Source organism: Hyperolius riggenbachi, chromosome 11 (assembly GCF_040937935.1).
Source record: "Hyperolius riggenbachi isolate aHypRig1 chromosome 11, aHypRig1.pri, whole genome shotgun sequence".
In the NCBI taxonomy this organism is placed as follows: domain Eukaryota; kingdom Metazoa; phylum Chordata; class Amphibia; order Anura; family Hyperoliidae; genus Hyperolius; species Hyperolius riggenbachi.
This window is the reverse complement of record NC_090656.1, coordinates 10,405,365-10,536,869: the sequence shown is the minus strand read 5'-3', so window position 1 is coordinate 10,536,869 and position 131,505 is coordinate 10,405,365. Positions and strand designations below refer to the sequence as shown.

Sequence of the window (131,505 nt, the reverse complement as noted above, 5' to 3'; positions counted from 1 at the left end):
TTCACACTACTGCAGCCAAATAGATCAGCAGGGCTGCCAGGCAACTGGTATAGCTTAAAAGGAAATCAATATGGCAGCCTCCATATACCTCTCACTACAGTTCTCCTTTAAGCAACCTAATGGTTCTATTGCATTGAGCATAAATGTTAAATTTTAGGCAAGCTTCACTTACTTCTGTAGTGGTACAGTGCTTAGGGTGACGTGCCCACCACACAGTGAGATCTGGGTTCGATTCCCAGCTATGGTATGATCTGGTGTTTGACATTTTTGTAAGATCTGACAAGATTAGCTGCATGCTTGTTTCTGGTGTGATTCACACTACTGCAGCCAAATAGATCAGCAGGGCTGCCAGGCAACTGGTATAGCTTAAAAGGAAATCAATATGGCAGCCTCCATATACCTCTCACTACAGTTCTCCTTTAAGCAACCTAATGGTTCTATTGCATTAAGCATAAATGTTAAATTTTAGGCAAGCTTCACTTACTTCTGTAGTGGTACAGTGCTTAGGGTGACGTGCCCACCACACAGTGAGATCTGGGTTCGATTCCCAGCTATGGTATGATCTGGTGTTTGACATTTTTGTAAGATCTGACAAGATTAGCTGCATGCTTGTTTCTGGTGTGATTCACACTACTGCAGCCAAATAGATCAGCAGGGCTGCCAGGCAACTGGTATAGCTTAAAAGGAAATCAATATGGCAGCCTCCATATACCTCTCACTACAGTTCTCCTTTAAGCAACCTAATGGTTCTATTGCATTGAGCATAAATGTTAAATTTTAGGCAAGCTTCACTTACTTCTGTAGTGGTACAGTGCTTAGGGTGACGTGCCCACCACACAGTGAGATCTGGGTTCGATTCCCAGCTATGGTATGATGTATACTCATGTATGTATCCCCAGCTATGGTATGATGTATACTCATGTATGTATTCCCAGCTATGGTATGATGTATACTGGTTTTTAAAATAGTATAATTCCCTGGCAGAAGAGACCCTCCTACCTCTAGGAGGGAGGAGGGAATAGGTAGAAGGGGAGGAGGGAGGTTAAAATCTCCCTAGCAGAGTGTGTAGCAGCTGTCCCATAACTAATTAGTGTAGGTAGGCAAATGGTATAAAGGACCTTGCTTGGAGGAGGGAGGGGGGATGGGTCCTCCAGCAGTGATGTGTATTTCACTCAATTAGGTGTGGCTCCAGGTATTAGAGCTTTTGAAACATGTTTTCTATCATTTTTCCAGCTGATAGAATGTTTTAAAACTTTGAAAGTTCGCCTCCCCATTGAAGTCTATTGCGGTTCGCGGTTCGTTAGGACTGGTTTTGATATGAAGAAGGGGTTTATTTGATGGTGGTGGAATGGTGTTGGGGTCCTCCTTTTGGTCACTGCCAGGCTGATGGCCCCCTGTTTTTGGTTATGGGGGTTGACAGTGATTTGGGGACGACTTCAGTATCATTAGCCCACTTATAATGTATGATTTTATTGTTAATTGTTGCCAATTTTACTAGTGTATTTTTAGAAACACTCATTATGTACATTATGTATTAGTCTTATGGGTACAGATGAAGATTTTTATTGTTCAGGATTTGTGTAAATATTGTTGGTAGAATTGATGAGATGTTATGATATGTGGGGTCCGCAACCCGTTCACCAAGATTAGATGTGACTATTCTTTGTGATTTGGAAACAGGAGGAGTAAATACGCACCTTCCTTGCGTTCCTCTCCTGTTTATTTCCGCGTTCCATGGTGATTAATTTCGCAATGGATGCGAGTATCTATATTCACCTATCCATGCGTTCCAAGCGGTGGTTGTGTGGACAGGATGCGGCGGAAGTGATGTAATGGACTTGCGCAGTTTGCCCAGTTTTTCCGTGCGATCCAAGCGGCGGAAGCTGGGTTGATGACGCGGCGGAAATGACGTTACGTGTCTCCGTAATCAGTGGAGACACGTTGGATACGCCGCCACTTGTGTATTTAAATGCCGGCTCTTACACCAATCGGTTCTCCGAGCTCCTGATGACGCGTTGGCGAAACCTGGTCGAGCGGAGGATTGGTGAAGGGGAGAGCGGCACCCCACGTATCGATTGGTTGAATACACTGCTCTTTACTACTGTGGGTCCCTTTCAAAAGGGCCCAGGAGTGAGTATCCTGTATATACCATTTTAGTGAATAAAAGTTGTTATCCTTTTTAAACGGAGTACACTTAGATCTTTATTTGTCTGTTATGCATATGCTGGGAATGTCTAAATGCTGAGGAAGGAGGCTGGACAGAAAGCATAGAAGATAAAGACAAGAGATGGTGATCGTGGTGATACATATTCACATACGCTTTAGACCTTATAATCTGGGTCTCACTAAGAGCTGGTAAGCCTGCACTTTTGAAGGGTGTTGGTGGAGGAAAGAAGTACCGTATAGCGCTAAAGTTTTATTCGTGTAGAACAGGTATACAGTGGCGGTTCACTAAACAGAACAGGTATGCAGTGGCGGGTCCACTGAACAGAACAGGTATGCAGTGGCGGGTTCACTAAACAGAACAGGTATACAGTGGCGGTTCACTGAACAGAACAGGTATGCAGTGGCGGGTTCACTTAACTGCACAGGTATGCGCACTGATGCGGTGGGTTCACTGAACAGAACAGGTATGCAGTGGCGGGTTCACTAAACAGAACAGGTATGCAGTGGCGGGTCCACTGAACAGAACAGGTATGCAGTGGCGGGTTCACTTAACTGCACAGGTATGCGCACTGATGCGGTGGGTTCACTGAACAGAACAGGTATGCAGTGGCGGGTTCACTAAACAGAACAGGTATGCAGTGGCGGGTCCACTGAACAGAACAGGTATGCAGTGGCGGGTTCACTTAACTGCACAGGTATGCGCACTGATGCGGTGGGTCCACTGAACAGAACAGGTATGCAGTGGCGGGTTCACTAAACAGAACAGGTATACAGTGGCGGTTCGCTAAACAGAACAGGTATGCAGTGGCGGGTCCACTGAACAGAACAGGTATGCAGTGGTGGGTTCACAGCACAGGTATGCAGTGGTGGGTTCACAGCACAGGTATGCAGTGGTGGGTTCACAGCACAGGTATGCAGTGGTGGGTTCAATGAACAGGTATACAGTGGCGGGTCCACTGAACAGAACAGGTATGCAGTGGTGGGTTCACTAAACAGAACAGGTATGCAGTGGCGGGTCCACTGAACAGAACAGGTATGCAGTGGCGGGTTCACTAAACAGAACAGGTATGCAGTGGCGGGTCCACTGAACAGAACAGGTATGCAGTGGCGGGTTCACTAAACAGAACAGGTATACAGTGGCGGTTCACTAAACAGAACAGGTATGCAGTGGCGGGTCCACTGAACAGAACAGGTATGCAGTGGCGGGTTCACTTAACTGCACAGGTATGCGCACTGATGCGGTGGGTCCACTGAACAGAACAGGTATGCAGTGGCGGGTTCACTAAACAGAACAGGTATACAGTGGCGGTTCACTAAACAGAACAGGTATGCAGTGGCGGGTCCACTGAACAGAACAGGTATGCAGTGGTGGGTTCACAGCACAGGTATGCAGTGGTGGGTTCACAGCACAGGTATGCAGTGGTGGGTTCACAGCACAGGTATGCAGTGGTGGGTTCAATGAACAGGTATACAGTGGCGGGTCCACTGAACAGAACAGGTATGCAGTGGTGGGTTCACTAAACAGAACAGGTATGCAGTGGCGGGTCCACTGAACAGAACAGGTATGCAGTGGCGGGTTCACTAAACAGAACAGGTATACAGTGGCGGTTCACTGAACAGAACAGGTATGCAGTGGCGGGTTCACTTAACTGCACAGGTATGCGCACTGATGCGGTGGGTTCACTGAACAGAACAGGTATGCAGTGGCGGGTTCACTAAACAGAACAGGTATGCAGTGGCGGGTCCACTGAACAGAACAGGTATGCAGTGGCGGGTTCACTTAACTGCACAGGTATGCGCACTGATGCGGTGGGTTCACTGAACAGAACAGGTATGCAGTGGCGGGTTCACTAAACAGAACAGGTATGCAGTGGCGGGTCCACTGAACAGAACAGGTATGCAGTGGCGGGTTCACTTAACTGCACAGGTATGCGCACTGATGCGGTGGGTCCACTGAACAGAACAGGTATGCAGTGGCGGGTTCACTAAACAGAACAGGTATACAGTGGCGGTTCGCTAAACAGAACAGGTATGCAGTGGCGGGTCCACTGAACAGAACAGGTATGCAGTGGTGGGTTCACAGCACAGGTATGCAGTGGTGGGTTCACAGCACAGGTATGCAGTGGTGGGTTCACAGCACAGGTATGCAGTGGTGGGTTCAATGAACAGGTATACAGTGGCGGGTCCACTGAACAGAACAGGTATGCAGTGGTGGGTTCACTAAACAGAACAGGTATGCAGTGGCGGGTCCACTGAACAGAACAGGTATGCAGTGGCGGGTTCACTAAACAGAACAGGTATGCAGTGGCGGGTCCACTGAACAGAACAGGTATGCAGTGGCGGGTTCACTAAACAGAACAGGTATACAGTGGCGGTTCACTAAACAGAACAGGTATGCAGTGGCGGGTCCACTGAACAGAACAGGTATGCAGTGGCGGGTTCACTTAACTGCACAGGTATGCGCACTGATGCGGTGGGTCCACTGAACAGAACAGGTATGCAGTGGCGGGTTCACTAAACAGAACAGGTATACAGTGGCGGTTCACTAAACAGAACAGGTATGCAGTGGCGGGTCCACTGAACAGAACAGGTATGCAGTGGTGGGTTCACAGCACAGGTATGCAGTGGTGGGTTCACAGCACAGGTATGCAGTGGTGGGTTCACAGCACAGGTATGCAGTGGTGGGTTCAATGAACAGGTATACAGTGGCGGGTCCACTGAACAGAACAGGTATGCAGTGGTGGGTTCACTAAACAGAACAGGTATGCAGTGGCGGGTCCACTGAACAGAACAGGTATGCAGTGGTGGGTTCACTAAACAGAACAGGTATGCAGTGGCGGGTCCACTGAACAGAACAGGTATGCAGTGGCGGGTTCACTAAACAGAACAGGTATACAGTGGCGGTTCACTAAACAGAACAGGTATGCAGTGGCGGGTCCACTGAACAGAACAGGTATGCAGTGGCGGGTTCACTTAACTGCACAGGTATGCGCACTGATGCGGTGGGTTCACTGAACAGAACAGGTATGCAGTGGCGGGTTCACTAAACAGAACAGGTATACAGTGGCGGTTCACTAAACAGAACAGGTATGCAGTGGCGGGTCCACTGAACAGAACAGGTATGCAGTGGCGGGTTCACTAAACAGAACAGGTATGCAGTGGCGGGTCCACTGAACAGAACAGGTATGCAGTGGCGGGTTCACTTAACTGCACAGGTATGCGCACTGATGCGGTGGGTCCACTGAACAGAACAGGTATGCAGTGGCGGGTTCACTAAACAGAACAGGTATACAGTGGCGGTTCACTAAACAGAACAGGTATGCAGTGGCGGGTCCACTGAACAGAACAGGTATGCAGTGGTGGGTTCACAGCACAGGTATGCAGTGGTGGGTTCACAGCACAGGTATGCAGTGGTGGGTTCACAGCACAGGTATGCAGTGGTGGGTTCAATGAACAGGTATACAGTGGCGGGTCCACTGAACAGAACAGGTATGCAGTGGTGGGTTCACAGCACAGGTATGCAGTGGTGGGTTCACAGCACAGGTATGCAGTGGTGGGTTCACAGAACAGGTATGCAGCCAGACAGGAACAAGTTAAGCCTAACTAATCTTTCCCTGAGAGACAGTCTGCAGCAGCTCGCCCTACTCTGACTAATGCAGGCACACGAGTGGCCGTAATGGCCGCCGCTGCCTGCCTTATATAAGGGGGGGTGGGGCTCCAGGGGCTAGTGTAGCCTAATTGGCTACACTGGGCCTGCTGACTGTGATGTAGAGGGTCAAAGTTGACCCTCCATGTGCATTATGGGGCGAACCGAACTTCCGCAAAGGTTCGCCTGCGGGACGCGAACGCGAACCACTGAAGTTCGCATGGAACCGTTCGCAGGCGAACCGTTCGGCCCAACTCTAGTCGCTACCTGTCCTTTACGGCCCACTGGGTGACACTGATGGAAGGGAGGGAGGACAAGAGCGCATCAGCCCAGCTAGTGGTGCCACCACGCGGGATCAGGGGGGATGCAGAAGGGTCCTGTCACGAGACTCCCTCAGCACCCGGAAAGCAAGCCCGCCTCGGCAGCAGCAGCGCCAAGCCTCGGCACTGCCAAGCCCTTTTAACATTGGTGACCCTGGGGAAGGAGAGGCTTACGGCTACCAACGTCCTGGCCGCCCTCAGGAAGCAGGAGCGGAGGTGGCTGACCCCCAGAGGCCTGGAAGTGGGGTATGTGGCAGCCGATAACGGGGCCAACCTGGTGGCAGCAGTGCAGCAGGGAAACCTCCAGCACATCCCCTGCTTGGCCCACGTGCTCAATCTTGTGGTGCAGCGCTTCTTGCGCACCTACCAGGGGATGAGCGAGCTGCTGCAGGATGCCCGGGCGGTGGTACGCTTTTTCCGCCTGTCAGCCACTGCCTCTGCACTCTTGTCCACCTTACAGCAGCAGTATGGAAGGCCACAACACCGGCTGATCATCGACATGCCAGTTCGCTGGAATTCGACTCTGGCCATGTTGGAGCGGCTGTGTCAGCACAGGCTGGCTCTTAGGGCCTACATGCTAGACCCAAGTGTCCCCAGCAGCCAGCAAGTCCCCATGATTACTGCCACTCAGTGGACACTGATGCAGCAAGTATGCCTGGTGCTGAGTCCCTTCCTGGAGGCAACCAAGATGGTCAGTGAGGAGCGGGCCTCTGTGTGCCAGTGGGTGCCCTTGGTTTGTCTACTGGAGCAGGCAATGGACAATTTAATTGAGCGTGGGGATGAAGCCCTGAGGCAGTTGGAAGAACAGGAGCAGATGGCAGCACAGTCCAGCTCAGAGGAGGGCTCACAGCAGGTAGTGGAAGAGTTGGAGGTCCCTAACCTGAATGAGGAGGAGGAGGAGGAGCAGAGTGCAGCAGGCGTTGTACGTGGATGGCGGTTTGAGGAGGACAACGACATGGCACAGGAAGAGGACAGGCATGCGTTATGGGACAATGGCGAGGACGAGGAAGATCTTGCTGGCAGGGCCCACTTGTTTCCCATGGCTGTGCACATGTTGCGCTGCCTTCGCAGGGACCCCCGGGTGATCCAGATGCGTTCAAGGGAGGACATCTGGATTACCTTGATGCTTGATCCCCGTCTGAAGGGGAAGCTGGGAGACTTAATGACGCCATCCACCACCGAGCAACGCACAAGAGAGTTGAAGGAGGCCCTTGTGCGCAGACTACTGGAAGCATTCCCCCAGCCTTCCACCCCCACTGTAACTGCTCTGCCAAGCCAGCAAGAGGTGTCTGCCATTGCCACTAGCAGCACAACAACAACCAACAGCAGCAGCAGCAGCAGCAGCAACTGGCGCCCCGGAGACCTGAAGAGCCTAAGCAAGAGCCTGTATGCAGTGCAGCAGCCCAGAACAGAGGTGCCCGCCACAGCATCCACCACCAACCAGCACAAGCAACGACTGACCACCATGGTGTCTGACTATATGGGGTCATCCAGCGGGCTCAATGACACCGACAGCCCCGTGGACCCCTTGGAGTACTGGGTCAAGAGACTGGACATCTGGAACGAGCTTTCCCAGTACGCCCTGGAACTCCTATCCTGCCCTCCTTCCAGTGTCCTCTCAGAGAGATGCTTTAGTGCGGCCGGTGGCGTGGTCACAGAGAAGCGCTCTCGGCTCTCCCACGCCTCTGTGGACAAACTCACCTTCCTGAAAATCAACCAGGCTTGGGTGGAAGGTGAGGGCCGAGCCTGGGCGGGTGCTGCGGGTGCAAGGCACCCAGGCGCCTGCCTCTGAGAGGCGCCGCCCGGCCCCGCTCGCCCGGCCCCGCTCTCCCCCTGTAACCGCCGCCGCCGCCGCTTCAAGCTCCCTCCCTCTAGCCGCCGCGTCAGACCTCGATCAGGCGGGCGGGCGCTAGGACCTAGCACGCCGCACTGATATGCGGAAGTGACATCACTTCCGCATATAGAGCGGGTGCGTCCGGCGCCCTTTTCCTGGTCGGGTCGCCCGCTGATTGAGGTCTGAAGGGCTGCTGAAGGGTGAGGGGGGAGCGGAGGAGGGAGCGGCGGCGGCGGCGGCGGGGCACGCTCCTGTCACTCACTACCTATCCTGGGCGCACATACCCCCTGGCTACCTATCCTGGGCACAGATATCACCTGGCCACCTATCCTGGGCACAGATACCACCTGGCTACCTATCCTGGGCACAGATACCCCCTGGCTACCTATCCTGGGCGCACATACCCCCTGGCTACCTATCCTGGGCGCACATACCCCCTGGCTACCTATCCTGGGCGCACATACCCCCTGGCTACCTATCCTGGGCACAGATACCACCTGGCTACCTATCCTGGGCACAGATATCACCTGGCCACCTATCCTGGGCACAGATATCACCTGGCCACCTATCCTGGGCACAGATACCACCAGGCTACCTATCCTGGGCACAGATACCACCTGGCTACCTATCCTGGGCACAGATACCACCTGGCTACCTATCCTGGGCACAGATACCACCTGGCTACCTATCCTGGGCACAGATACCACCTGGCTACCTATCCTGGGCACAGATACCACCTGGCTACCTATCCTGGGCACAGATACCCCCTGGCTACCTATCCTGGGCGCGCATACCCCCTGGCTACCTATCCTGGGCGCACATACCCCCTGGCTACCTATCCTGGGCGCACATACCCCCTGGCTACCTATCCTGGGCGCACATACCCCCTGGCTACCTATCCTGGGCGCACATACCCCCTGGCTACCTATCCTGGGCGCGCATACCCCCTGGCTACCTATCCTGGGCGCGCATACCCCCTGGCTACCTATCCTGGGCGCGCATACCCCCTGGCTACCTATCCTGGGCGCGCATACCCCCTGGCTACCTATCCTGGGCGCGCATACCCCCTGGCTACCTATCCTGGGCGCGCATACCCCCTGGCTACCTATCCTGGGCGCGCATACCCCCTGGCTACCTATCCTGGGCGCGCATACCCCCTGGCTACCTATCCTGGGCGCGCATACCCCCTGGCTACCTATCCTGGGCGCGCATACCCCCTGGCTACCTATCCTGGGCGCGCATACCCCCTGGCTACCTATCCTGGGCGCGCATACCCCCTGGCTACCTATCCTGGGCGCGCATACCCCCTGGCTACCTATCCTGGGCGCGCATACCCCCTGGCTACCTATCCTGGGCGCGCATACCCCCTGGCTACCTATCCTGGGCGCGCATACCCCCTGGCTACCTATCCTGGGCGCGCATACCCCCTGGCTACCTATCCTGGGCGCGCATACCCCCTGGCTACCTATCCTGGGCGCGCATACCCCCTGGCTACCTATCCTGGGCGCGCATACCCCCTGGCTACCTATCCTGGGCGCGCATACCCCCTGGCTACCTATCCTGGGCGCGCATACCGCCTGGCTACCTATCCTGGGCGCATATACCCCCTGGCTACCTATCCTGGGGACATATATCCCTGGCTATATATTCTGGGGACACTGTCTGTTTGTCATTATGTGCATTTACTGGTGAAAATCTCTCTTATGTGCATTAGCTGGTGAAAAGCTGTCTTATTATGTGCATTTGCTGGTGAAAAGCGGTCTCTTGTTATGTGCATTTGCTGGTGAAAAGCGGTCTCTTGTTATGTACATTTGCTGGTGAAAAGCGGTCTCTTGTTATGTGCATTTGCTGGTGAAAAGCGGTCTCTTGTTATGTGCATTTGCTGGTGAAAAGCGGTCTCTTGTTATGTGCATTTGCTGGTGAAAAGCGGTCTCTTGTTATGTGCATTTGCTGGTGAAAAGCGGTCTCTTATGTGCATTTACATGGGGAAAAGCTGTCTCTTGTTATGTGCATTTACATGGGGGAAAAGCTGTCTCTTATGTGCATTTAGTGGGGAAATTTTGTCAGTAAAAATAATCTTTTGTCAGTAAATTTTTAGGTATTTGTCAGTAAAAAAATAACGTGAAAGGTTGGCAACACTGGCAGGCTGCGCGGCGCAACGGGAAATATACAGGCAGCCCACCTCACGCTTGGGCTTGGCGGGGGGAGGAGCCTACGACAGCGAGAGTAGGGTGGCCGCAGGCAGCCATAAATATGCAGTGTGTGACTGCGTCGCACTCGCAGAGCCTCTCAGCCTGAGTCAATCCAGAGACTAGCAGACTCGCAGGAAGCCAAAGCCAGCCAGGAGCAAGCCCATGGAAGAGGGGTAGGAATGGGGTATCACATGCATGCGGAAAGAGGTGGAAGGTGTGGGTGTGATTAGGCAAGACATGGGTGTGGTTATGTGGTTGGGCGTGGTTAATTTAACCACTCCCATAGGCGCCAGAGAAAATCTTGCACCCAGGTGCCAGGCACCCCAGGCTCGCCCCTGCCTGGCCCCTATTGTCGGACACAGGGGGACATGAAGTGGCTGCTACATGTGCTGTTGTTAACTATGCCTGCCTTTATAAAGACATTTACTACCTGCCTAGTGCCTACCTTGGTTAATTTTTTGGTGTTATGGTACTACTACCAGTAAGTTGCCATGGTCCTCCTTCTGAGCTGCTGAACTGACCGCCCGCTTTGTCCTCCTGACTCAGTCGCTACTACACTCTGCGTTCACACTGCCCGGGTCGCCGGGTGCATTTAATTTTTTGGCCAGCACTATGACGCTGTGCTACTACTACTGTGCTGCTGCTGCTGAACTGACCGCCCGCTTTGTCCTCCTGACTCAGTCGCTACTACACTCTGCGTTCACACTGCCCGGGTCGCCGGGTGCATTTAATTTTTTGGCCAGCACTATGACGCTGTGCTACTACTACTGTGCTGCTGCTGCTGCTGAAATGACCGCCCGCTTTGTCCTCCTGACTCAGTCGCTACTACACTCTGCGTTCACACTGCCCGGGTCGCCGGGTGCATTTAATTTTTTGGCCAGCACTATGACGCTGTGCTACTACTACTGTGCTGCTGCTGCTGAACTGACCGCCCGCTTTGTCCTCCTGACTCAGTCGCTACTACACTCTGCGTTCACACTGCCCGGGTCGCCGGGTGCATTTAATTTTTTGGCCAGCACTATGACGCTGTGCTACTACTACTGTGCTGCTGCTGCTGCTGAAATGACCGCCCGCTTTGTCCTCCTGACTCAGTCGCTACTACACTCTGCGTTCACACTGCCTGGGTCGCCGGGTGCATTTAATTTTTTGGCCAGCACTATGACGCTGTGCTACTACTACTGTGCTGCTGCTGCTGAACTGACCGCCCGCTTTGTCCTCCTGACTCAGTCGCTACTACACTCTGCGTTCACACTGCCCGGGTCGCCGGGTGCATTTAATTTTTTGGCCAGCACTATGACGCTGTGCTACTACTACTGTGCTGCTGCTGCTGAAATGACCGCCCGCTTTGTCCTCCTGACTCAGTCGCTACTACACTCTGCGTTCACACTGCCCGGGTCGCCGGGTGCATTTAATTTTTTGGCCAGCACTATGACGCTGTGCTGCTACTACTACCACCAGTATGTTGCCGTGGTCCTTCTGTGCTGCTGAACTGACCGCCCGCATAGTCCTTCTCCTGACTCAGTCGCTACCACCACTGCACTCTGCGTTCACACTGCCCGTGTCCACTGACAACTCTGCTGCGATGTCATTGCTAATTGCTGCAAAAAAAACAAAAAAAAAATTACAAAAACCTCTCTGGAGCCTTCTTGCCGTCAGCCACTCATCCTCCTCCAGCGGTACCTTCGCCGCCAAGTGCCATTGGAACTCGCCTTCACCTCTTTGACTGCTTAACGCGTATATCCCTTTTTAAAACCACTTATTACCAATTAATAGCCCCATTTAAAGTGTTGATTTCACTTTAACATCCATTTTCTCTAGCAAAAAAATTTTTGGGGGGATTTTTTATGTTGAAGTTATGTTGCCCCTTATCACCTCGATAATCCATGCTATTTGGGGGACTGTAGCATGTATGGGGGCTTTGTTATTAACGTTAAAAGAAAATCCACCTCCGGGCGTGAATCCGCGCGTGATTACGCTATTCACGGGAAAAAAATCCGCGTGGTTGCGTGGACGCGGACGAAAATCCGCATGCGGCGGGGCCGAATGCGGATTTTTTTTTGCAACCACGCGGATTTCCGAATTCGTGGATGAGGCACATCCGAGCATCCCTGAGATTAGGTAGGTGCCCCCCAGTATAGGTTAGATTAGGTAGGTGCCCCCCAGTGTATGTTAGATTAGGTAGGTGCCCCCCAGTGTAGGTTAGATAGGTAGTTGCCCCCCAGTGTAGGTTAGATTAGGTAGGTGCCCCCCAGTATAGGTTAGATAGGTAGCTGCCCCCCAGTGTAGGTTAGATTAGGTAGCTGCCCCCCAGCGTAGGTTAGATTAGGTAGCTGCCCCCCAGTATAGGTTAGATAGGTAGCTGCCCCCCAGCGTAGGTTAGATTAGGTAGCTGCCCCCCAGTATAGGTTAGATAGGTAGCTGCCCCCCAGTATAGGATAGATAGGTAGCTGCCCCCCAGTGTAGGTTAGATAGGTAGCTGCCCCCCAGTGTAGGTTAGATTAGGTAGGTGCCCCCCAGTGTAGGTTAGATTAGGTAGGTGCCCCCCAGTATAGGTTAGATTAGGTAGGTGCCCCCCAGTGTATGTTAATTAGGTAGGTGCCCCCCAGTGTAGGTTAGATAGGTAGCTGCCCCCCAGTGTAGGTTAGATAGGTAGCTGCCCCCCAGTGTAGGTTAGATTAGGTAGCTGCCCCCCAGTGTAGGTTAGATTAGGTAGCTGCCCCCCAGTATAGGTTAGATAGGTAGCTGCCCCCCAGCGTAGGTTAGATTAGGTAGCTGCCCCCCAGTATAGGTTAGATAGGTAGCTGCCCCCCAGTATAGGATAGATAGGTAGCTGCCCCCCAGTGTAGGTTAGATAGGTAGCTGCCCCCCAGTGTAGGTTAGATTAGGTAGGTGCCCCCCAGTGTAGGTTAGATTAGGTAGGTGCCCCCCAGTATAGGTTAGATTAGGTAGGTGCCCCCCAGTGTATGTTAATTAGGTAGGTGCCCCCCAGTGTAGGTTAGATAGGTAGCTGCCCCCCAGTGTAGGTTAGATAGGTAGCTGCCCCCCAGTGTAGGTTAGATTAGGTAGCTGCCCCCCAGTGTAGGTTAGATTAGGTAGGTGCCCCCAGCGTAGGTTAGATTAGGTAGGTGCCCCCAGGATAGGTTAGATAGCTAGCTGTCCCCTATAATGGAGGGGGGAGCCGGAGCCGCGAGGAGGGCAGCCCGACCTCTCCCTCCCTCTCCTCTCCCGGGCGCCCTCCGTGCTCCCCCCTCAGATGCAGAGCGAGCAGCCGGGAAGCGCTGTTTACAACTCACCTGCCTGGCTCCAAACGCTGCTCTCTCACCGCTGGTCTGTCTCTTCTCTCTGCATACTGCGGATACACACGCTGCTTCCTGTTTAGCAGTGTGTCTACTTCCTGCTTTTATGGAAGCAGACATAATTTTAGCATCCTGTGCTTTCAAATGAGCTTAGATGTTGTGGCAGTCAGGTGACACAGTGAAGAGGTAAATTACAACTTGTGATTAGACACAGAGGAGGGGGAATTAGACAGGCTCTCTAAATACATACAGGGTACATTTCTCTGTTTTCCTTCTGTCCTGTGCAAGAGTTCAGCTCCACTTTAAAGCATCTGAATGACTTTTATTTATATTTGCTGAAAAATCTATGCATCTCTTTTGAATGTTGAATGTACATATGGTGGTGTGCTCTAACATATTGACAGTATACAGGAACAAAGTCTGAAGAAGGCTCATTAGCAGAAAGCTTACTCTTTTTCTTTTAAGCCAATAAATGGTATTATCCTGATTCAAAACTCTCTGCTTTCACTGATGGCCAAGATGGTACAATGCTCTACTGCTACAGGAAAGTAGAAGGATGCCAAACCATACACACTAGCATAGAGGTAGTAACAGCTCAGGTGTCCTTTAAAGTGACAGTTTAGCAATGAAAGGGAAGCAAACAGCATTTTTATTCAAGCAGTTCTCATAGATGGTAGGAGCTGAAGGACAGAAAATGAGACAGGAAAGAGTTAACTGAAGCAGACGAGATCACTGCTAGCTACGAAAAAAAAAGAGAGAAACATAAATTAGGGTTAGATAAAGTAATTAATGACTGCTGGGGTCAGTGTCAAAGCTGTAAAAGCGGTGAAGATTAGAAACTAGCAGAGATCACTGATGTTTGTGAATGCCTGCATTAAAACTCAGCGGAGCTTAGTTCTATCTGCTTTGTAATGTAAATCTCTGGTATTTCTCACATCGATCTGTATGTCCATCATACAGTTTATCAGGTGACAGTTATGATTAATCCTGATTGTTATAGAGAGAGAATAGAGAAGCAGGGATAGAGAGAGAAGCAGGGATTGGTGAACTCTGGAATTCAGCTATTAGTGGAGACTCAGAGCAGGGCGCTAGCTGGCTGCGCTGCGGGACCAGACGGGATGATTTACTTTGACATATGACCTCTTCTCTCTCCAAGTCATGCCGCCCTTCTTAGCTTATCTAATTGTATCGCCCTAGGCCGTGGCCTTTTCTGGCCTTCCCAGAAATCCGGCCCTGAACACTATTGTGAATCACTGGTACTGTAGAAGTATTGAAGATTTATGAAGAGTTTAGTGCAATATAGATTTTGGCCAGTAGATGGTGCTTAAGAGTGTTTACATTGTCATGTGGTGGAACTGGGGCTGTGCTTGGCGATCCCTGATGCAAACGTGGATCGCTCTGCATGCAACAGGAGCCAAGAAAGTTAAAAAAAAATGCCTATATCAATAGGTGATGATAATCATATGTATTAATAAAAATATATAGTTGTGATAAAATATTGCATTTTCAAATTTACCAAGTTAATATAAAATTAAAAAAAACAATATAAAAGACACAGCTGTATTAAATGTTGTGCAGACATAAATGAATGGATAAAATTATAAAAGCATAATGCAATTAATAGATATAATATTGTCCCACATTTTGTAAAAACGTGTGGATTGCATAAAATGCTGCCCACATATCTGCTACAGTTAGTGATTCATATTTTCAAGGGCAATATTCAGGCCATTTGGTGTCAGCGTTTCCATCTGAAGAATCCAATAGGTTTCTCTATTGCACAGAGTTTTAAATCAACTATATTTATTTGCGTCCATGACCTGATCGATTAAAATTGCTTGTATCAATTCAAATTGTCTGTTATGGACTAAATCAAAATGTTTCGGAACACTGTGCATTGGGCAACCTTTCCTGACATTTTCCCAATGTTTATAATGGCCTCAATTCACTAAGATCATGCTGGAGATAATAAGGCAAGAGAGTTCCTTAAGTTACCTCCTCTGTAGTTAAGTTACCTCCTCTGTAGTTAAGTTACCTCCTCTGTAGTTATTTTCACATGCAGTTAATTAACAGCCTGTCTTTAACTCTGGAGTTATTTTAAGGATTGAAGAGTTAACTTAAAGACAGAAGAGGTAACTTTAGGTTTGCCTGAGGTAAAATGTTTCCTGAATACTACATGCCTTATCACCATGGTAACAACTCTAGAAGAGTTATTAAAGACAGGAGATAATCTTAGTGAATTGAGGCCTTAGTCTCTTATGGAAGGGTTGTTTGGTTCGTCCAATGTATTGTAGATTGCAAGGAAATTGTAGAAGGTAGATGACGTAAGTGCTTTTACAGTTCAGATGTTGATGACAAGGATGATCGTAGTTGGCCAACTTCGCTAGGCTGGAACTACGCGTAGGTTTTCCACAACTACGCGTAGTACAAATACGCCTACGGTACATGAAGTACGCTACGAAAGTACGCTTCGAACTACGCAATAGCACGTAGTCGTAAGCCCATGCTCCCATACGGAATTCTTTCTGCCTTAACTGTACTGGTACTATGTATGCGGTACCCGTTTCTATGCGTAATGTCTAGCTGTCATGCGGAAATAAGTCCGCATGTGCCCGGTACGAGAAGCAAGTCAGTGCGCTTGCGTAGTTTACGTCCGTACACGTAAAACCACGCATACACAAACACGTTTCTGATTGGCTGATGCGTACAAACAAATCCCGGCAAGCTCGTGGAGACGGTACGCACGCAGCACATACGCACACAGCACTGCCGACATGCCTCCCAAAATCCCACCGAGGATGAAAATAATGCTAATTGAGGTAAGCAATCTATTAACAAAATGCATATTTTTTTTGGGTACTATTTCTGACTGCATTTCTTTAATCTTTATATGTCCCATCTAAAAGGATATCATAGGTGTTGTACAGAATTGTTTTTAGTTTATCTCTGTAACTTTGCTTGTACCAGTACTGTTAATAGTAGAGAGTGAGACACATTCAGACTGTTTTTTGCAGTGTTAGTGATATGATGCAATTATATTGTTATAACTAGCTGACCTAAGCTCGTTTAAAAACAGGCTCTATGTCTCTCGCTGCCGCCCGCCCAGCGCTCAACCGTCGCGCACATGCGCTTGCACCCGCCAACCGCGCACGCACCCTCTCGGCCGTCCTGCCTCCTTCCCCGTCCTGCCCCAACGGCTGTGTCGGCGCAGTGAATGCGCAGTAGCACAAAAGCTCTGACACAGGGACTGGATGCAAGGACACTTGTATCTTATACATATAGATAGTACTGTTAAAGTATGGTGACCAGACGTCCCGCTTTAGCCGGGACGCCTCCCAGATTCGGTGTCCCCTGTCGCAGGCCGCGCTAGGTCCCAGGAAACGTCCCGCTTTCAACCGCGGGATGTCCCGGCCTCGGGACTCTGGTCACCGTCCGAACTGGCCGCGGCGTCTAATAGACGCCGTGTCAGTTCATAGCCCGCAGCCCCGCTCTAGCCTGCATAGTATTCCGGCAGGCAGAGCAGGGCTACGGGAACATGGCGTCCGAAGCCCTGTACTGGAGACTATTTGTGTCTCCAGTACAGGGCTTCGGGCGCCATCTTCCTGTAGCCCTGCTATTTCATTCAGCGCGGGAGATTTGAGCAGGAGGATCGTCGGGGGAGCTGCACATCAGAGGCCGGCCGGGTGAGGGGACTTCTCCTGTCAGGTGAGTAAATTATTTTTGCAGGTGAAATGCTGCCCACATTGCATTTATTTTCTGCTGACATGTTGCCCACATTGCATTTATTTTGTGATTGTGTTTATTTCCTGCTGAAATGTTGCCCACATTGCGTTTATTTTCTGGTGTATGCTGCTTTGGGGTTACGGTATACTATTAAATAGCATCACACAGTTTCTGCACACCCATGATGCGAATCCTCGTTTCACCACATCATAGCGTAAACACTGCTTTCTTATGCCTCGCTGTTACATCATTAAGTTAGCTCCGCCCATACAATGTCATGGCTACGTGCCTTTCCTTTTAAAATAATGCCAGTTGCCTGACTCTCCTGCTGATCCTGTCTCTAATACTTTTAGCCACAGCCCCTGAACAAGCATGCAGATCAGGTGCTCTGACTGAAGTCAGACTGGATTAGCTGCATGCTTGTTTCAGGTGTGTGATTCAATTACTAATGCAGCCAAAGAGATCAGCAGGATGCCAGGTAACTGGTATTGTTTAAAAGGAAACATCCATATCCCTCTCAGTTTAGGTTTCCTTTATGTCCAGGTTAGAAAAACTGGGTGGAACCAAAAACAACTAACTTTTTACATGGGAAAGTATAAACTGCAGCCATTCTTACACTGCTGATGGCAGGGTTCTCAAACTTGACACAGTTGGTCACTGGGTGACTGGAATTAAGATTCAGAAAATTGGGTGGACCATACAACAGGCAATCAAAATTCACCTTTTGATTTTCAAGGGGAATATTGAAACTGCTGCCATTTTTACACTGTTAATGGCAGAGGCCTCAAACCTCCTACAGTTGGTCATTAAGTAACTAGGGTTCAAATTCACTAAAGAGGTGGAGCCACAAAAAGCCAATCAGATTTCTTTGCTGGATAAACTGCTTCCATTCACACAATTTTGATGCCAAGAACCCAAAAGCTCACAAACTTGGTCATTGAGTGACTGTTCGTACAAGGTTAGAAAAAGTGGGTGGAGTCAAAACATTTCACTGGGAAAATGTAAACTGCAGCCCTTCTTCACTGCTAATGGCAGGGTTCTCAAACTTTACACAGTTGGTTACTGGGTGACTGGGATTAATATTCAGAAGAGTGGGGGAGCCTAAAAAAAGCCAATCAAAATTCACCTGTTGATTTTCAAGGTGAATATTTAAATTGCTGCCATTCTTGCACTGTTGATGGCACAAGCCTCAAACCTGTTACAGTTGATCATTGGGTGACTGGGGTTCAAATTCAGAAAAGTGGCGGAGCCACAAACAGCCAATCAGATTTGTTTCATCTCACTGGGAAAATACAAATTGATGCCAAGGACCCCAAAGCTCACAAACTTGGTCATTGAGTAACTGCGTGTCTAGATTAGAAAAAGTGGGCGGAGTCAAAAACAAATTTCACTTGGAAAATTACTGGAGCCATTCTTACACTTTTAATGGAAGGGTTCTCAGTCTTTGCCCAGATGGTCAATGGGTGACTGAGATTAATATTAAGGGAAGTGGGTGGAGCCTATAATAGTCAATCAAAATTCACCTGTTGATTTTCAAGGGGAATATTTAATTGCTGCCATTTTTACACTGTTAATAGCAGATGCCTTAAACCTGTTACAGTTGGTCATTGAGTGACTGGGGTTCAAATGCTTGAGAGGGGCGGAGCCACAAACAGCCAATCAGTTTTGTTTCATTTCACTGGGAAAATAGAAATTGTTTATGCCAAGGACCCCAAAGCTCACAGTCTTGGTCATTGAGCGTTTGTGTGTTAGGGATAGAAAATATGGGCGGAGCCAACACCAGCCAAATAATACCCGGGCAACGCCGGGTCATCAGCTAGTTATAGATAAAAAGACCCCCCAGCATGCAACTGTTTTGCCATCTGATGGCAATAGCAATTAAAGGGCCAGTGCTCCTAAGGTATGTGATAACTCCAAACCATAACAGCAGCAAAAGTTTTGAATGCAGGATTAGCATTTTTACCACTTAATACACTCAGACCAGTTCCTGTTGAAATTTGATTTTTATGGTGACAATCCCGCTTTACATTATTTTGTTTGTACTGTACTTTGCATTGTTGCCAGACAAAGAAGAACGCAGCGAACACTCAAACATTTTGGATAAACAGACATGGAAACTTAAAGGAAAAAAAATGGGATTTTATTGTTTATCACAGTATGAAAACTTCACTTTAGATAAAAAAAAAAACAAGTACAGATTGAGGTTTTTGTTGTTTTCTCTGATACACTGAAGACCCAGCAGGTAAGGTAGGGCGGAGATTAACTAGTGCTGGATTCTGGAATGAACATACAGTGCTATTTGTTCACATTACCCCCACATACCCTGAGCATAGTCCATCTATACCGAGAAATGAGTGGCAAATTCTCCTGAACATTAGGGGTGTTAAGTCAGTGCAGCGCATAAAGCGTGGCCATGATATCAAATGGGTGGAGCTAAATTAACTGTTATGTAATGGAGGGTGACACTGGGTGGTGGGGAGGAGGGAGACACTGGGTGTGTGGGGGGGGGGGGATACTGGGTCGGAGGAGGTTGGCACTGTATGGGGAGAGTGATGTTGGGTGGGGCGTGACATTGGGCAGGGAAGAGGGTGACACTAGGTGGGTAGAAAGATGAAACTAGGTGGGGAGAAGGTTGATACTGAGAGTGGAGGAGGACGACACTAGGTGGGTAGAAAGGTGACACTAGGTGGGGAGGAAGGTGACACTAGGTGGCTAGAAAGGTGACACTAGGTGGGGAGGAGAGTTACACTGGGTGGGGAGGAAGGTGACACTGGGTGGGGAGATGTTCCTCAAGCCCTGTCCTCCCCCCCCCCCCCCGAACATCCTCACCACCGGCCTCATCCCCTCACAGCCCAGAACCCACAGCTTATGAGCCGTGACTATCAGCCTCAGATCACCTCCAGCAAAGCATGTCCTTCATGGGCCACCATGTTCTTGCTGACAGGAGAAGATGACGCATGCGTACCAGCGCCATGGCAACACAGGGAGGCATTGTGCACGTCTGAGCGCAGGGCTGATGCGCACGGCATCTGCATTGATGGCTAATTGGAGGGTGGGCAGGAGGTGGAATATACTAATTCCACTGGTGGAGGGGCAGAGGATTCTGGGAGAGGTATACAGTGACCAGACTAGGAGGACGTCCTGTGGTCAAAAGCGGGACGTCCCAGCGTGGGAGTGCTCGTTAAGTGATAGTTGGCAGAGAGGGAGATCAGAGTTACAGGTCTAAACACGTCACAATGACATTTTTCAGATCAGTTTTTAGCTGGTTGGATAGGAAAAGGAAAACTTTTAGCGTGGAATAAAAACAGTACTTTTATAAAACTAAACAGAAATTTTTACTAATAGTAGATTCTTACACTTGGTTTTACTACAGGGTCTCTTTAAGTGATTGTAGAGATCAGTACTGGCCTCAAGGGTGCTCGGATAGTACTTTTTAAAATCCGAATTAATTCAGATCCGGATACTCAGATATCCGGATCAGATATCCGAATCCGACCTTTTAGATATCCACGTGAACGCGGATATCCGGACGCATTATCAGCAGATATCCGACCTATTCCGACATCTGGATAGAAAAAACGGAAGTGCACTTTAAAATGCTTCCAAAATGTTTTGGAAGGTGAAAATTACCACCTCCTCCACCCTGTTCATGGACCTTGTCTTCCAGGGATTTGTAGGATGTCACAAGCAAGCTCACATACATTGGCCAGGAATCAAACCCAGGTCACCTGCTTGGAGGGCCGCTATGCTCACCACTATACCACCAACGTTACAGGCTGAAGCCAGCCAGTTCACTCATCTCTTCAACTACAAGAAAGGCCCAGGAGTAGTCTTAGCTACCGTAATATCTGTTACGGCAGGGTCCTTATTACACTTTCTCTTACAGGGCTATGGAAACCATTTTGCCCATGCGATAAAGCGAGGTGCAAAAATTAAATCATGCCTAGCAGAGGATGGTTTCGATCCATCAACCTCTGGGTTCCAATCCCTGGAAGACACGATCCATGCACAGTTAGGAGGAGGAGGTGGAGGGATTTTATGTTTGTAATCGGTTTCGTATCCAGATATCTGCAATATCCACGGATATCCGCGTTATGCGTCCAAATATCCGCAGATAGCTATCCAGATTTTTTTTTTAAAAAAAATCCGGAATCCGAATCGGATAGTGTAAAAAAGTTCGGATATCCGGAATCCGGATGAACATCCCTGCTGGCCCTTATTCAATTCACTTTTTCCTACATTTTCTCCTGGGAGATCATTTTGGTGTGTTGTTCTCAGACAATTCTACAGCTCAGTGTGCTTTTGGGGCTCTTCAGACATCTTCTTTAATTTCTCTGGGACAGTTTTGGTCCAGAATTCATACTTCCTGCCTTTCAGTCTCTGAGCAGGTTGCAGTTGTATGTCGATCTGCAGATAGTCCTCATCTTCGTCGTACTGCGGCCAGTGAACCAGGCCTGGGCTGTTGGGGTCACTGGACAGAACAAAATAAGCAAGGATCAGTACAGAAAGTAGTGATGAGCGTAAACCGCTAATTTCGCTTACTTGAAAATTGTCGTAAAAAGATTTTTCAGGTAAATTGGGAAAAAAACAAACAAAAAAAAAACACATGTTTGCGCAGCAGTTCTAAATGATTTTTCACATGAATTGCAAAACGCCGTTTATGCAAACCAGAATAGTTGGGGGAATAGTAGCAACAAGTAAAAAATATCAAATGAAAAAGACCTTGGGCTTGATTTACAAAACGGTGCTAACTTTAGCACTGGCCCTTAGCACGTCTAAACTCAGTTGAAATGTGAGAAGTAGTGATCGTGCGCAAAGTACCACGTGCAAAGTTTTGCACGCACACTGCACAGAGCGCTCCGCGCGAAGTGCCCACTAAAGCCTATGGGACTTAGCGCGCGCATAGGACTTAGCGCACAATCTGATTGAGAAAACTGGTGCTAACCTACTTAGCACCCTGGTTAGCGCGCCTTAAGACTTTAGACGTGCTAAGTAGGTTAGCACCTCTTAGTAAATCAGGCCCCTTGTAGGTTTAAAAAATTATAATAAAATATCCACAGAGGACATGTTTTTTTAAACTCAAATGACATTTTGCTGTTGTACACTTTAACTACTTCCCCTTCAAGGCTTTTTCCCCTTAAAAAAAACAGCAATTTTCACCTGTCAAAGCTCCTTCCATTAATTCGCCTATAACTATTACTACAGTACTTATCTCAACAACACAATCTATATCATTTTTTTTTCGCCACCGATTAGTCTTTCTTTGGGGGTACTTTTTGCTTAGAATTATTTTAGTCTAACTACGATTTAACAGGAAAAATAAGGAAAAAAAATATTATTTCCCAGTTTTCGGCCATTATAGTTATATAACATTACAAATAACACTTTGCCCATTTGCCCCTGTTATTACAACATTTAAAATATTTCCCTACTAGTGCAATGTATGTTGCCAATATTTTATTTGGAAATAAAGGTGCATTTCTTTCAGTTTTACATCCGTCAGTAATTACAACCCCATAGTTTCAACATTAACAGTAATATACCCTCTTGACATACATATTAAAAAAAAAAAAAAAAATCAGTCCCTAAGGTAACTATGTATTTTTTTTATTCTTGTAAATTTTTATAGTGAAAAAAAAATTGGGTAATTATGGGATACTATGAGAGGTAAAGTGTTCATTTTAATGGTTTTAACTTTAATGTATTTGTGTTTTTTTTTGTTTTTGTTTTTATCAAATGTGTGTAGGTGTAATTTTACTATCTGGCCACAAGCTATCCTCGTGCATTACTTCCTATTGCGTACTTATAGTACGCTAAATAGGAAGTAATGCGTGGACATGTTACGTCAGAAGTAAACAAATGATCGCGGCATCTCATTGATGGAGGTGGCTATTCACACAGAGATTAATGAATGGGAACTGCATTACCATTCATTCATCTCCCTTCTAACGTTCGGCAGTACGGGAGCACGCAGGGGACCGCGCACGGCAGCAAGGGAGGTAGTACCTACGTCCCTGCGATGTAAAGTGGGAAATTGCAGGGATGTAGTTACTCATACCAGGGAGGGTAAGTGGTTAATATATACTGAGTTCTGCTTACTTATTTTATACACTTTAAGAATATGGACAGTGTGGGGTTCCCCCCCTACTAAGCCTCTTTATAACCTCTTGTCGCCCATGCAGACTGGTATAGCCAGAATTTGAAACCGAGAACACGTGGGGCTCCATCCACTGAGCTATACCAACCCAGCTGACGAGGGGTTCAAGAGGCACGGGAGAGGGGATCCTACGCTGTCCATTTTCTGTATAAAATGTGTATACAGAACTCAGTATATATAAAATGTTTATACAGAACTAAGAACGCGGTATATACTGTATAAAAGTGTACTACAGCAAGATGTAATTTTTTTTCTAGTTTAAAACAATTTTTTTTTGTTTGAATTTTTTTAAAATAGATTTTCTCAAAAACTACAAGGTCTTATGAACTTAAGAAAATCATTGGTTTCATGCAAATATGTTTCCCACCATCTTGCGAAAATACATTTGCATAAAATCAATGGTTTTTCTTATGGGCTCATGCATTTTTTATTGGTGTAGAATCAAATTTTTTTTTTCCATGGGTGGTGTCATCTCATGACGTAAGTGTTGGAAAAACTTTTGGCGCACAAACATTTGCCATTATTGCAACAAAAGGGCATTTGCAAAATGTGTCTGCTTAATGCTTATCCTACTCAGTGCACCCCCAATATTTACAGATCTTACCCAGTACGGGCGAAGTTGGCCCAATACTTCATGACCGTCTTGCTAAGAACCTCCTCTTCTTCATTACTTTCAGCTGGCGGAGAGATCAGAGAGAATTCATAAAGAATCTTAAAGGACATCCGAGGGGAAAATAAACTGATGACAAACAATTGTATCTATCCTCCTACTCCTAAAAATGACTTTTTTTAGATATCCCACATTTTTATTTTATTTTTAAATCTAGTTTTTAAGATTTTACTATTTTATTGTCTCTGCTTAATGACACCTTCATTGAAGTATGCCAGAGCTCAAATCTATGAATTATCGACCCTTGTTATCTCTTTCCTGCTCTCAGAAGCCATTTACTGGCAGGAAAGTGTTTTATGGCTGTAATTTCTCATCAGTGAGGGTTATGCTATAGTCTGATCCAGTCTGACCCGGTCACGACCCAGACAGAAACTGTCACTTGCATACCTGATGTTTAACTTTTTCAGGCAGAGAGGAAAAAAAAAAAGTTACACAACCTAGTTATTTTTGTGCTTGGCACTGTACATACAAGTCTATCGTCATGTCACCTCGGTTATCCTTTAAAGCAAAACTACCAACAATACAAATAAAAATGGTGGACTCCTAAGAGCATGTCGGTGGTTCTAATCTTGAGCATTGCAGACATGATCCAGACATACCGGCATACACAGCCAGGCTAGTTCTAGACTTTTTGCCGCCTGAAGCAATACATTGTGAGGCCGCCCCCAGTCTGTTCTGTTTGCCGCAGTGCCGGAACACAAATCCATGGCATGCACGACTTTTCCAGACAGACGTCGGAATAGTTGCTCCAGTAGAGGTAGCCTTCAATAGTTGCCCCCAGTATAGGTAGCCTGGAATAATTGCCCCCAGTATAGGTAGCCTGGAATAGCTGCCCCAGTATAGGTAGCCTGGAATAATTGACCTCAGTATAGGTAGCCTAGAATAGTTGTCCCCAGTATAGGTATCCTGGAGTAGGCAGACAATCAGCAGAGGAGAGTGATCCGCCTAGTAGTGGCACATATACAGGGAGTACTTCCAGTATACGCACTGTCACCAGGGGAACCGCTCTCCTCTCTGGCTGTCTGCGGGCGACTGCGTCACCACACTGAGGACTCTGCTGCACGCTGCACTGGGCATGCAGAGAAGACAGGGATCAGGCAAGCCAGGCACAATGTGATAGAGGATGGCCGCCAACTCCAGGAGGTAATGGAGCGGTGACCAAGGAGGGAGGGGAGGTGGGCGAGATTCCACAGTATGCAGCATCAGGAATTTTGGTCAGATAGAGATTTATTGGTCAATTGGCCGCCAAAATTGTTACATGTATGGGCACCTCAAGGCTCTAGATGAGAACAGACTCCATTGCTGTAGAAAATACAGTCTCTGGCAGTCTGGAGGGGTGTGTAGCCAAACTGCAACTGTAGCTCTATCACACTGGGATGAATGGAGAGAGCAAAATCACCAGAGAAGGTTGGTGGGTTGGTGGTTCCAACAGCCGGCCATGCTGCAAATTACAACAAGCGAGACATTCAGAGTTTTCTTTCTTATACATCAGATATGTAACACAATGTTACTGAGGGGTGAGCAGCAGGTCGGTCGCAGGTCATTTAGGACCAAGTCCACCTGGGAGGGAATTACTGTATATTCTGGTCAGATAAGACCACTTTTTAACCCAGGAAAATCTTGTCAAAAGTCGGGGGTCGTCTTATACGCCGAGTGTCATCTTATAGGGCAGGTGCTGAAACTTTCGAGCCGGACTGGAGAATCTGCGGTTGCCGCATATGGTGGGGGTGAGCGACCGTATGAAAGTAGCAAGGGCGGTGCTGTACAAGTAGTCTTGGAGACCGGGATAGCTGACCAATCCAAGCAGGCTTTGTGTACAACAACCAGCCAATCGCCGGTAAGGTACATTGCTTGCCGTGATTGGCTGGTTGTTGTATACTGGGCACCATATACAGTACGTCATCAGCACCAGTATCTGTTTGTACAGTATAGCGCCAGTACATACAGTACAATATACAAATGTCCAACAGTCAAGAGAGGTAGTCTTATACGGCGATCCGGTATATCCCAAAATGTATATTTTAACTGGGAAAGTTGGGGGTCGTCTTATACGCCAGAATATACAGTATCACTGTGAGGGGTGAGGTCTCTGCCACACACTTCTGCACCATGCCTGTTGAAGCAGAATTACCTGAGAAAAGGATACCCTCATTCAAGAAAGGACCTCCAATCACGAAGAATAACTCATCACCGTGGTCGGCCTTCACAAAATCGGGCTTTAAGTCTTTGAAGAAAAGTGGCCGTCGCCGGAACTCGTAGAAATAGACGGGGTTCCCGGAATCTGTGCAAGGGGGAGAAAAGTTCATTTTACTGGCAGGATTTACATGAAGACATGAGAAGAACAAATGGATCTGCTTTACTCTGGTCTAAACAACTCATCATATGCTGTGGCTGTGAAAAGTCAATTGAGAAGACAAAGAAGACAGTTGGGTGGGGGATGGATGCAGCAGTTTCTAAACCCTGCCAAGATAAATTATCTGACAAAATAAAATTATTTTCTCAGATAAACTCTTTAACCCTCTGTCAGTGGGATGGTGGTGACAGAAGTGGAGATGTCGGGAAACCAAAGTCTTTCATTTAAAGAGAAACTCCAACCTAGAATTGAACTTTATCCCAATCAGTAGCTGATACCCCTTTTACATGAGAAATATAATGCTTTTCACAAACAGACCATCAGGGGGCGCTGTGTGACTGATTTTGTGCTGAAACCCCTCCCACAAGAAGCTCTGAGTACCGCAGTACTCTGGGCAAACTGCCACAATGTAACAATGTTCACAGACAGGAATTAGCTGTTTACAGCTGTCTCTAACAGCCAAAACAGCTAGGAGCAGCTACATAACCTACCCACAGTAACAATGTCACCATGTAATAAATGTCAGAATGTAAACCGGGGAGAGGAAAGATTTTACAATGAGCAAACACTGACTAAATCATTTATACATAATTATGGTAAAAATGAAGCACTTTACTACATTTCTTTCACTGGAGTTCCTTTAAGTTTTAACCACTTACCAAAATTAATACAGTAGATCTACGCCCCGTGGGAGGACTGTTCCAGGGGCGATGCTAGCCCCAAAGATCAGTGGCACGTGCCACGGATCTATTCTGGGGTGCCCCGGATGTCCCCCATGCTATGAGGGGACTGCCAGACAGCCTGGCATCAGGCCAGCCCGCCCAGCAAAAAGCCAGACCAGCCAGCACAGAAGCCAGGTAACTCCGCCTAGTTATGTTTAAGTGGCACTGCCTATTTATGTGATCTGCTGAATTTTTTTTTTTTTTTTTTTTGTATTAATGGAGAGGGAGCTTCATCCAACATTTTGCTTGGTAGGCTTACTTACACCGCTGTTAACTTCATGTAAATTTTGCTCCTAGCCCCACCCTTTTTTCATCTGGAGTGCTCAAATGTGCCCCCGATCTGTTAGGATCCTAGCAGCGCCCCTGGACTGTTCCCATTTTAGGGTCGTAGATCTACATCTCCCAATGCAATCACCCACTGCGTGCACCCCCCATTATATAGCACCGACATATTACGCAGCGCTGTACAGAGTATATTGTCTTGTCACTAACTGTCCCTCAAAGGAGCTCACAATCTAGTCCCTACTATAGTCCTATGTCTATGTATGTATCGTGTAGTGTATGTATCAGTCTAGGGCCAATTTAGGGGGGAGCCAATTAACTTATCTGTATGTTTTTGGGATGTGGAAGGAAACCGGAGTGCCCGGAGGAAACCCACGCAGACACGGGGAAAACATACAAACTCCTTACAGAGGTTGACCTGGCTGGGATTCGAACCGAGGATCCAGCGCTGCAAGGCGAGCGCGCTAACCACTACGCCACCGTACCGCCCCCCACACACACGTTCTCGTCGCCGCCCATTAGCAAACAGATCAGAGATTGGTGAATGGGAACTGTTTCCCTTTCAAAGTGCCTGGGATCAATGATCACTGGCATCAATGAGATGGTGGTCACTGGCTAAAGTGAAAGTAAAACATACACGTGTTGCTGTATGTATGTATGCATGTCATATCTAAATACATAAACAACAATAACAACACAGGTCTGCAACTAAAAAGTGGTTTGATTATTTTCAACAAATGTGTGTATTTTGGTGTGCTGAAAACCAATAATAAAAACACCTGGAGGTCATGATTAGCCACAAAATGCAAAATGGTCTTCAAATGTATCTTTTTTTTTTTTAATTTGGTATTCCACCAGACAATAGAAGACTGCTAGTTGATCAAGAGGTTGTACCATGATGTATCCTCAAAAAGAAGGGTGAATTGCGTTTAAAGAAGTCATACAGAAATTTTTAGGCAACAACAAAAGTCCTCACTATGGCCCGGTGCACACCAAAAACGCTAGCAGATCCGCAAAATGCTAGCAGATTTTGAAACGCTTTTTCTTATTTTCTGCAGCGTTTCAGCTAGCGTTTTGCGGTTTTGTGTAGCGGTTTTTGGTGTAGTAGATTTCATGTATTGTTACAGTAAAGCTGTTACTGAACAGCTACTGTAACAAAAAACGCCTGCAAAACCGCTCTGAAGTGCCGTTTTTCAGAGCGGTTTGTGTTTTTCCTATACTTAACATTGAGGCAGAAACGCCTCCGCAATCCAAAATCTGCAGCAGCCCGGGAGTATGCGTTTCTGCAAAACGCCTCCCGCTCTGGTGTGCACCAGCCTATTGAAATACATTACCCTAGCGGATCCGCACCCGCAAGCGGATCGCAAACCGCAGCAGAAACGCTCTGGTGTGCACTAGGCCTATATACAGATTGCGGACAAATGCTGAAAGCATTTCAAGGTTTAGGTTGCCTTAGGAGTTTGAAAGTGCATTTCCTCCAGTGCCACCTTGACTACTATAGCCGCATCGCACCGCAGGTGTCCTGAAACACATGCACAGCAATGGAAGAGTTTCCACCGCGCGCATGTTACTCTTTTTTTGCAGATGCCAGCGTGTGGGGATTGTAACAAATAGGTTTTCTATTACATTTCTGGAAAAAATGCACACTAACCCAAACGCATGCCCAACGCAGCGGATCAAGTGTAAAAGGAGCCTTAGTTCAGACTGAGCATTTTTTAGTCGTTTTTAGAGAACGCATACAGGCTGAGTTTCCGCATAGAAACGGCTAGTAATGTTTTTCAACGTTCCTCATTCACATGTATGCGTATGAGACGCATACGTTTCTCGTCCGCAGTGCTGCATGCAGTTCTGTGCGGTACGCACAGAAACGTACACAATGATAGTCTATGGACGCGTATCAAAAACACATAGTATTGCGTTTTCATACGTTTTCCTCTGTGTTTCCCATAATTCTTTTCGGTTTCCTGTGTGAAAAACGCAATAGAAAACACATTTGAACGCAAGAAAAACGCATGCAAACGCATGCGTTTTTCAACTTGCGTTTTCTTTGCATCTATGCGTTCTGCAAACGCGCATAGTCTGAACAGGGCCTTAGTGTTTAGCTAGTGATATACTCTGCAAACGCACCTTGAACCCAAACAGAAGCTCTGCATATACACCAAAAGCAAGGCTGTTAAGTGGGAGCAGCTGACCAAAAATGAATTAAACTAGTACATGGCAAAGAAATGAACAGCGCTACTTAAAAACAGATAAGTGCCTACCTGCAAGAGAGTTCAAGGTGCGTTTGTAGTTTCTGGGGGGGGCTCAGCGCATCTCTGATGGAGGCCATTCGGAAGCGGCCTGGTAATGCGCTGATCCACCTTTTGCGCAATTTTCAATTTTACTTGGTAGCGCACCCAGGCTATGCATATACATAGGTTAGGATTTAGTTAGTGTTAGGCCCCTCCCATGGAGGATCAACTTCTTCGCAGTGGGAGGGACGAGTACTTAATAGGTTGCATGCAGGCTGTTACAGGAAACTAACATCCTCCAGTGGTAGACAGGTCATGTGTATGCTTGGTGTGTATTATATCCCACAAGTGGGGCTTGCACTCTCTTGCAGGTAGGCACTTATCGGTTTTTAAGTAGCGCTGTTCATTTCTTTGCCATGTACTAGTGATATAGTCTGACATGTGTAACAATGGCCCCAAAATTCCCAGACGCGGTGTTGCAGCGCGCATGCACGTAAGCGTAGTTTAACCTGCTGAGCGGTCTGGACGAGCTCAGCTCGTCCAACACCGCCAGAGGCTGCCGCTCAGGCCCTGCTGGGCCGATTTGCACCAAATACAAAGCAGCACACGCAGCCGGCACTTTGCCAGCCGCGTGTGCTGCCTGATCGCCGCTGCAGCGCGGCGATCCGCCGCGTGCAGCGGCGAAAGAGGGTCCCCCCAGCCGCCCGAGCCCAGCGTAGCCGGAACAAACAGTTCCGGCCAGCGCTAAGGGCTGGATCGGAGGCGGCTGACGTCAAGACGTCGGCTGACGTCCATGCCGTCACTCCGCTAGTCGCCATGGCGACGAGGGAAGCGAAACACGGAGGGCCGCTCATTGCGGCCTTCCGTGTTATCTCTTGCCGCCGGAGGCGATCGGAAGATCGCCTCCGGAGCGCCCTCTAGTGGGCTTTCATGCAGCCAACTTTCAGTTGGCTGCATGAAATAGTTTTTTTTTTATTTAAAAAAAACCCTCCCGCAGCCACCCTGGCGATTTAATCAGAACGCCAGGGTGGTTAATAATACGATTCAGCAGGAAGTGATGCCAAGCGCATATCACTTCCTACTTGGCCAGTGGTGGTGTTCCCTGAAGACCTGTTTTTGACGGTGCAATGTGGTGCGTCAGCCGGACATTCAGGCTAGGTTCACAGTGGGGCGTTGCGTTTAGGGGACGTTATAGGGCACATAAAGTGCACCTAACGCAACGCCTGGTGCTCTCTGATGTGGACGTCAGAGTAAGCCGCGTTGTGCAGCTCACTCTGGCGGCCGTGATGCGTACTCTTGGACGCATGCGGCATCACGTGGTCCCGCCCGGCCAATCGCCGCACAGAGCGGCGCTCCAGGAAGTAAACACCGTGCAGTGACTATTAATTAGCTGGCCGCTCTCCCCTCCTCCCCAACATGACTGAGCATGTGCAAACAGTCTAACGCGGCATAGCCGCCTATAACGCACTGCATGCAGTACTTTCTGTTGACGTGGAGCGTTACAATGTAACGCAACGTGGGCACTGTGAACAGCTGATTGATTTTTCATTACTTTGCGGTGGGGCTGCGTTACAGGCTGCACTAACGTGCGCCTGTAACGTCCCACCCACTGTGAACCTAGCCTCAACCTTCGGCTCATCTATGGGTTTGTCCTTTCTCCCATTTGCCTTTTTTTTCACTTTAACAATATATATTTACATTTTTTGTATGTATATACGGTACTTTTGCGTGCATTCTTGTGTGCCTGAATTTCTTGCATTTTCTAACCCTGCATCCGGAGAGTCAATCTTTTTCCTCATATTTGCATCTTGAGGGAGTTCGTGTTTGGGTGGGGCAATACGGGGAGATTACTGCCATGGCCCAACTCTTTCTGGGTCAGCCACACCCAGGATGAGTTGATTTGGAGGACTTGAAACCCCCCTCTGTTCTGCCACACCTCATCTTCCACTGCTCTCCAACGACCAAGTTACTTAGTGCAAACCAACTGCTTTATATACGGTATATCTCACTAATGTTATAAATGTGAAAGTTCAGATGTTTGTTACTCAATCACGCAACAACGGCAGAACAAATTTGAATGAAATTTGGCACACACATACTACATTACCTGGAATAACATACAGGATACTTTTTATCCCCATAACCAAAAAGTGGGCGGGGACAAATACAAATTTCACTGGGAAAATGTAAACGGCAGCCATTCTTACAATGTTAATGGCAGGGTTCTCTGCACAGTTGGTCACTGGGTAACTGAGATTAAAATTCAGAAAAGTGGGTGAAGCCTACAAAAGCCAATCAAAATTCACTTATTGATTTTCAAGGGGAATATTTACATTGCTGCCATTCTTGCACTGTTAATGGCACAAGCCTCAAACCTGGTACAGTTAGTCATTGGGTGACTGGGGTTCAAATTCAGGAAGGGGGGTGGAGCCACAAACAGCCAATCAGATTTGTTTCATTTCAATGCAAAGACCGCAAAGCTCACAAACTAGGTCATTGAGTGTTTGTGTGTTAGGGTTAGAAAAGCGGGCGGAGCCATTAACAGCCAAATGCATACCTGGGCAACGCTGGGCCATCAGCTAGTGTATGTATATAGAGGGATGGCTAGGGATAGGTATTACACATTTTATTTAATCTTTAGTTTACATTTTTACAAGTCCACATGTTTTACCTGAGGCAAAAACGGCCCTGGAAATTTGGGCGCACCAGACGCCGCCATAGGCTGTAATGAGAATTATGGCTATAGCAGCTCTTAGTCAATAGTTTAGAAAAAGAGCATAATCTGCCGCCAGCTATAGCCGGCAGACAAATTACGACTTACCCCACAGTCAACAGCGCCCTGGAGTGGGAATAATAACAGGGCCGGCTCTAGCTAAAATGGGGCCCCAGGGCAAAAGTAATCTGGGGCCCCCCGACACCAGTACCCACCACCACAAACCCCCCCCCCCCCCCCCCGCTGCTGCCACTGGCCAGACTCCCCCCCCCCCCCCCCTCTTCGCTAGCTCCTCCCCCCCACAGTGTAATAAAGGCAGTGAGAGACAAACACACTCACCTCTTGAGTGATGCAGGCAGTGCAGCTCCCATCTGTCTCCCCTGTAGTGCTTGTCCTTCACTTCCTGCTTCTCTGTTCAGGCACTAGAGCCCAAACAGATTGGCAGGAAGTGCAAGACAATCACTACAGGGGAGACAGACGGGAGCTGCAGCGCCTGGATCGTTTGGGAGGCGAGTGTCTGTCTCTCACTGCCTTTATTACACTGCAGGGGGGGGGGGGGGGGGGGTCGCGCAGGGGTATCTAGGAACCCAGCAGCCTAGTGAATTGAGGCAAAGGGGGGCACTTGGGGCTCTTACGGATGCAGGGGCCCTGAAGCAGTTGCCCCCTTTGCCTCTATCGAAGCGTCGGCTCTGAGTAATAACGCCGCTGGGACTTTTGCAGGAGCAGGGTGAGTAGTTTTTCGGCTTCACCCTACACCCAGATTTCCTGGCGCCTTAATCACATGTACACATTTTCCCTTGACCACAGCCTGTTATATGGTGTAGAGGTAAAGTGAGGTGTATTAGCACAGTGCCCATGACCTGCTGTGAGTCCATTCACTCTTCTCAATCACCATTTTGCAATTATACCTCTTTGTATTTCATTATGCTTCTCAAGATATTTGGGATCTTACCTCTGTGATATTTGGCAGTTTTCAGGGCAGGCATTACAAAAACGTAGTCTCCACAAAGTTCCACGAACCCGTTGCGGACTTTTGCTGGGTCAGACTCATCTCCGATATATTCCTCTACCAGCAATGGGATCAACCCTCTGAACATTCCCTAAAGTCGAGTCGAGACATACATGATTACTTCAGTGTAGGAGTTTGTCTGGTATCCACAAGAATAACTCCATGGATGCAGCCAACACCTCACACATGCAGCCAAGTTCACCTCCCCTCCTGCAAACACACACACCCATATCAAGATTCTATGCCTGGCTTACAAATCTGTTCATAACTAAGACCTGCTCCACCTACATCTCTGAACAGGTCCTCAGATATACATCCAGACACCATCTCCAATCCTCGAAAGACCTGCGCCTGGCCACCTGAACATTTCCCACTCCCATGCACAACTACAGAACTTTGCTACAGCGTCCTCCCCTCCCTGGAGCACCCTTCCACCACCCGTCAGGCTTGCCCTCTCCTCCAAACAAGCCCTTAAAAAAAAAACCAACCAAAAAAACCACCTCTGCTCTGTCCTTCCTTTCCACACCTATGCCCTAACTCTCATTGCTGAGCACCTATTTGCACTACTCTACCTAGTATGTCTCGCGCCCCCCCCCCCCTCCTCTAGGTTGTAAGCCTTTGGCAGGGCCTTCCCCTCCCTAGTATGTCTTACTCGATCATGCATCCACATCACGGCTTACACATCCCATAAACTGACTTGGAGTTGATTAAGCTGGTCTCTATAACGCATGCATGAAAAAAGGGCGGCGTGAAAAAAGGGCCTGGCTGGATAACGAAATGGCGCGGGTGGATAACGAAATCAGATAATGCTAAACATCATTGTCAAACTTGGTTAACAATAAAAACCATTACAAAAACAGATGGGAAATAATGAATATTAACATTAACCAGTTCGCATTCAGTCGTTTTTCGCTTCATGCATCCGAACAATGTTCACCTCCCATTCATTAGCCTATAACTTTATTACTACTTATCACAATGAACTGATCTATATCTTGTTTTTTCCGCCACCAATTAGGCTTTCTTTGGGGGGTACATTTTACTAAGAGCCACTTTACTGTAAATGCATTTTAAAAGGAAGAATAAGAAAAAAAACGGAAACAAATCATTATTTCTCACTTTTCAGCAATTAGAGTTTTAAAATAATACATGCCTCCATAATTAAAACTCACGTATTGTATATGCCCATTTGTCCCGGTTATTACACCATTTAAATTATGTCCCTATCACAATGTATGGCGACAATATTTTATTTGGAAATAAAAGTGCATTTTCCGTTTTGCATTCATCACTATTTACAAGCTTATAATAAAAAAAAAAAAAAAAAATATTTCATCTTTACGTAGATATTTAAAAAGTTTAGACCCTTAGGTAAATATTTGTGTTTTTTTTTTATTGTAATGTTTTTTTGTTTTTTTTTAATTAAACATTTTATGTGGGTATTTTTGGGAGGGTGGGATTGAAATTGTATTTTTTTTTGTAAATACATGTGTATTTTTATTTTTATTTAACATTTAGATGTAGTTTACTTTTTGGCCACAAGATGGCAGCCATGAGTTGTTTACAGTGACGTCACTCAGCGTACCATGTACGCTTAGAGCGACGTAGGAAGCAGAAAAAGCGTAGCTTCCGAGAGAAGCTGTCGCTTTTTTTGCGGGGGAGAGGAATCAGTGATCGGGCACCGTTGCCCGATTCACGGATTCACTGGCTAACAAACCGCGTGGACGCGCAGGAGCGCACATGGCTTCCTGGACGTGAGTTTCACATCCAGGAATGTCAAATAGTTAAAAGTCGTTACGTAGTTCAACAATACAGCTTAACCCAACCCTACTCTCACACAAATCCCTCCCCTGGTGGTGCCTACAACTAGGGATGGTCGGGAATCCCAATTTCCGATTCCACGGTAAATCCGCATTCCGCCATTGCCAAATACCGATTCCGCTTTCCGCTACCAATTTCCGCATTCCAATGCGGAATTTCCTCCGGAAATCGCGGAAATTCCGCCCGACTTTAACATCGATTTTCTCAAAAACTATAAGGTCTTTTTGAAAACTTTTTTTTGCATCTTGTTCAGGAGATTCCGCTTAATAAACCCTGAAAAATTGGGGTTTCTAGTCGGCGGATTTTTACTGTACTGTAAAATGCAGAAAATCCGCATCTGCCTATTTTCTGCATTTTACAGTACAGTAAAAATCCGCCGACTTTAGCGGTTAATAGCAAAGCCCTCGTAAGTCCTAGAAACCCCAAATTTTCAGGGTTTATTAAGCAGAATCTCCTGAACAAGATGCAAAAAAAGTTTTCAAAAAGACCTTATAGTTTTTGAGAAAATCGATGTTAAAGTCGGGCGGAATTTCCGCACTTGCATTACCGATTTCCGCATTCCGATGCGGAAATGCAATTTCCGATTGGAATTTCGGAAATTGCATTTCCGTGGAATCCGAATGAGCATCCCTACAACTAACCACTCCCCTGGTGGTGCCTAACCCTGACGCCCCCCTCCCCCCCCCGGTGGTGCCTATCCCTAACCACTTCCCTGGTGTTGCCTATAACTAACTGCCGCCCGGGTGGTGCCTGACCCTAACCACCCCCCCCCCCCCTGGTGTTGCCTATAACTAACTGCCGCCCGGGTGGTGCCCAACCCTAGCCACTCCCCCTGTGGGGACTAACCCTAACCACTCCCTCTGCAGAAACACCCTTTTACACATAAAAACGATAATATCTTTGATAACATAAAATCTGTACATACAAACAAAATTATATGATAAAAAACTATAACGTTGCAAGCTTCTAAAACAATAACATACTTCAAAAACTTTAATGTTCTAATGTTGTTAATGATATTTATCACGGCGCCCTTTTTTCATCGTATTAACGATAATTGCATTAGAGTCTATGGCAGCGTCCTTTTCGTCTACCTCAGCCGGCGCCCTTTTTTCCTGCTACCCTCTATAACCATCACTCCATCACACGATCTTGTATTTGTGCACCTCATCTACTTTGATTTTGTACCTTGTATTTTGTAGCTTGTTTTCTAGTAGCATTTATCATCTCACAAATGTAAGAGCTCGTACACATGCCCAACTGATGAGGAGGAGGAGCTGATCCCCTTGGGTGAAATCGATTGGTCGGGTGGCACACACGTCAGCTGACAACGCGCTGTGTTGCTATGCGGGGGTTAAGGTGGAGGGACAATGAGCGGCACATATGTGACATCACGTGGCAAGCAGGGAACAGCGTGAACAGTGGGATCAGCGTTGCTGGAGCTGAGTAGATCCGTCCGATCGCTCGCGGGTTGGGCATCAGGTGTTCATCAGGTGCTGTTTACACACCAGATTGTCGGCTAAGGTGCTCAGTAAGGGCTGCCTCAGCCGACTTAAAGAGACTCTGAAGCAGGGCCGGATTTAGGCCAAAGCCTCCTAGGCCATGGCCTAGGGCACCACAGAAGCAGGGGCACCAAAGCAGCAGGCTAAACTGGTGCAGCATTTGCAAGCTTGCAAATGCTGCAATGCAGGGAGATCAGGCGAGTGCCTGGCCGTGGTACTTTGCTGCTAGCCGCCTGCGCAGCAGCCATTTTGCTCTCTGTGCACGCTTGCATTGTGGCCAGCGGCTATGGACTTGGGGAAGAGGAAGCTTCTGCACTGGAGACGAGTGGAGAAATGAGTGACACTGATGGCTGCTGCGGTGTGAAGGCGAGCTGGCTACCTATACTAAAAGGTGGGGGGTGTAGGAAAAGGAGGGATTAAGGGAGTCATCTGGCTACCTATACTGGAGTGAAAGGGGTAGGAGTCATCTGGCTACATATACTAGAGGGAAGGGGGGAGGGGTCATCCCGCTACCTATACTGAAGGGGGGCGGTTGGTGACAGTGGCCTAGGGCGGTAAAGAGTACAAATCCAGGCCTGCTCTGAAGTCTCAAGAAAAACATCTTTTTAATTTAAAAAAAGTGTTGAATATGTTTGCCCTAACTAAACCACTGCTGTAAACTAATCTAATCCAATCTAAATCCCCCCAAACTCATACAACAAATATGGAGGGGATAGTGGACTTATAAATCGCAAAGGAAGCCCCTAATTGTTCATGTGGTACATTAACCAGCTCAGAAACGTGGAAGCCCTCACAGAACCCCATGGAACTCCCTGATTAGTCAAGTGGCAAAGCAACCATCCTGGAAGGGAAGAACTAGGCATCGCTAATCATCAAGAAAGCTCTTCCTCACAGCAACCCTCATTACATTGAAAGGAGTCTCACTGGGCAGAGGCATGGCAGCCATTAGACAGGAAGGCGAGTGAGGCCTCGATGATCACCCATAAGCCCAGAATTCAGGATTAACCAAATGTAGCAACAAAGCATGGAAGGGCTTTTATGGACGCCCACTGAATACTATGAAATCTCATAAGTGGGGCACACTGAACACCACAGTCAAAAGCCCCCCCCCCCCCCCAAAAGGCACTATTTTTCGTTCCTGCCCAGCTAATTATTGCTTAAAGGACACCCGAGGTGACATGTGACATAGTTACATAGTTCCATAGTTATTTTGGTTGAAAAAAGACATACGTCCATCGAGTTCAACCAGTATAAAGTACAACACCAGCCTGCTCCCTCACATGTCCCTGTTGATCCAGAGGAAGGCGAAAAAACTCTTACAAGGCATGGTCCAATTAGCCCCTAAAGGGAAAAATTCCTTCCCGACTCCAGATGGCAATCAGATAAAATCCCTGGATCAACATCATTAGGCATAACCTAGTAATTGTAGCCATGGATGTCTTTCAACGCAAGGAAAGCATCTAAGCCCCCTTTAAATGCAGGTATAGAGTTTGCCATAACGACTTCCTGTGGCAATGCATTCCACATCTTAATCACTCTAACTGTAAAGAACCCTTTCCTAAATAAATGGCTAAAACGTTTTTCCTCCATGCGCAGATCATGTCCTCTAGTCCTTTGAGAAGGCCTAGGGACAAAAAGCTCATCCGCCAAGGTATTATATTGCCCTCTGATGTATTTATACATGTTAATTAGATCCCCTCTAAGGCGTCTTTTCTCTAGACTAAATAAACCCAGTTTATCTAACCTTTCTCGATAAGTGAGACCTTCCATCCCACGCATCAATTTTCTCGCTTGTCTCTGCACCTGCTCTAAAACTGCAATATCTTTTTTGTAATGTGGTGCCCAGAACTGAATTCCATATTCCAGATGTGGCCTTACTAGAGAGTTAAACAGGGGCAATATTATGCTAGCATCTCGAGTTTTTATTTCCCTTTTAATGCATCCCAAAATTTTGTTAGCTTTAGCTGCAGCTGCTTGGCATGGAGTACGATTATTTAACTTGTTGTCAATGAGTACTCCTAAGTCCTTCTCCAAGTTTGATGTCCCCAACTGTATCCCATTTATTTTGTATGGTGCTAGACCATTAGTACGTCCAAAATGCATGACCTTACATTTGTCAACATTGAATTTCATCTGCCATGTATGTGCCCATATAGCCATCCTATCCAGATCCTGTTGCAATATGACACTATCTTCCTGAGAATTGATGATTCTGCACAATTTTGTATCATCTGCAAAAATAGCAACATTGCTCACTACTGCATCTACTAGGTCATTAATAAATAAATTGAAGAGCACTGGACCCAGAACAGACCCCTGTGGGACCCCACTGCTAACAGTCTCCCATTTTGAGTACGATCCATTGACCACAACTCTGTTTTCTGTCCATTAGCCAGTTCCCTATCCATGCACACAAACTCTTCCCCAGTCCTTGCATCCTCAACTTTTGCACCAGACTTTTGTGGGGAACGGTGTCGAAGGCCTTTGCAAAGTCCAAGTATATCACATCTACAGCATTCCCAATATCCATATTAGCATTCACTACCTCATAAAAGCTGAGCATGTTAGTCAAGCAGGACCTGTCTTTAGTAAACCCATGTTGATGCTGAGAAATAAGATTATTTTCTACTATGAAGTCATGTATAGTATCTCTTAGTAACCCCTCAAATAGTTTGCATACAACTGATGTTAAGCTTACAGGTCTATAATTTCCTGGATCAGATTTTTTGCCCTTCTTAAATAATGGGAAAACGTGGGCTGTACGCCAATCCACTGGGACTCTGCTAGTTGCAAGAGAGTCACAAAAGATAAGATAAAGGGGTTTAGATAAGATAAAGGGGTTTATGAGATAGACATGTGTATGTACAGTGCCTAGCACACAAATAGGCGGTGTTCCTTTTTTTCCTTTCTCTGCCTGAGAGAGTTAAACATCAGGTATGCAAGTTTCTGTCCGGGTCGGGACTGGGTCAGACCATAGCATAAAGGTCCGTACACACGCCGGACTTTAGGCAACGACGGGTCCGTCGTTGCCTCCCGCTGGGTGGGCGTGCCAGCGACAGTCCGGCGTGTGTACGCTCTGTCGTCAGACTGATACGGCTGTTTCTGAGCGATCCGCCCGGCGGATCGCTCAGGAACAGCCGTATCAGTCTGACGACAGAGCGTACACACGCCGGACTGTCGCTGGCACGCCCACCCAGCGGGAGGCAACGACGGACCCGTCGTTGCCTAAAGTCCGGCGTGTGTACGGACCTTAGCCCTCACTGATAAGTAATTACTGCCATAAAACACTTTCCTGTCAGTAAATGGCTTCTGAGAGCAGGAAAGAGATAACAAGGGTCGATAATTCATAGATTTGAGCCCTGGCATACTTCAATGAAGGTGTCATTGAGCAGAGACAACGAAACAGTAAAAAATTAAACACTAGATTGAAATATAAAATAAAACTGGGGATATCTAAAAAAGTAATTTTTAGGAGAAGAATGGATACAATTGCTTCTCTAATCAGTTTATTTACACCTTGGATGTTCTTTAGATAATTAGGTTTTATACCGTGGGAGGGCATTAACCAGCCTGGCGTTCTATTAAGAAAGATAAAGATAGTAGATTAGCCTGGATTTCAAGTACGCCAGGTAAGCCTCTAACTATATACCATACACATTTCAGCTGTTCACCTGGCTTGTGGCCACAGGTACATTTTCCTTTGAATGCAGGCTGGAAATGCCAAATGAGGATCAGAGTCAAACTTTACCAAATTGTTTCAGCATTAAAGAGGCACTGTCATCAACATAGCAAAATGCAATGTATTTTTCAGGATACCCTCCTCATTTTAATCTTCCTGTTTTCAGCATCAGAAAAACTTCCTCTATGTATATAATGCCGTATACTGGTATATAACTCCACCCTCCCAGTAATGTTTTGCCTAGACAATTAGCTATGCGGAATTCGGGGCAGACATACCAGGAATGGGTTGTTCTCCAGCAATGTTGGGACCGTTGCTTTGTCCATTCCCTCTCGTAGTCCGCTGATGTTCATAGTCTGCACATAAACACAGTATAACATTATCACCTTGGTGGAGGAAGGTCATGTAACATGAAACACAGCTCTGAGAATTCTGTATCTATCTTACCTGTGGCTTTATCCAGTGCTCTGGGGCATAACAATAGACCCTGCAAGGGATGCAGCCCCAGGGGGGCCCAGAAGCCACGGGGGGCCCCGTCCTGAGAGACAGACAACTAAGGGCGCAGAGAGGAAAAAAAAAAACACCTTTCTGCTCTCTGCACAATTGCTCTAATGACTGCATCTGCTCAGCCACTATAAATCTTTGTCTGCAAAAAAAAGTTTGTATGATTTATCAGACAGTCCCTATTCAGTGTGCAGCAGGTTCTTGTGTCCAGAGTCCCGCCCCCCCCCCCCAACCTCTCTACCCCTCCCCAAGTGTTCTGTACTGTAGTGGTGCTGGAGAAGTCTGCAGAGCCAGTTCTGCTCCATTAGAGATGGACAGAGTGAGTGTAATAAGCTGTGGTTGAGAGCTCACTTGTCTGTCAGTTTCCTGTATGTGTTTTCTGCACACCATGGGCTTGATTCACTAAACTGTGATGCCTCAAATATCACACCTTATCAAAGATATCACACCTTATGAAAGTTACCACGCCTTATCAGAGTAGCATAGTGAGCGCTACAAACTTATGCCTGCTAATTGGCAATGGCACTCGTCCTGCCCTGAGCCCCTGCAGGTTCCTAGCGCTCGCTATGCTACTCTGATAAGGCGTGTTAACTTTGATAAGGTGCGATATCTTTGATAAGGTGTGATATTTGAGTTATCGCGATTTAGTGAGTTAAGCCCCATGTGTGTCTGTATGTGTGAAAACATGCACGTTTTAATGCAAGAGAAAATGTGTGCGGTGTTTCACTGCTGTCTGGTTTTATCTGCATGGATGGAGGGTGTTTGTCGGGAGGGGGCCGGTGCCGTGAGGCGCGTTGTCTTTTTGTGCATCATTGAAAACTTTACCTATATGGTTTGTCCGATTATGGAGGTAGGACCAAATTACTCCTGTGCTTTATGATTTAAGATAATTACATTCTGGGCGCCTCCAACAAGTTTTCTTAGTTTTAGTCCAACCCTTCAGGGTAGTATATGGTACACCACGTGTCCAAATACCTAAGGAGAGCGACCGACCAGTACCTGCCAAGCAGATCTGGGATACCGACCGGGACCATTTTAATTTCCTATAAGCTCTGTCGGTGGTTGCAGGAGTGCAACCCACCCTTGTGAGTATATCTTACTATCCTACTTAAACCAATTTTACCTAAAATACTGCACCATTGGGCGACAGGGGCGGGAGGTGAGGACGATTGTTGGGGGAGAGGCCTAGCGCCCAATATTGTAACGGGCCTTAGATCTAGTGAATAAATAATTTAAGAAAACAATAAAAAAAAAAATTGTATCCTGAACACACCACCCAGGAGTACAGTTATAATGAATATTACTGTATTTTTCCCTCCATAAGATGCACGTACCCCCTTCCCTTCCCTGTCTGTGCATCTTATTGAGGGACTTGTGTCACAGCAAGAATGGAGCCAGCCCCCCCCCCCCCCCCCCAAGGGGTCTCTACCCCAAGCTGATAATGCTCCCCTGAGGCCCCTGCAGAGTACTAGTGGCAGGAGTTACATTACCTGTCCGGACAGTGCGCTCCTTCCTGTCACTGTTGACCATTCCCCGTACTCCGGCGACATGTGCCCGTTGGCTGGACAGGTAACTCCGCTGCTGCTAGTACTTTGCAGGAGCCCAGGGGGGCACTATTAGCTTGGGTGGAAGAGACACTGCTTGGGGGGAGCCCTGATACTCTAGAAGAAGCCCTTGCACCCTGAAGATGCACCTAATTTAGAATATTTTGTTCTGGTTTCCCTCTTCTAAACTTATGGAGAGAAAAATATGGTAACTAATTCCATGAAGTAGCTACCTAGTACCTATAACGAGCAGATAAGAGATCTGCAAGTCTTTCCAGAACCAGCTGCTCGGGTCACACACAAATAATTCCTAATGTGCTGAAGTATATGGCAGTTCAAGATAACGGGTGCAGATGACTCCAAGTCTGTTCTAGGAGAGGTCTGTATGAGGGAGCAGACTTGGCTGTACCCTCCCATATGCTGCTTGTAGCAAAGCAGTCAATGTCTTGATGTCCCTCCTGTTCAGAGCTTCCTGACAGAAAACGTCAAAATAAGCCCAGCTTTAATAGAATATATATATTTACAATTACACATTGAATAAAAGGATGTCTAGTCTATGTAGTCCCGCCGGCTTAGCAATCAGGAGAAAATCTGAGGTTAAAAAATATCTATACCGTATGTATATTTTTCCCCCTTGTTTCATGTAGTTTTGGGGCAGAGCGCCTGAGCTAGGCACCGCTATTGCACTAATGCTAAAGTTTGTACACGGGTCATTTAGGGTTCCAGCATTCACTGGACCCTAAATTACTTCTCCCTCCGAGGTAGGACCCTTTTCTACAACATTTTGACCTATTTTGATGTGCGTTTTTTGTGAGTTTTTTATGCCTTTGCGTTTCCGCTTTTCTGATTGGCAAGTGTGGTCTTGATTTTTGAAAATAGATACTAGTGGTTAAATAAAATCAGAATAAAATGCAAAACAAACGCATTTCTATGCGTTTTCATAAGGTGCCTATACATTGAACAGCAAAACACATGATCGCACAGACATGCGTTTGCGTTGTTTTTAAAATCAGAACGCAGCAGTAGAAGAAGAAAAAGAAGAAAAAGAAGAAGAAAAAAGGAAGAAAAAGAAAAAAAGAAGAAAAAAAGAAAAAAGAAGGAAAAAGAAAAAAAGAAGAAGAAAAAAGAAGGAAAAAGAAAAAAAGAAAAAAAGAAGAAGAAAAAAGGAAAAAGAAAAAAAAAGAAGAAGAAAAAAGAAGGAAAAAGAAAAAAAGAAGAAGAAAAAAGAGAAGAAAAAGAAAAAGAAGAAGAAAAAAAAGAGAAGAAAAAGAAAAAGAAAAAGAAAAAGAAAAAGAAGAAAAAGAAGAAGAAGACAACCCCCATATAACCATATATTATCTCAACAAGCACAGGCAAAAATCAATGCAAGACAAAAATGGGTGGTCTGTAAAGAAGTTTATTGAACCAACTACACATAATTAAAAACATTTAAAAACAAGGCCAGCCATCAACTTAGCCACAAAAGGCCCCAAATAATATTATGTAACTAAAGTAGCACCAATCGTATAAAAAAATTGACCTATGAAGTCAAGAGTGTTGTGTATCCTCCAACAACTGCAATAATATAATATAATGACCTCGCCAGTGTCACTAAAAAATGACACAAAATTCCTGATCGTAGAGGTACATAGAAAAAGGACACTGTATTGCAGATAAATGGGAGGACACAAATCCAATGAATAAATAAACCTAACCCAAATACAGAGAATCTCCGAAAAGTGCTTAGTGCAATTGATAATTGGTGAATATAAATCTGACCTCAAAAGAGGTAGATATTGGTATAGGGAAGGGAGGAGATGGGGACACAAAATTGACAGCAACCTAAATAAATATATAAACACAGAACACAAGTAAGTGCCCTATATCAACAGGTGAACTGGCTAACATGCCTAATTAGAAGTACAATTATTTGTAACGTGAAATGATGCAGAAAGATACATGAAGATACATGATACATGAAGAAATGTCAATAATGGTGTGAATGAGCGTACAGAGACTCAAGAAGGGAAAGAGGATGGGGCAATACAGTGTCCTTTTACCATGTACCTCTACTATCATGAATTTTGTGTCATTTTTTAGTGACACTGGCGAGGTCATTATATTATATTATTGCAGTTGTTGGAGGATACACAACACTCTTGACTTCATAGGTCAATTTTTATTATACGATTGGTGCTACTTTATTTACATAATATTATTTGGGGCCCTTTGTGGCTAAGTTGATAGGTGGCCTTGTTTTTAAATGTTTTTAATTATGTGTAGTTGGTTCAATAAACTTTTTTACAGACCACCCATTTTTGTCTTGCATCGATTTTTGCCTGTGCTTGTTGAGTATATATATATATATATATATATATAATGTTGCAGGGCCGGGCCGAGGCATAGGCTGGAGAGGCTCCAGCCTCAGGGCGCAGTGTAGGAGGGGGCGCACAATTCATTCAGCTGTCATTCCTAATTGTGTATGAAGCAGAAAGAAATAAGGAAAGGGAATGCATGGCAGTGACTGCAAGCCAGATAACTAGATATTAAGGTGTTGGGGAGGTTGTGGGCCCTGGGGCGGCTCTTAGTCTAATAGCAATCAGTGTGTGATGGCTGGGGTGGGAGGGATGGAGGAGGGTCGCCTCTTAGTGTAATACGAATCAGTGTGTGACGGCTGGGGTGGGAGGGGTGGAGGGGCGCACTTTGGTGTCTCAGCCTTGGTGCTGGAGGACCTTGTCCCTGCTCTGAGGGGTTGTCTTCTTTTTGTTTAATTAGTTCAATTTCAGGTCTAATGCCATAATATAATATAATATAAATACATACACACACACATACACATACATATACATATACATATACATATATACATATACATATACATATACATACATATACATATGTTACGGCCAAGACCCGAAGTCTGGCCACTTCGGGTTCTGGCCGGTCAGAATGCGAAGTGGCCGCTTGATGCGGCCAATATAAGAAATGCTGCTGGTTTTCTGACTTTGGCCGGCCAGAACGCGTTCTGGCTGAATGTGGCCGGCCAAGTCCCGACGCTCACCTATTTGGTGTCAGGTCCCCGTGTCCCACTCAGATCTCCGTCCTGTTACGCTGTCCCCCGGTCCTGTTCGTCTGCAAGGACCCTGGGCTGCCCAGATACTGCCTGCGAGCCGGGGATTGGTGTATGCTGCAAAGCGGCTGGCTGCTGGGGGGAAATGGTGTAAAAGCGGGCGGGCTGCTATCCGCAGCTCAGATCTCCGTGTCCTGCTGGTGTCACGCTGTCCCTCCTGTCCCGTTCGTCCGCGAGAACCCTGGGCTGCCCATATACTGCCTGCTGCCTGCAAGCGGGGGAATTGGTGTCCCTGAAATCGAATGTCCCGACGCAGCTCCTCTTCACTACAGGTGACACAGGGAGGGAGGTAGCTGTTTCTCAGGTGCAGGTGACAAGGAGGTAGACAGACACAGAGGGGGGAGGTATTTGATAGGAAGATGGGCCGACTTATTTAATCAATTGGTGGGGGGGGGGGGATATTGAAAGAAGATTAATTCATCACTACCATATAGAAGACAGAAGGGAGAAGAACACATGGAAAATGTGGAAATATGTGCTGTGAAGTGAGGACCCTTGCCTGAAGTGCCTGATGCTGAGGGAACAGGTAATATTGTAACGTGTGCCCCCCCACTTCACTGTTTGTTTGTGATGTTCCTGGCTGCAGCTGCATGTGTTATTGCATGTGTGGTATTTCTGACAAGGCTAGGAGTTTGTTTTTTCTGCTACTGCTGCGTAATTGTTGTGGAAATTCTTTTGTGGTTTTCGATTCAAAGCGAAAAGTTTTGTGTACCTTGGTGCTGTGGCTGCCATTCTGTGGTGCTTTCCTGAACTTTCTGTGGTAGTTCAGTGTACATGCTGCTGCTGCCATTCATAGTGTAATTATTCCACCACCACCACCATTCTGTGGTGATTATGTGAACATTCAGCTGCACCTGCCTTTCCGCAGTACTTCCGTGGACATTCTGTGGCACTTTCATAGATATCCTGTGCTCCTTCTGCAAACATTCTGCTGTGGCTGATATTCTGTGGTACCTTCGTGGATATTCTGCAATACTTTTTTGGACATTCAGCTGAAGCAGACATTCTGTGAAATTAACATGCTGGATGAAAGTAACGCAGTTGTGGAACCAGGATTTGATATGAAAACCAGATTTATGGATGGTTTGAACTTAATGATACGAGACAAAGCAAGTAATTGCGCTATCTTTAGTCGAGAAAAATACTGTGATGTTATAGAGGAGGTGAAAGCAGCTAAAACAAAGCAGAAGAAAGAAAGCGTTGACTATCGGCGAATACGAAAATATGATGTCATCGTAGTTGATGGAACAGAAAAGCTGATTGCACCAGTAACAAAAGAAAACCGTGCTGTTTTGTACTATGTACATGCAGAAGAACTGTTTGACATACTGCACGAGACACATTTAAAAATTGGACATGGAGGTCGCACCCGGATGGAAAAGGAACTACACCTTAAGTTCAAAAATATCACAAAAGAAGCCATTAAACTGTATCTGAGCTTATGCAAGCCGTGCCAGACTAAACTGTCTAATCCTAAGAAAGGTTTAGTTTCTAAACCTTTGCTCTTTAACGAATTTAATTCAAGATGCCAAGTAGATCTGATCGACATGCAAAGCAACCCTGACAGGCAGTACAAGTTCATCCTCAATTATCAGGATCATTTAACCAAGTTTATATTACTACGGCCTTTGAAAAGCAAAACCGCAGCAGAAGTCGCTTACCAGTTACTTGACATTTTCACCATCATAGGTGCGCCGAGTGTCCTTCAGTCTGATAACGGTAAAGAATTTGTCAGCCATGTCATTAATGAACTGAAATCTATGTGGCCTGAATTGAAACTGGTACACGGAAAACCACGGCATAGCCAAAGCCAAGGTTCTGTTGAACGTGCCAATCAGGACGTTCAGAATATGATGATGACATGGATGCAGTCAAATGACTCCACACATTGGGCTGAGAGTCTTCGATTTATTCAATTTATGAAAAACCGATCTTTTCACCAAGGCATCCACCAGTCACCATATGAGGCCATGTTTGGTTGCACAGCAAAAGTGGGACTGAGTACTTCCAATCTACCCAAAGAAATTGTAGACAAGTTAGTTACAGAAGAAGATCTTGAGAAAATCGAACACGAAATGGAGACAGCTATTCATGGAGGGGCTGCTGCTGACAATGAAAATGCTGCGGTAGCAAGAGCATCAGGAAGTTCAGTACAGTCGCCTGAGAATAGCAACACAAAACGTATGTGTCCAGTATGTGAAAAAGAGTGTTCATCAGCTCATACCTGTCAATCTTGTGGAAATGATGTCCATTCAATTTGTGGAGTAAGCAACGCTGCGGATGAAGGGTATGGAACTAACATTACTTGCTGGTTATGCCATACGAAACAAGAAATCAGGAAGAAGAGATCGGCAGCCCATGTTGGCTTGCAAGCTCAAGCTTCAAAGATGCTCAAAAATTCCGATGCAAAATTCCCACTAGCAAAAATTGGAGATAACGTGCGCATTCGTATACCAGATGTTGACAGAGGCCGTGGAGACCCAAGAAGCGTTCTTGCAGTTGTAATGAATGTTGAGAACGGTTTCTACAAGCTAGGAACAGAACATGGTGTTCTGAAACAGCTGTTCACCAGAAGTGAGTTTACCATTCTCAATGAGAAATTGATAACATTGGAAGCGGTTGGCAAAAACAGAAAAATCACTTCGGACCATCGCATCTTCCCAATCACTGACTGGCGGCCAAGGATATACTCGCTGCAGCCTGCAGCTGCACTGGAAAATGTGCAACGAATCACTGCAAGTGTAGAAGACAGAAACTGTTGTGCAATTCCAAGTGTCATAAAAGTTTGACTTGCTCTAACAAGTAAACTACTGCTGTTAAACAATATTCCTGTATTAATTTGCATTAAGAACAGGTTCATTTACTATTAGAAAAAGTTACATGTCAGTTTTCACCAAATTAATATACTATTAGAAAAAGTTACATGTCAGTTTTCACCAAATTAATAAAGTTGGTATTAAAAAAAAAGGTTCAGGTCAGTTTTGGCCACATTAATAAAGTTCATTAGTAACTTATATGAATTCTCTGAGTTTTATTAATGTTCTGAGATTTGTGCATTTTGGACTTTGGCCGACTGACTTTGGCCGTTTCTAGAACTGGCTGGCCAATGTCAGAAATTCCCAGCATTTTGGACTTTGGCCGACGTCAGATCGGCCAGTTCTAGAAACGGCCGGCCAATTCTAGAATTGGCCAAAACCAGAAATCGGCCAATTCTAGAATTGGCCGGCCGTTTCTAGAACTGGCCGATCTGACGTCGGCCAAAGTCCAAAATGCTGGGAATTTCTGACATTGGCCAGCCAGTTCTAGAAACGGCCAAAGTCAGTCGGCCAAAGTCCAAAATGCACAAATCTCAGAACATTAATAAAACTCAGAGAATTCATATAAGTTACTAATGAACTTTATTAATGTGGCCAAAACTGACCTGAACCTTTTTTTTTAATACCAACTTTATTAATTTGGTGAAAACTGACATGTAACTTTTTCTAATAGAAAAAGTTACATGTCAGTTTTCACCAAATTAATATACTATTAGAAAAAGTTACATGTCAGTTTTCACCAAATTAATATACTAATAGTAAATGAACCTGTTTTTAATGCAAATTAATACAGGAATATTGTTTAACAGCAGTAGTTTACTTGTTAGAGCAAGTCAAACTTTTATGACACTTGGAATTGCACAACAGTTTCTGTCTTCTACACTTGCAGTGATTCGTTGCACATTTTCCAGTGCAGCTGCAGGCTGCAGCGAGTATATCCTTGGCCGCCAGTCAGTGATTGGGAAGATGCGATGGTCCGAAGTGATTTTTCTGTTTTTGCCAACCGCTTCCAATGTTATCAATTTCTCATTGAGAATGGTAAACTCACTTCTGGTGAACAGCTGTTTCAGAACACCATGTTCTGTTCCTAGCTTGTAGAAACCGTTCTCAACATTCATTACAACTGCAAGAACGCTTCTTGGGTCTCCACGGCCTCTGTCAACATCTGGTATACGAATGCGCACGTTATCTCCAATTTTTGCTAGTGGGAATTTTGCATCGGAATTTTTGAGCATCTTTGAAGCTTGAGCTTGCAAGCCAACATGGGCTGCCGATCTCTTCTTCCTGATTTCTTGTTTCGTATGGCATAACCAGCAAGTAATGTTAGTTCCATACCCTTCATCCGCAGCGTTGCTTACTCCACAAATTGAATGGACATCATTTCCACAAGATTGACAGGTATGAGCTGATGAACACTCTTTTTCACATACTGGACACATACGTTTTGTGTTGCTATTCTCAGGCGACTGTACTGAACTTCCTGATGCTCTTGCTACCGCAGCATTTTCATTGTCAGCAGCAGCCCCTCCATGAATAGCTGTCTCCATTTCGTGTTCGATTTTCTCAAGATCTTCTTCTGTAACTAACTTGTCTACAATTTCTTTGGGTAGATTGGAAGTACTCAGTCCCACTTTTGCTGTGCAACCAAACATGGCCTCATATGGTGACTGGTGGATGCCTTGGTGAAAAGATCGGTTTTTCATAAATTGAATAAATCGAAGACTCTCAGCCCAATGTGTGGAGTCATTTGACTGCATCCATGTCATCATCATATTCTGAACGTCCTGATTGGCACGTTCAACAGAACCTTGGCTTTGGCTATGCCGTGGTTTTCCGTGTACCAGTTTCAATTCAGGCCACATAGATTTCAGTTCATTAATGACATGGCTGACAAATTCTTTACCGTTATCAGACTGAAGGACACTCGGCGCACCTATGATGGTGAAAATGTCAAGTAACTGGTAAGCGACTTCTGCTGCGGTTTTGCTTTTCAAAGGCCGTAGTAATATAAACTTGGTTAAATGATCCTGATAATTGAGGATGAACTTGTACTGCCTGTCAGGGTTGCTTTGCATGTCGATCAGATCTACTTGGCATCTTGAATTAAATTCGTTAAAGAGCAAAGGTTTAGAAACTAAACCTTTCTTAAGATTAGACAGTTTAGTCTGGCACGGCTTGCATAAGCTCAGATACAGTTTAATGGCTTCTTTTGTGATGTTTTTGAACTTAACCACTTCCCGACCGCCGTATGTACAATTGGCGGCCGGGAAGTGCACCCCGCAAGGACCGCCGTATTGACAAATGGCGGCGGTCCTTGTAGGGGCATGGGCGGAGCGATCGCGTCATCCGTGACGCGATCCTCCGCCTCCGCCTGGCGCCGCTCACCCGCCGCAACATCCCGCCGGCCATACGGAAGCGCCGGCGGGATGTTAACTTGACGATCGCCGCATACAAAGTGTAGAATACACTTTGTAATGTTTACAAAGTGTATTATACAGGCTGCCTCCTGCCCTGGTGGTCCCAGTGTCCGAGGGACCACCAGGGCAGGCTGCAGCCACCCTAGTCTGCACCAAGCACACTGATTTTTTACCCCCCCTGCCCCAGATCGCCCACAGCACCCATCAGACCCCCCCCTGCCCACCCCCCAGACCCCTGTTTGCACCCAATCACCCCCCTAATCACCCATCAATCACTCCCTGTCACTATCTGTCAACGCTATTTTTTTTATCCCCCCCCCTGCCCACTGCTCCCTCCTGATCACCCCCCCACCCCTCAGATTCTCCCCAGACCCCCCCCCCCCCCCCCATGTACTGTATGCATCTATCCCCCCTGATCACCTGTCAATCACCTGTCAATCACCCATCAATCACCCCCTGTCACTGCCACCCAACAATCAGCCCCTAACCTGCCCCTTGCGGGCAATCTGATCACCCACCCACACAAATAGATCGCCCGCAGATCCGACATCAGATCACCACCCAAGCGCAGCGTTTACATCTATTCTCTCCTCTAAACACCCACTAATTACCCATCAATCACCCCCTATCACCACCTGTCACTGTTACCCATCAGATCAGACCCTAATCTGCCCCTTGCGGGCACCCAATCACCCGCCTACACGCTTAGATTGCCCTCAGACCCCCCCTTATCAATTCGCCAGTGCAATATTTACATCTGTCCTTCCCTGTAATAACCCACTGATCACCTGTCAATCACCTGCCAATCACCTATCACCAATCAATCACCCCCTGTCACTGCCACCCATCAATCACCCCCTGTCACTGCCACCCATCAATCACCCGCTGTCACTGCCACCCATCAATCAGCCCCTAACCTGCCCCTTGCGGGCAAACTGATCACCCACACCAATAGATCGCCCGCAGATCCGACATCAGATCACCACCCAAGCGCAGTGTTTCCATCTATTCTCTACCCTAAACACCCACTAATTACCCATCAATCACCCCCTGTCACTGCTACCTATCAGATTAGACCCCTATCTGCCCCTAGGGCACTCAATCACCCGCCCACACCCTCAGAATGCCCTCAGACCCCAGCCCTGATCACCTAGCCAGTGCATTGCTTGCATCTATTCCCCCCTCTAATCACACCTTGAGACACCCATCAATCACCTCCTGTCACCCCCTAGCACACCTACCCATCAGATCAGGCCCCAATTTGCCCCGTGTGGGCTCCTGATCACTCGGCCAAACCCTCAGATCCCCCTCAGACCCCCTTCCGATCACCTCCCCAGTGCATTGATTGCATCTATTTTCCCCTCTAACCACCCCCTGAGACACCCATCAATCACCTCCTGTCACCCCCCTAGCACTCCTATCCATCAGATCAGGCCCAATACAACCTGTCATCTAAAAGGCCACCCTGCTTATGACCGGTTCCACAAAATTCGCCCCCTCATAGACCACCTGTCATCAAAATTTGCAGATGCTTATACCCCTGAACAGTCATTTTGAGACATTTGGTTTCCAGACTACTCACGGTTTTGGGCCTGTAAAATGCCAGGGCGGTATAGGAACCCCACAAGTGACCCCATTTTAGAAAAAAAGACACCCCAAGGTATTTTGTTAGGTGTATGACGAGTTCATAGAAGATTTTATTTTTTGTCAAAAGTTAGCGGAAATTAATTTTTATTGGTTTTTTTTTTTCACAAAGTGTCATTTTTCACTAACTTGACAAAAAATAAAATCTTCTATGAACTCGCCATACACCTAACAGAATACCTTGGGGTGTCTTCTTTCTAAAATGGGGTCACTTGTGGGGTTCCTATACTGCCCTGGCATTTTAGGGCCCCTAAACCGCGAGGAGTAATCTAGAAAACAAATGCTTCAAAATGATCTGTGAATAGGACGTTGGGCCCCTTAGCGCACCTAGGCTGCAAAAAAGTGTCACACATGTGGTACCGCCGTACTCAGGAAAAGTAGTATAATGTGTTTTGGGGTGTATTTTTACACATACCCATGCTGGGTGGGAGAAATTTCTATGTAAATGGACAATTGTGTGTAAAACAAATCAAACAATTGTCATTTACAGAGATATTTCTCCCACTTAGCATGGGTATGTGTAAAAATACACCCCAAAATGCATTATACTACTTCTCCTGAGTACGGCGATACCAAATGTGTGGCACTTTTTTGCACCCTAACTGCGCTAAAGGGCCCAAAGTCCAATGAGTACCTTTAGGATTTCACAGGTCATTTTGAGAAATTTCGTTTCAAGACTACTCCTCACGGTTTAGGGCCCCTAAAATGCCAGGGCAGTATAGGAACCCCACAAATGACCCCATTTTAGAAAGAAGACACCCAAAGGTATTCCGTACGGAGTATGGTGAGTTCATAGAAGATTTTATTTTTGTCACAAGTTAGCGGAAATTGATTTTAATTGTGTTTTTTCACAAAGTGTCATTTTCCGCTAACTTTTGACAAAAAATAAAATCTTCTATGAACTCACCATACTCCTAACGGAATACCTTGGGGTGTCTTCTTTCTAAAATGGGGTCATTTGTGGGGTTCCTATACTGCCCAGGCATTTTAGGGGCCCTAAACCGTGAGGAGTAGTCTTGAAACGAAATTTCTCAAAATGACCTGTGAAATCCTAAAGGTACTCATTGGACTTTGGGCCCTTTAGCGCAGTTAGGGTGCAAAAAAGTGCCACACATTTGGTATCGCCGTACTCAGGAGAAGTAGTATAATGTGTTTTGTGGTGTATTTTTACACATACCCATGCTGAGTGGGAGAAAGATCTCTGTAAATGGACAATTGTGTGTTATAAAATTAACAAATTGTCATTTACAGAGATATTTATCCCACCCAGCATGGGTATGTGTAAAAATACACCCCAAAACACATTATACTACTTCTCCTGAGTACGGCAATACCACATGTGTGGCACTTTTTTGCAGCCTAACTGCGCTAAGGGGTCCAAAGTCCAATGAGCACCTTTAGGCTTTACAGGGGTGCACCCACCAAAATGTCAGGACAGTAAACACACCCCACAAATGACCCCATTTTGGAAAGTAGACCCTTCAAGGTATTCAGAGAGGGGCATGGTGAGTCCGTGGCAGATTTCATTTTTTTTTGTCGCAAGTTAGAAGAAATGGAAACTTTTTTTTTTTTTTTCTCACAAAGTGTCATTTTCCGCTTACTTGTGACAAAAAATAATATCTTCTATGAACTCACTATGCCTCTCAGTGAATACTTTGGGATGTCTTCTTTCCAAAATGGGGTCATTTGGGGGGTATTTATACTATCCTGGAATTCTAGCCCCTCATGAAACATGACAGGGGGTCAGAAAAGTCAGAGATGCTTGAAAATGGGAAAATTCACTTTTTGCACCATAGTTTGTAAACGCTATAACTTTTACCCAAACCAATAAATATACACTGAATGGTTTTTTTTTTATCAAAAACATGTTTGTCCACATTTTTCGTGCTGCATGTATACAGAAATTTTACTTTATTTGAAAAATGTCAGCACAGAAAGTTAAAAAAAATCATTTTTTTGCCCAAATTCATGTCTTTTTTGATGAATATAATAAAAAGTAAAAATCGCAGGAGCAATCAAATAGCACCAAAAGAAAGCTTTATTAGTGACAAGAAAAGGAGCCAAAATTCATTTAGGTGGTAGGTTGTATGAGCGAGCAATAAACCGTGAAAGCTGCAGTGGTCTGAATGGAAAAAAAGTGGCCGGTCCTTAAGGGGTAGAAAGCCCTAGGTCCTCAAGTGGTTAAGGTGTAGTTCCTTTTCCATCCGGGTGCGACCTCCATGTCCAATTTTTAAATGTGTCTCGTGCAGTATGTCAAACAGTTCTTCTGCATGTACATAGTACAAAACAGCACGGTTTTCTTTTGTTACTGGTGCAATCAGCTTTTCTGTTCCATCAACTACGATGACATCATATTTTCGTATTCGCCGATAGTCAACGCTTTCTTTCTTCTGCTTTGTTTTAGCTGCTTTCACCTCCTCTATAACATCACAGTATTTTTCTCGACTAAAGATAGCACAATTACTTGCTTTGTCTCGTATCATTAAGTTCAAACCATCCATAAATCTGGTTTTCATATCAAATCCTGGTTCCACAACTGCGTTACTTTCATCCAGCATGTTAATTTCACAGAATGTCTGCTTCAGCTGAATGTCCAAAAAAGTATTGCAGAATATCCACGAAGGTACCACAGAATATCAGCCACAGCAGAATGTTTGCAGAAGGAGCACAGGATATCTATGAAAGTGCCACAGAATGTCCACGGAAGTACTGCGGAAAGGCAGGTGCAGCTGAATGTTCACATAATCACCACAGAATGGTGGTGGTGGTGGAATAATTACACTATGAATGGCAGCAGCAGCATGTACACTGAACTACCACAGAAAGTTCAGGAAAGCACCACAGAATGGCAGCCACAGCACCAAGGTACACAAAACTTTTCGCTTTGAATCGAAAACCACAAAAGAATTTCCACAACAATTACGCAGCAGTAGCAGAAAAAACAAACTCCTAGCCTTGTCAGAAATACCACACATGCAATAACACATGCAGCTGCAGCCAGGAACATCACAAACAAACAGTGAAGTGGGGGGGCACACGTTACAATATTACCTGTTCCCTCAGCATCAGGCACTTCAGGCAAGGGTCCTCACTTCACAGCACATATTTCCACATTTTCCATGTGTTCTTCTCCCTTCTGTCTTCTATATGGTAGTGATGAATTAATCTTCTTTCAATATCCCCCCCCCCCCCCACCAATTGATTAAATAAGTCGGCCCATCTTCCTATCAAATACCTCCCCCCTCTGTGTCTGTCTACCTCCTTGTCACCTGCACCTGAGAAACAGCTACCTCCCTCCCTGTGTCACCTGTAGTGAAGAGGAGCTGCGTCGGGACATTCGATTTCAGGGACACCAATTCCCCCGCTTGCAGGCAGCAGGCAGTATATGGGCAGCCCAGGGTTCTCGCGGACGAACGGGACAGGAGGGACAGCGTGACACCAGCAGGACACGGAGATCTGAGCTGCGGATAGCAGCCCGCCCGCTTTTACACCATTTCCCCCCAGCAGCCAGCCGCTTTGCAGCATACACCAATCCCCGGCTCGCAGGCAGTATCTGGGCAGCCCAGGGTCCTTGCAGACGAACAGGACCGGGGGACAGCGTAACAGGACGGAGATCTGAGTGGGACACGGGGACCTGACACCAAATAGGTGAGCGTCGGGACTTGGCCGGCCACATTCAGCCAGAACGCGTTCTGGCCGGCCAAAGTCAGAAAACCAGCAGCATTTCTTATATTGGCCGCATCAAGCGGCCACTTCGCATTCTGACCGGCCAGAACCCGAAGTGGCCAGACTTCGGGTTTTGGCCGTAACACACACACACATACATACACATATATATATATATATATATATATATATATATATATATATTTTCTTGATAGCAATACTTAATTGCTTTACTATGCATGCTTGTTTTTTCTTGTGTCTTGATCACGCAGCAGTGGAAAAGGCCACCCAAGATTCTTATTTTAAACAGGCTGCACTTAAGAATCAGCAAACACATGCGGTTTAGGCAAAAACGCAGCTAGTGGAAAATGGCCCTTACTATGACTCGGAGGGGGAATAGTATTTAACCCCGCCGGGAATTTGAGCGGCAGCAGGGTTGGCCATCATTCGACTCGCCCTGCACTGGCGGTGGAACGATACGTACGCGGACCGGAAGCTATTTTATAGAAGTCTCGCTACTGCTAATGCAGTGAACGGTCATGAATGTTGTGTCCGCATTGCATCTTACCAAGGGGAGGATCCAGCCAAATTCCTGCTCCGAAACTCCCGTCATAAATGGGACCGGATTATTCTCTTTGTCCGCCAATATCTGCTCAGCAGGTTTCGGGAAGAATACCCCATCAACGGCGGCGGGAGGAGCGACAAATACCTGTAAGTGCAAATAATTGAATGGTCAGTAATGGATTAACTTCTCCCCAAAAAAACGTTCAAGGACCACTATTGTGAAAAACATAACATTTTAAATGCATGTAAACATATAAAAATACAAAGTACATTTTTTCCAGAGTAAAATGAGACGTAAAATACTTGTCTGGTCTTAACAGGAAAATTGACAGGCAGCCTATTGGGCCAATCAAAGTGTGGGGATAATGTCCTGTAAGTGATTGGACCCGCAGGGGCTCAGGTCAGGATGGGTGGAGCTCTCATCATTGCCAATTAGCAGGCATAAGTTCGTTGTGCTCGCTGTGCTACTCTGATAAGGCATGTTAACTCTGATAAGGCATGCCATTTGTTAGAGGGAATCAACCTTAACATGTGTAATTTATGCCAATGTATGTCCTTAAAATGAATCAGCTGCAGATACATGTATTCCTTAAAGGATACCCCAACTGAAATGTGACATAATGAGATAGACATGTGTATGTACAGTGCCTAGCACACAGATAACTATGCTGTGTTCCTTTTTTTCTTTCTCTGCCTGAAAGAGTTAAATATCAGGTATGTAAGTGGCTGACTCAGTCCTGACAGACAGGAAGTGACTACAGTGTGACCCTCACTGATAAGAAATTCCCCTTTTTTACCTCTTTCTTGCTCTCAGAAGCCATTTTCAGCTAGGAAAGTGTTTTATAGTTGGAATTTCTTATCAGTGAGGGTCACACTGTAGTCACTTCCTGTCTGAGTCAGGACTGAGTCAGCCACTTACATACCTGATATTTAACTCTTTCAGGCAGAGAAAGAAAAAAAAGGAACACAGCATAGTTATCTGTGTGCTAGGCACTGTACATACACATGTCTATCTCTGTCACATTTCAGTTGTGGTATCCTTTAAGGCTCATACACACATCAGACCATAGTCTTTGGAAAATGAAAGATCACAGACCAATTTTACCCCCTTCCATGTAGTATGAGAGTCATACCTACACAGTCTATTCTATGGAGCTGAACTTCCCATCAGACAGAAATCTTTGCAAGATGCTGCACACAAAGATGTTGTAGACATTCAAAAGATCTGTTCCTGCAAAAGATCCGTTCCTGCAAAATGCATTCATAGTCTATAATATCTGCAGATCATCATACACACCTTGTTTAACAGATCAGATCCACCAGGATGAATTTTCAGATCTGCAGATGGTCTGATCTGCAGATGAATGTCAGTTAACCACCCTGGCGTTCTATTAAGAGCGCCAGGGTGCATGCGCAGCAGTATTTAAAAACATTTTTTTTCCCTATCATGTAGCTAGCCTAGCGCTAGCTACATGATGCCCTCCTCCCTGCGCTCTCTCTCCCACCCCTTCGATCGCCGCCGGCGCACTAGCCCATAAGGAAATCCCGTTCTGAACGGGATTCCCTTTAGGGCTTCCCCCGTCGCCATGCCGACGATCGTAATGACGTCATCGACGTCGTGACGTCATCCGGCATTCCGATCCACCCCGCAGCGCTGCCTGGCACTGATTGGCCAGGCTGCACAGGGGTCTCGGCGGGGGGGCAGCGGTTACGCGGCGGATAGCGGCACATCGGCGGCGATCGGAATCAACACGCAGCAAGCAAAGTGCTTGCTGCATGTTTGAAAAAAAAAAAAAAAATTTGAAAATCGGCCCAGTGGGGCCTGAGCGGCGCCTTCCGGCGCTGAGCTCGTCCATACCGCTAACAAGGTTAAACAAGGTGTGTATGATGATCTGCAGATCTCAGACTATGAATGCAGTTCGCAGGAACGGATCTTTGGCAGGTACTGATCTTTTGTGTCTGTACAGCATCTGTGTGTGCAGCATCTTGCAAAGATTTCTGTCTGATGGGGAGTTCAGCTCCATAGAATAGACTGTGTAGAGTATGGCTCTCATACTACATGGAAGGGGGTAAAATTGGTCTGTGATCTTTCATTTTCAAAAGACTATAGTCTGATGTGTGTATGTGGCCTTAGGCTGGTTTCAGACTATCGGCTGGCGTTAGCGTTACAGCACCGTCACAAACAGGTCTCCGGGGATTACCACGTTAGTACGTTTATTTTTACCTCCCGTTCACTTTAAATGCTTGATTGATGGCTCCAAGCACTATAGAACGGGCAGGTTCATACTTAGCTGGGAGCATTAAGGTGGCCATACAGTAGCCGACCAACCAATCGATCATCCAATGTGATTATTATAATCGAATTAGATGAAAATTGGTGCTGCCAAATGCATGACCGACCGACAAAGCGACCAATTCCAGGACGGAAATTGGCCGCACAGTCGAATATGCATGCTGCAAGATGTCGGGCCGAAGTTGGTTGGTCGGGTGCGCAGCGGTACGGCGACCGATTTGCAAACGAGCAAGACCACGAAACCCCCTCCGCTGCAATGTATAAATGTATGTAGTGTGTGCATATATACATTACGTGTCCTGTAGCAGCTTCCCCACGGTTTCCGTCCATCTCGCCGGGTTCCGCATACACGCCAGCGGCGCTATGTCTGACGTCAGACGCTATGCGCCGCTAGCGTGTATGCGGCTGTTATCCGGCAAGATGGACGGACACCGCGCGGAAGCTGCTACAGGACAGGTAATGTATAAAATGCACACACTACATACATTTATACATTTTGGGGCAGCGTCGGGGCGGACGCGGCGGCTCAGCCGATTCCCTGAAAATGCTGAAATCGGACGGGAATCGGACTGTAGTGTATGGGCAGATTCAACCAAGAGACAAAATTTATCTCTAATCAGATTCGATTAGAGATAAATTTGTCCTTTGGTCGAATCTGCTCATAATCTTCTGATGTATGGCCACCTTTACAGACAATAGAAGGAGTGGGTTCTTTCTAGGAGATAATGGTCAGTATTCCCAATAGAGCTCTAATGCTGGGATACACAGTACGACCCTCGATAAGCCGCCGGATTGACTCCCGCCGCGTCTGGATCGATTCCCGCTCGTCCCCGCGCTTCCTTATCTTCCGCTCGACTCCACGCTATTGTCCGTCCGCGGGGATATCGGACCTGTCGGAAATTATCAATCGAGCCATCAGCGGCTCGACTAAGGGGGAAACGTACCATGTATCCCCGGCATAAGGATAAGATAAGTCAAACAAAGGTTCAATATAAACTCGCATTGTAATACACAGTCCTTACAAAGGTTCTTTTGTAGCGATCTTCCAAAGCAGTTTATAAAAAGGGGCAAATGGTGGGGAAAAAAAAAAAAAAAAAAAAAAAAAAAAAGAGAGAAAGAGATAGAGATATATATTTATTAATAATAATAACAATTGATAAGGCGACTATTACAAAAATCATGATGGTACGTTTCAATTAAAAAAAAATCTTAATTTGTTAGTGACAGAGTATACAGTACCAGCGGGCCAATAAGCGCGAGTAACTCCTCTTCTGACTTCCCCTTCAGACAGTCCAGCAGAGTGGCCTCATCACAGCCAGAAACATTGGCAATTACCTGCAAAACACAAATATGTCCAACTACAGTAAGTGTTATTGTTTTTCCACCACCCTTCAGCGCCACCACCCTTCCTCGCCACCACCTTCAGTGCCACGACCCTTCGGCGCCAACACCTCTCCTTGCCACCACCCTTCAGTGCCACCACCCTTTAGCACCAACACCCCTCAGTGCCACCACCCTTCAGCGAGACAGTCTAAGGAAATCCATCAAAATTCATGGGATCCAACTCGAGCAGCACAGTGTTTTTATAAAAAAAATTACCGTCTTCAATAAGAAATCATTTCTCACTGCTTTTATTTTCTTATTTTAAATAGATTTAATTCCGTAAAGTATGGACATCTGCCTGGCTTGCCTATGCCTAAAAACAGCCCTAATTGTAAATGGAAGACAAGTGAGATTTCATACTCTAGTGTAATTTCTTCCCCGTCTCACCCACTGAAGGTCCTGTGCTGAAGCACAGCTCACAGCCTCACACCTTAAAGTGTACCAGAGCTGAAGAAGGAAGAAAAATGGATACTTACCCGCTGCTTCCTGCAGCAGCATAAACAGGTGCGAGTCCCTCGCCGTCCTCCAGTAGTTTGCCATTCAGCCGCGATCAGCCTCGGTAACTTGCTCAGTCATTTCTAGTCTAGGTCTTGTGCGCATGCGCAGGAGGTCAGGGCATGCGCAGAAGACCCAGACTGGATGTGACTGAGACAGTTACCGGGGCTGATCGCGGCTGAACAGCTGACCACAGGAGGACGGTGAGGGACTCGTGTTTATGCTGCTGCAGGAAGCAGTGGGTAAGTATTGATTTTTCTTTATTTATGCTCTGGTACACTTTAAAGAGAATCTGTACTCTGAAATTCTTACAATAAAAAGCATACCATTCTATTCATTATGTGCTCCTGGTCCCCTCTGTGCTGTTTCTGCCATTCTCTGCTGCAAACCTGGCTTGTAATTGCCAGTTTTAGGCAGTGTTTACAAACAAACTAACCAGCTTCTAATAGGCTCAGCTAAGCAGAGTGTGTTAGTCACACAGAGCCTGCAGGGGGTGTGTACAGCTTCTAGCTAATCACAAGCAGCCCTGCACATTCCAGTCTGACTGCCTCAGCCTGACTGTGCCGACTATAGAGAGAAGATTAGATCATATAACAGAGATAACACAGCTACTGTGCAATTAGGAAAAGCTGCAGTAAGCCAGACCACATTAGAAAAGGCATAGGAACTTATAGCATAGAAGAAATAAAGATAAACAATTTGTTACAGAGTCTCTTTAAATGATAAAGTTTATTCTGACTCTGAGATATTAATATTTGATTGCACCGATTGTACATTCTTTCTGGTGGTTTATGTATGTCTGGCATAGGTAGAGGTCGGCACTTGCAAAAAGTTCAGCATAAAATTAGCTTTATTTTTCTGTATGCGCATTGCCTCTGAAGACGCTCAGAAGAGCGAAACGGTCGTAAGGCGGCCCCCATCGCTCCCACCCCACAGCCACCAAATATCGGGTAGGACCATATGTACAACTATACGCATTGTTGGTTGCTTTTTGCATTAGCCGGAAAAATAAAGCTACATTTTATGCTGAACTTTTTGCAAGTGCCGACCTATTTCTCTACCTATGCCATATTGAACTGTTTTGTCTCTAAGGCCTGAGCAGGCAATATTTCAGCCTATATACCCGATATTTCCTCCCTGAAAATATCTTAATGCTGATGACACCCTACCTTTAAGGTGCGTACACACATGCGACTATAGTCGTTTGTAACGATCGTTCCCCGATCTTTACCAACGACGATCGTTACAAAAAACGAACCAACGACTATTAAGGCAAACGACGAACGAGGCAAATCGATACAAAACAAAGTTCTGTCTTGGCGGATTTTTACCACCGACGATCATTAGCAAAAGTGGTACATCGTTGGAAACGATCGTTCGTACCAGGCTGGACATGCGCATTTCTCTTTTTCTCCAAGGAACTTTACAATTTTATGCGCAGGCGCATTAAGTGCTTTTACGTGGTGTAACGTTCGTTGTGACGATGTGATCGTTACACACTTTTTACAACAAACTTTACTTCGGTCGTTCTTTCGTCAATTAAAAGTTCGTTCGTCGTCCTCAACGAACGATCGTTGTCGCATGTGTGTACGTAGCATTACACTGAGATCTGCAGTGCCGGTTCTTTGTATCTACTTTGTGATTGACATTATGTATGTCTGGCTAGGCAATATCTGGAAGATCTGCAGACCTACCTTTTGGATAAAGACAAGTTCCTGAGAAGAAGTGGCTACCAATCCCGGCAGGAGGGCCACACCGCTCTCTGCTATGGCTCGGTGGAATAAGCCTTTGGCTAATGGAGACAGGACCTGGATGTAAACACAAAGAGATGGGCTGTCTTATGAATCTGCCGTCACACTGAAAACAATTTGAATGCCAGGCACATTTTTTCGAGTACAGCAGTAAAAGTTTTGTAAGCTTGTCCTGTGTCTTGTTCATGTGTGTATAATTACTACCCACGCACAGTTTTTCAGAGCAAGTGACACCCATGCTAACCTAGAAATAAACACATATATAAGCAGATGAATACTACTTCTACTTACATAACAGATGTATTGCACTGTCCACGTTACGATTCCCGTGAATTTTATAAGGGAAAAGCAGAGAATCCTATTCTAGGCAGTTTACAACTTTGGTACGTTTGAATGAAGCTAATCCTGACTTCCTCCCTCACTCTTTTTTCTCCTCTTGCTAACTGTGTATTCGTTACCCACCCTGAGTCTTCAGACACTCCCACTGAGGTCTATACTAGGAAGTGCACTGTCTTATGTCATTAGAAGGAGGGGAAATAAAGGGAAGAGGAGGAATAGATTATAGATAAAAAGATCCCCCAGCATGCAACCGTTTTGCCAGCCGATGGCAATTAAAGAGCCAGTGCTCCTAATGTATGTGATAACTCCAAACCATAACAGCAGAAAAAGTTTTGAAAGTTTTAAATACAGGATTAGCATCTTTATCACTTAATACACTCAGACCAGTTGCTGTTGAAATTTGATTTTTATGGTGACAATCCCACTTTAAGAAAACAGCGATTTTCACATCACGCTCAGGGCCGGTTATAGAATTGTTACTGCCCGAGGCAAACATGTGAGGAAGCGCCCCACCCCCAATTTGGAATGATCGCACAGCACTCGACAATTTACTCTGCTTCATTTAATGTTCTCTGTAATAAAAAAAGCTGTACTACTTTAGACTTGTTGAGCATTTGGATCATCAGATTTTGTCGGTTCAAGTTGGCAAGAAGCTAAATATCTCAAACAAGTCTGTTTGCGACGCCCTTCAGAGCCGGAACCCTCTAGAGTGATTTTTTTGAGTGATTAGGGAGCGCTTTAGGCCCCATTCACACTTAGAAACGCAAAACGCCAGAGAATTTTTACAGCGTTTTGCAGGAGTGATTTTTCCACGATTTCACGTGGAAAAAGAAAAAAAAAATCACTGAATACTGCGGCGATTTTGACGCGATCGCGTTTAGTGCTTCGATAGCACTAAAACGCGATAGACGGGAAATCGCCTGAAAATGGTGCAGGGGACGAGTTTGGCAGTTTTGGGCGATTTGCGTAAATTAGCGCAAATCGCCCAAGTAAGAACGTGCCCATAGGGTTTTATTACACTAGCGCTTTTAAAAAGCGCTAGCTTTTGCCGAAATCGCAGCAAAACGCTCTACTGTGAATGGGCCCTCAAATTGCTAGCGCTTTCCCTAAACTCTCTGCCAATGTAAATAAATGTAACAACTTCCACAGTGGCGATTGTGATTAGCAAAATCGCAATCGCAGAACAGGCAGCATTTTGGCACGGTTTGCGTTTCAATAAAAAGTAAAGTATTGAAACACCGGCAAATCGCTCATGAATCGCTACACACAGCGGTTTGCGTGCGATTGCAAACTATAAGGCCCAATCAGAATTAAAATCGCTAATCACAAATAGTTATCACAATCGCTTTCAAAAAGCTTACACTTTTTAAAATCACTCCCAAAGCGCTGGAAAACGCTCATGAAATCGCTTACAAAACGCTAATTAAAAACGCTGGTGATTGCGCTAGCGATTTGCAACTTGTAGTGGATTCCAGTCCTCAGATCCGTGCCAGACTGCTCTGACCACAACAGAATGTTATGTCTGGTAATTATGCGGTGCTTTCGATTTCTTCCACCCCCTAAATTTCACTAAGATTTTCACACATCTGGTAATATAGTTTAGTAATGTACCGAAAACTGCATGACAATTTACTAAAAGGTTTACCTCCTGCGGTATTTTAAGGAATCATGCGCCATTTCATTGGGAATTTGATGAGTTATTGCAGTGCAAGGAAAATGCATGAAACGGGATACAGAGAGCATTGTATTATAATACTGACAAGTAAAGTGCAAGTCCAAGCTGCATAACATTACATTTGTATCAACTGAAAACCATTAGTATCTTATTATTTCTAATTCCTACATAATATTGGGCCTGATTCACAAAGCTTTTCTGTTAAAATTATCTCACCTGATTTATTAGCTTACAATTTATCTCTCCCTAAGGGCCCATTCACACTAGAAGCGCTTTTCGGAGCGTTTTGCGATTGATTAGCGTTTTTAAAAATCGCTCCCATTCACTTTCAGTAAAAATCGCAGCGATTTTCACGTACGCGATCGTGAAATCGCTGCGATTTTTACCTCAATTTTAATGAAAGTAAATGGGAGCAATTTTAAAAACCGCTAGGTAATCGCAAAATGTTCAGAAAAGCGCTTCTAGTGTGAATGGGCCCTAAATGACATAACTCATGATTTACCTCTCCTTATCTAACTTATTTGACATAACTCATGGTTTAGCTCTCCTTATTTGACATGCACAGACTAACCAGCAAGCTCATGGTGACCCAGAACTCATTGGGGTGTGTAAGGGACTACAATGGTCCTAAAAGCCCCCTTACTAAGATGTTAAGAAAAACAAAAGTTTGCTTTCCTAAAACAGAAAGAATTTGTGATAATTCAGGTTGGAGTGAGCTCGAGATGTCTCCCAGAGCAACACTGCTGAATATATGCAAATTAACCATTGTACCCTTAGAAGCTAAACACACCTCCAGAACCGCTGGAATGCAATGATGTGTCAGCTTGTTAATATGTACAGAGCCAAAATAATCCAACATGCATACAGACTGTTTCGGATTGTTTGATCCTCATCAGTGCATGGCATGGATTAATTTGGCTCTATGGAGTAGGGCTTGTAAATCCGAGAGGCACAGACCATTGTAGTCCCTTACACACCCCAATGAGTTCTGGGTCACCATGAGCTTGCTGGTTAGTCTGTGCCTCTCGGATTTACAAGCCCTACTCCATAGAGCCAAATTAATCCATGCCATGCACTGATGAGGATCAAACAATCCGAAACAGTCTGTATGCATGTTGGATTATTATGGCTCTGTACAAATTAACAAGCTGACACATCATTGCATTCCAGCGGTTCTGGAGGTGTGTTTAGCTTCTAAGGGTACAATGGTTAATTTGCATATATTCAGCAGTGGTGCCTGGGAGACATCTCGAGCTCACTCCAACCTTAAAGGGACTCCGAGCTCAAAAAAAAAAAAGAAAGTTGTACTCACCATGGGCTTTCTCCAGCCCAGTGCTGGTCGGGAGGTCCCACGCCGGCGTCCTGGCTCCTCTCCTTCTCCCCGCTCCGGAATGGCTGGCAGGCCGCAGCCCGGGCGACACTCTCCCGAGTGTCGGGCTTCTTCTTCCGCATATGACGCGGATTACGTCACACGCCGGCCGCCTCGCGTCATCATGGCGGCCGGCGTGAAAGTACTGCGCATGCGCGCTTTGTTCGCGCATGCGCAGTACTTTCACGCCGGCCGCCATGATGACGCGAGGCGGCCGGCGTGTGACGTAATCCGCGTCATATGCGGAAGAAGAAGCCCGACACTCGGGAGAGTGTCGCCCGGGCTGCGGCCTGCCAGCCATTCCGGAGCGGGGAGAAGGAGAGGAGCCAGGACGCCGGCGTGGGACCTCCCGACCAGCACTGGGCTGGAGAAAGCCCATGGTGAGTACAACTTTCTTTTTTTTTTTGAGCTCGGAGTCCCTTTAAAGAGAACCAGAGATGAAGCAACCTCATGTATTTTACCTTATAAATCAGTGGGAACATGACAGTAAACACCTAATCTGCTCTTTGTTACATTGTTCTCTGTTTAATTTGCCTGTTATCACCTCTAAGATAAGAATCCCGACTAAGCAGTCGGTCTGGCTTTGCTACAGAATAATTATAGCTGAGACTGTGTTCTCTTTGGTGTCTTCAAGTCCAAGCCTGCCCCCTGCTGGCTTTGCTCAGGAATCATTATAGCTGAGTCATTATAGCAAAGCCAGACTCAATGCTCAGTCCGGGATTCTTATCTCAGCTAGATAACAGACACTTTTAGCAGTGAGGATGGAACAGAGAGCAGGGTAAATGTTTTCTCTAATGTTCCCACTGATTTCTATGGTAAAATACACAAGGGTGCTTCGTCTCTGGTTCACTTTAATTATCACAAATACTTTCTGTTTTAGGAAAGCAAACTTTTGTTTTTCTTATTTGACATAACTCATGGTTTAGCTCTCCTTATTTGAAGTATCTCATGGTTTAGCTCTCCTTATTTGACAACTCACAGTTTAGCTTTCCTTATTTGACATAACTCATGGCTTAGCTATCCTTATCTATTTATCTCATCAATTATCTCTCCTTATTTGTTTATCTCATGCATTAGCACCCCTTACAGCTCAGGGGAAAAATAAGTAAGTAACCTTTGTTAATAAACCCCCATTGTGAGATTAGGAAAATGTATTATTGAATTTCTTACTTTCCTGAATAGTGTAATTAGTTTTCCCTTTTCTCTGCTCTGCTTCCTCCCTTCTATAACCTCCGGTATGGCTGATTGGTAGTTACAGACAGCTCTAGTACACACAGAATATAGACACTGGTACAAAACAGGATTGGTAGATACAGTAATTACACTGACAAATGTAACATGATGATCAAAATGTATAGCAAATGCCAAGACACAAAAGGGTGAGAGAGTCCTGCCCTTGCCAGCTTACATTCTAAAGGAATAGTAAAGAAACAAGAGGTCGGGGTAGTAGACAATGTGTATGCCTAGAGGCTGTGTGTTTTTAGGTTATACTGTATTTAGTAAAGAGTACAACTTGGCCAGAGGTTGAAGGGGGAGTGGTCTACGTTACAGCGTATGCTTATTGGAAAAAGTGATTCTTGAGAGAACACTTAAAGGGTACCTGAACCAAATATAATTATTTAAAATGAACACATGATGCTACTGGCAAACGATTAGATAATTGCTGACATAATCGCTGTCATAATATAATTAATCGCTGTCATAATTAATCGCCATCAGTTCCTCTAAGAAGCTCACCATTTTCTACTATCCACGATTCCTTACAGTTCTGACAAGATTGTCAGAACTGAAGTATATCAGTTGCTGTCAGTTATAACTGAAAGGACAACTGGTGAGAAAGGTAATGTCCATGTTTCCCTGTAGCTCTTGTGAGCAATATTACAGTTTAGCAGTGTACTGACCAGAAAGCTGTTATGGGGCCATTTCCATTTATAAAATGTAGGATGGAGAATTCCACTGATCACAGTGGACAAACAGGACACATACACATGTCATACTTACCTCCCGTGTAATCTACTCATCAACCTTTTTCTCTAATCCTGTGTCCTGTGTGATCAATGGAATTCTTTATCCTCCATTTTGAAAATGGCCATTACCCCCTAACAGCTTCCTGGTCAGCACACTGTTAAACTAGAATATCACTCACTTGAGCCATAGGGAAACATGGACAATTTGGACATGACCTTGCTCATCAGTTGCCCTTTCAGTTACAACTGACAGCAACTGGTATGACTGATATATGTCTCTGCAGTTTCTAAAAATAAAGTTCCAGACTCAAGAAACGTCCAGCTCACTAGAAAAGATCTGCGCATTCCTGTTAATTAAAAGAGGAGGCAACCCTCATAGCGACCCTAGAGAAGCCTTCTACTCCACTTCGTTCCAGATGCTGATAGGAAGAGGTCTGTCTCTGCATCATCACTAAAACGTTTTCTGGTGACGAGAAAGAATTATTCAGAAGAAGCTATAACTCACCAGAGCGGCAACACTGAGGCCTCCAGCGGACTCCCCAAATATGGTGACCAAGTTGGGGTTACCCCCAAAAGCCTTAATGCTCTTTTGAACCCAACGCAGAGCTTCCACTTGATCCAGGAATCCGTAGTTCCCGGGGGCTCGGCTGTCTCCGGTGCTGAGAAATGAAGACCACACAAGAGATCATATGGGAAGGCTTTTAATAAAATTCTACAACAGAACAGACGACACAAAGCAATTACGTTCATCAGGCAACACTGACACCAGGCCTCTCCTTCCAGACATCTTCAGCACCACCATGCTGGGCACCAGAAGTCTAGCTGTGGAAGGAACGGAAAGCTTCCCTTCCAAACTCTGGCCAAAAGTTTGCCTTCTAAACTTATCATTGACAGGTTGGAGCTGTACTAAGAAAAGCACTGCTAAGCGGGGGCAATACAAAGAGCATCGAAAAATGGGGAAAATATCTAGAAGACACAACTAGGGGCAAGGGAGAGCTGTAATGCACTATGGGGAGTACCAGGATGATGGGACCCTGGCACACACCACTAGGGGCACTGGAGAGCTGTAATGCACTATGGGGAGTACCAGGATGATGGGACCCTGGCACACACCACTAGGGGCACTGGAGAGCTGTGATACACTATGAGGAGCATCAGGATGGTGGGATCCTGGCACACACCACTAGGGGCACTGGAGAGCTGTGATACACTATGAGGAGCATCAGGATGGTGAGATCCTGGCACACACCACTAGGTGGGATCCTGGCGTATCGGGAAGCCCCAACACACTTGTATATGGTCTCACCCACAACGTGCATCTTTCTGTACATACATCATACTAGATAATGCAGAAATCATGGATTGCAGCAAGTCCCCTCCCTGACCCTTATGCCCCTCCCCCACTCCAACACCCACCTGGAAAGATTCTAATTCCTTTACAGGAAGTCAGTTTGTGAAGAGGTCTACGAGCTTAATTTGACAGATCTGAGAGTTATGCAAGTGTTGAATTAATCACTTAATAAGTCATAAATATTATGCAATTGTTTGATGAATTAAACGGTCAGGGCCAGTGCTACCATAGAGGCACTTGCCCCAGGCCCCCCAGCACTGCCCTCCCGCCCCAGGTCTCCCCCTGAATTGTGCTCTCTGAGGCCCTTGCAAATTTCAGCATACTCACCTGTCCCGGCACACTGCTCTATTAGTCTGTGCTCCCAGTCTTCATCCCCACTGGCTGCCTCTTCTCCATGACTCATCGCATGTCGTTACGCGATACCATGAGCGCCAGCTCACTGAGAAGAGGAGCCCCTGTGAGGATGAAGAGGAGGACACAGGGACAGGTGAGTTGCTATGCTAAACAAAAATAGTGCAGGGGCCCCGGGGAGCACAGTAAAATTGAGAATGGGGGGTTTTGAAGGGGGTGACAGCTGGCTCGGAGGCCCTGGGAGGGTGAAAGTTTGATGGGGGGCATACGGGCCCCCCCAGTTAATTTTGCCCTGGGGCCAGATTGTGTCTTGAAACGTCAATGTCTACTTGCATGTAGTGGCTTCTTCCCAACTTGTATATGAGTAAATGCTAAACGTGAGTTACCTGAAGAACCCCGGAATTCCCAGACGGTACTGGATGGAGACAACAACAACATTTTCATGGGCGCTCAACGCAAATCCCTCGAACATCATGGCCGCGCCCATCGCCAATGCACCTCCATGGATGAACACCATCACCTGCACATAATAAAGGGCCATTAAAGAAATGCAGCTTGAAGCTAAAGCCTGGTATATGCCTTCAATATTAATTGGCCAATCACTTACCAATTTTACCAGGGCTGTGGCAGGGGCAAATCCAGGATTTTCAAGGGGGGGGGGGTTCCTGAAAGCAGCATGTGGGCGTGGCCAAAACATGATGTGGGTGGAGCCAAATACTAGCAGTTTAGGCCAAATTGCACTCAGGGCGACGGCGTAAAATGTGCCCCAACGTTGAGACAGGTATAGGTGCCCGCAGTATAGGTAGCCAGCTACAGGTCCCCCCAGTATAGGTAGCCCATATAGTTGCCCCCAGTATAGATTAGATAGGTATATGTCCCCCAGTATAGATTAGATAGGTAGGCGGGGGAGCGGGGAGAGAGGAGTTTCCACTTACCTGTCTTCATCCTGCACGCAGCTTCTATCTTCAGCCTCTCCCGGCGCGCGTTGCATCGGTAAGTGCTCCCCCTGTGATGACATTACGTCATCACAGGGGGCGCTGTTACCATAGCGACAGACGCTGGGACAGGAAGTACATAGATGCAGCGCAGGATCCAGGCACCGTAAGTGGAACGTCTTCTCTCCCCGCAGCTCTGCCTGTGCCCGTATGCCCTCTGCAAGCGAGGCCCCCGCAGCGCTGCACGCACATTCTTTTGGTGCAGGGGTGGGTGTTCCAGACACCCGGAATACCCCCTTCCGTGCGCCAGTGTGTGGAGACAGAGTTCAAGGTGCTTGACTCAACCCCAGTTACCCAAAAAGTTGCTCTGACTGAGTCAGTGGTTTCGTAAACTGGGGAGTCGGATGATTTTTGTACCAACTTCATAGTCCTGCAAGGGCTGTGGAGTTGGAGTCGGAGTAATTTTGGGTACCTGGAGTTGGAGGTTTCATAAACTGAGGAGTCGAAGTTGGAGTCAGATAATTTTTGTACCAACTCCACAGCCCTGAATTTTACCATCTCCATGAGGGTTTACCTACACAATATGTCAATAGTATTCCAAATCGGTTGGTCCTCACACTGCATGGAGGTGGTAAAATTGGCCACAGGGGCGTAATAGACCCTGCCAGGGATTCAGCTGCAGGTAGGCCCAGATGCAGCAGGGGGCCGGTGGGGAGAAGTTTATTTTCCCTGTCCTGAGAGAGACTGACAACAGCAGCAAGCAAGAAATTACACAATAATTTTGACAGTACTTCTACCACTTTTGGTACTTTTTTTAATTGCAAAATGCTGAAAATGTATTTTTTTTTAAAAAAAAAGAGAAATTATCACGTAGGAGAAAACTCGGGTGAAAAAATGTATTGCATATGGGCCAAATAAAAAAACAAACAAAACAAAAGCTTTCTGCTCTCTGCACAATGCTGGGTACACACTGAGATTTTCTGGTCGATTTACTGTCAGATCGATTATTTCCAACATGTTCGATTTGCTTTTCGATCGTTTTCCGAGCATTTTCCGATTGATTTCCTATTAAAGTGCACGGAAATCAATCGGAAAATGTGTGTACCCAGCAATACAAAGATATGTAGACAGACCCTTTTCAGTGTGCAGCAGGCTTTTGTGTAGAGAACCCCGCCCCTAGCCTCTCTACCCATCCCCCAAGTGCTGTGTACTGTAGTGATGCTGGAGGAGTCTGCAGAGCCCCGCCCCCAACCTCTCCACCCCTCCCCAAGTGCTGTGTACTGTAGTGATGCTGGAGGAGTCTGCAGAGCCCCGCCCCCCAGCCTCTCCACCCCTACCCAAGTGCTGTGTACTGTAGTGATGCTGGAGGAGTCTGCAGAGCCCCGCCCCCAGCCTCTACCCCTCCCCAAGTGCTGTGTACTGTAGTGATGCTGGAGAAGTCTGCAGAGCCCCGCCCCCAGCCTCTCTACCCCTCCCCAAGTGCTGTGTACTGTAGTGATACTGGAGGAGTCTGCAGAGCCCCGCCCCCAGCCTCTCTACCCCTCCCCAAGTGCTGTGTACTGTAGTGATGCTGGAGGAGTCTGCAGAGCCCCGCCCCCAGCCTCTCCACCCCTCCCCAAGTGCTGTGTACTGTAGTGATGCTGGAGGAGTCTGCAGAGCCCCGCCCCCAGCCTCTCTACCCCTCCCCAAGTGCTGTGTACTGTAGTGATGCTGGAAAAGTCTGCAGAGCCCCGCCCCCAGCCTCTCCACCCCTCCCCAAGTGCCGTGTACTGTAGTGATGCTGGAGGAGTCTGCAGAGCCCTGCCCCCAACCTCTCTACCCCTCCCCGAGTGCTGTAGTGATGCTGGGGGAGTCTGCAGAGCCCCGCCCCCAGCCTCTCTACCCCTCCCCGAATGCTGTGTACTGTAGTGATGCTGGAGGAGTCTGCAGGGCCCCACCCCCAACCTCTCTACCCCTCCCCGAGTGCTGTGTACTGTAGTGATGCTGGAGGAGTCTGCAGAGCCCTGCCCCCAGCCTCTCCACCCCTCCCCATGTGCTGTGTACTGTAGTGATACTGGAGGAGTCTGCAGAGCCCCGCCCCCAGCCTCTGCTCCTCCCCGAGTGCTGTGTACTGTAGTGATGCTGGAGGAGTCTGCAGAGCCCCGCCCCCAGCCTCTCCACCCCTCCCCAAGTGCTGTGTACTGTAGTGATGCTGGAGGAGTCTGCAGAGCCCCGCCCCCAGCCTCTCCACCCCTCCCCAAGTGCTGTGTACTGTAGTGATGCTGGAGGAGTCTGCAGAGCCCCGCCCCCAGCCTCTCCACCCCTCCCCAAGTGCTGTGTACTGTAGTGATGCTGGAGGAGTCTGCAGAGCCCCGCCCCCAGCCTCTGCTCCTCCCCGAGTGCTGTGTACTGTAGTGATGCTGGAGGAGTCTGCAGAGCCCCGCCCCCAGCCTCTCCACCCCTCCCCAAGTGCTGTGTACTGTAGTGATGCTGGAGGAGTCTGCAGAGCCCCGCCCCCAACCTCTCTACCCCTCCCCGAGTGCTGTGTACTGTAGTGATGCTGGAGGAGTCTGCAGATCCAGTTCTGCTCCAGAGATGGACAGAGTGAGTGTAATAAGCTGAGGCTGGAAGCACACTCATCTGTCGATTTTCTGCACACCATGTGTGTCTATGTGTGAAAAAAAAAATGCATGTTTTATCACAGAAGCTAATGTAATTGACAAAGAAAATGCATGCAGTGCTTCACTGCTGTCTGTTTTATCTGCATGGGGAAAACACATTCAAGTGTGCATGCAGGGGGGCCCAGTGATTTCTAGTTACGCCCCTGATTGGCCAATCAAAATTAAAGGTGTGTTCCAGGTTTTAGGGTGTGTACACTCCTTCAATTGTGGAGGTGGCCACGGAGTTTCAAAAATTTTTGAATAAATGGCCGCAGCTGCCTAGACGAGAAAATGGGAGTAGTTTCAAAAGCGGGATTTACGGGTGAGAGGGCGAGTTTCTGCCACTGTCACTCGCCAATTTTAGTAGAATTGCAAAAAAAAGCTGTAAATTAACATTGTTTAATGTTAACAAAATCTACACCCTTGGTCCTCGTTAAGTACATTCACAAAATATCTTTTACAATTGCAGATACACTTTAACACGTTTCCCGGTGTGGAGAACTGACACTGATGACCCCTATGTCCCAGCAATGCCTCCCGTGGTTTGTGGAACACTCACAGGAAGTTTGGCGTCCTGTCCACGGTCGGCCGGGGTAAACACATTGAGGTACAGACAGTCCTCTGATGTTGGAGGCACCGTAACCTTGGCGTTCACCATATCCAATAAATGCTCCATTATCTGTCTACTTTGAAGACACCTGAAAGAGGAAATACAGAATTTAAAATATACCAATTCTCAAGGCAAAAGACTCCGGGCACCAACTGCAATCACCGTACTTCTATTTACATCCCCAGACACATGACAGTGCAGTATGAATGGCCCAACAGCTTCTTCGGAGGTCATAGACTTGCGAAACGACTGTTCGGCCATTTATACTGCACTATCTGTCAGGTGTATGGGGATGTAAACAGGGGCGTAGCAATAGGAGTTGCGACCGCATCGGGGCCCTTGGGCCAGAGGGGCCCCGAAGGGCCCTCCCTCAACTACAGTATTAACTCTCTATTGGTCCGGTGCTCATAATAATCACTTCTATAGATACTTTGAATAGTGGTAATCATTAACAAGCTGCTCCCCATCCCCTTCTTGCACCTCTGACATTGTAGTTGCCATTGGCAGGTTTTGGGCGCCGTATCAATTGTTATGTATAGAGTGCTTGGGGGGCCCCCATGTAAAACTTGCATCGGGGCCCACATCTCCTTAGCTACGCCACTGGATACATAGAAGTATGGTGATTGCAGTTGCTGGAGTTGGTGCCCGGAGTCTTTTGCCTTGTGAATTGCTACATTGTCTGGTTGGTCCGGAGGCACAGCTATCACACCGCCTACCCCATTGCCGTGGTGCAATCGTGTGCCGAGCTCTATACATTTATTACGATTTACAGAATTTAATATATTTGTGAATACATAAGAGCCTCTCTCAGGAGGAGGTAAATTCTCTGCACTTACACTAGGTGGCACTTGGTGGTCACACCACTCAACAAGTTGTTGCTAATATTCCACCTTTTTTTTTCCACACAAAAAAAAACAAAAAAACAAACAAAAAAAAAACAACCTTCAAAATCAACTTTACAACTCTCCAGGATTGATGCTACCACTTCCCTTGCAAATTTCAATTTCAATGCTCGCCTACGCCACACTGACCGGGATGGACTGGTAATAGTGGAAGTCAGTGGCGTACGGATCACCGAAGCAGCCATTGCAGCTGCCATGGGGCCCAGGGGTCTCGGCCGTCAATAAGGGGATCTGCAGGGGCCTCTTGGAGACCCGTGGCAGTCCCCTCAATTGCAGAATAGCAAGAGGAGTGGTGGAGAGAGGTGCACACCTGTCCAGGCTCCACCACCAATATATGTTTCTCCTAGTGTCCACACCCTGTCTCCCCATGGGGCGGATTCACAAAGCATTTCTGTGGAATTATCTCACCTTACTTATTAAAGGATACCCGAAGTGACATGATGAGACAGACATGTGTATGTACAGTGCCAAGGACACAAATAACTATGCTGTGTTCCTTTTTTATTTCTCTGCCTGAAAGAGTTAAATATCAAGCATGTAAGATGTAAGTGGCTGACTCAGACAGGAAGTGACTACAGTGTGATCCTCATTGATAAGAAATTCCAACTATAAAACACTTTTCTAGCAGGAAATGGCTTCTGAGAGCAGAATAGAAATACAAAAGGGTCAATAGTTCATAGATTTTAGCTCTGGCATACTTCAGTGAATGTGTCATTGAGCAAATACAATAAAAAACAGTTAAAATTTAAAAAAGTAGATTTAAACATAAAATAAAACTGGAATATCTTAAAAAGTCATTTTTAGGAGAAGGAAGATAGATACATACAATCGTTTATTTCATTAGTATATTTTCACCTCGGGTGTCCTTTAACAAAGGATCTCTCCTTATTAGACTTAACTCATAATTTATCTCTCCTTAACTGACTTTACTGATGATGTATCTCTCCTTAAAGCGGACCTGAAAGTCCTCTCTGCTCTAAAAGATAAGCAACAGCATAATAACCTTTAAAGAAAAACATTCCTAGTTACAGCTGATACAAATCCTGTAATAAATCTGAGGGATTTCTACTTCCCACTTTCATGGAAGCAGACATATTGCTAACATCCTGTGCTTTCAAACGAACTTATGTGCCTTATCTGCCATGGCAGTCAGGTGACATGGGGATAGATCAAATTACAACTTATTAGACACAAATGAGGAAGAATTAGACAGGCTAAATTCTCTAAATACATACAAGGTGCATTTCTATAGGTTTTGCTTCTGTCCTGTGCAAGAGTTCAGGTCCACTTTAACTAGCATTACTCATGATTTATCTCTCCTTAACTGACTTATCGTAACTCATAATTTAAGGTGGGATGCAAAAGTTTAGGCAACCTTGTTAATCGTCATAATTTTCCTGTATAAATCGTTGGTTGTCACGATAAAAAATGTCAGTTAAATATATCATATAGGAGACACACACACAGTGAAATTTGAGAAGTGAAATGACGTTTATTGGATTTACAGAAAGTGCGCAATAATTGTTTAAACAAAAATTAGGCAGGTGCATAAATTTGGGCACCACAAAAAAGAAATGAAATCAATATTTAGTAGATCCTCCCTTTGCAGAAATTACAGCCTCTAAACGCTTCCTGTAGGTTCCAACGATAGTCTGGATTCTGGTTGATGGCATTTTGGACCATTCCTCTTTATAAAACATCTCTAGCTCATTCAGGTTTGATGGCTTCCGAGCATGGACAGCTCTCTTTAACTCACACCACAGATTTTCAATTATATTCAGGTCTAGGGACTGAGATGGCCATTCCAGAACGTTGTACTTGTTCCTCTGCATGAATGCCTTAGTGGATTTTGAGCAGTGTTTAGGGTCATTGTCTTGTCCAAAGATCCACCACAGCTTCAGCTTTGTCACGGATTCCTGGACATTGGTCTCCAGAATCTGCTGCTACTGAGTGGAATCCATGCGTCCCTCAACTTTGACAAGATTCCCAGTCCCTGCACTGGCCATACAGCCCCAGAGCATGATGGAACCACCACCATATTTTACAATATGTAGCAGGTGTTTTTCTTGGAATGCTGTGCTTTTCCTCCATGAATAACGCCCCTTGTTATGGCCAAATAACTCTGCACCTTATTCCAAAATGAATTCACTCCTCCAGGCACAACTGTTATCCCTACAGCTAAGTTAAAAGCCGGGGTCTTAGTTCACAGAAGAATGCGTTCTTATGCTTAGTCACCTATACTGCGCAGAAGTACCCAGGTAAACATAGGTGTCCTAACTCTAGCCCTGTAACATGCATAGTGCAGACATGCAAACACATTCATTGCATCAAACCTATCAATGAATTAGGAGCACACATCCTGACATCCTCTCCTGGGACAGACAGTGCATCTTACCAGGGCTGATCGGAACAGCTGAATTCCGATTTCGTCGAAATTTCGTGTACCGCATGCGAAAACCGAGTTTCGTGTTCCGAGTGCATTCCTATTGAATTAAATAGGGTTAACTTCTGCGGTTAATTGTAAAGCCCCCTTACATGCTATCATCAAATTTGGCATGTTTGTTAAGCAGATGAATGGGAACATGGTAAAAAAAAAAAAAATTTGTGAAAAGAGCTTATAGTTTTTGAGCAAATCGATTTCAAAGTTTCATAAGAAAAATGTTTAAACTGTGTAAAATGACACTGCTGCAGAACAGGTTACTGCATTCCGAGTTCTGTATACATTTCATGAAAACAGACAGCGTGGGGTCCCCCTCCCAAGCCTCCTTAACCCCTTGTCCCCCATGCAGGCTGGGATAGCCAGAATGCAGAGTCCCGGCCACATGGGGCTTCGCACCCTGAGCTATACCAGCCCGCATGGTCCATGGTATGGGGGGACTCGGGAGGAGAGGGGCGGCAAACCTCCCCCTCTCCCCCAGAGCCCTTGTCCAATCCATGGACAAGGGGCTCTTCCCCACCTCCGGTGCCCCAGGAGGAGGTGGGGGCCGCCGACGTCCTGGGGGGTTCATGGTGCCATCCGGGGTTCCCCTTTAACAAGCGGACCCCGGAAGCTGCCCCCTCCCCAGGAGAAATGAGTATAGGGGTACACAGTACCCCTTACCCATTTCAGCAGAGTTAAAAAAAGAAATAAAAACACGACAACGAAAAAAGTCCTTTATTGTTCTAAATTAACCAGGGATACTTACCTTGCAATAATCTCACGCCAGTAACCTCAGGAGTGGTCCCACGCCAGTATCCTCTTAGACATCTCACCACCCTCCCACACTGACTAACTCCCACCACTGAATGGTCACAGTCAGCCTCTGCATCTGTAAAGCAGAGGCTGAGAACACGAAAATTTTGTCTTTAAAACAAGAAATTTCGGCAACAGTGATGCAATCAAAATGGCCACTGGGAAATCCCCGATCGCTGGAGGCCACACTAGAGTGGCGAAACCAGTGATTTTTCACATAGATGGTGGGTCCAGGTGACCAGAGCAGGAGGTGCCCTAATCCCCTGGACCCACCCATTCATGTGAAATAACGCGTATTCTGACACTCTGAGGTGGCCTCCGGGGAACGGGGATTCCCCAGCAGCCATTTTGTTTATGACACTGTTTGCCGAAAATTCTTGTTTTAGCAAACAATTTTCATGTTTCTAGCTTATGCAATACAGATTGCAGAGGCTGTCTAAAGCCATTCATTCCCAGGAGTTCTGCAGGATCGGCAGGTGCGCGGGATCTCCTAAGAGAATAGAGGGGGGCACAGCGCAGGAAGGTGGGAAAGTGGGCACAGAGTGGCGGGGAGGGGGGGGAGCCTCCCCTCCCTCACCTAGGGTCCCCCTTCCGTGCTCCCCCTCCAAAATTGCGGCCAGCAGCGGCAGCGAGCGGGAATCACTTACCGAGAGAAGAAATCTGTGTGCCGCTGCTGGTCTGGTCTCCTGCATTGCATTGTCCAATTATGCTCTCACAGGAAGTACTGCGCAAGCGTGATTGGACAGTGTCAGTGCAGAATACCAGACCAGCGGCACACAGAGCTATCGCTCTCGGTAAGCCGTTCCGCTGGCTGGCATTCTGGAGGTGGGGGGGGGGGGGGGGGGGGGGGGGGGGGGGGGGGAAGTGCGCAAGGGGGGGCCCTAGGTGAGGGAGGGGAGGCTTCCCCCCCTCCCCGCTGCTCTGTGCCCACTTTCCCACCTTCCTGCGCTGTGCCCCCCTCTATGCTCTTAGGAGGTCCCGTGCACCTGCCGATCCTGCAGAACTCCTGGGGATGAATGGCTGTAGACAGCCTCTGCAATCTGTATTGCATAAACTAGAAACACGAAAATTGTTTGCTAAAACAAGAATTTTACGGCCAACAGTGTCATAAAGAAAATGGCTGCTGGGGAATCCCCGTTCCCCGGAGGCCACCTCAGAGTGTCAGAATACGCGTTATTTCACATGAATGGGTGGGTCCAGGGGATTAGGGCACCTCCTGCTCTGGTCACCTGGACCCACCATCTATGTGAAAAATCACTGGTTTCGCCACTCTAGTGTGGCCTCCAGCGATCGGGGATTTCCCAGTGGCCATTTTGATTGCATCACTGTTTGCCGAAATTTGTTTTAAAGGCAACATTTTCGTGTTCTCAGCCTCTGCTATACAGATGCAGAGGCTGACTGTGACCATTCAGTGGTGGGAGTTAGTCAGTGTGGGAGGGTGGTGAGATGTCCTAAGAGGATACTGGCGTGGGACCACTCCTGAGGTTACTGGCGTGAGATTATCCCAAGGTAAGTATCCCTGGTTAATTTAGAACAATAAAGGACTTTTTTCGTTGTCATGGTTTTTATTTCTTTTTTTAACTCTGCTGAAATGGGTAAGGGGTACCGTGTACCCCTATACTCATTTCTCCTGGGGAGGGGGCGGCTTCCGGGGTCCGCTTGTTAAAGGGGAACCCCGGATTGCACCATGAACCCCCCAGGACGTCGGCGGCCCCCATCTCCTCCTGGGGCACCGGAGGTGGGGGAAGAGCCCCTTGTCCATGGATTGGAAAAGGGCTCTGGGGTAGAGGGGGAGGTTTGCCGCCCCTCTCCTCCAGAGCCCCCCCCCCATACCATGGACCATGCGGGCTGGTATAGCTCAGGGTGCGAAGCCCCACGTGGCCGGGACTCTGCATTCTGGCTATCCCAGCCTGCATGGGGGACAAGGGGTTAAGGAGGCTTGGGAGGGGGGACCCCACGCTGTCTGTTTTCATGAAATGTATACAATATGTATACAGAACTCGGAATGCAGTAACCTGTTCTGCAGCAGTGTCATTTTACACAGTTTAAAAATAATTTTTCCTATGAAACTTTAAAATCGTTTATTTCAAAAACTAGAAGGTCTTTTCACAAAATTTTTTTTTACCATGTTCCTACTCATCTGCTTAATATACATGCCAAATTTGGTGATAATAGCATGTAAGGGGGCTTCACAATTCACCACGGAATTTAGTACAATTGACTTCAATGTCAACACGAATTCGGTACTCGGAATTGCAGAATTTTCGAGTTTCGAGTGCTTACTCGGAACTGCCAAATTCCGATGGCAAACTCGAAATTCGGAATCCGAGAGCTCAGCCCTACATCTTACCAATAGCACAAGGGAGCTAACGTTATGTGTCCATGTGCACCATGCACATACACCAGCATAAGCTGTGTGCATGCTGACAAACACATACAGGGGAAGGAGGGAGTGCACTAAATTAGACCCTAGCCACAGGGGTCAGTAACAAGAAAAAAATACATATATAATAATCCGAACATTTATATAGCGCTTTTCTCCTGTTGGACACAAAGCGCTAAAGAGCTGCAGCCACTGGAACGCGCTCAGGAGGCCACCCTGCAGTGTTAGGGAGTCTTGCCTTGAACTCCTTACTGAATAGGTACTTGACCTAGCCAGGATTCGAACCCTGGTCTCCCATGTCAAAGGCAGAGCCCTTAACCAGTACTCTATTCAGCCACTCCAGGCACATCACCTCTAGTTAGGACATTAAATAAGTTATTAAGGAAAGGGAGGTGCTGAAGGGGGTGTGGCTAGAAAACAGCAAACATCTATTAACCCTTCGCACACTCGCATGCAAATGTTCAAACAAATGCATTCACAAATTCACTCCTCCAGCACCTCCCTTTCCTTAATAACTTATTTAATGTCCTAACTAGAGGCGATGTGCCTGGATATATGTATTTTTTTTCTTGTCACTGACCCCTGTGGCTAGGGTCTAATTCAGTGCACTCCCTCCTCCCCTGTATGTGTTTGTCAGCATGCACACAGCTTATGCTGGTGTATGTGCATGGGGCACATGGACACATAACGTTAGCTACCTTGGGCGATTGGTAAGATGCACTGTCTGTCCCAGGAGAGGACGTCAGGATGTGTGCTCCTAATCCATTGATAGGTTTGATGCAATGAATGTTTGCATGTCTGCACTATGCATGTTACAGGGCTAGAGTTAGGACACCTATGTTTACCTGGGTACTTCTGCGCAGTATAGGTGACTAAGCATAAGAATGCATTCTTCTGTGAACTAAAACCCTGGCTTTTAACTTAGCTGTAGGGATAACAGTTGTGCCTGGAGGGGTGAATTTGTGAATGCATTTGTTTGAACATTTGTATGAGAGTGTGCGAAGGGTTAATAGATTTTTGCTGTTTTCTAGCCACACCCCCTTCAGCACCTCCCTTTCCTTAATAACTTATTTAATGTCCTAACTAGAGGCGATGTGCCTGGATATATGTATTTTTTTTTTTTTTTATTCCAAAATGAAGCTGGCTTGTCCAAATGCGCTTTAGCATACCTCAAGCGGCTCTGTTTGTGCTGTGGGCGGAGAAAAGGCTTTTTTTTGCATCACTCTCGCATACAGCATCTCCTTGTGTAAAGTGCGCCGAATGGCTGAACGATGCACAGTGACTCCATCTGCAGCAAAATGATGTTGTAGGTCTTTGGTGCTGATCTCTGGGTTGACTCTGACTGTTCTCACCATTTGTTGCTTCTGTTTATCCGAGATTTTTCTTGGTCTGCCACTTCGAGCCTTAACTTGACCTGAGCCTGTGGTCTTCCATTTCCTCAATATGTTCCTAACTGTGGAAACACCGCTGAAATCTCTGTGACAGCTTTCTGTATCCTTCCCCTAAACCATGATGGTAAACAATCTTTGTCTTCAGGTCATTTGAGAGTTGTTTGAGACCCCCATGTTGCTACTTTTCAGAGAAAATTAAAAGAGGGAAACTTACAATTGACCTCCTTAAATACTCTCTCATAATTGGATTCACCTGTGTATGTAGGTCAGGGGTCACTGAGCTTACCAAGCCAATTTGAGTTCCAATAATTAGTTCTAAAGGTTTTGGAATCAATAAAATGACAACAGTGCCCAAATTTATGCACCTGCCTAATTTTATTGAAACAATTATTGGGCACTTTCTGTAAATCCAATAAGCTTCATTTCACTTCGCAAATATCACTATGCGTGTCTCCTATATACCGGTAATATATTAAACTGACATTTTTTATCGTAACAACCAACGATTTATACAGGAAAATCATGACAATTAACAAGGTTGCCCAAACTTTCGCATCCCACTGTATCGCTTATTAACTGGCTTTAGGCCTCTTTTCACTGACTGTTGAGCTGTGTGCTCAGCAAGCAGTTACCAGGCAGCAGCGAGCACTTGTGAGAGTTTGAGAAGCATTTCATTGCCTATCAACAGTGCGTGGAAAAGAGGCAAAATTTATTTCTCCTTAACCGGCTAAGCTCATGATTTAGCTCCACTTAACTGACTTAACTCACAATGTATCGCTCATTATCTGGCTTAACTCATGATTTATCTCCCCTTAAATTTTGGAAAAGGTTAAAACATTTTATAGATAAAAGTGAGAAACCGACAAGACAAGATAATTCCTGAAGTTTACCCCCCTCCCGACATACACACACACACACCTCCACACTGTGTACTTACATGGGTGGCTGCTCTGTGGCCTCTCTCACTGACTCCCAGGGTTCCGGAGGTCCCGTGGCTTCAAACCGTAAAGGCCCAACAGGAGGTTTGGCGAAGGGGATGGCATGGAAAGAATGCACTCTTCTGTCCGTCCCTTTTACGGTCAGTGTTTTCCCGCGCAGCTTCCCATAGGGTGTGCTTACCAGCGGTCTCCCATCCTCTTCTCCTGGTGGCAGAAACACAAGTTACTAACCTCTGTTACCATATTATCATCATCCAACATCCTTTCTGCTACTTAAAGAGAACCCGAGGTAGGTTCTAAGAATCTAATTAGCACACAGAGGCTGGGTCTGCATATAATGCCCAGCCTCTGTTGCTATACTGCTCCCCCCCAGGCCCCCCCTTCCTCCCCCCGCTCCTGCTATGCCTCCATAAATCACACAGCCTTGCTAGCGACCTGCAGCGTGTCACAGCCGGCTGTTTACCTTGTGCAGTGTCAGTCTCGCTGCTCCCCCGCCTCCTCCATAGCTCCGCTCCCCGCCTGCGTACCTTCTCTCCAATCGCTGCTCACTCGCCGCTGATCTTCTCCGCTCTGCATAGACGCTGATACACACGTGGCTTCCTGCTAAACAGGAAGCAGCGTGTGTATCAGCGGCTATGCAGAGAGGAGACCGGCGGCGAGTGAGCAGCATTTGGAACGCAGGGAGGTGAGTAGCTGTATATAGCACTTCCCTGCGCGCTCACTCTGCAGTCCGAGGGGAGGGGGGGAGCATGGAGGGCGGCCCGGGGAGAGGAAGGGAGAAGTTGGGCTGCCCTCCCCGTGGCTGCGGCTCCCCCCCTCCATTACAGCGCCCCCCCCCCTCCCTCTGCGCTCAGGGCTGCCGCACGGCCCCTAGAAACGGGCATGCTTAGAAACCAACTCAGGTTCTCTTTAAAGTGTACCTGTAGTGAAAAAAAACAAGACCCCCTAGGGGGTACTTACCTCGGGAGCGGAAAACCTCTGGATCCTGAAGAGGCTTACTTTGCCCTCCCCGGAGGCTGTTCCAGCACTGGGACCCCCCAAAAGGAGCTTGCCGACACTTGACAGCTTGTGCAGGTGCACTAGCACCGCCCCACTTGGCTTTCTGCATACAAAAAAAAATTAAATTAAAAGGGCCAGAGCGGATCTTTAGGAGGCGGGCCTGGTCGCCACGTCGACCCCTGCGACCGCGGGCCCTACGCCCATGCTCACGCTTATAAAAAACATATCCTACCAGTTATTAAAAATATTGGTAAATACCTTACCCTCCCTGCCATTCAATTTCCCCAGGAGGTCTGTGCAAAAAGTGGTTCAATTAATTTCAAAAAAAATTTCAAGCATTTTTTTTTTTTTTTTTTTTTTTAAATACTGAATTCAATACAGGTTATTGTATTGAATTTAAGAAAAAATTAGTTTGTCGCCAGACGTTGACCCTGGCGTCATCAACACTGATCGCCGGGGAACATATCATCGTCGAGGGAGGAGCAAATCTGCCAAGGGACATGGAAGAAGACACTGGGGAAGCCAAGGAAGGTACACAACCAGGGATCAGCATGCCGCTGGAATCAAGCTCCCCCCCCCCCCGTGTGCGTGATGCAGAGTGCCATTGTAAGCTAAGCTTCAGCTTCCAATCAGGGCAGTTTCTAGACTGAACTGCACCCAGGGCGAAGGTGTAAAGACTGCCCCCCCCAAACCTCCACCTGTGGGCTTGAGAATGTTATTTGTGATGCGGTATTTAGCACCCCAGGATAGGTAGCCAGGTATAGATGCCCCCAGTATAGGTTAGCCAGCTATAGTTGCCCTAGTATAGGTTAGCCAGCTATAGTTGCCCCAGTATAGGTTAGCCAGCTATAGTTGCCCCAGTATAGGTTAGCCAGCTATAGTTGCCCCAGTATAGGTTAGCCAGCTATAGGTGCCCCTGTATAGGTTAGCTAGCTTTAGGTGCCCCAGTATAGGTTAGCTAGCTATAGGTGCCCCAGTATAGGTTAGCTAGCTATAGGTGCCCCAGTATAGGTTAGCCAGCTATAGGTGCCCCAGTATAGGTTAGCCAGCTATAGGTGCCCCAGTATAGGTTAGCCAGCTATAGGTGCCCCAGTATAGGTTAGCTAGCTATAGGTGCCCCAGTATAGGTTAGCTAGCTATAGTTGCCCCAGTATAGGTTAGCCAGCTATAGGTGCCCCAGTATAGGTTAGCCAGCTATAGGTGCCCCAGTATAGGTTAGCCAGCTATAGGTGCCCCAGTATAGGTTAGCCAGCTATAGGTGCCCCAGTATAGGTTAGCCAGCTATAGGTGCTCCTAGTTAGCCAGCTATAGTTGCCCCAGTATAGGTTAGCTAGCTATAGGTGCCCCAGTATAGGTTAGCTAGCTATAGTTGCCCCAGTATAGGTTAGCTAGCTATAGGTGCCCCAGTATAGGTTAGCCAGCTATAGGTGCTCCAGTATAGGTTAGCTAGCTATAGGTGCCCCAGTATAGGTTAGCTAGCTATAGGTGCCCCAATATAGGTTAGCCAGCTATAGGTGCCCCAATATAGGTTAGCCAGCTATAGGTGCCCCAGTATAGGTTAGCCAGCTATAGGTGCCCCAGTATAGGTTAGCTAGCTATAGTTGCCCCAGTATAGGTTAGCCAGCTATAGGTGCCCCAGTATAGGTTAGCCAGCTATAGTTGCCCCAGTATAGGTTAGCTAGCTATAGGTGCCCCAGTCAAAGGTTCGGAGAGTACACAGCCTGGCACTAGATGCAGCTGGGATCTGTGTGGGATAGCCTGGATTGCGTGATACATCCATGTGCACTCACTGATAGGAGAGAAGGAAAGAGACACTGCGGATGGTACTTCACCTTTACTCACAGGGCTCACATAGACAAGCGGTTTGCATGTGGCATAATGAATGTGGGACAAAAAGGTGAGGTCAGGTGAGGCTGGGATCCAGGCATGGGCGGAGCTACACTGGGGCACTGCCCCCCCCCTCCCCCAGGAATCACTGTGCCACTCTGAGTGCCCCACCCGCTCAGTAACATACAATTAACTGTTTCCAGGTTCCAGCAGCAGACATTGTACAGGATGGGGTCTGTAATAAAACCCTCCATGTCAGCCTGAATCTGTGTAGGCAATAAGTAAACCAAGGTGTGACGAATCAACGTTTATTCGTCCTAAAAAAGTAGTTAGAGCCTTATAAAATATTCCCTGTCGCCACTATTAAAAGTGACAGCAGAGGGAAAGGCTTGGTTTATAAGAAGATCAGGGGAGCCAGGGGTTAATACAGTTCCTCTCCCTGTTCAAATGCTGGCTCTTGGGTAGCTTCTAATTACAGCTTTTCTCACCTCCGTGTGAAAGTGTTTCTCCAGCATCCCTGGAAGGTTATAGCTCATCCATCAGAGATTAGATGGACAGAAGCTAATAAACCGCCCCTTCCTCTAGACTGCTAGGAACCGATCACAGCAGGGGGTTCTCTCAGGATTACCTCAGCTGAAGGATCAAGGAGATTCCATCTCCCAGCTGACCTTTCTGTGATCTCACAAATATGAAATCCATCTTTTGCCATAAAGATGGCTTTCCAAATAGGCAACGGCCTTAAGAACCCGCTTATTCTGAAATTCGGAACCAACCACATGATTGGATGTTTCTGAATTCAAGGTAAGCCTTGCCAAAGCGGAGATATGCATTTTGGGGTCACCGTTCACTCTAAACCCCCCAAGTTTGGTATCAACGTTCTTGATAAATTCTGACAAACCTAAAAATGTTATTAGATTTAACATAACTTGTACGGTTTGCAGATGAGCACACTTATGATTCAGGTAAATTCTTCCCTCTATAAGAGGGGCAGAGACCTCCTGCTGCAAAGAGGTGTGTGATCCACGCCCCCTAACCCCTCCTTGCTGGAGTAGGGGCTATAACCAGACAGAGCCCAGAAAGCTCTGTGTCCTTTACCTTCAATCTGATGCCTAGTAACATCCTGGCAGCCCGCAAGGACTCGGGCAAAACCTCTATCTTTGAACTTTCTAACAAAGGCCTGTTGGCCGCATGGCAACCACCATTATTGGGACTTTCGCCAAAGACTTGCGATTGCCGCATGGACTACCAATAACGGTATTTGAACTGCATATAATCAGACATTCTGTTCTCTTTTCCTCTCTTCTCTCTGTCAATCAATCTGTTCTAAAATAAGCTGTGTGTATGTAGTTTAGAAATAAACTAACGATTTTATCGTTCAGTCTTGTGCCTGTTCTGGTCATCTGATTGCTGCTATAACGAATCTGCGCTCTGAAGAGTCAGTCATACTACCGCATTGTTTTATGATTTGCTTATAAATTGTTGATTTGCTAGCTAGGTTGTAAATAACCGTTTCTTCCTTCTAGGATTAGCTAGTACCAGATTTCCTGTGCGAAATCGATAACTTTCGTTTCTCGATTGTAAATACAATTCGAGATTGCATCATATAGGGACCCAGTAACCTTTCTTTAACGTCACATTGCTCACAGTCTTTAAGCCGTCGGAAGTGACTATTCCCCGAACGGTGACTTGGGCGTGTTGAACGTGATTGGGCTGGCTACCGTATTATGATAGCGTTGGAGACTGTCCGCTCCATACAACCGGACAGTGGTGGCAGTGTATTTATCCGATTTCCAGCGCGAAATCGATATTTTTAGTTTACAGATTGTATATACAATCAGAATTGTACATGTATGGGCACCTCCAACCAATTTTAACCGTTTACTACGCACACAGTGAATTTGCCTCCAGCAGTCTCTAGTGCATGAGACCTGCATGGCAACAGTGGCCTAGTAATACGGGATTGGTGGATGTTTGTCCCATTACTTATTGTCGGCAGCTGCGCGACCAATCTTTATTGTCAGTCTGTTCACCGTACTTCCTGCGTATGCTAACGGGAGCAGATTAGACGGGATTGGCACGCTCTGTCGCCCTTTTCTTCTTACCTCTGACGATCCAGCAACCGGTCTCGTTGTCCGTCTGCGCCCATACTTCCTGCGTACGCTAACGGGAGCAGATCTCGACGGGATCGCGGGGCTGGATTGTCACACAAGGGTCTTATCTATTTGCCATAAATACCTCACAATCCTTGCAAGATCCCTTGTAATTAATGTATCAGGATGACACTTGCAAAAAATAAATAAATCTTCTGGTTGTATATTCTAACATTGTCAGTCAGCAAGAATAGAGTCTGAAGAAGGCTTACCAGCTGAAAGCTCACGTTTTTTTTTTTTCTTTTTAAATTGGCCAATAAACTAGAGCTTGCATTTTACAGACAGAAAGTTTTGAATGAGGACAATAATCCTGATTCAAAACTTCCTGCCTGTAAAATACAAACTCTAGTTTCCAGCTATTTCTCTCCATCCTGCCTTATCCCTTTTTCCTTGCTTGTAAAGTCATAAGACACAGGCTGGAGGCTGGAATGATCTGTCTGATCTGTCCACACAGGAGCAGCTTTCTAGCAAGTAAGGATTAAACCATGCCAAACTAGCCAAGTACATCTGTAGGTAACTATTCTTCAACAATAGCACCATCATTTGGACAAGAGTGGCAAGAGAACCCAGCAGAAAAATTCTCTTTTTTTTTTTTTTTTAATACCACACCTCTGAGAGCCCGTTCCCACTTTGGCATTTAGCGGGAATAAAATGCTAATCACCCAAGTGCAATACTAACCTATGGCAGTGATCTCACTGCCGCGATTACCACCGATCATGGGTGTTGCGTGATTAGTGCCAATCACAAAACATGTTTCCTGCAGCATTTTCCCATGATTCAGGAGTGATAGCGATACAGTGCTTATAAAAGCACTGATTGCAGTCGCTCTGAATTGCGGGAGTACCCTGTATACTCGCATATAAGCCTAATTTTTCAGCACAAAAAAAAAAAAATTGCTGAAAAGTTACCCCCTCGGCTTATATGCGAGTCAGTGGAGGAGAACGGAGGGGGGAGCAGGTATTGTTACTGGCAGAGGAGTGTAAGGATTGTGCACTAGTGATCCTGCTCTTGCCAGATGGCTTCCTGCTGTGTCTGTGCCCCCCATCCCCTGCAGCATGGTGTGCAGAGTGCGCTGCTCAAGACTATCTGTGTCCCCTGGCTTGTGGAGCGGAGCGTGCAAGCAGTGTGTTAGCGGTGCAGTGATCAGGGATTCTTCCTGTGCGGCAATCGTTGTGTCTCATATCTGACGCCATCTAGTTGTGTCTTGAGACACAGCTGTATCATCCTTGGGGCACATCTGGCTATGGGGAAGGGGGCTGACTTGTGCTGGGGGCACATCTGGCTACTGTAGAGGGGACTTATATGTGAGTCAATCACTTTTTCCTGTTTTTTGAGGGAAGAGTGGGTGCCTCGACTTATACAGGGGTCGGCTTATCTGCGAGTATATACAGTATACAGTGATTTTACCATGCTAATCACGGTAAAACCACCCGCATAAAAACAGTAGCACTTTGCACTTTTAAGTGTGAATGGGCCCAAAAGACTGCTGCACGTGGAATGGGTTCTGCTGCTACTCACTGGAGAAGAGCTCATCTCAGAGATAAAACTACTTTTTAGTGCTGCTGCGGGATAATCTCACAAGATAACCTCCCTGGGGTATTACTTTAATGGGAAGAAGTATTCTAAATAAGCAATCACTGAACAATTACACTCTTTCATTCGAGTCTATAGAGGAGAGGCGATGAGGAAGTAGAAAAGATAAGCAGGGGGAAGGAGTCACTAGTAGTTGCTAAACAACTGAATTTTGAAAGGTACGGTACTTACTAAATTGTGCAATTGAAAAAAACCACACACCTTATTTAAAAGGGAACCTGAGGCTGGTTTCACACTACAAACCAGCATCAGCGATGCGGTGCCGATGCCGCACAGCAACAACACCAAAAACAGATCTTCAGGCAACACTGCCTTAGTACATGGTGTCCCCTATCTGGGCACCAGGCCACCAGCCAAACAGGAAGTGATGCATGCTTGGTCACTTCCTGCTTCAGGGTATGTGGAAGCCTATTGGAAAAATACTCTACGTATGCGTGCCAACTTTTTACAAAAAAAAAAAAAAAAAAAAAAAGTCGCCATAGATATAACTTCCAGACCGACACCTGTCCTCAAGGCCCACCAACAGTGCATGTTTTGTGGAAAGCCACAGAGGTAGTTAATCAGCTCTCAATATAAAACAAGAACCAGTCGCGCTGGGTACAGTTTGTAATGTATATCAATTCACCTCTAATAAATAATCAAGGTCATCCAATCTGGTAAAATATATATATCACAATTTATTCAAAATACATATAGCATATAATGTCCACTGTGGGGTTGAATAACTGATTATCACATAAATTACATTGAAACAATTTAACTGAAGCAATGCACACAGTTCAATCGCTCTGATGCATATATATATATATATATATATATATATATATATATATATATATATATATATATATATATATATATATATATATATATATATATATATATATATATATATATATATATATATATATATATATATATATATATATATATATATATATATATATATATATATATATATATATATTTTCCCTAAAATCTCTATATGTCACATTCGTATCCACACAGTCATACAGACCTTCCAATGTGCAATACTAAAAATTTTTGAAAAAAATGAATAAATAAAAAATGTAAAAATATGTAGGAGGTAAAAATAGAGGATGTGAAGTCTCTATAGTATATCCTCCTTTATTATGGAGGGTAAAAAATGAAAAAATAAATGAATGAAAAAATTATACATATTTTCTGTAAGAGAGTGTGATCACTCTAGATATGATGTAGCAGAAAAAGTTTCCTGTTGGTATTAGGATATATTGCAGCCCGTGGTTCCCTCAGATTCCTTAGGGAGATATGATGGAGGCGTAGTAATATATATGTGCACACTCTCATCCAACATGGATCTGCAACTATCAAGTTTCAGGTTAGTGTGCCAGATGTACTCACGCCCCTAAACACTGATAGATCGGGTCAGAGCTCCGGCCGGCAGCTCGCCCGCTTGGATCCGCTGTATCTTCGGTCCGTCCGCTGTTAGGACACAGTGCTTCCGGGTCGCGGCTCGTTCTCTTCCGGTGACGTCACCAACTCTTCACGTCCTCTATTGCGTCCTCTGTTGCTAGGTTGCGCTTGAGTATAGCTAAACTTCAAAGCGAACTCTCCACGCTGAAGGAATTGGGAAAAAAAAACCCTTGATTATGTGTATAATAAATATAAATGGACGTATGCGAGGATAAAATTCCACACATCTTACTATTAAGGGGGGGTTGGGTTTGTATCAGCGTTTGGGCATAGACACATAATCAAGGTTTTTTTTCCCAATTCCTTAATTTATGGTGGGTGCTCCCTATTACTAGATATATATGTGTGTATACATATATATGTATATCTGGCTTTTCTAGATAGGACCAACACATGTGTATTTCTGTAGGGAATACAAACTATATGTAACGAATACTTCTATACACAGGATCTATGAGAGACTTATACTAATGGAGGACATGGACACTATGACCCAGGAAAAACCAACCCCTCAGGAGAGGAGGAGCTAACAGGACACATATACCCAGGCACGGCCGTTCACAAGTTTGTAGGCTTTGAGAAAGGCGGCCGTAGACCGCTGAAACGCGTTAGCCCTTGTACGCACTCCGCACTATCCTAAATTGCTACAAAAACAAAGACTCTGGCACTGTATGAAAAGTACGAATGGTCAGCGTGGAGAGTTCGCTTTGAAGTTTAGCTATACTCAAGCGCAACCTAGCAACAGAGGACGCAATAGAGGACGTGAAGAGTTGGTGACGTCACCGGAAGAGAACGAGCCGCGACCCGGAAGCACTGTGTCCTAACAGCGGACGGACCGAAGATACAGCGGATCCAAGCGGGCGAGCTGCCGGCCGGAGCTCTGACCCGATCTATCAGTGTTTAGGGGCGTGAGTACATCTGGCACACTAACCTGAAACTTGATAGTTGCAGATCCATGTTGGATGAGAGTGTGCACATATATATTACTACACCTCCATCATATCTCCCTAAGGAATCTGAGGGAACCACGGGCTGCAATATATCCTAATACCAACAGGAAACTTTTTCTGCTACATCATATCTAGAGTGATCACACTCTCTTACAGAAAATATGTATAATTTTTTCATTCATTTATTTTTTCATTTTTTACCCTCCATAATAAAGGAGGATATACTATAGAGACTTCACATCCTCTATTTTTACCTCCTACATATTTTTATTTATTCATTTTTTTCAAAAATTTTTAGTATTGCACATTGGAAGGTCAGTATGACTGTGTGGATACGAATGTGACATATAGAGATTTTAGGGAAAATATATATAAGCATCAGAGCGATTGAACTGTGTGCATTGCTTCAGTTAAATTGTTTCAATGTAATTTATGTGATAATCAGTTATTCAACCCCACAGTGGACATTATATGCTATATGTATTTTGAATAAATTGTGATATATATATTTTACCAGATTGGATGACCTTGATTATTTATTAGAGGTGAATTGATATACATTACAAACTGTACCCAGCGCGACTGGTTCTTGTTTTATTGTGATATTTTTTGTATGGGGTGAGTGGGTCCCCCAACTATACCAGGTCTGCTGCAGGGTAAGATTAGAGACTCCCAAAATTATTTACATAAGCGCCCTCCAACCCTAGAGAAAAGTTAATCAGCTCTGCTGAGACACTAATTACCTCACCTGTGCATGTTTGTGGTTTTATGCAAAACATGTACTGTTGGTGGGCCTTGAGGACAGGGTTAGGGAACTCTGATGTAGAGCTTTGGACCCGATCTATGGAGGCTTCCTTGTCCGCTCTCCATCTCCTGGGTCCGCTGCTGTCCCCCATTGACATTACACACCTTAGGGACTCTTTGAAAGGCTTCAGAATCACTCACATCCCAGAGCCCTTCTGAAGACGGACGCATCCGTACTGCGCATGTTGGAGCGTGGACTCACGTGTGCCCAGTATGGATCCGCTCCTCTTAAAAATTACTCAGGGACCTAAGAACTTTCAAAGTCTGCACAAGTAGTCCTAAAGCCACGGTAGGACAGTGGTGGAACATCATATGACCTGCAGGAGGGGACGCCGGACACTAGAGGGAGTGCTGGGCATCGATGACAGGAAGACGCACATCGCTGGACTCTGGTGGAGCAGGTGAGAGAGGCCTTGACACTGACGCCTATACTCTGCAATATATGCAGGAGATATGAACAAGTAACAATTGCTACTGCTCTCTGCAGCTCATTACAGCTTAGATGCTCTCAGGGCCGGGCCGAGGCATAGGCTGGAGAGGCTCCAGCCTCAGGGCGCAGTGTAGGAGGGGGCGCAGAATTCATTCAGCTGTCATTCCTAATTGTGTTTGAAGCAGAAAGAAATAAGAAAAGGGGATACATGGCAGTGACTGCAAGCCAGATAACTAGATATTAAGGTGTGGGGGAGGTTGTGGGCCCTGTGGAGCCTCTTAGTGTAATAGCAATCAGTGTGTGACGGCTGGGGTGGGAGGGATGAGGGAAGGGCCTCTTAGTGTAATAGCAATCAGTGTGTGACGGCTGGGGTGGGAGGGATGAGGGAAGGGCCTCTTAGTGTAATAGCAATCAGTGTGTGACGGCTGGGGTGGGAGGGATGGGGGAGGGGCCTCTTAGTGTAATAGCAATCAGTGTGTGACAGCTGGGGTGGGAGGAAGGGGAGGAGTCTCTTAGTGTAATAGCAATCAGTGTGTGATGGCTGGGGTGGGAGGGATGGAGGGGCCTCTTAGTGTAATAGCAATCAGTGTGTGACGGCTGGGTTGGGAGGGATGGAGGAGGGGCCTCTTAGTGTAATAGCAATCAGTGTGTGACGGCTGGGGTGGGAGGGATGAGGGAGGAGTCTCTTAGTGTAATAAGAATCAGTGTGTGATGGCTGGGGTGGGAGGGATGAGGGAGGAGTCTCTTAGTGTAATAGCTATCAGTGTGTGATGGCTGGGGTGGGAGGGATGAGGGAGGAGTCTCTTAGTGTAATAGCTATCAGTGTGTGATGGCTGGGGTGGGAGGGATGAGGGAGGAGTCTCTTAGTGTAATAGCTATCAGTGTGTGATGGCTGGAGTGGCAGGCATGGAGGGGCGCACTTTGGTGTCTCAGCCTTGGGTGCTGGAAGACCTTGTCCCGCCTCTGGATGCTCTAATTATCTGGATTCAATTTGAATGAAATTCATATGGGTTTCATCCGGAGCTCTTCCTTGCTCATGCAGGAAGAGGAAATTATCCAGAGTACAGATTCCAAGCTTGTGAAGAAGTGCAATTAGTGCTTAGGCCTGGTGCACACCAAAACCCGCTAGCAGATCCGCAAAATGCTAGCAGATTTTTAAACGCTTTTTTTTATTTTTATGAGGCGTTTTGCTAGCGTTTTGCGGATTGCTGCTGCGGTTTTCAGTATAGTAGATTTCATATATTGTTACAGTAAAGCTGTTACTGAACAGCTTCTGTAACAAAAACGCCTGCAAAACCGCTCTGAAGTGCCGTTTTTCAGAGCGGTTTGCGTTTTTCCTATACTTAACATTGAGGCAGAAACGCATCCGAAATCCAAAAAATGCCTCACCCAGGCATTTTTCGTTTCTGCAAAACGCCGCCTGCTCTGGTGTGCACCACCCCATTGAGATACATTGACCAAGCAGATCCGCAGCCGCAAGCGGATCTGAAAACGCGGAAAAAGCCGCTCGGTGTGCACCAGCCCTTACAGTGTGTTTTTTAAATGCACACCTGACAGCAAAAGGAATGTAAAGGTCATATTTATTTACATTAAATTACAAAATGATTTCTCAAGCACCGGTCTTGGTTTCTGGGAAATTCTTTGTGAAGATTAAATTCACTTGCATTGCCAGTTCATCTAATCCTTCAGTAATCCTGGAAATTTGTACGCTCTTGTAAGCCATCCTTAAAGAGACTCTGTAACATCAAAAACCTCCCCTGGGGGGTACTCTCCTGGGGGAAGCCTCCGGATCCTAATGAGGCTTCCCACGCCGTCCTCTGTCCCACGGGGGTCTCGCTGCAGCCCTCCGAACAGCCGGCGACAGACCAGACTGTAAATTCAATATTTACCTATGCTGGCTCCAGCGGGGGCGCTGTGGCTGCTTTCTGCTCGGAAATAGACGGAAGTACCCGATCTCAGTCGGGTCCGCTCTACTGCGCAGGCGCCGGAAACTTGAGTAGAGCAGACCCGACGGCGATCGGGTATTTTCCGTGTAGTTCAGAGCCGACAGAGCGCCTGCGCAGGAGCCGGGAAGGTAAATATTGACGTCATCTTTCTCGGAGGGCTGCAGCGAGACCCCTGAGGGACGGAGGACGGCGTGGGAAGCCTCATTAGGATCCGGAGGCTTCCCCCACCCGAGGTGAGTACCCCCCAGGGGATTTTTTGAGGTTACAGATCCTCTTTAAGGGCTTGTTCACACTGCAGGCAGTTTCGGCTTTTTTTTTTTTTGCCCGCGTGTGGTTTTTAAACCCCCCCCCCCCCCCCTCCGCATATCAGCGCGGGTCATGCGCTGTCAGTTCAGTAAAGCGGTGCATGTACCATTTTTTAGGTGATTCCGCCTCAATGGAAAGTATAGGAGAAACGCAAAGCGCTCACAAAATTTGTGTAGTGATTGCATTTTTAAGAATACATACATTGTATTTATTATTTTCCGGGTCAAAGAGTTCACTTCCTGACTTGTGTCAGGAAGTGAATTACAAAACCCCTTGGAAAAAAAAACACTTAGAAAACCGTATATTACAATAACGAATTGCCCGGGTATGTATTTGGCTGGTGTTTGCTCCGCCCACTTTTCTAACCCTAACACACAATTACTCAATGACCAAGTTTGTGAGCTTTGCAGTCTTTGGCATCATTAATTTGCATTGAAATGAAACAAATCTGACTGTCTGTTTGTGGCTCCACCCCCTTTTCTGAATTTGTACCCCACTCACCCAATGACCAACTGTACCAGGTTTGAGGCTTGTGCCATTAACAGTGCAAGAATGGCAGCAATTAAGTATTACCCTTGAAAATCAATAGGTGAATTTTGATTGGCTGTTGTAGGCTCAACCCACTTTTCTGAATATTAATCAGAGTCACCCAGTGACCAACTGTGCACAGTTTGAGAACCCTGCCATTAACAGTGTAAGGGCTGGTTCACACGGACGGTTTTTGCGGCGTTTAAGATGCTGCGTTTTTTAGGATCTACCGCAGTCCCATTCAAGTGAATGGGAGTATTTACAGTTGGCTTTCATGAAAGCCTGGCGGTAGATCCCGGCGTTGCGTCTCATCTCAAAAGAAACATGTTGCTTTCAGAGATGGTAAACACCAGAAAACAATTGCAGAGACCCAAACCACTAGCCTTGAAGGCTTCCCAAAAGCTAGCGTCTAAACGCTGGCGTTGGAACATGGCGCCAAGCGAAAGCTCGGCAGAAGCCCGTGTCAACCAGCCCTTAGAATGGCTGCAGTTTACATTTTCCGAGTGACATTTGTATTTGTTTCCACCCACTTTGGTTATTGGGATAAAAAGTATCCTATGTGTTATTCCAGGTAATGTACTATGTGTGTGCCAAATTTCATTCACATCCGTTCAGCCATTGTTGTGTGATTGAGTAACAAACATCCAAACGTTCGCATTTATAGGATCAGTGGGATGAATTGAATCCGTAGTACGGATAATATAACATTAGTAGCAAAGAAAAAAGCCTCATGTTTATTTTTATATATACTTTTTAATTTGGTTGTATAATTTTCTTATATCTATTACATCATGTCACAGTTGCAATTTTAAAACCACACTGGCTGGATAGTATACTGGTTAAGGGCTCTGCCTTTGACATGGGAGACCAGGGTTCGAATCCTGGCTAGGGTCAGTACCTATTCAGTAAGGAGTTCAAGGCAAGACTCCCTAACACTGCAGGGTGGCCTCCTGAGCGCGTCCCAGTGGCTGCAGCTCTTGAGCGCTTTGAGTCCGACAGGAGAAAAGCGCTATACAAATGTTTGGATTATTATTATTTATTAGATTTTATGCTATAAAACAAAGCAGAAACAATGCCCCTTTGAACTCTCCAGCAATAAAACCTTATCTCAAGCCGTCTCTGAGGCTGGTTTCAGACTACCAGCTGGCGGTAGCGGGGGAACGTCAATCTGTCCTTGCATCAGAGATACGGCGTCCCTTCCGTCCTATGGTGCCGCGTCGGTATGAACAGCCCCATAGACTTTAATTGGGCTGCGGTTAAATTACCGCACTAACACTGAAAGGCTGCTCGCTGTTTCTTGGCTGTTTCAGTGCTTCTGAAAACAGGTCTGTATGCGATCCTATGGGCTGAATAGCTCAGAGAGGCTCTTTTGCATAGATAACAACTGAAGTTTAGGGGCTGGTTTACACTTGGCGATTTCTCAGCGTTTTGCTCATCGCCGGCGATCAGCAAAGTGCTGCCACTAACGTGTCCCTATGGATACATTCACACTGCAGCATTTGTGATTTTTCATCAATCGCAAACGCGCTTCATACAGCGTTTCAGGGGCGATTGCGCTGTGATTCTCATTCTATTACATGGGAATCACAAGTGCAAATTGCGCTGAGTCGCGAGAGTTTGCCTACAAATCGTGATCGCAGAGCCGAACGTAATCGCGGACAAGCGGCGCTCCAAGCGCAGAGAGTGAATTATCTCTCATTCTTTCTGTACTGGAAACAATATGAAACTTTGCTACGCATGTTCTATTTCTTAGCTATACTACACAAACAATTCATTATATCATGTTTATTTTCGCTTCAGTTTGCTTTAGCTGTAAAGACTGAAATCAGTCAAGACTAACTTTACAATTGTTTAGAGAGATAACACAATTGACCACGCGGTTATCTGACAGAGGGTGAATTGTCAGCTTGGAAGATCGCTGACTCACGCACATTCAGATCCCCTGTTACCCAGTGGCATCTGATACACAACGAGCTAGCATTGCATAATACAGAGTGCTCATTGTCCAGACACGCTATAAACTGGCAGGCGGTACAACAGTATCACACAGCAGCGCATGTTCCATCACAAGCATTAGCAGCTGTTCTGCTCTCCACCAATGTCAGGTTATCAAACTTTACATATCCACACACCTGTTCATCCATCAGATAGATCCCTGCCTGACCAAATCTGCTCAGAGAGGGATCTGTTACCTTCCACACACTGCAGACAGATTTACAATGAATGTCACCATGGAATGATCGATCTGGCCACATCGATTTGTAGCAGATTTAATGTGAGTGATTGAGTCAGCAGAAAAATTTGATAAGTGTATGGTCACCTTTAAGCTACCCATACGCTACAATCATTTCCAGTCGAAATACAGCAGATTTGATCACTGTGATTTAATCTGCTGTGAAATCATTAACCGATTGATTTCCACCCAAAATCGATCGATTCAGTCAATCTGTCCAGGCCAAAAATTTTACTTGATCGCCGGGGTGTCGGGAGCGTGTCGTTAAATACAGTGACGCAGGGATGAGCAGAAACTACGCCCAGTGCGAATTTATGCATCGTAGATGACGCGTAGCAAAGTACCGCTACACGTAGCTTACGCCCACTATGCGTAGTTAACATGTGTATTGCGTAGTGAACTACGAATGCGTTACTCGCGTCTAATTTTCCGCATGCGATTGTATGCTTACAAATTTACGTATTGGAAAGGGGAATGTACGCATAGAAGAGTTTCCGGGCTAAGCAACAAGAGAAATTAATGCATAACATTTTCTGCATACGGGCATAAGCATCCGCATTCACTACGCTTCGCACAATTGCGTATTTTAACACGTAGTCTACGAAATGCATACAAAGCGCATATTTGATTTTGAAGCCGTAGTTTGGCAAAGTGTAATTGTGCAAAACTATGCGTAGTTCCAGCGTAGTGAAGTTGGCCGACTACGACCATCCCTGCTGAGTGACGACTGACGCAGCAATACATCACCTGTCCGACCAGCGAGAGTCTCCGCTGTCTCTCATTTCACTGGCTACCTATAGAATGGAAGGTCCTATTCAAGATCGGCCTACTGACATTTAAATCCCTGAATAATCTAGGCCCTGGATACATGAAAGATATGTTGCAGCTACATAGCAATCCCCGCATTCTCAGATCCACAGATTCTAATAATCTAATCATACCCAGAGTCCACTTGGAAACTTTTGGTCCCAGAGCCTTCTGTCATGCTGCCCCTACGTTTTGGAACTACTTACCTCAACAGATCAGGACAGCTCCATCCCTGGACGTGTTTAAATCCAGACTGAAAACCCACCTGTTCAGTTTGGCATTTGCAGAAATATAACTTTTGTTGTGTGTGAATACTTCATCCTACTAATTACTGAATCTGAGAGAGCCTAAGCGCTTGGAGTCCTATGGGAGAAAAGCGCTATACAAATGTTATTGTATTATTATATTTCTTCTGGCTTCCTCCATCTTCTCTTTACTTCCTGTCCCGTCCTGTGAGAAAGCGAAGTTCAAACAGTAGAAGGCGCTCTACTGTTTGTACTATCTGCTTGTTACAGGACGGGACAGGAAGTGAAGATGGAGGACGCTGGAAGAAATGAGAGACTGCAGAGACCCGGGGAATAGCGCCGGCGGACAGGTAATGTATTGCGGCTGGCCGGGGAGCAGAGGGCGGTGAGGCAGCGTCAGTTCCACAGGTAGTGAATAGATTTCATGCTGAAATAGATTCAAAGTCTCTGTGCAGTGTGTGGGAAGCCATTAGATCCCTCTCTGATCAGAGAGGGATCTGTTGGTCAATCTGGTGGCAATCGACCAGTGTATGGCAGCCTTTAAGCCCCATCTACACATCTCGGACATGTCAGATCAAATCGAATCAAAAAAATTGTATAGTGTAGATGTGACTTTAGAGTCTTCTACTATCAGTAGTGATAAGCAAAATATTCTCCTGAAAAGATCATCAGCCCCACCCAGGAAACTGTAGTTGGGATTAGCATATTAAAGCTTGTAGCAGCCCTTCCAGTTAATCAGCCGCTGTGATATTTATCTCAATGCAATTACTATCGATTGCACGAATACCGCAGTCAATTGAATTTGCTGCATGTAGCATCGATCCTGTCCGTGGTACCATTTTACCCTGGGAGATGAATCGCGAAACAGCCACGCAACAACGGGAACCCTTTTCTGCTGGATAGCAGAAAAGTTTTGAATTGGCTAAGGCCACATACACACATCAGACTATAGTCTTTTGAAAATGAAAGATCACAGACCAATTGTACCCCCTTCCATGTAGTATGAGAGCCATACTCTACACAGTCTATTCTATGGAGCTGCACTCCACATCAGACAGAAATCTTTGCAAGATGCTGCACACAAAGATGCTGTACAGACACAAAAGATCAGTATCTGCAAAAGATCTGTTCCTGCCAAAGATCCGTTCCTGCAAATTGCATTCAGTCTATATGAGATCTGCAGATCCTCATACACACCTTGTTAAACTGACATTCATCTGCAGGTCAGACAATCATCTGCAGATCTTAAAATCCATCCTGGTGGATCTAATCTGCAGATGAATGTCTGTTAAACAAGGTGTGTATGATGATCTGCAGATCTCAGACTATGAATGCATTTTGCAGGAACAGATCTTTGGCAGGAACAGATCTTTTGCAGATACTGATCTTTTGTGTCTGTACAGCATCTTTGTGTGCAGCACCTTGCAAAGATTTCTGTCTGATGTGGAGTGCAGCTCCATAGAATAGACTGTGTAGAGTATGGCTCTAATACTACATGGAAGGGGGTAAAATTGGTCTGCGATCTTTAATTTTCCAAAGACTATGGTCTGATGTGTGTATGAGCCTTAACCGAGACACCCGTAGCTGCCTGTCTGAACTGGCCCACACTTCCACTCTTAAGGTGCGTACACACGTCAGATAAAAATGAAAGATCACAGACCAATTTTACCCCCTTTCATGTAGTATGAGAGCCATACTCTACACAGTCTTTTCTATGGAGCTGAACTCCCCATCAGATAGAAATCTTTGCAAGATGCTGCACACAAAGATGCTGTACACATGCAACAGATCAGTATCTGCAAAAGATCTGTTCCTGCAAAAGATCCGTTCCTGCAAAATGCATTCAAAGTCTATGATATCTGCAGATCTCGTACACACCTTGTTTAACGGACAATTATCTGTAGATCAGATCCACCAGGTTGGATCTTCAGATCGGCAGATAATTGTCTGATCTGCAGATGAATGTCCTGTAACAAGGTGTGTATGAGATCTGCAGATGTCATAGACTTTGAATGCATTTTGCAGGAATGGATCTTTTGCAGGAACAGATCTTTTGCAGATACTGATCTGTTGCATGTGTACAGCATCTTTGTGTGCAGCATCTTGCAAAGATTTCTATCTGATGGGGAGTTCAGCTCCATAGAAAAGACTGTGTAGAGTATGGCGCTCATACTACATGAAAGGGGGTAAAATTGATCTGTGATCTTTCATTTTTATCTGACGTGTGTACGCACCTTTAGCGTGAGAGTAATTAGCTTTCGCTCATTACTACCAATACTCATACCTCCCAACTTGAGATAAGAAAGAGGGACACTTAAAGAGGAACTCCAGTGAAAATAATGTATAAAAAAAAGTGCTTCATTTGTAAAATTATGTATAAATGATTTAGTCCGTGTTTGCCCATTGTAAAATCTCAGTTCACACTAGAGCCGAGCTGGAGGGGGTTGCAGCCAGGAAAGGGGGCAGCGGGCAAAGCAGGGGGGAGGGGGAATCACCCGCTAATTGCTTAAGTGGGAACGAGCCCTTATATACAGATCGCTTAGGCAGCAGCTCCCCATTTCCACGTGTTGCACCCTATTTGCAGCCCCTTTTTCCATGTGCAGCAATCCCTCTTCCATGCCCAGCCGCCCCTTGGCCAGCTGCCGCACAAGGCACAGGCCTTGGTAGCCTTCCCAGAAATCCAGCTCCAGTCCAATGTGTCCATTGGGGGGGGGACGGAACATACTTTTCCAAGCTGCACAATTTTATGCTATATATATGACAAGTCCGACAGATATGTAGTGCAACAGGTATGTAAGTACTCTCAACACGGAGTTTGTGCTGTGGACAGTCAGTCTATGCGCTGTCACCATCCACAGCATGAACCCGTTGTTACGTTGTCATGCTGCTTGTTGCCTGAATTCCTGCTGGTGTCAGCTTTTTGGACCTTACAGGAACTTCCGCTGTCCACCAGCAGAGGTCTCACCTCCTGTGTGGAACTCTGTGAACAGTCATCTGACCATTGTGCAGTATTTAGAGGGCAACTGAGGTGAGAGGGATATGGAGGCTGCCATATTTATTTACTTTTAAGCAATACCAGTTGCCTGGCAGCCCTGCTGATCCTCTGCCTCTAATACTTTAAGCCATAGCCCCTGAACAAGCATGCAGCAGATCAGGTGTTTCTGACATTACTGTCAGATCTGACAAGATTAGCTGCATGCTGGTTTCTGGTGTGATTCAGACACTGCTGCAGCCAAATAGATCAGCAGGGCTGCCAGGCAACTGGCATTGTTTAAAGGGAAATAAATATGGCAGCCTCCAAATCACGCTCACTTCAGATCCCTTTTAAGGCTGCTTCTGGCAAAAAAACATTGCTAGACCATTTTGTGCTGTAGGCCTTGTGTTCTGGTCACCCATCCTTGTTCCTAGCTCCTTGCAGCCCTCAGTATCCCCCCTGGTCATGCAGCCCCCAGTATCTCCCCCCTCCCCCCCCCCCATAGTGACCCCAATCCCCAATGGTCCCGGCCTGGTCTCCTGGCCACAATACCAGCAGGATAAGGATTACCTGGAGATCGGTCTACAGCAGCAGGCAGCTAAAAAGCTCCGCAGTGACAAGTTCCAGTTTTGGACACAAACACTTCCAGAGAAACTAAAGATTCTATCAGACGCCTCTACAAGCAAGAAGGAGCAGTGACAAAAATCTGTCCTGGTCATTTTCACATCTGCACCTCCAACAAATGTAATAAATAAAAGTCACTGGCTAATAAGCAACTTGCGCATTTTGTTAAGTAATGGAAACAAAACCAGGTTATGCAGCCCCCAGTATCCCCCCTGGTCATGCAGCCCCCAGTATCCCCCCTGGTCATGCAGCCCCCAGTATCCCCCCTGGTCATGCAGCCCCCAGTATCCCCCCTGGTCATGCAGCCCCCAGTATACCCCCTGGTCATGCAGCCCCCAGTATTCCCCCCCCCCCCAGTTATGCAGCCGCCCAGTACACCCCCTGGTCATGCAGCCCCCAGTATACCCCCTGGTCATGCAGCCCCCAGTATACCCCTTGGTATTCCCCCTGGTTATGCAGCCCAGCCCCCAGTATACCCCCTGGTCATGCAGCCCCCAGTATCCCCCCTGGTCGTGCAGCCCCCAGTATCCCCCCCCAGTTATGCAGCCCCCAGTATACCCCAGGTACTCACCTGCAGACAGCCCAGCCAGCAGCAGCACCAGGCAGCAGAGAGCAGCACCTCTACCAGCAGCCTCCATCCCTTCTCCTACAAGGACTGACAGATAGAGCTGCTCCACACAGTACATAAACCAGAGTACAGGGCAGCCCCTGCATTGTGATTGGCCAGTAGTACCATTACTCACTGGCTGATAAACACTTAGCAGGGAGGTTCCCTTCTATATTAGGTCATACAAAGTTTCTGCACAGTGCTTGTAGTCATTTGTATAGCGTGTTTCTATCAGCTTTGTGCTCACATTCCATTGCTGTTTGCCATATCTGTATATATCATTACCTGCACACTGCAGAGGGATCAGATAGGAGTTCTGAACTCACCATGAGGCTGTAAAATCACCTGTGATTACCATTCATGACTTTACATGTTCTGCTTCTACCTTATAAGTCTTTTTCTAACATTAAATATTGCAGGTGCTATATGCCTAGGCAGATGTCAGCAGGGCCGGTTTTAGCTACAATGGGGCCCTGGGGCAAAAGTAACTTGAGCACCCCCCCCCCTTCCCCAAGCCCCACCCGAGCAGAAAATTTACCATCCAGGGCCTGCAAACTGGCCGCCAAGCACCATTTCTCTCCCCCCCCCCCCCCCTTCCACCCACAGTCACAATCAGGGGCGTAACTAGAAATCACTGGGCCCCCCTGCGAATATTTGGATGGGGCACCCCCCCTCCCCATAGGTGCCAAATAATCGTAATGGGGCAGCGTTTCACTGTAAATTAATTGTAAAGTGGGCAGCATTTTACCAGACAATCGTAATGTGGGCCAGAAAATCGTAATGTGGGCAGAGTTCACCAGAAAATCGTAATGTGGGCCTTTAGAAAATCATAATGTGGGCAGAGTTCACCAGAAAATCATAATGTGGGCACCAGTCACCAGAAAATTGTAACGTGGACAGCATTCACCAGACAATCGTAATGTGGGCAGCGTTCACCAGAAAATCATAATGTGGGCAGAGTTCACCAGAAAATCATAATGTGGGCAGAGTTCACCAGAAAATCGTAATGTGGGCACCAGTCACCAGAAAATCGTAACGTGAGCAGCAGTCACCAGAAAATTGTAACGTGGACAGCATTCACCAGACAATCGTAATGTGGGCAGCGTTCACCAGAATATCGTAATGTGGGACAGAAAATCGTAATGTGGGCAGAGTTCACCAGAAAATCGCAATGTGGGCAGCAGTCACCAGAAAATCGCCATGTGGGCAGCAGTCACCAGAAAATCGCCATGTGGGCAGCAGTCACCAGAAAATCGCAATGTGGGCATCAGTCACCAGAAAATCGCAATGTGGGCATCAGTCACCAGAAAATCCTAATGTGGGCAGCAGTCACCAGAATATCGTAATGTGGGCAGCAGTCACCAGAAAATCCTAATGTGGGCAGCAGTCAGTCACCAGAATATCATAATGTGGGCAGCAGTCACCAGAAAATCCTAATGTGGGCAGCAGTCACCAGAAAATCCTTATGTGGGCAGCAGTCACCAGAAAATCGCAATGTGGGCAGCAGTCACCAGAAAATCGCAATGTGGGCAGCAGTCACCAGAAAATCGCAATGTGGGCAGCAGTCACCAGAAAATCCTAATGTGGGCAGCATACACCAGAAAATCGTAATGTGGGCAGCAGACACCAGAAAATCGCAATGTGGGCAGCAGACACCTGAAAATCGTAATGTGGGCAGCAGACACCAGAAAATCATAATATGGGCAGCAGACACCTGAAAATCGTAATGTGGGCAGCAGACACCTGAAAATCGTAATGTGGGCAGCAGACACCTGAAAATCGCAATGTGGGCAGCAGACACCTGAAAATCGTAATGTGGGCAGCAGACACCTGAAAATCGTAATGTGGGCAGCAGACACCAGAAAATCATAATATGGGCAGCAGACACCTGAAAATCGTAATGTGGGCAGCAGACACCTGAAAATCGTAATGTGGGCAGCAGACACCTGAAAATCGTAATGTGGGCAGCAGGCACCTGAAAATCGTAATGTGGGCAGCAGACACCTGAAAATCGCAATGTGGGCAGCAGACACCTGAAAATCGTAATGTGGGCAGCAGACACCTGAAAATCGTAATGTGGGCAGCAGACACCAGAAAATCGCAATGTGGGCAGCAGTGACCAGAAAATCGTAATGTGGGCAGCAGACACCAGAAAATCCTAATGTGGGCAGCAGTCACCAGAAAATCGCAATGTGGGCAGCAGTGACCAGAAAATCGTAATGTGGGCAGCAGACACCAGAAAATCGCAATGTGGGCAGCAGACACCTGAAAATCGCAATGTGGGCAGCAGACACCTGAAAATCGTAATGTGGGCAGCAGACACCAGAAAATCATAATATGGGCAGCAGACACCTGAAAATCGTAATGTGGGCAGCAGACACCTGAAAATCGTAATGTGGGCAGCAGACACCTGAAAATCGTAATGTGGGCAGCAGACACCAGAAAATCATAATATGGGCAGCAGACACCTGAAAATCGTAATGTGGGCAGCAGACACCTGAAAATCGTAATGTGGGCAGCAGACACCTGAAAATCGCAATGTGGGCAGCAGACACCTGAAAATCGTAATGTGGGCAGCAGACACCTGAAAATCGTAATGTGGGCAGCAGACACCAGAAAATCATAATATGGGCAGCAGACACCTGAAAATCGTAATGTGGGCAGCAGACACCTGAAAATCGTAATGTGGGCAGCAGACACCTGAAAATCGTAATGTGGGCAGCAGGCACCTGAAAATCGTAATGTGGGCAGCAGACACCTGAAAATCGCAATGTGGGCAGCAGACACCTGAAAATCGTAATGTGGGCAGCAGACACCTGAAAATCGTAATGTGGGCAGCAGACACCAGAAAATCGCAATGTGGGCAGCAGTGACCAGAAAATCGTAATGTGGGCAGCAGACACCAGAAAATCCTAATGTGGGCAGCAGTCACCAGAAAATCGCAATGTGGGCAGCAGTGACCAGAAAATCGTAATGTGGGCAGCAGACACCAGAAAATCGCAATGTGGGCAGCAGACACCTGAAAATCGCAATGTGGGCAGCAGACACCTGAAAATCGTAATGTGGGCAGCAGACACCAGAAAATCATAATATGGGCAGCAGACACCTGAAAATCGTAATGTGGGCAGCAGACACCTGAAAATCGTAATGTGGGCAGCAGACACCTGAAAATCGTAATGTGGGCAGCAGACACCAGAAAATCATAATATGGGCAGCAGACACCTGAAAATCGTAATGTGGGCAGCAGACACCTGAAAATCGTAATGTGGGCAGCAGACACCTGAAAATCGCAATGTGGGCAGCAGACACCTGAAAATCGTAATGTGGGCAGCAGACACCTGAAAATCGTAATGTGGGCAGCAGACACCAGAAAATCATAATATGGGCAGCAGACACCTGAAAATCGTAATGTGGGCAGCAGACACCTGAAAATCGTAATGTGGGCAGCAGACACCTGAAAATCGTAATGTGGGCAGCAGGCACCTGAAAATCGTAATGTGGGCAGCAGACACCTGAAAATCGCAATGTGGGCAGCAGACACCTGAAAATCGTAATGTGGGCAGCAGACACCTGAAAATCGTAATGTGGGCAGCAGACACCAGAAAATCGCAATGTGGGCAGCAGTGACCAGAAAATCGTAATGTGGGCAGCAGACACCAGAAAATCCTAATGTGGGCAGCAGTCACCAGAAAATCGCAATGTGGGCAGCAGTGACCAGAAAATCGTAATGTGGGCAGCAGACACCAGAAAATCGCAATGTGGGCAGCAGACACCTGAAAATCGCAATGTGGGCAGCAGACACCTGAAAATCGCAATGTGGGCAGCAGACACCTGAAAATCACAATGTGGGCAGCAGACACCTGAAAATCACAATGTGGGCAGCAGACACCTGAAAATCACAATGTGGGCAGCAGACACCTGAAAATCGTAATGTGGGCAGCAGACACCTGAAAATCGTAATGTGGGCAGCAGACACCTGAAAATCGCAATGTGGGCAGCAGACACCAGAAAATCGCAATGTGGGCAGCAGACACCAGAAAATCGTAATGTGGGCAGCAGACACCAGAAAATCGCAATGTGGGCAGCAGACACCAGAAAATCGTAATGTGGGCAGCAGACACCAGAAAATCGCAATGTGGGCAGCAGTGACCAGAAAATCGCAATGTGGGCAGCAGGCACCTGAAAATCGTAATGTGGGCAGCAGACACCTGAAAATCGTAATGTGGGCAGCAGACACCTGAAAATCGCAATGTGGGCAGCAGACACCTGAAAATCCCCCTGCAGAATTTCAGAGCGGGCCGCCTTCTCGCTCTAGCGGCTGACGTCACTTCCGCTTCCGGAAGTGACGTCAGCCGCTAGAGCGAGAAGGCGGCGATGGAACGCAAGGAAGAAGGTATGTATCCCGCCGCCGCTGCTGCCCGGTGCCCACACACATTCACTAGCTGGAGGGGGGCGCAGAGGGGAGAGCCCCGAGGTGAGGGAGAGGGGGGAACTTCCCCTCTCCCCGCCGACTGTGGGCAAGGCTTTCCCCTCATGCTGCCACCCCTCCAGCCCCCAAAAAACGGCCCCGAGCGGGCCCCAGGGGGGGGCCGGGCCCCCCCGCGGGCGCAGGCGCTGCAGGGCCTATTGTTACGCCCCTGGTCACAATATTATTGGTGTCCATGATACAGTGGGTTGCAAAAGTATTCGGCCCCCTTGAAGTTTTCCACATTTTGTCATATTACTGCCACAAACATGAATCAATTTTATTGGAATTCCACATGAAAGACCAATACAAAGTGGTGTACACATGAGAAGTGGAACGAAAATCATACATGATTCCAAACATTTTTTTACACATAAATAACTGCAAAGTGGGGTGTGCGTAATTATTCGGCCCCCTTTGATCTGAGTGCAGTCAGTTGCCTATAGACATTGCCTGATGAGTGCTAATGACTAAATAGAGTGTACCTGTGTGTCATCTAATGTCAGTACAAAAACAGCTGCTCTGTGAGGGCCTCGGAGGTTGTCTAAGAGAATATTGGGAGCAACAACACTGTAAAGTCTAAAGAACACACCAGACAGGTCAGGGATAAAGCTATTGAGAAATTTAAAGCAGGCTTAGGCTACAAAAAGATTTCCAAAGCCTAGAACATCCCACGGAGCACTGTTCAAGCGATCATTCAGAAATGGAAGGAGTATGGCACAACTGTAAACCTACCAAGACAAGGCCATCCACCTAAACTCACAGGCCGAACAAGGAGAGCGCTGATCAGAAATGCAGTCAAGAGGCCCATGGTGACTCTGGACGAGCTGCAGAGATCTACAGCTCAGGTGGGAGACTCTGTCCATAGGACAACTATTAGTCATGCACTGTACAAAGTTGGCCTTTATGGAAGAGTGGCAAGAAGAAAGGCATTGTTAACAGAAAGCATAAGTCCCATTTGCAGTTTGCCACAAGCCATGTGGGGGACACAGCAACCATGTGGAAGAACGTGCTCTGGTCAGAAGAGACCAAAATGGAACCTTTTGGCCAAAATGCAAAACGCTATGTGTGGCGGAAAACTAACACTGCACATCACACAGAACACACCATCCCCACTGTCAAATATGGTGGTGGCAGCATCATGCTCTGGGGGTGCTTCTCTTCAGCAGGGACAGGGAAGCTGGTCAGAGTTGATGGGAAGATGGATGGAGCCAAATACAGGGCAATCTTGGAAGAAAACCTCTTGGAGGCTTCAAAAGACTTGAGACTGGGGCGGGGGTCTATATCAAAAGGGCGCCGGTAAAAAAGGGCGCCTGGTGGAGCCCATATATACCAACTTCGGCTACAAAAAAGGCGCCTGGTGGAGCCCATATAAAAACTTTGGTTACAAAAAAAGGCGCCTGGTGTAGCCCATATAAAAACTTCGGCTATAAAAAAACTCCGGGATGTGTAAATTACTATTCCCCCTCCAGGGCACCATGGATAGTGGGGGAATGAAATAATTTGGCTTACAGTGCTTGTAACCCATATAAAAACATAGGCTACAAAAAAAGGCAATAATATGGGCTACAAAGGGGCACCTTGCTGTAGCCGAAAACCTTGTAGCCGAAAAAAATATGGGCTACAAAGGGACGCCCTACTGTAGCCGAAAACCTTGTAGCCGAAAAAATATGGGCTGCAAAGGGGAGCCCGCTTGTAGCCTATATCAAAACTCGGGCGCCCTTTTCTACACCTTGTAGCCCATATTTCCAGAAATAACATTGATGTCTATGGCGGCGCCCTTTTCATACAGGCAGCTCGGGCGCCCTTTTCAACCGATACCCTGGGGCGGAGGTTCACCTTCCAGCAGGGCAATGACCCTAAACATAAAGCCATGCAGCCCCCAGTATACCCCCTGGTCATGCAGCCCCCAGTATACCCCCTGGTCATGCAGCCCCCAGTATACCCCCTGGTCATGCAGCCCCCAGTATACCCCCTGGTCATGCAGCCCCCAGTTGTCACGCTTGGAGGTGTATTCTCCACAGTCAGCATGCAACACATAAGCTGACGTGAAGGAGGTACACACACCAGCACAAGGAATCAGGATATCCCCAGTTTAGTGGAGGAGAGGACTGACTCCAATAGGAGATTGTGGCGCACAGAGCCGATGCAGATCCGAACAGCCACAAACAATACTTTCGTGAAAACGTCTCAGCGCAAAGTAGCGCTGAGCGCATAAACCAGAACTGAGGAGATCAGGACAGGTAGACAGAATGAACGCTTGCTTAACTAGCCACTACTTAGTGACAGCAAGCGTCCACAACAAGACAGACTGGAATGAGGCAGCCAATGCGTTTGCAGCGATGGCGTGCCTCACAAAGACAGGACAGGATAGTCAGGAAATAGCAGGATCAAGATAGATGAACGTAACACAGATAAATATACAATAAGTATGTTTTCCTAGCGTATTACAATTACAGCTATCAATGAAACTATTTGTAATGTCTGACTAACATATGTATATATCGGCAATGAACCGATATATGACATAAGCAGGAACACTGACTAGAACTGGAGCAATACAGGGAACAGGACTCAGAAGGATTCGCTATCTCTTCGCAGAGATGAACGCAATCCACAAACGGAAACAGGACAGGATTGAGAAGGATTCGCTATCTCTTCGCAGAGATGAACGCAATCCACAAACGGGACCAGGAACAGGATAACTAGCTCAGCACAGGTGATCACGATACGCGCATCCACCAAAACGTGCTGGAACTGACTAACTGAACACAGGATATAAACAGTTCGTGTACGTATATATCAGCGTCACTGATGTATCAACGTAACACGAATACAAGGAAAATAATGAACGTGCTGGTATGCATATATATGGGCAATGAACCAATATATGATGCAAAACCAGCAAAGTATCTTTAGAACAAGAAACACGGTCTGGGGCTGAGCAACAGCAAGACTAGCTTACACTGAACCTATGATAGCCCAAGGAAACCCTGCAGGAAGCAGATCTTTATAATGAGGTCATCCAATGGGAGCAGACATGCAGATTCCCACACAGGTGAATGATAATCAGTCACAAGCTGACAGCAGGGAAAGACAGACAAAGCTATGCAGCTTGCATGGAAAGAGATCAGAACTGCCTCAGCAGCACTACTACTGCCAGCAATACCTGCTGCAGCAGCGATCATAACACCAGTATACCCCCTGGTCATGCCGCCCCCAGTATCCCCCCTGGTCATGCCGCCCCCAGTATCCCCCCTGGTCATGCAGCCCCCAGTATCCCCCCTGGTCATGCAGCCCTCAGTATACCCCCCTGGTCATGCAGCCCCCAGTATCCCCCCTGGTCATGCAGCCCCCAGTATTCCCCCCCCCAGTTATGCAGCCCCCCAGTATACCCCCTGGTTATGCAGCCCCCAGTATACCCCCTGGTCATGCAGCCCCCAGTATCCCCCCTGGTCATGCAGCCCCCAGTATTCCCCCCCCCCCCCAGTTATGCAGCCCCCCAGTATACCCCAGGTCCTCCCCTGCAGACAGCCCAGCCAGCAGCAGCACCAGGCAGCAGAGAGCAGCACATCTACCAGCAGCCTCCATCCCTTCTCCTACAAGGACTGACAGATAGAGCTGCTCCACACGCGTCCATCTGAAAATGGCGCCTGTGAATAATGGCGCACAGTGTTGCCGCTAATCCATTTGCCGCTTATCGCTATTTAACGTTAAAGCCTTATTGTTATTTAGCGTTAAAGCCTTAACGTTATTTAGCATTAACACACAGAACCCTCTCTGTACCTATCCCTAACCCATAAACCCCCCCTGGTGGTGCCTAACCCTAACCACCTCCCTGGTGGTGCCTAACCCTAACCACCCACCTGGTGGTGCCTAACCCTAACCACCCACCTGGTGGTGCCTAACCCTAACCACCCCCCTGGTGGTGCCTAACCCTAACCACCCACCTGGTGGTGCCTAACCCTAACCACCCCCCTGGTTGTGTATATTGTACTGTAACTATACCTAACCCTACTCTCACACAGAACCCTCCCTGTACCTAACCCTAACCACCCCCTTGGTGGTGCCTAACCCTAAGACCCCCCTGATGGTGCCTAACCCTAAGACCCCCCCCCCAGTGGTGCCTAACCCTAACCTTGACAGTGTTACATTAAATCCATTTCCCGTTTTGCAGTTAAATAACGTCTGCAGTTTGGCTTATGTAGGGCGCTATTGATAAATAACGTTACTGTGTGCCGTTTTTCTTCTTTTTTCCCTGTGCGCCATTATTATGCAGTACTAACGATAAATAGCGATAAGCGTATCTTTTTAATGCGGCGCCATTTTTATGCATAGGCGCTGTGCGCCATTATTCACTGATCCCGCTCCACACAGTACATAAACCAGAGTACAGGGCAGTCCCTGCATTGTGATTGGCCAGTATCATCACTCACTGGCTGATAAACACTTAGCAGGGAGGTTCCCTTCTATATTAGGTCATACAAAGTTTCTGCACAGTGCTTGTAGTCATTTGTATAGCGTGTTTCTATCAGCTTTGTGCTCACATTCCATTGCTGTTTGCCATATCTGTATATATCATCACCTGCACACACTAGAGGGATCAGATAGGAGTTCTGAACTCACCATGAGGCTGCAAAATCACCTGCGATTACCATTCATGGCTTTACATGTTCTGCTTTTACCTTACAAGTCTTTTTCTAACATTAAATATTATAGGTGCTTTATGCCTAGGCAGATGTCAGCAGGGCCGGCTCCAGCTACAATGGGGCCCTGGGGCAAAAGTAACTTGAACACCCCTCCCCTTCCCCAAGCCCCACCCGAGCATAAAATGTACCATCCAGGGCCTGCAAACTGGCCGCCAAGCACCATTTCTCCCCACCCACCCACACTCACAATATTATTGGTGTCCATGATACAGTGGGTTGCAACAGTATTCGGCCCCCTTGAAGTTTTCCACATTTTGTCATATTACTGCCACAAACATGAATCAATTTTATTGGAATTCCACATGAAAGACCAATACAAAGTGGTGTACACATGAGAAGTGGAACGAAAATCATACGATTCCAAACATTTTTTATATATAAATAACTGCAAAGTTGGGTGTGCATAATTATTCGGCCCCCTTTGATCTGAGTGCAGTCAGTTGCCTATAGACATTGCCTGATGAGTGCTAATGACTAAATAGAGTGTACCTGTGTGTAATCTAATGTCAGTACAAATACAGCTGCTCTGTGAGGGCCTCAGAGGTTGTCTAAGAGAATATTGGGAGCAACAACACCGTAAAGTCTAAAGAACACACCAGACAGGTCAGGGATAAAGTTATTGAGAAATGTAAAGCAAGCTTAGGCTACAAAAGGATTTCCAAAGCCTTAAACATCCCACGGAGCACTGTTCAAGCGATCATTCAGAAATGGAAGGAGTATGGCACAACTGTAAACCTACCAAGACAAGGCCGTCCACCTAAACTCACAGGCGGAACAAGGAGAGTGCTGATCAGAAATGCAGTCAAGAGGCCCATGGTGACTCTGGACGAGCTGCAGAGATCTACAGCTCAGGTGGGAGACTCTGTCCATAGGACAACTATTAGTCGTGCACTGTACAAAGTTGGCCTTTATGGAAGAGTGGCAAGAAGAAAGGCATTGTTAACAGAAAGCATAAGTCCCATTTGCAGTTTGCCACAAACCATGTGGGGGACACAGCAACCATGTGGAAGAATGTGCTCTGGTCAGAACAGACCAAAATGGAACTTTTTGGCCAAAATGCAAAACGCTATGTGTGGCGGAAAACTAACACTGCACATCACTCTGAACACACCATCCCCACTGTCAAATATGGTGGTGACTAGTGTTGGGCGAACAGTGTTCGCCACTGTTCGGGTTCTGCAGAACATCACCCTGTTCGGGTGATGTTCGAGTTCGGCCGAACACCTGACGGTGCTCGGCCAAACCGTTCGGCCATATGGCCGAACTAAGAGCGCATGGCCGAACGTTCCCCGAACGTTCGGCTAGCGCTGTGATTGGCCGAACGGGTCACGTGGTTCGGACCCGAACGCGCTCTGATTGGCCGAACTGTCACGTGGTTCGGGTAAATAAATACCCGAACCACGTCATATCTCCGCCATTTGTCTGTGGGTTTAGCTTTGGGTAGGCAGGCAGGGTAGTTCGCGCTCCAGCCACGCTAGCCAGGGTCCCCCCCAGTCATTGTGTGTCGCTGCTGGGAATAGTAGTACACCGCTCGCTCAGCATTCTGTTTACTGCCACTCTGTGTACCTCGCTCAGCCACACTATATAGCATTCTGTTTACTGCCACTCTGTGTCTGCTGGGAATAGTAGTACACCGCTTGCTCAGCCACACTATATAGCATTCTGTTTACTGCCACTCTGTGTACCTCGCTCAGCCACACTATATAGCATTCTGTTTACTGCCACTCTGTGTCTGCTGGGAATAGTGGTACACCGCTCGCTCAGCCACACTATATAGCATTCTGTTCACTGTTCTGTGTCTGCTTGGAATAGTGGTACACCGCTCGTTCAGCCACACTATATAGCATTCTGTGTACTGTTCTGTGTCTGCTGGGAACAGTAGTACACCGCTCGTTCAGCCACACTATATAGCATTCTGTGTACTGTTCTGTGTCTGCTGGGAACAGTAGTACACCGCTCGCTCAGCCACACTATATAGCATTCTGTTCACTGTTCTGTGTCTGCTGGGAATAGTGGTACACCGCTCGCTCAGCCACACTATATAGCATTCTGTTCACTGTTCTGTGTCTGCTGGGAATAGTGGTACACCGCTCGCTCAGCCACACTATATAGCATTCTGTTTACTGTTCTGTGTCTGCTGGGAACAGTAGTACACCGCTCGCTCAGCCAGAGTATATAGCATTGTGTTTACTGCCACTCTGTGTACACCGCTCAGCCAGACTATATACCATTGTTTACTGACACTCTGTGTACACCACTCAGCCACACTATATACCATTGTTTACTGACACTCTGTGTACACCGCTCAGCCAGACTATATACCATTGTTTACTGCCACTCTGATTCTGCTGGGAACAGTAGTACACCGCTCGCTCAGCCAGACTATATACCATTGTTTACTGACACTCTGTGTACACCGCTCAGCCAGACTATATACCATTGTTTACTGACACTCTGTGTACACCACTCAGCCACACTATATACCATTGTTTACTGACACTCTGTGTACACCGCTCAGCCAGACTATATACCATTGTTTACTGCCACTCTGATTCTGCTGGGAACAGTAGTACACCGCTCGCTCAGCCAGACTATATACCATTGTTTACTGACACTATATAGCAGACTATATAGCATTGTGTGTACACCGCTCAGCCAGACTATATGCCATTGTTTACTGACACTCTGTGTACACCGCTCAGCCAGACTATATACCATTGTTTACTGACACTCTGTGTACACCGCTCAGCCAGACTATATACCATTGTTTACTGCCACTCTGATTCTGCTGGGAACAGTAGTACACCGCTCGCTCAGCCAGACTATATACCATTGTTTACTGACACTCTGTGTACACCGCTCAGCCAGACTATATACCATTGTTTACTGCCACTCTGATTCTGCTGGGAACAGTAGTACACCGCTCGCTCAGCCAGACTATATACCATTGTTTACTGACACTATATAGCAGACTATATAGCATTGTGTGTACACCGCTCAGCCAGACTATATACCATTGTTTACTGACACTCTGTGTACACCGCTCAGCCAGACTATATACCATTGTTTACTGCCACTCTGATTCTGCTGGGAACAGTAGTACACCGCTCGCTCAGCCAGACTATATAGCATTGTGTTTACTGCCACTCTGTGTACACCGCTCAGCCACACTATATAGCATTGCGTACTCTGCCAGTCAGTGTGTATATTGCTGGGATCAGTAATACTCCACTCACCGTCAACCACTATATGAGCTCAACATGAGTTCCCCAGAGACCTCCGCTGTGAGCAGCACTCCCAACAACAGCAACAGCCAACGCCCCACGCAAGCTATAACATCCACCCCAGCAGCCAGTGGTCAGCAGCAGCCCTCCCCGGAGGAGAACGTTGTGTCCATCAGTCCGTCGCCAGAGCGATTAATGAGGGCTGCCATTGAGGAGATGATGGGGCCTGATGTGGAGGAGGAGGTCTGGCTCAGGCCAGCATCCCAAGTTAATGTTGAGGACGATGAGGGGTCTGTGTCTGGGGATGTTGGGGTGGCAGAGGTGGTGGGTGGGTCAGACTCAGGAGAAGAGTTGTATGATGAGGATGATGATCGGGACCATCTGTATGTGCCTCAGAGTCCGACCCCGGAAAACATGTTGTATCGTGTGTTTAGGTACTAAAATCTGCGTTCCCTCCCAGTAGTGTTGGGCGAACAGTGTTTGCCACTGTTTGGGTTCTGCAGAACATCACCCTGTTCGGGGTGACTATATAGCAGACTATATAGCATTGTGTTTAATGCCACTCTGTGTACACGGCTCAGCCACACTATATAGCATTGTGTTTACTTCCACTCTGTGTCTGCTGGGAACAGTAGTACACCGCTCACCCGCCACTGTATAGCATTGTGCTCTGTGTCACTGCTGACAATAGTGGTACACCGCTCACCCACCACTGTATAGCATTTCTGTACTGCCACTGTACTGCTGCCAGTCAGCGTGTACTTTAAGGATAAGTGAAATGAGGAAGAAATCCGGTGAAAGAGGGAGGGGCAAGGGAAGAGGTGTTTCCCCTGACGGTTCACGTACAGGCCACAGGGGAGCACCCAAGAAAACCCACTCAATACTGCCCATGTTGTCCAGGACAACAACCCTCACAGATCCAAAAGAACAGGACCAGATAATTACTTGGATGACCTCTCAAGCGTCCAGCAGTGGGTTAAGCAGCACCAGCACATCACGCACGAGGTCCGAGTCCTCAGCCAGTTAAAGTCTGGGCTTTCTTTGAAGACTGCACTGAGGATGTTACCATGGCGATTTGCAAGGTGTGCAAGACCCGCCTGAGCAGGGGGAAAAGTATTAACAACCTCTCCACCACCAGCATGAGCCGCCACATTCTATCCAAACATCCCACTCTGTGGGCAAACGCGGCAGGACAGGGTACCACCAGCAACACTGCCTCCCTTGGGTTCACCAGACTCACCACCAGACCCGCCTCAGCAGCAGCAGTAGCCCAGCCATTGCGTGGTTCACAACATTCACAAACATCAGACGATGCTGACACTGTCACTTTCCGGACTAGTGCTCTTGAGGTCTCCCAGTGTTCATCAAACACAACAACCAACAGCCCTTCGGTGTGCAGCGCTACGGTTGAGTTGTCTGTTTCTGAGATGTTTGAGCACAAGAGGAAATTGCCAGCAAATGACCCCCGGGCCGTGGCAGTAACAGCCAGCCAGCATAGCCAAGCTTCTGGCCTGCGAAATGCTGCCATATCGAGTGGTGGAGACAAACAGCTTCAAGGGCATGATGTCAGTGGCCATCCCACGTTACGTGGTTCCCAGCCGCTACCACTTTGCGCGCTCTGCAGTGCCTGAGTTGCATGAGCACGTGGTCAGCTAAATAACCCGAAGCTTGAAGAATGCCGTTGCCTGCAAGGTTCACCTCACCACTGACACCTGGACGAGTGCGTTCGGCCAGGGTCGATACATCTCCCTTACCGCGCACTGGGTGAACCTTGTGGAGCCTGGCAGCGATTCCTCACCTGCTACGGCGCGGGTGTTGCCCACGCCGCAAACAGCTGGATAACAACAGCAGCACCTACCTCTCTGACTCCTTCTCCTCCAACGCATCTCAAAGCTGTACCTCATCCGGAAATGCTAACCCAGCACCAGCAGCAGTAGGATCGTGGAAGCAGTGCAGCACAGCTGTTGGCATGCGTCAGCAAGCGTTGCTGAAGCTGATCTGCCTTGGGGATAAGCAGCACACAGGGGAGGAAATTTGGAGGGGAATAAAGGAACAGACGGATTTGTGGCTGGCACCGCTGGACCTGAAACCGGGCATGAAGCTAGACACCTGGCACGAACTGGCAATGTACGCAATAGAGGTGCTGGCTTGCCCGGCAGCCAGCGTTATGTCGGAACGCTGTTTCAGTGCTGCCGGAGGCATCATCACAGATCGGCGTATCCGCCTCTCCACAGAAAATGCAGACCGTCTGACTCAAATTAAAATGAATCAATCCTGGATTGGAAACGACTACGCAACACTCCTGGACCCCAACCAAGTAACATGACCGATGAACATCTGGGATGGTTTAGCGTTTCCGGTCCCTGTTTATTGAACCTCTCATCTGTATTACATTTATGACTGCATGGCGGCAAAAAGCATTGCTGCTATATCCGCACGCTTTTTGTCCTCATGCAAGGCCTGGGTTGTTGTGTCTCACAAAGCGTGGCCTTCTCCTCCTGCGCCTCCTCCTGTTCCATCACGTGTGCTGCTGCTGCTGCTGGGTTACCGTTGCCGCGTGGTCCCTGTTTATTGAACCTCTTATCTTTATTACATTTATGACTACATGGCGGTACAAAGCATGCTATCCGCACGCTTTTTGTCCTCATGCAAGGCCTGGGTTGTTGTGTCTCACAAAGCGTGGCCTTCTCCTCCTGCGCCTCCTCCTGTTCCATCACGTGTGCTGCTGCTGCTGCTGCTGCTGGGTTAGCGTTGCCGCGTGGTCCCTGTTTATTGAACCTCTTATCTTTATTACATTTATGACTACATGGCGGTACAAAGCATGCTATCCGCACGCTTTTTGTCCTCATGCAAGGCCTGGGTTGTTGTGTCTCACAAAGCGTGGCCTTCTCCTCCTGCGCCTCCTCCTGTTCCATCACGTGTGCTGCTGCTGGGTTAGCGTTGCCGCGTGGTCCCTGTTTATTGAACCACTTATCTTTATTACATTTATGACTGCATGGTGGTACAAAGCATGCTATCCGCACGCTTCTTGTCCTCATGCAAGGCCTGGGTTGTTGTGTCTCAAAGCGTGGCCTTCTCCTCCTGCGCCACCCTCCTCCTGTTCCATCACGTGTGCTGCTGCTGGGTTAGCATTACCGGTCCCTTTTCCTGGAACCTCTTATATGTATTACATTTATGACTGCATGCCGACAAAAAGCATGTTACCTGTGCAAAGAAAACAGACATTTCCCGCATTTAAAAGACAGTTTTCCCTTTGAAACTTTAAAATCGATTTTCTCAAAAACTATAAGCTCTTTTTGCTAAATTTTTTTTTCCTCTTGTACCCACTCCCAAGGTGCACATACCCTGTAAATTTGGGGTATGTAGCATATAAGGAGGCTTTACAAAGCACAAAAGTTCGGGTCCCCATTGACTTCCATTATGTTCGGAGTTCGGGTCGAACACCCGAACATCGCGGCCATGTTCGGCCTGTTCGGCCCGAACCCGAACATCTAGATGTTCGCCCAACACTAGTGGTGACAGCATCGTGCATCTCTTTAGCAGGGACAGGGAAGCTGGTCAGAGTTGATGGGAAGATGGATGGAGCCAAATACAGGGCAAACTTGGAAGAAAACCTCTTGGAGGCTGCAAAAGACTTGAGACTGGGGCGGAGGTTCACCTTCCAGCAGGCGAATGACCCTAAACATAAAGCCAGGGCAACAATGGAATGGTTTAAAACAAAACATATCCATGTGTTAGAATGGCCCAGTCAAAGTCCAGATCTAAATTCAATCGAGAATCTGTGGCTAGATCTGAAAACTGCTGTTCACAAACACTGTCCATCTAATCTGATTGAGCTGGAGCTGTTTTGCAAAGAAGAATGGGCAAGGATTTCAGTCTCTAGATGTGCAAAGCTGGTAGAGACATACCCTAAGACTGGCAGCTGTAATTGCAGCAAAAGGTGGTTCTACAAAGTATTGACTCAGGGGGCTGAATAATTACGCACACCCCACTTTGCAGTTATTGATTTGTAAAAAATGTTTGGAATCATGTATGATTTTCGTTCCACTTCTCACATGTACACCACTTTGTATTGGTCTTTCACGTAGAATTCCAATAAAATTGATGCATGTTTGTGGCAACAATGTGACAAAATGTGGAAAACTTCAAGGGGGCCGAATACTTTTGCAACCTACTGTATGTCCCCATTGCATTGTTAGGAGTTCTTCAGTATTCCCTTCCTCCTTTACCTTACAGATGCAGAGTCTGACATAATGCAGGACTCAGGAGGCAGCTTTGGACTTCTTTTCCCTACCGGTGCCTCTCTTCCTCGTTCCCTGCAGCTGTTCACTAGAGCTGGAGAGAAGGGGCCAGACACTTTGAGGGGCCCCTACAGGCTCTGGGGCCCTAGGGCAATTGCTCCCTTTGCTTCTATGGTAGCGCCGGCCCTGGATGTCAGAGCACTAAGGGCTCAGCCACACTATAAGCACTTTTCTGAGCGTTTGCGATTGCTGAAAGCTTCATGAGCACTTGTTCAAAAATCGCTCCCATTCACTTTTATTAAAATTGCTGCAAAAATCACGTAAAAATTGCCGCAATCACTTACATTTTTTACGCGTACACGATCACTGCTATTCTTACCGCAATTTTAATGAAAGTGAAAGGGAGCGATTTTTAAAAAGCGCTCAGAAAGTGCTAATCAATTCCAAGCGCTCAGAAAAGCGCATATAGTGCAGCTGAGCCCTAAGTGTGCCTGTAGGTAGTGTTGAGTCAATTTTTTTTGTAATTTTGCGCTTCCTTAATTACGTATGTGAATTCGTAATATCTTAATTGCCAAACCGTAATTGGGAATTCTATAAGCAAAATTTTGGTTTCATAATTTCGCGCTTCGGCGCAAATTCATTTCTAATAATAATTATGCACATTTAGGTAATGACTAAACTCAGGAAAGTCACTCATTGATTGCAATTACTGGTAATGCAAAGGCCCCTGTACATGCTGTCGCTTTAAATGTATCAGGAGACTCTACCTGCAGCCACTTCTAAGACAGGTGCTCTTTGTCAATGTGCACTTAGCGGTCATGCAAGCTGAGATACTTGGTTTTGGGCCTTGCAATATCTGATAATGCAAAGGTCCCTGCAAGTGCTGTCGCTTTAATTGTATCAGGAGGCTCTGGACTGGAACACAATTTCGAGAACGGATGAATTTCCGTGTTAAACACGTAATTCTGATTTGTTTGTGTTACGTAGACGATTGTAATTACAAAATTCCCCATAAACGCAACATTTTGCGTAATTTCGTGAAATTCACGAAATTTCAATTACAGCTATAATCGTAATTTCGCGAATTAAACAAAATTTAGCGTAATCATAATTAGGTCATTACGCTCAGGTGCAAAAAGTGCCCCTGTAGGCTACTTACCTAGGGAGGGGGATCTTCCCCATCCTCATTTAGCACCCGTTCCAGCGCTGGAACCTTTGTCGATTGCCGACAGCTTGCGTATGCACGCTACCATGGACTCACTCGAGCTTGATTGAGTGTGTGCTGCGCCTGCACAGTAGCACAGACCTGATCGGGCTCAGCTTTTTTACCTGGAGCCCGAGTGGGGCCATACAACTGTGCAGGTGCTGGTTCCAGATGGTGAAGGAAGATTGGGAAAGCCTCTTTGCCAACCAGAGACTTCGCCCTCCCGTGGTAAGTGTGACAATCACCCCCCAATCCCGTCGTATTATGCCACAGTTGCCATACAGGTCTCATCCACTAGAACAGGGATGTCAAACCGGTCCTCACACATTTGGTACAGCTCAAATGAATTGATGGGTCTGACTCAGGAAAGGTGCGGTCCATCAGGTAGAACACATTCCTCTCTTTCTCTGTCCATCCTAACCTAGTTCGACACCTGTGCACTAGAACAAATCCACTGTGAGCACAAAAAAACCTTTAAGATTGGTTGGTGTGTCCATACATGATACAATCTCGATTTTATGTAAAATAAAATTGTCGATTTTGCACTGGAAATAAAGGGTAATACTGCCCCCACTCTCTAGATTCACAAGACAGATCTCGAAAGCAAATTATTCCTAAAAGGAAGGAACAGTTAAAGAGAGTCTGAAGCGAGAATAAATCTCGCTTCAGACCTCATAGATAGCAGGGGCATGTGTGCCCCTGCTAAAATGCCGCTATCCCGCGTCTTAACGGGGGTCCCTTCACCCCCAAATCCCCTCGGTGCAGCGAGGGAGCGCTTCCTGGTTGGGGCAGGGCTAACCGCCGCAGCCCTGCCCCACGCGCGTCTGTCAGCGCGTATCTCCGCCTCTCCCCCGCCCCTCTCAGTCTTCCTTCACTGAGAGGAGCGGGGGAGAGGCGGCGATGCGCGTCTGATAGACGCGACTGGAGGCAGGGCTGCAGCCGTTAGCCCTGCCTCCAGGAAAAGAAAACTCACGACCAAGTTTGCGACCAATGCTTGCGGGGGTGGATTTGGGGGTGAAGGGACCCCCGTTTAGCCACCGGATAGCGGCGTTTTAGCAGGGGCACACATGCCCCTGCTAACTATGAGCTCTGAAGTGAGATTTATTCTCGCTTCAGAGTCTCTTTAATTGCAACCTAACTGGCCAAATCCAGGGCTGTGGAGTCGGCCCAAAAATCCACCGACCCCGACTCCTCAGTTTAGGATTCCACCGACTCCGACTCCTCGACTTAGACTCCTCTAATTTGCATATTACAATTTTGATGATTAAAAGTATGTAACATGAAATTCGTCTCTTAACTGCCAACGCTTAGGAATTTTACAAGACAACTGAAGTGAGAAGGATATGTAGACTACTATATTTATTCCCTTTAGACTAAAACTAGTCCTTGGTAAGAGTACTTGTAAAAGGTACAAACCGGAACAAAGAACATCTATCAGGCCCTAGGCAATGTAAGTGTGGGTACATGTAAGAATGATGTGCAGGTACTCTGCAGGGGAATGAGGAGATTCTTCCTCTATTACACATTCTTCATGCACAATCTCAACAAGGTTTATGGGTGACAGACAGAGCCGGGACAAGGTCCTCCAGCACCCAAGGCTGAGACACCAAAGTGCGCCCCTCCATCCCTCCCACCCCAGCCATCACACACTGATTGCTATTAGACTAAGAGGTGCCACAGGGCCCACAACCTCCCCAACACCTTAATATCTAGTTATCTGGCTTGCAGTCACTGCTATGTATCCCCTTTTCTTATTTCTTTCTGCTTCAAACACAGTTAGGAATGACAGCTGAATGAATTGTGCGCCCCCTCCTACACTGCGCCCTGAGGCTGGTGCCTCTCCAGCCTATGCCTCGGCCCGGCCCTGGTGACAGACAACACCTCTGTGTTCAATGTGCACAGCATTCTCAGTGGATTCCCTGCAGCTCTGTGGGGAGTGCATATGTAGAGTATAGTACTACTGTGTAACAAAGTAAACCTGAGACAGATGAAATTAAAGTTTTATACATACCTGGGGCTTCCTCCAGCCGCCTTCAGGATAATCAGTCCCTCGTTGTCCTCCTCCACCACCTGGATCTTCTGCTATGAGTCCAGGTACTTGAGCCAGTCGGGCGTAGTGCGCATGCACACACTCCACCGCCAGGAGCATACTACACGTGTGCAGCACTATTGCGCAGGTGCAGAATGTTCCTGGCTGTGGGAGCGGCATGCGGCCGGACAGCGCTGACTGGCTGAATTACCAGGACTCATAGCAGAAGATCCGGGTGGTGGAGGACAGCGAGGGACTGATTAGCCTGAAGGGGGCTGGAGGAAGCCCCAGGTATGTATAAAACTTTACTTTTCATCCGTCTCAGGTACCCTTTAATTTGTAGTCACCAAACCAAATTTTAACAACATATCAAATTATTTGATTTCATGAGCAAAGAGAGTGCATACATTTGCATAAATCAGCATAAATGCAGAATTATTTCCATCTCGTTGACCATCTCTATTAGTGACACAGCTACACATCAGGCTTTATTCTTACAGCATAGATGTTATTTAGTATATATAAGAGATTCCTGTGTACACATCATATATACTGTACAGTCACAATCAGATGTGTATATCTGACCTTAAAAATACGGGGACTGCTTTATTGAAGCAGCACAAGTAACTCATTTTGATTGGTTTATTTCATTTTTGTGGACTAAGCACAGCTATTACTGTATATATACATTATTTATGATGACTATTATCTGCGAAATAGAACAGTTTATCATATTTTCTATTTTAATTACAGTTACAAATTCATTAGGAGTCGGAGTCGGTGCATTTTTTCTCGACTCCGACTCCAGGCACCCAAAATTGCCCGACTCCACGACTCTACATGGAGTTCTTAGCATAGATCAGGATAGTCAGATAACAAGGGCAAAACTGGAGCGATTAAACTGTTAGTTTATTATAAAACTATATACAAAAAATATTCATTGGCGCTGACCAAATAAACCGATCTTGCAGCTGAACGGATCGGCTGAAAAGGATAAGCCAAAGGTGAAAAATTAAAGCGGAAATTGAGAACTTCCTAAAACAAAATGTTTCACTTACCTGGCTGTGGCCTCTGCCAGCCCCGTGCAGCCTTCCTGTGCCTTGGTTCAGTGCAATGATATTTGCTTTAGCTGCTTGGCATTGAATCCAATGATTTCATTTGTTGTCAATGAGTCCTCAAAGTCCCTCTCCAAGTTTGATGTCCCCATCTGTATCGCGTTTCTTCTGTATGGTGCAAATGTATGACTTTACATTTATCAACATTGAATTTCATCTGCAATTTCTATTTATTTTCTCTTTTTCCTTTTTCTTTTATTCTGGTTGTTTTTTTTGTTTTTTGTTTTGTTTTAGGGCTCGTTTCCACTATCGCAAATCCGCATGCGTCCAACGCATGCATATTCGCACATGTAATGCAAGTGGATGGGCCTGTTTCCACTGTAGCGTTGTTGAGGTGCGTTTTTTTCAGCGGTGAAAAAACGCACAAAAGAGCCGCAGAATTCGCCTGCGAGTGGAATGTATGCGAATTGCATGTAATGTATTTAATATGGAAGTTTTTGCCGCGAATTCGCATGCGAATTCGCATAGGTACGAATGTAAATTCACACAGGCAGTGACATGGTTAAAATCGCATATACCCTCACCTATGCGAATTCGCGGCAAAAAACGCATGGGGAATCGCATCCGCATGCGATTTCATCAGTGGTGGAATCCAGGCGATTCCGCACCGCAATAGTGGAAACGAGCCCTCAAAGAGGAAGTAGATTGCAGGTTTCAACCTCATCCTTATCAGTAGCTGAAGCTGATACCCACTTACCCAAGAGAAATCTTTACCTTTTCTCCAATACATTATCAGGGGGCTCTGTATGGCTAATATTGAGGTGAAACCCCTCCCACAGTGTGATGTCAGCAACTAGGGCCTGACATCACACTGTGCAAGCCTTGTTGCATTGTGGGACATAACAGCTGTTTCCAGCTGCCAAAAAGCAAGCAGCATCTCCTTCCACAGACATTACCTGCCAGAAGTAAAGATGGTGCCACCTGTGATGAATTGCAGAATGTAAATCAGGGAGAGGAAAGATTTTACAGTGGGCAAACACTGTACTTTCCAGTACATGCAGAATGGATGCAGAAAAACGGACTCCAATGAATGCCTATGGGCAGGGCAGTTTCTAGGCTAAATTTCACCCAGGGCGAGGGTGTAAAAATCGCCCCCCCCCCCCCGGCCTCCCCACCGTGGAGCAAGGTATAGGTGCCCAAAGTATAGGTTAGCTACGTAGGTGCCATCAGTATGTGTTAATTAGCTAGGTGCCTGCAGTATAGGTTAGATAGGTAGGTGTCTGCTGCATAGGTAAGGTAGGTAAGTGTCTGCAGTATAGGTTAGATAGGTAGGTGACTGCAATATAGGTTAGATAGGTAGGTGACTGCAGTATAGGTTAGGTAGGTAAGTGACTGCAGTATAGGTTAGATAGGTAGGTGACTGCAGTATAGGTTAGGTAGGTAAGTGACTGCTGTACAGGTTAGATAGGTAGGTGACTGCAGTACAGCTTAGATAGGTAGGTGCCAGTATAGGTTAGGTAGGTGACTGCAGTATAGGTTAGGTAGGTAAGTGATTGCAGTATATCTTAGATAAGTAGGTGCCTGCTGTATAGGTTAGGTAGGTAAGTGACTGCAGTATCGGTTAGGTAGGTAAGTGACTGCTGTATAGGTTAGGTAGATAAGTGATTGCAGTATAGCTTATTAGGAAGGTGACTGCAGTATATCTTAGATAGGTAGGTGCCAGTATAGGTTAGATAGGTAGGTGCCTGCAGTATAGATTAGGTAGGAAGGTGCTGCAGTATACATTAGGTAGGTAGGTGCTGCAGTATAGGTTAGGTAGGTAGGTGCTGCAGTATAGATTAGGTAGGTAGGTGCTGCAGTATAGGTTAGGTAGGTAGGTAGGTGCAGCAGTATAGGTTAGGTAGGTAGGTGCTGCAGTATAGATTAGGTAGGTAGGTGCTGCAGTATAGATTAGGTAGGTAGGTAGGTGCTGCAGTATAGGTTAGGTAGGTAGGTAGGTGCTGCAGTATAGATTAGGTAGGTGCTGCAGTATAGATTAGGTAGGTAGGTGCTGTAGTATAGATTAGGTAGGTAGGTGCTGTAGTATAGATTAGGTAGGTAGGTGCTGCAGTATAGATTAGGTAGGTAGGTGCTGTAGTATAGATTAGGTAGGTAGGTGCTGCAGTATAGATTAGGTAGGTAGGTGCTGTAGTATAGGTTAGGTAGGTAGGTGCTGCAGTATAGATTAGGTAGGTAGGTGCTGCAGTATAGATTAGGTAGGTGCTGCAGTATAGATTAGGTAGGTAGGTGCTGTAGTATAGATTAGGTAGGTAGGTGCTGTAGTATAGATTAGGTAGGTAGGTGCTGCAGTATAGATTAGGTAGGTAGGTGCTGTAGTATAGATTAGGTAGGTAGGTGCTGCAGTATAGATTAGGTAGGTAGGTGCTGTAGTATAGGTTAGGTAGGTAGGTGCTGCAGTATAGATTAGGTAGGTAGGTGCTGCAGTATAGATTAGGTAGGTGCTGCAGTATAGATTAGGTAGGTAGGTGCTGCAGTATAGATTAGGTAGGTAGGTGCTGTAGTATAGGTTAGGTAGGTAGGTGCTGCAGTATAGATTAGGTAGGTAGGTAGGTGCTGCAGTATAGGTTAGGTAGGTAGGTGCTGCAGTATAGATTAGGTAGGTGCTGCAGTATAGATTAGGTAGGTAGGTGCTGTAGTATAGGTTAGATAGGTAGGTGCTGCAGTATAGGTTAGGTAGGTAGGTAGGTGCTGCAGTATAGATTAGGTAGGTGCTGCAGTATAGATTAGGTAGGTAGGTGCTGCAGTATAGATTAGGTAGGTAGGTAGGTGCTGCAGTATAGATTAGGTAGGTAGGTGCTGCAGTGGTGGTGGGAGCAGGCATAATAGTAATAACTCACCTTTCTGCAGCCGATCTCACGCTGCTTCAATATACTTCCTTTCCCGACATCTGTCTCAGTAACAGCGCCCCCTGTGTTGACATGCGGAACATCATCACAGGGGGCGCTGTTACTGAGACAGATGCCTGGAAAGGAAGTACATTGAAGCAGCGTGGGATCGGCTGAATAAAGGTGAGTTATTATTATTATACCCGCTCCCACTACCTCTGTGCCCAGCTCCTGCCGCAGCAATCCAGCGCCCCGGGCAATTGCACGTATCGCACGCCCATAGAAACAGGGCTGCCTATGGGCCTGTTTCCACTAAACGCAATTTTTCTGATGCAGATTTTCCCATAGGCATTCATTGGAGCCCGGTTTTATGCATCCAATCTGCATGTAGTGTAAACAGGCCGTAAATTATCCTATATAATAAAACCCCTGTGTCCCTGCATCCTCCTGTGTCCCTGTGTCCCTGCATCCTCCTGTGTCCCTGTGTCCGTGCATCCTCCTGTGTCCCTGCATCCTCCTGTGTCCCTGTGTCCCTGCATCCTCCTGTGTCCCTGTGTCCCTGCATCCTCCTGTGTCCCTGCATCCTCCTGTGTCCCTGTGTCCGTGCATCCTCCTGTGTCCCTGCATCCTCCTGTGTCCCTGCATCCTCCTGTGTCCCTGCATCCTCCTGTGTCCCTGCATCCTCCTGTGTCCCTGCATCCTCCTGTGTCCGTGCATCCTCCTGTGTCCCTGTGTCCCTGCATCCTCCTGTGTCCCTGTGTCCGTGCATCCTCCTGTGTCCCTGTGTCCGTGCATCCTCCTGTGTCCCTGCATCCTCCTGTGTCCCTGCATCCTCCTGTGTCCCTGCATCCTCCTGTGTCCCTGTGTCCGTGCATCCTCCTGTGTCCCTGCATCCTCCTGTGTCCCTGCATCCTCCTGTGTCCCTGTGTCCGTGCATCCTCCTGTGTCCCTGCATCCTCCTGTGTCCCTGCATCCTCCTGTGTCCCTGCATCCTCCTGTGTCCCTGTGTCCGTGCATCCTCCTGTGTCCCTGCATCCTCCTGTGTCCGTGCATCCTCCTGTGTCCCTGCATCCTCCTGTGTCCCTGCATCCTCCTGTGTCCCTGCATCCTCCTGTGTCCCTGCATCCTCCTGTGTCCCTGTGTCCCTGCAGCCTCCTGTGTCCCTGCATCCTCCTCTGTCCGTGCATCCTCCTGTGTCCCTGCATCCTCCTGTGTCCCTGCATCCTCCTGTGTCCCTGCATCCTCCTGTGTCCCTGTGTCCGTGCATCCTCCTGTGTCCCTGCATCCTCCTGTGTCCCTGCATCCTCCTGTGTCCCTGCATCCTCCTGTGTCCCTGTGTCCGTGCATCCTCCTGTGTCCCTGCATCCTCCTGTGTCCCTGCATCCTCCTGTGTCCCTGCATCCTCCTGTGTCCCTGCATCCTCCTGTGTCCCTGTGTCCGTGCATCCTCCTGTGTCCCTGCATCCTCCTGTGTCCGTGCATCCTCCTGTGTCCCTGCATCCTCCTGTGTCCGTGCATCCTCCTGTGTCCCTGCATCCTCCTGTGTCCCTGCATCCTCCTTTGTCCCTGCATCCTCCTGTGTCCGTGCATCCTCCTGTGTCCCTGCATCCTCCTGTGTCCCTGCATCCTCCTGTGTCCGTGCATCCTCCTGTGTCCCTGCATCCTCCTGTGTCCCTGCATCCTCCTGTGTCCCTGCATCCTCCTGTGTCCCTGCATCCTCCTGTGTCCGTGCATCCTCCTGTGTCCCTGTGTCCCTGCATCCTCCTGTGTCCCTGCATCCTGTGTCCGTGCTTCCAGACCTGACAGTTTGCTGTCTGTGAACCTTGTTGCATTGTGGGAAATAACAGCTTTTTTCCAACTGCCAAGCAAGCAACATCTCCCTGTGTAGATATACTTTCGGATAGTGGTGGGGACAGGTGAGCGGGACGTGACTGTGTGTAATTTGCCACAGGGGGGCTAGCATTTTTTGTAACGGGCGGGCCTTTTATACTAGTTGATTCATAATTGTAAAAATTAAGCACTTTTTTTTTATGACGTTATTTTCACTGCTGTTCCTCTTTAACTCACTGGTTACAGGGATTATTTCTTTGTTCCAAATGATGAGTTTTTATTTTTATGTATCCAAATGAGGAGTTTTGCATGTACCGGTCCTGATGGGAGTCATAAATTCTGGACTAAGAGGAAATGTGGGATCTTCAGCGTTCTAAACCAGCCAAATTTGCATATTATGCAAATTCTCTGCACATCTCTAGTAGCGATGGTCCATGCCTGTACGGCAGCATAGCACATCCAACCCTCCCCTCCATACACTAACCCCAGCCACGTCCATTCAACCACTCTACCGAGATGTGCACGTCTGTTGCTATGGAGAGGGAGGTGGGTGAGTAGGAGAATAATGCCGCGAACGTTGGGAGAAGAAAAGCGTCCCAGCTGTTACCATGGCTACGGCACGCATGCATGAAGACCAGAAGTGTGGCGTGCAGGGGGCGGATGTTTTCCAGCCTGGCAGGGGGTCACATGGGGCCGGGCAGCAAGGGAGGGAGGAGTGTACTCCTTGAGGTGCATGTACAGGTAGCGCACCAGAAATTTTGGGGCCCCTCACACATCATCAGGCCTGGGCCCCCCCACTGGTTGCTGTGCCTGCCCACTAGCCACCCCAACCCTGTGTCCGTGCACGAAGTGCGCTGCGGCAAAAAACGTACAAGGCTCCGACACTGAAGAAAGCGGCATGCACACTGTGATGCGGCAAAAAGTGGGCATGGCCATGGCATGTTGTAGGTGGAGCCAAATACTAGCAAAATACAGGTAGTCCCCGATTAACAAATGAGATAGGGACTTGTAGGTCCGTTCTTATCCTTTATCTGTTCTCTTTTTGTCCCCCTCTTGTCTTTCTGTGCCTCTTTTGGCCCCCCTCTGTCTCACCTCAGTTTGTGCCTCTTTTGTCCCCCTGTGTTACCTCTTGTCCCCTTCTTTCTCAGCTCGTCCCCCTGCCCTAGCCAGGTATAGGTGCCCCCAGTATAGTTATCCAGGCATAGGTTCCCCCAGTATAGTTATCCAGGCATAGGTGCCCCCAGTATAGTTATCCAGGCATAGGTGCCCCCAGTATAAGTAGCCAGCTATAGGTGGTGCTCCAGTATAGGTAGCCTGGTGTAGATACCCCCAGTATAGGTAGCTTGGTATAGCCGGTGCCCCAGTATATGCCAGCAAGACACAGGTGCCCCAGTATAGATATTTAACTATATGTGGTGCCCCGGTATAGGTAGCCTGGTATAGTTGCCCCCAGTATAGGTAGCCTGGTATGGGTGGTGCACCAGTATAGGTAGCCAGGTATAGGTGGTGCCCCAGTATAGGTAGCCAGGTATAGGTGGTTCCAGCCCCAGTATAGGTAGCCAGGTATAGGTGGTGGCCCTGTATAGGTATCTAGGTATAGGTGGTTCCAGCCCCAGTATAGGTAGCCAGGTATAGGTGGTGGCCCTGTATAGGTATCTAAGTATAGGTGGTTCCAGCCCCAGTATAGGTAGCCAGGTATAGGTGGTGGCCCAGTATAGGTAGCCTGTAGCCAGATATAGGTGGTGCCCCGGTATAGAAAGTCTGCTGCAGCGGGCTCACTCATCTGCTCCCCACGGTTAAGTGCTGATGTCACTCTTCTCTCAGTGCTGGAAAGCGGTGTGCTGGTTAGTGAGCCACAGACCCGCAGCCAGCACATGTGGCCCTTCCAGTGCTTTGGGGGAACCAGGGCCCCAGAAGCCCTGGGCCCCTCACTGCAGTGTCAGTTGTCCCACCTGATGATGGCTCCCCTGCAGGTAGGATAAATAAGGAGGAGGACCCTGCCAGAAGGCTTACAATCTAGTTATGTGGCTAATACCAGATGTTATGTCTCATACATGACTGAGCCACAAGCAAGCATCACCTAATGCAGTCTCAAACATGCTGCTAATGAAATACACCAAGACTTGTGGAAACAGGAAAAAAAAAATCACAAATCATTTTCTTGATTTTGTATTACAAACTGAGTCAACAACAGGCAGTGGTGCAACAGTGCTCCCACTATGCCCGGTAACGGTACGGAAGGAATTGAATCAGAGACCATTGAACTTTCCTATAACGTTACATAATCAGCCTAATCTCTATGGCAGACATACTGCACAGCATCATATAGTGAAATATACCCCAATGGTATCAGACAAATCGGGGGCCATGCGGCTCCTGGACAAACCAATAATTATTGAGGGTTTTTTTAGGGGGTGGGGGGTGGGGTGTTCTACATTGGCGACTCGCGAGAACCTTCTTCGCAGGCACGGCTTCAAGGCTTAACATAGTGCATGCACACAAAGCGATCCCGGCCACGCCGCCAAGCCTGCGGATGCGGGTTAGTGCACAACTTAGGGCAACTCGCACAAACTAACGTGGTAAACGGGAGAAGCAGTAAGGATGATGACATCGGCACACACATGACATGTAGCCACCATTTGAACTGGATATTTCACCTCTCTCTGGTATCCTTTAAGAGGTCATTGATCTCCCAATACTTAAAAAGCTATAATCCTCAAATGGGAACATTTTAGCCCTTAAAAGGCCCTTGGTGGGACATCACTATATCTCACTCCACATATTCAGTATATGCCGGGGGG

General features: G+C 46.8%; 1 protein-coding gene across 2 annotated transcripts; it reads right to left on the bottom strand.

Annotated features, from left to right (window-relative positions):
- Positions 1–19,295: 19,295 nt before the first annotated feature.
- Positions 19,296–103,098, bottom strand: LOC137538288 (pyrethroid hydrolase Ces2e-like). 2 transcript variants are annotated; one of them, XM_068260369.1, is made up of 13 exons: positions 103,028–103,098; positions 82,584–82,788; positions 73,688–73,826; positions 69,941–70,074; positions 68,358–68,511; positions 62,446–62,559; positions 60,113–60,208; positions 56,585–56,725; positions 40,595–40,672; positions 33,258–33,405; positions 26,136–26,285; positions 23,939–24,011; positions 19,296–21,648 (listed from the first exon to the last, which is right to left on the bottom strand). In XM_068260369.1, the coding sequence occupies exons 1-13, from the start codon at positions 103,092–103,094 to the stop codon at positions 21,462–21,464; spliced, it is 1,686 nt and encodes a 561-aa protein (XP_068116470.1). In that variant the 5' UTR covers positions 103,095–103,098; the 3' UTR covers positions 19,296–21,461. The 2 variants fall into 2 exon arrangements, with proteins under 2 accessions (XP_068116470.1, XP_068116471.1); XM_068260370.1 differs by lacking the exon at positions 23,939–24,011 and having other exon boundaries at positions 21,458–21,648.
- Between the last annotated feature and the right edge of the window lie 28,407 nt (positions 103,099–131,505).

Bases quoted from the DNA above. Each gene is read 5' to 3' on its own strand.
- LOC137538288 (XM_068260369.1), bottom strand. From the start codon at position 103,094: ATGGAGGCTGCTGGTAGAGGTGCTGCTCTCTGCTGCCTGGTGCTGCTG. The intron at 40,673-56,584 runs GTAAGATGCAAT...GTTTATGTGCAG, and splicing joins TTGGCTGGATCCTCCCCTTG to ACTATGAACATCAGCGGACT. The intron at 26,286-33,257 runs GTAAGATCCCAA...CCCCTTGCACAG, and splicing joins AACTGCCAAATATCACAGAG to ATTCCGGGAACCCCGTCTAT.